Source organism: Manis javanica, chromosome 10 (genome assembly GCF_040802235.1).
Source record: "Manis javanica isolate MJ-LG chromosome 10, MJ_LKY, whole genome shotgun sequence".
Classification (NCBI taxonomy): Eukaryota; Metazoa; Chordata; class Mammalia; order Pholidota; family Manidae; genus Manis; species Manis javanica.
This window is the reverse complement of record NC_133165.1, coordinates 98270631-98390192: the sequence shown is the minus strand read 5'-3', so window position 1 is coordinate 98390192 and position 119562 is coordinate 98270631. Positions and strand designations below refer to the sequence as shown.

Sequence of the window (119562 nt, the reverse complement as noted above, 5' to 3'; positions counted from 1 at the left end):
TCCAGCAATGCTTCTGAGAATGTCACAGCAGAGCATGTGGCATAAACAGACATCACAGATGCAGCTGGCTGTGGAGCAGGAATGGGAAGGACTTGGTCAACCATCAAGAGCAAAAGCAGAGGGCATAGGTTCTCAACCTCTGCCATATTTTGGAATCACCTGGGCAACTTTAAAAAATACAGATAGTGGGTCCCAGCTCCAGAGATTCTAAACTAGTCTGGGTTGAGGCCTGGGTTTGAGGAGGTTTTTAAGTTTCCCAGATAATTTCAGGTGTAGCAAAGTGTGAGAGACTTCTCTCCTGGATGGATCAGGCCCTCCAGATCCCCTGAGAAGTTGGAAAGTACATATAGGTCCCCACACCAGCGGCTCTGTAGGAAGTAGATACTTGAGATCAATCCCTTTAAGAGGGTCACACAGCTGGATTAGTGCAGCAGGATTTGAACTTGAATCAATCTAAGCCAGAGCCCCACCACACTCCCAGACCCCTGGCCCAACCAGTGAGCCCAGGGTCTCTTCTCTACTCACTCTCAATCTTCTACGACTCAGTGGGTGCATGCATATCCCAAAGAGAATAAAGTTTGGGTCAGCTCAGCTTTCCTGCTGAGCAAGGTCTGCCTCCTATGAGCTAACAGCCATGAGGACAGATCTACCTTGAGGTAGAAAAGAATCCCTGGAGAGGGCTTTGTTCCTTGGAGCAAAAGCCACAGGGCCCTGATATGAAAACCAATGATGTCCCCTCCTGGCATGAGCCAGGAGCTCTGTCCTCTCACTGCATGTCTCAATAAAAGCCTCTCCCTGGCTCTCCTCCAAAAAAAAAAAAAGAAAAGAAAAAGAAAGAAAAACCAATGAAACATGGGCAGAAAAGGAAAGGGGGCTTGTAACTGGAACAAAAAAATAATTACAGTACGAGGACTGTGTCAGATGTTCGACATTTTTTTCAGGCCTCACAAAAACCCTGTAATTAGACCTCGTAGTCCCTATTTGACATATGAAGAAACAGGCTCTGAAAAGCACCTTTTCATATGAAAGAAAAAGGAGAAAATGAAGTTAAATCAAGGTGGCAAAAGCAAGCACATAGATCCACAAACCTTAGGGCTGCCGTTAATCTGAAATGAACTTCCAAAGAGTATCAAAATAGAAACAGGTTTCTCCAAGGAGCAGGCCACAGGAGGGTTGCCACCTTCCCTGCTCAATGCTTGAGCCATTGAGAATTGAGACAAGGTCGGACAGTGGCCAAGTCAGGAACTGAGACCAGGTCAGGCAGCGGGAAAATTCAAAGCATCCCCCAACCTCTGCCATCCATCTGGCTCTTAGCAGCATGGTCCCTGCTGCTTTTTTCAAAGTGCAAACCGTACAGGCACAGAGATGAGTTAACCAGAATGCCAAAAGTAGAAGCTCCACAGGAGCAGGAATCACCTCTGACATCTCTGATAGCCCAAGATCTAGGATCAGTCGTGACACGTGATATGAACAAGTGAAGTGAAAAATGAATTAAGCACATAACCGAACTACACTCCCGATCCTCCAGTCCAGGGGCTTCAGTAAAGAGGTAGGCTGCTAACTGGACCAAAACCCCAGCTCTACCACTTCGCGGTGGGGCCCTGACAACTTAACCTGTCTGCACCTGTTTCCACAGCTAGGCAACAGAGACAACACCTTGCAGCCTTGTGAGAATTCAATTAATGTGAGGCCCTATACCAAACCCAGGGCCTGTCACATAAAAGGCCTATACAAAATATTGCCCCACCTTCCTTCCTCCTACAGTATTCATTATGTCTCAGGAAATTACATGACACAGTGGGGCAAATAAACCCAAGTTTGTAAAGGGTTTCAAATCTGCTAATTGAAGATGCATCAGAAATGAGAAATTTTTATCTCCAAAATCTCCCCCAGCTGCTGAAAAAACCAAGCCTTGACCCCTAGACTGATGTTCATCTGCGATAAGCCTAGAAGGACCCCATCCAAATGAAACTGACACTCACCTGGTAGCCCCATGGGTCTGGGTCTTCTTATAATGGAAAGAACATCAAATTTGGATTCTGGCCCTGGCTTTCTCACTGATTAACTGCCTTGAGTGTGCTGTTTCCTCTGTAAGCTGGGACTGCATAGCCTGCAAATCCCCTCAGCTGTGGTGAAGATTAGTAAGGCCTAGAGTGGAGAGGTGGTGAAGGTTTCAGTGGATGAATGTGAATATTTGCTCCAGCAACTCAGGACAGCCACCTTGACTCTAAGCAGTCTTCACTCACCTGCTGGGTGTTTCCAGTCTGATCAGTTGCTCAGAACCACCAGAAACCAACTCAGGCCCAGAAGGCTCTCTCTAGTTACTTATTCTAGCCCTGGATAATGGGAAATTACAGAGGCAGACTTCTGTTCACTTCTATGTGATAAGCAGTACTCCCAAGCTCTAAGGCCCTGACCTCATAAATGAATTTACAGTGAACAGCACAGGCTCATTTTCCTGAATCATAACTGAAAAAAAAATCTCATGTGTGGATAAAATGAGAGTTCCTGTGGCCAGGATTCTCACCTGGCCCTGGTGGACTAGCTCACTGCACACCTGTGGGCAATACATGGCTGTTGACTCTATATAAAGAGCTCCGCCCAGTGCTCTGGGCGTGACATGGTGGCACGGCTGCAAGGCTGCAGGAGAGCAGAGCAGAGGCTGGAGTGGTGGCAGTGCTGAGGACAGAGGCCCAGAGGATGGCTATGCAGGACGACTGGACAGAGAGGCCCAGGGGACAGTTGTGTGGGATGGCTGTGCAGGCAGAGAGGCCCAGAGGATGGATGGCTGTGTGGGACGGCTGTACAGAGAGGCCTGGAGGATGGCTGTGTGGGCAGAGAGAGGCCCGGAGGATGGCTGTGCAGACAGAGGAGCGCAGAGGCAGACACTGGCTAGCTGCATGCAGACTTGCTCTGAGTGAATGGGAGTTCAGTGACTGACCTGCCACCTGGAAATAAAGTTGGGTATAACCCTTTCATCCCAAGAACATTTTGCTGTCATTTTTTTTGGTCACACTGAATCCATAGCAAACTTGCCTGGGGCTGAAACCCATTGGCAAGACACCATGTTTAGGTCTTCTCACAGTACCATCTGACTCAGAAGTTTCTATTAAAGAAAAAAGTAAGGAAGTCACTGTTAATGACAAATTACTTCAAAGGCCTCGTTTCTGATGAATCCCTCATCTAATGCATATTCTTCTGCCCCTTACACGTGAATATGCACAACTACACACCAATTTTTCCATGGTCAAACCCACAGCCCAATATTTTAGAATTAGAATTTTCTCATTTAGGCATTTTAATAACTAAATAGTGTATCCCTAGTTTTAAGTGGAGGAGTTATGAGCAAGGAAATCTACTCAAGTGACAAACTTCAGAAACTAAGAATTATTAGAAAATCATTTTCTCCTTCTCTAAAGATCAGTAAGTAAATTATAACATAAAACATTCATTGAAGAACAGACCACATTTGCTGACCTAAACATTCCAGAGATACGTTTATTCATTTCATATAATTTGGAAGCAAATCTTTTTTATCCAAGTTGAAGTTTTCCTTTCCCCTAAAGATGCTTGACAATAAAATGCCAAACTAAAATGGGAATATAGACAATGCTGGTGATATGCTACATTTTAATCTGACAGCCTTGTGATATCCCAGTGCAGGGAGAATACAATGTGCTATGGGAATGTGGGCACACAGAAATTTCAATCATTCAACAAGTATTTCTTGACTTGTCTCTCAGTCTTTATTCAATCTATTAGCAAATCCTATTAACTCTTATCTTCAAATACATCCAGAATCCAACTTGTTACAACCCTTACTGCTGCCATCCTAGTCCCACCGCCTTCCTTTGCTGAAATTACAAAAGCTTTTCATTGGTCTCCCTGCTCTACCCTTGACTGCCCCACTTTCCACTGATTCTCAATTGGTTCCCACTGCCAAAGTGATCAAGTTAAAGCGGAAGTCAACTCACTCCACAACTCACACTCTCCACTAGCTCCTATCTCAGAGTACAAGTCCTTACAATGGCGGAGGAGGCCCCCTACAGTGTGGCTGCATCTCCAGTTACACTGCCCCTGGTCAGTGTTCTCCAGGCATGCTGGCCACCTTGCCAGTTCTGGAACAGACCCAGCATCCCACTTTCAAGTCTCTGCACTTGCCGCACTCTCTCCTAGGAATGCTCTCCAGATACCTGATGACTCAGTCCCTCATCTTTCAGGTCTGTGCTCAAGTGTCACCCTCTCAATTAATAATCCCATCTAAAACCATAACCCTCTCCCTCCCCATTTACACATGCCAACTAATACACTATAGATTTTCCTTATTTACTTTTTGTCTGTGTCTCTCTATCCACCAACTATAGTAGGACAAGGACTCTTGTTTTGCTCACTGCTATAACCCCAATACCTACAAACATGCCTGGCCCATAGTAGGTCTCAATAAATATTTACCAAATGAAGGAATGATTAAATGAAGTCTCTCCTTTACAGGATCTTCCCCCATACCAGTCTCTCCGGGCAGCAATCATCAGAGACAAAAGACAATTTTGATAGAACTGAACTACACATAGCTGTTAAAACATCAATAGAAAGGTTGATAGCTTTAGTTTGGAGAATCTTTCACATTTGTTTTCTAATCAATAAAGGACAAGCAAGGAGTCTGAAACAATCTGAAAATGTCTTTCAAAAATATTTTAGGAATTTTATTTTTATAAAAGTTTTCAATTCCTGTATTTAAACATATACCAAGGCAAAAAAACTGTGTATGCTGTATCACAAATACAAAACTAACAGTTTTCAAAACATACAAGACACATAAAATGTAAAAAAAAATATTTAGATATACAAAATGCAATGTGATTTCCAATCCAAAAAAATACAGCATGGGGAAATGCTCGAAAACGCTCATCTACAAGTACAAACCCAAACCCTCCCCGACTGCCCCCATGAGCTGCTAAGAAACCCACATTTCTGTCATACTAGGCTTCTCCTCTTTCCTCATGTTACCTTGTCTTTCTTCCCATTTTCCTTTTTAATTTATTTTTAAGACAAGGGCCTCTCAAGGCTTTTTCAACGCCAATTTTGTTATACAAGTGGCTTTTAACTGCAAAAGTTAATACTTTATGCCGCTAGCTATAAGCTCCTAAACATTGTAAGCAAAATCAACTCACAACTTGGATATTCTAAGCAGAACATACCACTCACAGAAGTTTCTTTTTATAAAATTAAGATTTTCATATCATATTTGCTTAAATCACAGTAAGCTTATAAACCATTTCTCAACTGAACATAAAAAAACAAAAAACAAACCTTCCTTAACAACATAAAATATTTTATTCATTCTATTTATGCTTCCCTCAAATGCTAAATAGGAACATCAAATCTAAAATCCACATGGAGTGGTCTATTCCCCACCATCACCCCACATCTACTAATAGGCACCAACAATAGAAACTGGCTCATTGCTTGCCTACTGTTAGCACTAATACTCATTTGATTTAGTACCTATTGCAACAGCAAAAATTTTTGAACTTGGGTTTTTTTAAACATAACAACCACATCTATATTAATTTATTGCCATGTCCCTTAACAATATATTTCACGTAAATGTTAAGGTTTAAGCTTCAATTGAAGTCCTTAATCAAGAGGTCAAAAAAGCTAGTTATTGATGCTGATGTGCTTTTGCCCCTGTCAAAAGCTATCTTTCCTAATTAATCTTGGAGGGAGGGAAAAGGAGAGAAGGGACAGAAAGGGAAAGAAGAAAGACTGGCGGAAGGTTAAAGGATACCCTCCAGAGCCATGAGGACTCATCTGGTGCTGCACTGAAAACACAGAGAATTATCTTGAAATTCACTAAGAGAATAGCACTGATGATGCCATTCATCTAAAAGTAAATGGAATTAGAAGAGAATTATTTTTTCTACTTCATATATCTTAGATTCTGTTGTTAAAAGTTATGAAAACAATTGGCTCCTCCCCAATTATTCTGATTTACGAACATTTAAGTGTGGAGTGATTGTTTATAAAAAAAGAAGAGTGTGAGAATTAAGAAAGGTCAGGCCCAGTCAAGTAAAAGGTCTGGTATGTAAAAAAAATCAAGACAAAGCAGGATAGTGCTCAACTCAGAGGCTGGCAAACCATTAGCTAGTGAGAAAAAGCTGGACCAATACAGCACCTCCCCCCAAAATGCATACTTTTTGCTTCACAGAAAGAACTACTGGAATTCAGGACTCACTTAACAAATGAATTAAAGGAAACACTGCAAACTCTGCACAGAGAGGCACAATATTTTTAAAGCAAATTTAAGGGGTGCAAATAAGCTCCAATACCACATTTAGGAGAACTATACCCCCCCACCCAGGGTAAATATGGTTCAGAAAGTAGACCATTGCTACCCTGAGGCACAGCCTGCAAAATGACAGTATTAAAATACATATTTCCTTTGAATTATTCTCATTAATTATGTCAAACAATTTGAATGTATCATGAGAGAATTATACCAACAGTATAACAGGGTACATATTTACATTTCATTTGCATCTTAAGGACAAACTGTTAATAATAATGATGATGATTATGAAAAACAAGATTAAAAGTGTGTTCATTTGGGAAAAAGCTACATTAATATTATTCATCCAACCACAAACACTTTTGTAATGAATGCAATACTCCAAAACAATTCACAGCTTTATAGAAAGTTGAAATACAGAGTTTCACTAGAATTTTTTTCAATTCAAAATTAAAGAGTTCAACTTAAAATAATGCTTAGCGATTTTACTCTAAAATCTGTAAAATATATAAAATACCAAGATTATCAACAGTCACATATGTTTTGAAGTCAGAGGACACATGTATTTTCTTAAGATTGGTTCCATTTGTGTAGAAGGTCTGTGAGGACTCCCCAGTGACAACATTCCACCACTGTTCAGAAAAAAATAAAATTCTCATTAAATTATGTGACAACCTGTAGTGCCAGCCAGATCCTTCACCCTATCACCTTCCCACTCCCAAACTGAAGCAAACAGCAGGAAAGATGGCCAAGGTTTAATGATGAATATGGTATTTACAACCTGGTTGGCCTTTCCTGATTAAACCCTGGTGACTGCCTCACATAACTCCACTCTCAGGCATGCAGGAAAAATGCTACTGACAGCTGCAGACACAAGGCTACACATGTCCATTATGGCATGGCTGGACCGCACTCTCCTGTCTACATGTCCTTCTCAGTGGAATGGACAAAAGAATGCCCCTCCCTTCTCTAAAGGGAGACAATTCACAGCTTTATAAAAAATTGAACCAAAATTTTGTGTCCTCTGCAGACACAGACTGGCCTTCTGACAGACATCAAGACTGTTCATAATATGGGCTACAGGGTAGAATGTTCTCTCTAATGAGTCTTCCCTTTCACCGGCACTGACTCATGAGCCTATGACCAAGTTTGTTTACAAAACGGTCTATACATTTATTTGCTAAATACTGAACACATATCAAATGCATCAAGTGCTCTGGCCAATCCTTCTTTTCTCCTCCCAATCACTGAAATAGTTAAGATTATAAGTGTTCATACTCTTTTACCAATTGGGGACTGTATTACCCATGTATCTCATGCCAAAATGAAGGCAAGAAAAACAAAGTACACAGATTTTGAACAGGTCTCAAGTACCTCAAGATTCTGAGCATCATGAATGCAGTGATGATCACTCCTTTTCCTGTCCTTGGTTGTGCCTAGCATTCTGCCTTGCACGTGTGATGGGGTCAACTATTCATGCGCACCATCAGTAATAGTAACTGGTAAAAGTACACCCCAGAGATGTGAGTGAACCTCACTGAAACAACCTGTACTAACTTGAAATTTTCCAAAACTGACAATCTTGCTTTATAAAATAGCAATACAATTAAAACTGCAGAGGACATGTTCCACCTACTTGAGAGAAGACATTAGTTTTTAGTTTTTGGGGCAAATCAGAGTCAATAAGGCTCTTAAAGATCACCTAGTCAGTCCAACAGCCTCAGTTTACAGATAAGGTTTGTAAACCTGATTTACAAATCAGGGTTCTGAGAGAAGGCCTCATGACCCAACGATGACACTGCCAGCAGGTGGCAAAGGTGGAAGTTTCTGGCTCTTAATCTAGTGTTTCAATACCTTCACCTTTACTAAAACAGACTGCTCTATTAAGAAACACTGTATCAGCCACTAATTTGAATACAGATTAAAAAAACTTAAATAGCAGCTAATACAGGAGATTTTTAGGGCAGTAAAACTATTCTGGATGATACTACAATGGTGGACACATGTCATTACACACTTACCAAAATTCATGGAAGGAACAACACCAAGAGGGAACCCTAATGTAAACTACAGACACTGGATGATGATGATGTGTCAGTGTAGGCTCACCAACTGTGCCAAAGGTACCACTCTGGTGGAGAATGCTGATAGTGGGAGAGGCTGTGCATGTGTGGGGGCAGGAGGCATATGCGAACTCTTTCTGCTCAATTTTGCTATGAACCTCAAACTGCTCTAAGAAATAAAGTAAATTTTTTTGTTAAATAGCAGCTGGCATTAACTCAGGGTACACTCTGTGCCACTATGTATAAGTGCTACCCTATAAGGTAGATATTATACCCATTTTACAGGTAATAAATTCAAGACACAGGGATGCTAAATAATCTCATCAAGATTACAAAGCTAATGAGTGGCAGAGCCAGGCTTTGAAGTCAGGAAGTTTGCCCGAGGCTCACTCTCCTGATTATTACACTCCACTGCCTCTAAGTAATGGCAAAACTGCACTGACCACCATGCATTCCACATGGCAAGTCAGCCTTTCTCCTTGTGAGTATGAATTAATGTGGATTTCTTGTCATTCTAACAGTCTGTACTCTGGCATTACGCAAGTCAAGAGCTAAATTATACTTACTTTTAACTTATAAATAGGAATAATTTTGAAAGTTAAGAGCTTTTTAGCTACTGGATACCTACATTATCTTACTGATACTCAATTTATACAGCTTGGATTCTAAAGTTAACAGACTCAAAAGGCTTATTTTCTTGGACACTGCAGCAGCTGTTTCTTTTGCTCTGTGCTTTTGGATGGTCTCATTAACATGCTGGGCAGATACAGGCTGGGCTATATCATAATCAGTTTACCCATGCTAGTAATCAAACCAGAGGAAAGAGCAGCCTGACTGCCACTTAAATACACAGACAGAATATATGGGCTATAAGTTCTTTCTCCCTTAAGATAGAACCTCTACTGTGCAGACATCGCTCTGCTTTATTTCAAAGTTCTCCAAGAACTCTGGAAATCTGGTCATTCATCTCTTTCACATCTTGTAAGCCAGGCTCATGATTATGTGACAGGTTTTTAGGTGGCCCAGAGCATCAGATGACATGGTCTCTGAAAGCTAAGTGAGAAAACTGAGCAGTTAAGTTTTTCATTTAATAAAGATCAAGACTCCCAACTTCCAACACAGAGACAGCCTTGCTCCTCCTCTTAAGTGTCATCCTCACAACTGACCAAGAGTTACAGCTTCTCTATATATGAAAAGACAAGTGATGACAGTCTCACAATCCCTGAATAACTAAATAAAGGTGTGCCCCAAAATGCATGATTAATGAAACATTTTGTAACCAGCATTGTTATTTTTAGTGCAAACTTTTAAAGGGATCACAACCTATATTCTCTCATAGAGCTAAAAACTGCCCTCTAATTTATCTTTTAAAAGCTGAATTTTATGTTTAGTAAAATTGCAGTTATGTGGGTTATATATAACCAAAAACTTCAATTCATTCAAATATTTCTGAACACCTATGAGTGTTAGACAATCAGAATTACCTCCTACATTTGAATGTCTTCAGTAAGAAATAATAGTATCATCATATCTAATTTATTAGGGATCTATTTTAAGTGGTCAGTATGATACATAGTATCATCTTCAACCCCCTTCAAGTAAACCACTATTCAAGACTCACCTTAAACATCACCCTCCACTGGAAGCCTCTGCTAACTCCAAAAAGGAGAACTATTCACTCCTTTGTGCCTCCAGTATCTTTATGCAAATGTGCCCCAGAACCCCTCCTACCCTTTAGAGACTGTATTTGTTTACTGCCTGCTTTCCCCACAGATTATAAACCACCTGAAGGCAAGAACCAAGTCGTAAATGTTGTGCCATATGGCAGTGTCTTAGCACACAGTGGAAACCTCATGCATTTTTATTGCATGGATGGATAAATAGACCCAAGCACCAAAAAATTACCTGAGGCACCAAAAACCCTCAAGGCTTGGCCTCATTATTTGCTAGTAGTAAATCTGAATAAGCCAGCTTATTAGCTATGTCATTTTAGGAAAGTCACAACCTTCGTGAACATTGGCTTCATCATCTATAAACCAAGGATAACGGAATTTAAGCCTTACAAAGCTGGCCAATAAGATGATGTAAATAAACCGTTTTGTTAACTATAAACCAATACACTGTTGCTGCTATTATTATTACTACTGTTACTATCGCTTCCAATACTACAGAAAGGAAATTTCACAAATTTTTTAAAGACTTTCACCCAAAATAATTAACAATTAGTATGTGGAAAATTAAGTTAAACACCCCACTTTCCAGTCATTCTGATCATCTAAGACTTCATATGGGGCAATACGGGCGCTCTGGACCAAGCACATCCCTAACACGGTCACCACAACCTGCAAGAGATCTGAGGAGGGCAGCCTTGCAGATCTTGGTCTCAATACCTCAAGATGGGGATGACAGTGACCGCCCTTCCACTCTGCTGGGTTGTACGAGGCCCAAGTGAGAACAAGGAAGTGAATATAGCTTGGAAAGCAGGATATAAGCTGTTCTTTCCTTTCATAGTCTTTGATGAACTCTTACCTTAAGATAGCCTCCAGCAGAGACAAGCATTTTGCTATCTGGAGAAAAACAAAGGTCTGTCACCCAGCCTCCATGGGTAGCAGCTCCTCCTTCTACTGAGATCGGAGCACACAAATGAAGGAGCTCACCATCTGAGACGCTCCATATCTACAGAAACACGATACACAATTCATTAACAGAGTTACCTAGAAGTTTTACATATAAATACAGATGTTTCCTCTAGAACACATCTGGAAATCTTTCTTAAAAATATAATTACAATTCAATGATACCTTAGGAATTTTTTAAGGTTGTATTCTCTCCTTTCCAAATTTTTTTAAAAACACTAGTTATAATAAAAATACATTACTTACAGTTTTATCATTTAACCATACTCCAAAGAATAAAAGGACATAGAGGGATTGACTAGAATACTATCACTCTTTTCATTTGATAAAAAGAGAATGATGGAAGAAGCAAGGAATAAATAAAAAGCCCTAACAAATAAATTACCTCAAATAAAATAAAGAATTTTAGTTCAGGATCTACTCCTAAGAATTGTTGACAGATGTCATTCAAATACCTGAAGTATACATATCTTAAACAATAAGTCCCTGTAAAGTTCTAAATATGTGTACACACATATATAAACCAAGATTATTTTACTAGACTCTCATAAACAACATAATTACACAGATGCTAATATCTTTCCGTTTATTTCCTGTGACATTTAATATATGAGCAGTATTCTAATTTTTACAAAGAAATACACATCAGAATAAGAAAAAGAAATAGAGGCATAAATAGCAAAAGAAAATAATCAAAATCATCATTTGTAAAGGTCTTCCTAGAAAATCCAAGACAATCAAATTAGGAAGAATTCAGTGAGATACACACACACACACACAGACACATACACATATTTAAATTAACAGCTTTCCTACATTTTGAATAATTTAATAATCAGGTAGAAAAACAAATTTTTTATTAATGCACTAAAAAAACTTTTTAAAGTTAATGCTTATTTAAAAAGAGACCATTTCTTCCTTCAGGGGTTTCTGAAAAATGAAACGCTGCCATAACCAATAAGAACCCTTTCATCCAAAGATGAGAGCTCAGAGCAAAATGAATGTCCCAAAGCAGCCCTGCCCCTCAGCTGATGGGGCACTTACAAGAACAGTACAGAGGAGGTTGGTTACTTAGTCCTCAAGCAGGAGAATCGTAACTCTCCTGGGAAGACTAACTGATAATATCTCCGTTCCTGCAAACTGCACTGTCTCTCATTTTTCTGCATTATATATCTACTCCTTGAATGTTAAACCCTCCTTTGTAAAAAACCACCACTAAACCATCTTTGGTTCAGTTCCAAGAACTAAGATGAATCATTTTCAAGCTAATGGCAAAGAACCAAATGCACATAACTGGGGCATCTGCCTCCTCACATACATAGGAAATACTTCACTCTAACTCTAAAATGAATTTTCTGCAGCTGAGTTCACCTATGAACACAAAGTACACAAGAAACAAGAACACCTCACCCAACCAAAACGGCAGGACTGTGCTTCCCTGTGACATTAACAGAAGCCCCAGTGTGGTGCAGAGGTTTGGCCAAAGCTACAAGAGCAGTGCTTCACGTCAGCAGATGCCCTACCCTGATTTCTCCATTGTCATCTCCAGTTGCCAACAGGGTGCTGTCCACAGAGAAGACAGAGCAGCGCACACAGCCTTTGTGGCCCTTCAATTCATGAAGAGGGGAAGGGAGTTCAAAACTCCAAACCTGGAAGACAATTAGGATTGTTTAGGCATAGTAAATACACTGAAAATAAGCAGCTGCAAACTCTGCCTTGAGTGCTGGCTAGCCATGTACTCAATCACATGGAAGTTTTAACTTTCATATTTCATAAGCTTTCCTGAGTCCTAACTTGCAACCTTGTTCATTCTTCTGAGTTTCCCTTTAATTATTCAGGTTAACTGCAGTTCAAGGATCAAAGTCACAGCTTCTGTAACTTCAGACTTAGAAGGAAGAATAGCAAATCAGTTAAGAGCCATCTCTGAGTGAAACAGATTTGAGTGTGAGTCCTGGCTCCATTATTTACTAATTTCTTGTGGCTAAGAACAACACCCATAAGCTTCTCTAGCTTTAGTTTCTGCATCTGTAAAATGAGGACAAGCGTACCTACACTACAAAGATTAAATGAGATAACAGAGAGTGAAATTCCTATCAGAAGGAAGTGTTTTCCAAAGGTTAGTCTCTATATATCCTCTACTTTGGCAACCAAATGCTGTTCTTTTCTTTCCATATTCTCCCTGATGGTTCTGTTACCACATTTAGCAAGCATATACTGAAAAATGCCATGTTCCAGGCACTGTTAGCTAAGAACTGGTGGCACAAAGATGAACTGGATACAGTCCCTGTCCTTAAAAAGTTTATAGTTTAATCAGGAATACAGGCTTAGGAATGCTTAAATGAATAGCTATATAAGTAAATGCTAGTAGTATGTAACAGGAGCATTGAAGGTAAAGCAGATAATTCTGCCTGAGAGTCAGGAAAAGGTTCACTGAAGAGCTGACATCAAATATAGGTATGAAAGAATGAGTCAAAATGCTTTGAGGTAAAAAAAAAAAGAAGTAACCATAATGTTCTTCATGTAATTATAGATTAATGATAATAAAATGAATTTAAAAAAAAAAGGAAAAGGCTGTGTCAAACCAAAGTTAACAGCATCACAGATGGAGGCAGAAGTAGCTTGGCAGAGAGGGAACGACACAGCAGGAAGAGAAGGTGATGGTAAGGAGTTTAACTTATACGCTGTCAGGTCACAGAGGTGTTTCAACAAGACTCAGGCACCAGTAGGGAAGATAAACTGGAGGAGGCACAGACCAGAGGCAGGTCCACCAATGAAGAAGGAGACCCTGTTCTTAAGGGTGAGGACAAGAAGGAGAACAGGAGCCAAGAGACACTGAGGAGTGATCAACAGAGCATGACAAACAGGGTACAATTCCAGGCAATTCCCACATCTGTGGTTTGGAGAGATGGTAGATAATGATGCCATTAAGAAACAGGGAGGAAAACAAAGAAGATGCAGTATTCAATGTCTCCAACCACATAGCATCATTTCACTGCAATGTGATTTTCAGAAGTATCAGCTTACATTATATATAAATTTATTGTAAGTGTACAACCAAATATAAATCCTTTCAGTGCTTTTTATTGCCTATAATATGTAGTAAAAATTACACTTGCTTAGTAATAGACAAAAAATAGTCACTAAAGGAGAAATCAAAAGTCCTAAATATCATTAATTTAATCTATGTGACACCAACCAAATGCCAACAGGCATCCTCCGAAAACTCACAAAATATGAGACAGACGTGTAGAAAGAAAATTAATTGTTTTGTGCACTTGGATTTATAATACATAACCAATACCGAAGTTTTATGCATGCATGTTTTCAAATGACTAACCTACCTTTGCAGTCTTGTCAGTAGAGGTAGACGAAAACTTGGTAGCATCAGAAGAAACAGCACAAGAGAGTACTGTATCCTGGTGACAGACAAAGTCTTTTTCTATTCTTCCAGTAATAATATTCCAAACCTTCAAAAAAAAAATCAGACACTTTGAAGAACATTTTGTATTACTGAGCAGCATCAGCTAAAAGACAAATGTTTAAAATAAGAACTTAAGCACATAGGTTGTTCTGATCTCTTTAAGTGCCCCTTAGTACAAATGCTCAAAAACACACAGCAGATGTAGGTGACTGGAGTAAACAGAAAATGGCCAGGAGAAAATAGAAATTCAAAAATTTAATTAGTTACTTATCCATCTGCTTTTGGCTACCACAGTATAATCATTGCAGTAAATAAATACTTTTTAAAAAAGAAACCTGTGCTCAGATTACCTTCACTGTTCCATCAAATGACCAGGAAAGCAGTCTTGAATTTTTCAAGAGCCTGAAATCTTTCACTGTTTCCTGATGGGCTTCCAGAAAAACATATTCCCCTGACTGCCAATTCCATACCTGAATATCAAAGAAATAAATATGTTATAACCCTCTCCCCATAGTACCCCACTGGAAGGGTGGAAGAATATGTGCTCAATTATCTGAAGTCTTTTATCCTCAAAGCATTTAAAGTAAAACAAAAAAGAGTACCAAGAAAGATATGGTATCCCCATTTTACAGACAGAGTAGAGAAAAGTTGAGTTTAATTAACTTGACTAGAGGCAAAGTAAAATACTTTTCCTTCTTAATAAAATTTCTCTTCTTCAGTTGGAGATCAGTTAATTATACCAAAAGATAGAGAAAAGCCATAATATGCTAGTGAGCTCACCATCTGATTAAATTTTCCAGGGAAAATTATCCCAGTTACACATTCACAGATTTCTAAACTTCACAAGCTAGGCCAAATCTACAGATTCTAGATCCACTGGAGCTACTGAATCCTACCGGTCATAATGCCTAGGAAGGTCAGCTGACCAGAGCTGCTTCAAACCAAGTTATGGAATTCCTGAGCTTCAGAGATCTTATCTATCCCCTAACGTAATACTCAGAGTGGCAAAAGGAGTGATAGAGGACATTATTTTTCACATGGAGTTCCAGGAAGAACTGCTCAGGCAGGGGAGGAAAAGAAACTGAAATGATGGAGACAGAGCATTCAAAGGAGGCTTGAGGAATGGGCTGGAAGAATGATTCACAAAGAAGAGCATTTCAAACAAAGGGAATGAGCATTTGAGTTAAAAGCACAGGAGCAAGAAAACATAGGAAGATTGCAGGGACCTGCTCATAGTTCAATCTGGCTGGAGTGCACAACACGCAGAAGGAACAGTAGGGAAAAAAGGTTGGGAAGATATTCGAAGAAACAGCCCAGAGGGCCCCATGAAGCTGGACTTCTGAGCTGTGTGCAATCAGGCAGGCTCCAACAGAATTTTCTTCTATTTTTTAACAACAAGAAAAAAAGATAAATAGCAGCCACCACCACAGGTATGCACATCAATAATATTCTGGGTCTAGTTTTTGACTGGTTAAGATTAAACAGCAGAGGTATCTTTAAGGCTTTCCCTATGGGGTCATGCAAAATTGTAAAAGAAGTAACACCTTTCTTATCCCTTCTTTACTCCTTTATGCTCTACATTTAGCAGCCAGCCTCTCCACCAAAAGCTGGCTCTCAGATCTCTCTATTTCTTCTGTCTCTAAGTGCTCATTCACAGAATGAGCAGGGTATCTTGTATGAGGGCAGGGGGACCTTCGAAGAGGAGCTGGAAGTGAGAGTAATTTTAAAGAGAATGAATTAGGAATTTTAGTATTTTAAGAACCCAATGAGGTATGTTGGGGAAATGGGAAGAAAAAGAGGCTTTTCTGGCTCCCCAAATCATATCAGAAAGGAATGGCTCCTTGTGCGACCTAACAAAAAATACCCTAGATTACTTCCACTAGGTATTTCTGGCTTCCTTCTCCTACTTTCTGGGCTTTACTGAACTTGAGGATCAGTGGCTACTGATAACAGCTCCCCTGACTGACCAGCATTGCTATTCCCAGCTGTGCCTGATTCAATGGTCAAAAAGAATTTGACAATCACTAGGGGGGAAGTAACAATGGTCTTAGCAGTTTTTGTTGCAGAAGCTTCCTGATAAGGCAATGATGACAGGGATACTCTCTATTGAACTCAACATATGTGCTAATTAAATCACACTTAAGAGCCAAAGTTCCACCACCATTAGTTAAATGTATTAAGGTTGAGTATGGGGATGTCTCTACCATTAGCTATAATTTTTGCAATGTATATATATACACTGTAGAAATTTTTCAGCTATATAAATAATAAAATTTAAATTTAAGAGTTCCAAAGAATCTTATTACACCTGCAAGAATCAGAATATTCTCATACAGTGGCTTAGATTAACATGGCTACAATGTGGGTATTATATACCTCAAGGAATAAATCTACCAAGGTATACAATTTTTACAACTCTAGGTGCTATAATCAGGCAAGCTGATTTTCCAAATTTTGACAATAACTTCAGGTCAGCTCAACAAAGATTTACTGAATTCTTACTACACTTCAGGACATGGGGATACAAAGATGAATAAAATAAAACTCTAAAATGGTAACTTGTGCAATGTATGCAGAATTGTTAATTAACTTGATTGTAGTAATTACTTCATGATGTGTGCATGTATCAAATCATAACATTGCATGTCTTAAACATATACAGTTTTGCCAATTATACCTCAGTAAAGCTGGGGGTAAAAAAAAACAAACGTCCAGGTAATTATTTACTAAAACATTAAAAATATAAAACAAAAATCCAGCCAGTCATTTCTCAGAAATGCCTACCAAGAGCTTTGTTAGATGTATGTACACTCAATAAAACATTTTAAATGTGAAAAGTATTCTGAAGCGGGGAGCCAAGATGGCGGCATGAGTAGAGCAGTGGAAATCTCCTCCCAAAAACACATATATTTTTAAAAATACAACAAAGACGACTCTTCCTAAAAGAGAGACCAGAAGACACAGGACAACATCCAGACCACATCCACACCTGTGAGAACCCAGCACCTCACGAAGGCAGTAAGACACAAGCTGCAGCCCAGCGGGCCCCGAGCACCCCTTCAACCCAGCTCCCGGCGGGAGGAGAGGAGTCGGAGCAGGGAGGGAGAGGGAGCCCAGGACTGCTAAATAGCAAGCCCTAGCCATCCGCACCAGACTACAGACACAGTGCATGCGTGGGGTCCTGGATACTAGGGAAACAGGACAGTAAGACCTGTGAGCAGGTCCCTGCAGCTGGCATCCCGGGGACAAAGAAAAGTGAGTGCTTTTTGGAAGTCTTAAAGGGACAGGAACCCCAAAACTGCATGAAAGCATCCTGGGACACTTAGTCCAGCAGCAGGGAACTCCAGGCACCCTAAACCCCTGGATACCAGGGCAGCTCAGAGGCCCCTCATGGAGATAAACAGCCTGTCAGCCATTCCCCCTCCAATGCAGCTCCACCATATCAGAGCAGAAGCCTGAGGCAGGCCACACCCACAGCAACAGCAGAGATAAACTCCATAGCCGCCGGGCAAAAATCAGAGGCCCCATCTGAGCGCAGCTGCCCAGCACAAGCCACTAGAGGTCGATGTTCTCCCATGAGAGGAACGCTACAAACCAACAAGCAGGGAAGTTCTTCCAGCCATCACTCATGTCAGCTCTGCAAACTCTCTCTATCGCCATGAAAAGGCAAAATTTGAGGCAGACAAAGATTACAGAGACAACACCTGAGGAGACAGACCTAACCAGTCTTCCTGAAAAAGAATTCAAAATAAAAATCATAAACATGCTGATGCAGATGCAGAGAAATATACAAGAGCTAAGGGATGAAGTCCGGAGGGAGATTACAGACGTCCGGAAGGGGATTACAGAAGTGAAACAAACTCTGGAAGGATTTATAAACAGAATGGATAAGATGCAAGAGGCCATTGATGGAATAGAAACCAGAGAACAGGAACGCATAGAAGCTGACACAGAGAGAGATAAAAGGATCTACAGGAATGAAACAATATTAAGAGAATGGTGTGACCAATCCAAAAGGAACAATATCTGTATTATAGGGGTACCAGAAGAAGAGAGAGAAAAGGGGATAGAAAGTATGTTTGAAGAAATAATTCCTGAAAACTTCCCCAAACTGGGGGAGGAAATAATCAAACAGACCACGGAAATACACAGAAGTTCCAACAGAAAAGACCCAAGGAGGACAACACCAAGACAGATAATAATTAAAATGGCAAAGATCAAGGACAAGGACAGAGTTTTAAAGGCAGCTAGAGAGAAAAAGATCGCCTATAAAGGAAAACCCATCAGGCTATCATCAGACTTCTCAACAGAAACCTTACAGGCCAGAAGACAATGGCATGATATATTTAATGCAATGAAACAGAAGGGCCTTGAACCAAGGATACTGTATCCAGCACGACTATCATTTAAGACAAGCAAAAGTTGAGGGAATTTGTCTCCCACAAACCACCTCTACAGGGTATTCTAGAGGGACTGTTCTAGATGGGAGCACTCCTAAGACTAAACAGATGTCACCAGAGAAAAAATCACAGCAAACAAAGCAGACCACCCAAGTACTAACTAAAGGCAAAAAATAAAATCAACTACCCTCTAAAAGCAGTTAAAGGAAACACAAAAGAGCACAGAATAAAACAACCAACATATAAAGAATGGAGGAGAAGGAATAAGAAGGGAGAGAAGAAAAGAATCTCCAGACAGTGTATATAACAGCTCAATAAGCGAGTTAAGTTAGGCAGTAAGATACTAAAGAAGCTAACCTTGAACCTTTGGTAACCACAAATCTAAAGCCTGCAATGGCAATAAGTACATATCTTTCAATAAACATCCTAAATGTAAATGGACTGAACGCACCAATCAAAAGACACAGAGTAATAGAATGGATAAAAAAGCAAGACCCATCTATATGCTGCTTACAAGAAACTCACCTCAAACCCAAAGACATGCACAGACTAAAAGTCAAGGGATGGAAAAACATATTTCAGGCAAACAATAGAGAGAAGAAAGCAGGGGTTACAGTACTAGTATCAGAAAAAATAGACTTCAAAACAAAGAAAGTAACAAGAGATAAAGAAGGACATTACACAATGATAAAGGGCTCAGTCCAACAAGAGAATATAACCATTCTAAATATATATGCACCCAACACAGGACCACAAGCATATGTGAAACAAATATTAACAGAACTAAAGGGGGAAATAGAATGCAATGCATTCATTTTAGGAGACTTCAACACGCCACTCACCCCAAAGGATAGATCCACTGGACAGAAAATAAGTAAGGACACGGAGGCACTGAACAACACACTAGAACAGATGGACCTAATAGACATCTATAGAACTCTACATCCAAAAGCAACAGGATATACATTCTTCTCAAGTGCACATGGAACATTCTCCAGAATAGACCACATACTAGGTGACAAAAAGAGCCTCAGTAAATTCGAAAAGACTGAAATTCTACCAACCAACTTTTCAGACCACAAAAGTATAAAACTAGAAATAAATTCTACAAAGAAAAAAAAAGTCTCACAAACACATGGAGGCTTAACAACATGCTCCTAAATAATCAATGGATCAACGAACAAATTAAAATAGAGATCAAGGAATATATGGAAACAAATGACAACAACAACACAAAGCCCCAACTTTGGTGGGACGCAGCGAAAGCAATCTTAAGAGGAAAGTATATAGTGATCCAGGCACACTTGAAGAAGGAAGAACAATCCCAAATGAATAGTCTAACATCACAATTATCGAAACTGGAAAAAGGAGAACAAATGAGAACTAAAGTCAGCAGAAGGAGGGACATAATAAAGATCAGAGAAGAAATAAACAAAATTGAGAAGAAAAAAACAATAGAAAAAAATCAATGAAACCAAGAGCTGGTTCTTTGAGAAAATAAACAAAATAGATAAGCCTCTAGCCAAACTTATTAAGAGAAAAAGAGAGTCAACACAAATCAACATAATCAGAAATGAGAATGGAAAAATCACGACAGACTCCACAGAAATACAAAGAATTATTAAAGACTACTATGAAAACCTATATGCTAACAAGCTGGAAAACCTAGACGAAATGGACAACTTCCTAGAAAAATACAACCTCCCAAGACTGACCAAGGAAGAAACACAAAAGTTAAACAAACCAATTACGAGCAAAGAAATTGAAACGGTAATCAAAAAACTACTCAAGAACAAAACACCCGGGCCAGACGGATTTACCTCGGAATTTTAGCAGACATACAGAGAAGACATAATACCCATTCTCCTTAAAGTGTTCCAAAAAATAGAAGAGGAGGGAGTACTCCCAAACTCATTCTATGAAGCCAACATCACCCTAATACCAAAACCAGGCAAAGACCCCACAAAAAAGAAAATTACACACCAATATCCCTGATGTATGTAGATGCAAAAATACTCAATAAAATATTAGCAAACAGAATTCAACAGTATATCAAAAGGATCATACACCATGACCAAGTGGGGTTCATCCCAGGGATGCAAGGATGGTACAACATTCGAAAAATCCACCAACATCATCCACCACATTGACAAAAAGAAGGACAAAAACCACATGATCATCTCCATAGATGCTGAAAAAGCATCTGAAAAAATTCAACATCCATCCATGATAAAAACTCTCAGCAAAATGGGTATAGAGGGCAAGTACCTCAACATAATAAAGGCCATATATGATAAAGCCACAGCAAACATCATACTGAACAGCAAGAAGCTGAAAGCTTTTCCTCTGAGATCGGGAACAAGACAGGGATGCCCACTCTCCCCACTGTTATTTAACATAGTACTGGAGGTCCTAGCCACGGCAATCAGACAAAACAAAGAAATACAAGGAATCCAGATTGGTAAAGAAGAAGTTAAACTGTCACTATTTGCAGGTGGCATGATATTGTACATAAAAAACCCTAAAGACTCCACTCCAAAACTACTAGAACTGATATCAGAATACAGCAAAGTTGCAGGATACAAAATTAACACACAGAAATCTGTGGCTTTCCTATACACTAACAATGAACCAAAAGAAAGAGAAATCAGGAAAACAACTCCATTCACAATTGTATCAAAAAGAATAAAATACCTAGGAATAAACCTAACCAAAGAAGTGAAAGACCTATATCCTGAAAACTACAAGACACTCTTAAGAGAAATTAAAGGGGACACTAACAAATGGAAACTCATCCCATGCTCTTGGCTAGGAAGAATTAATATCGTCAAAATGGCCATCCTGCCCAAAGCAATATACAGATTTGATGCAATCCCTATCAAATTACCAGCAACATTCTTCAACGAACTAGAACAAATAGTTCAAAAATTCATATGGAAACACCAAAGACCCCAAATAGCCAAAGCAATCCTGAGAAAGAAGAATAAAATGGGGGGGATCTCACTCCCCAACTTCAAGCTCTACTACAAAGCCACAGTAATCAAGACAATTTGGTAGTGGCACAAGAACAGAGCCACAGACCAGTGGAACAGATTAGAGACTCCAGACATTAACCCAAATATATATGGTCAATTAATATTTGATAAAGGAGCCATGGACATACAATGGCAAAATGACAGTCTCTTCAACAGCTGGTGTTGGCAAAACTGGACAGCTACATGTAGGAGAATGAAACTGGACCATTGTCTAACCCCATACACAAAAGTAAATTCAAAATGGATCAAAGACCTGAATGTAAGTCATGAAACCATAAAACTCTTAGAAAAAAACATAGGCAAAAATCTCTTCAGACATAAACATGAGTGACCTCTTCTTGAACATATCCCCGGGCAAGGAAAACAAAAGCAAAAATGAACAAGTGGGACTATATTAAGCTAAAAAGCATTAAAAATATAACAGCAGAAATGAAAGAAACAATGAAGTGATTATAAAATATGATGAGGAATACTCCCAGAAATAAAGCATGGTATAAAATGATAAAATGTAGAAAAAGTAAGCTAGATGATCAGTCCAGGAGATACAATATCTGAATAGTGGATGTTACAGAAAAAGAAAGCATACTGGGAGAAAAAAAAAATTAAAGAACTAATTCAAGTAAACTTCCCTGAATTGAAAAACTAAGTTCCCAAAATGAGAAAGTATCATGAATTTCCAAAACAATGAATGAAACAAACACACTCGAAGGCACTTCATAACCATGACATTTAAAAATTCTTAGGGACAAAGAGAAGATCCTAAAACTTTCCAGGAAGAAAGATTAGGAATCAGAATGGCTTCAGACTTTCAATGTGAACTTTGGAACTTGGAAGAAAATGGAACAATGTTCAAAATTATAGGATAAAATGATTTTCAACTACATCCAAAGGTAGACTTCCTAAATTGCATTAAAGCAAAAAACACATTCATAGTACACTTAGACTACTTAGTCATAATGACACTGATGACCTAAACAAAATTTTGTCACACAGACAGACCTCAGAGATACTGCGGGCTCAGTTCCAGACCACTGCAATAAAATGGATATCCCAATAAAGCAAGTGAAATATTTTTTTCAGTTTCCCAGTATTTATAAAAGTTATGTTTACACTATACTGTAGTCTAGTAAGTGCGAATAGCATTATGTCTAAAAAACCAATCTACATATACCTTAATTTAAAAAATACTTTATTGTTAAAAAATGCTAACCACCATCTGAGCTTTCACTGAGTTGCAATCATTGATCACAGATCACCATAACAAATACAGTGTAAAAGTTTGAAATATTTTAGAAATTACCGAATAGGACACAGAGACACAAAGTGAGCAGATGTATTGAGAAAATGGTGCCAATAGATAGACTTGCTCAACACAAGGTGCCATAACTTTCAATTTGTCAAAAACAGAATCTGTGAGGCATGGTAATGCAAAGTGCAAAAAACAAGGTGACCCTGAAACACTACTGCAATGATGGCAACCAATAGAAGTAAAAGGGTGTGTGCATTATGTCAAAGGCAGCATAGGCAGAGAAGAAAAAAAGGTAAATTTTCATCATAAAATAGAGAAGTGAGTAGATAGATCCTCAAACATAAATATCAAGAATTAGGATTATTAACATGCCATATGGGGGGGGGGCATAAAGGTAAAGATCAAAAGAAACATCTAAAAGCTAAAAGTGGCATCTCTGGAGAACAGAAATGGGGAAGTCTATTTTTCATGAGCCTTGTAATACTATTTGAGTTTAGTAGTTGAGTTTATATTGGAACTTTGATAAAAATTAATTTAAAAATTAAATATAGTAAGCTTAAAGCCTCTATATCTACAATCCCGCATTATTAACAGTATTCTTTTTTCAGAGGATTATATCCCTCTAATAAACACCTTATTCTGAAAAGAATTAAGTTATTTCAATTAGATATTACTACTGTAAAGAAAAAGACAAACTACATAAATGTAGCAAAAAGTGTATTTACTGATACAAAGCCAAATACCAAGGTAGGCAGAAGAATTCAAGTGAATCCTTGATTTTTAAAATAAACAACCTTCCAGTAGGGGGCTCTAAGTCAGAGTCTCACTCAACAGAAAAATATGAAACATGAATGGGTTTCATCTAAACCCATACACAAAATCTGAATGTATATCAAAAGTAATATGACCTTAAAGAAATGTTAAAATTGCATACCAGCCTTGGCCTTAATCAAAGTGTTCCTTTGCTAGAGTTACCATTACATATGTTAAGAGTTAATCCTCTCTTTCACCTGAATTGAAGAATCATCAGAGCTTGAAATAAGAGTCTTCTCATCGGCTGTGAACTGCATGTGTTGTACAGTTTTCTTGTGCCCACTCCTGGATTGGAAGATTCTGTTGTTTAGGAGCTCTAAAATCTTCAAAATAAAAAAACCACAGAAAATGTATACAAAGAAATTCAGCAACACCCAGGCATTACACCTCAGAGATACTAAAGTTAGACTAGAGAAGGGCATAGAATTTCCAACTCATGGTGCTTTGATTTTAAATAAAGACACACAAATGAATGGTATATACATACATGCAAGTGTGTGCACACACACCCTAGAATAAGACACTCACTGGAACAACCAGTGGCAGTAGGAACCAGTGGTCCTTCTGAGTACTCAAGTACCCAATCCACCAAATAAATGGCAGTTTGGGTTCAGCCTCCAAAAGGAAAATGACATTTAAGATGATGAAAGAGTAGAGAGGAAAAAATACTGGATTAAGAACAAGGCAAGTTCTTTATAAAACACAGGGACAAGGAAAGATACAGGATGAAAGAAACAGGTAAAATAAAGGAAGATATGAGTAGGGTAGGGGCAGTGCACTGAGAAGTCTTAAAGGGGATAAAGACTAATATGCCAAATGCAGATAAGCAAGTAGTGAAAGAATTTAAAAAATGACTATGTCAAAAAGGCTTCAAAGGAACTCATACCAAAAAAAAAAAAGTAAAAATGGTTCCTTTGCTCAAATTAAAATGTACTCAAGGAAGCCTAAGGAAAATATAGGTAATGCAAAAATAGGAGACTGTAGAAATTCAAACCTAAACCACACACCTGAAATAAAGCCCCTTAAAATGCAAGGGGAACTGTGTGAACGAGAGCCTTCCTGAACGAGTAGGATGGATAATCTCACAATTCCTATGGGAGGGAAGGACAGCACAGTCATTGAGCAGAGGCTCAGAGACCCTATTTGAATCCTATTTCTGCAACTTACTGATTTTATCTAAATCGTGGAATGGAGGTTAGACATCTATAGAACAGGAATAGTAGTATCTCACATCCAGGGTGTTAGAAAAATTCAGTGGGAGCATCTGGCACAGTAACACCTAATAAATAGTAGCTGCTATTGTTATAATTATTTGACACTAGGCTCAAACACACAAAAATGCCATTTTATAGGTTAAAAACACTCAAATATTGGCAATTTCATATGATTTATTTATATATTCTTTATATTGTCTGATGACTTTGAGGGGGATATGGATATGGATGAGGCACATGTATTTTGTGAGTTACTTCCTAAACTATCTGTGAGGTTTATTTCAGGATAAAATGATGGTAAAAACAAAAGAAATGTGGTGCTGGCTTGACAATAAAGTAAGAAGAAAAGGCGAACCAAGGGTCCTTTAAGAATGAACAATATACAACATTTTCAAAAATGAGACTAAGAGGGAAGATTAAGGTTCATCCATAAAAATGTACGGCCATCCTTGCCTAACAAAAACCCACAGTACACTTTTTCAGAACAGCACTCATCTTCATAATATATCAGTAAATTTTCACAAAAATGAAAAAAACCCCAGAAAGCCTTAACTCTGAATCTATGCCCCAACAGCCATGACAAATACACAGGAGCAATGACATCACTTCCTAAAGGTTTCCTTCTTCTGTTGTGTATAAACACAGTCTCCTCTTCGTGGGGCAATATGGACTGGAGAGTATTTATGTAATTCCTTGTGAAAGTTAATCCAAAATAAATGTGGCTAGTGTCACAATTAATAAATTAAAAAATAATTCCAAAAAGCTTGGGTGAGAAAAAGTGACAGAAGAAGCCAGTGTTGCTGGAAAAACTATTATACAGCTAAAGAAAATGTGCTTTTGTGATGAGTTTCATTTGTGATGAAATCATTTTTATTATACTTTTTTGCATTTTTTTATTTGTTTGGTCTTGTTTGGTAAGTTAAGGAGTTCAGGTGGTGAATATGTGTATTTCTAACAGCAAAATTAGAAACAGCAAGGGTTGGAGAGACAGGTAGCATAAGGCCACCATGCCTAATATTCCCAATGAATCCTATCCGTACCAAAATAGAAACAACTTACACTAACAGCTGAGCTTCTAAGAGAAAAAAATACTCTTTGCATAACTAAATCTCTTATAGTGTCTGATATACTTAGAGAACAGCAAAATAATTAGGTAAAGAATAAGGAACTCAAAAAGACAAAAATTATAACAAATAGTAGTAAAGGCAATCTGAAAAATATATAACTGGATTGTAAGATCTTTTAGTCTAATGGAAGAATGATTAACATATCAAAGAAAGATTTATTTAGTATACAAGTCTACAGTGCAGACATATAATTAATTTTAAATAAACAACTATACTGAAGACCAGAGCTGAATACCTCAATGGCTCCATCTTCCCCTCCAAATGCAATGTACTGAAGATGTGGACTTAAGCAACAGCAGCTAACTTGAGCTTCAGTCAGATAATCAATCTGACCTGTTTTCCCATTGATGAGCTAATGAAAAAGCACAATCCGTTATTAGGCTGTAAGAGCAGTTTCTGTTCTTTAGAACAGAGACTTCAATTGAAAAAATAAAATAAAACACAGCAAATAACCAACAAGAGCTCCAGGAAAATAGCAAAGCCCTATCCTACTCTGAGCAGCTGCACTTTGCATTTCACACTTTCATTTCATTTCACTTTTGTGGTTCAAATACATTTCCATAAAATAAAAAGAGGTTTAAAAAAGTTTAAAAAGCAGCTGCTGTACCCACTACCTGAGACACATCTGTCTGATTTGTAATCACACAGCTAGCTCCACATCCTGTTTTCCATTTCTTTGCAAAGCCCATTTTAATGGGGCTATCGTTTGTTAAAATACATTTCTCTGATAACTTTTCAAAGGAACTGGTGAAACACAACTGAGACAGACATTACATAAAATGCCAAATTCAAATTAATATGGGCTTTATATCCTCCAAATTGCTCACAAGAGAGAATAAATTAAAATGCATGCCCTTTTTTCTTTTGGGAAGAGGGAACACTGGAGAAGAATTCAAAAGCATAATTTGGGTGGCTGGACTTGCACTGTTTAAAGTAGCATTATCCGATTTGATAATATGTACCACTCAGCTAAAATACGTGACCTGGGGAAATATTTCTTAAGCTTAAATCAATGATCAGATGCCTCTAAGTGTTACAACTTCAAAGTCTTGCATTATTTTTCAACATGAAATAAGCAGTCATCTTTGTTTCAGATACAAAGATTACAGTCAATCAACCAAGGTAGCTTTTCTTTACAATATTTTACCTGGCATGTTCTGTTCTATTAGACATTCAAAAATGAAGACTGAACTAATAAAAGTTGAATATCTTCTTTTTCTCAAAATTCAATTTCCATATTTTTTAAGTAGTGACTAAAAATGTTTTGTTCACTTAAGTGGAATTGGTCAGTTTAACCTCTAACTCTCCCAGAATCACTGACATAGAATAAAACAATACTTTTACTGTCAGATGATCTCCCTTTTAAGTTTTACAGCTATGACAACTATTAAAGAAAGGTTGCACAAATTTAACAGAAATAATACAAGCATGAGAACACTGACTTTAACAAGAAAACTGCAGTTGGGAAATACCCCAAGTGGAAGAATCAGTCTGCGAAAAATCAGTAACAAGAAATTCACAATACAGCTTGACTCTGAACCCCACAGCAGACCAGAAGTTACCACATGCCACACACAAGTTACTCGCAGATATCTGTCTCCTGAATTTGGATCCAACTTTGACCCTATAACCAGCTCACTTTTGAAGATGAAAAGGACCTTACAGGTGAAGAAAGTGAGGCTCAGAGATGTCATGTGTTACTCAACATCACAGAACTAGCTGATGATAAAGCCTGAACTCAGACCTGGGTCTCTGTGTGAAGAGTCCCTGCTCCCTCCACTACATCAAGCTGAACTTTGCAGTTGTAGAACTTGTTAAGCTCTGTCCTACCTATCCTGTCCATCTGTCTCAAGCTCCTTCTGTCTCTCATACCTCCCATGTGCATGCTCCCTCTATTGCTCTCTCCTATTCTCTATTCTGTTTCTCTTTCCATTCCAGCTCTACTTCACTAGCTCACTTCATTCTCTCACATGTTCATGCTATCTTTCAATAACCAAATCAAGAAAAATCACATGCAAAGATGGCATAAGATCACATTATTGCTGCTAAAACCTCTCCCTAGAAGTTAATAAGGCATTTCTATAAACCATTCTGGAAAAAAAGGTTAACTCAAGTTGCATTCATGCTCTTAAATACCTAATAAAGGTCTTAAAATAACACATGGACTATGAGAAAACAGTTCACAGGATTCTAAGCCCTCACCTATCACAGGGTTTCTGTCCAGTCCAATTCTATGTCTCTCAAGGAATCCTCAGGACAAGAGGGAATGTCTCAGTAGCTTATCTAAAAGTCATGCTGACTCCTGCCTTCATCTCTGGCTGCTGCTCCTCAGGCAAGTCACTGTCACTCAGCTCCACATGCTGACACCTCCTACAATGGTCCCTTACTCAGCTGTTCTGCTTAGGCTGGCCAACAGGAGAGCAGTGATTTGGTTTGACCTTCCATGTGATGGCTACTTTCTCCAGCTGCCACTACCTAGAATGCTACCCTTCCTCCCCCAGGATTCCTCTACCAATTCAATACCAACCTCATTGGACTTCCATACAGACGACACTTTATTCAGACCACCAACACAGGTGATAACCTGCCCCTGAACTCCAGTGATCCTTAGGGTACCTACTCCATTACCACCAAAGCTCTTAACTACCATTCTTTGCTAGTGGACTTCTGAGTTTCCTTCCTCATCACCCAGTCAGGAGCAGAGCTGTTTGGATCCCTAAGTGATACAGCTCTTTCAGTTTTACCTTATAACCCTTTTCTTCTCAGGGAACATATTAAACATCCAGTAAATATTTTGTGAACAAATGTGTGAGTAAATGAATAAATGAACAGATGTGTTTCAGTATGCACAGCCTAGCTCCTTCCACCTCAGTTCCAATGGGTCAGACTTTTTCTTCACTTAAGGGGATTTCTATTCTTTCCAAAACCCCTGTTATCCTTTCCTTGCAATAAAGCTTCCATTGGTATGCTCATCTGCCTTACTCAGTCCAAAAGACATGTTTAAATCATGATTATGGACAAGTTCAAGTTTGTCCTCATGATATCCTAGCCTCATGCAAATCAAGGAATATGACCACCAAAAGGAATAGATACCAGCAAGAGGGGAATGAGATGAAGCGAGCCATTACCCTTTTTTAATTCTAAATACTAGCATATCTGAGACTCAAGATCTATATATTTATTCAATTAATACCTGAACATGTGTTAGACACTATACAGTTAGTCTGATCCTGAGACCAAAACAAACAAGAAAAATCGTGAATTGAGTTCAATCAAAACAATTTGTTTTCTAAAAAATACTCACTTGCAGACGTCTTATATTGTCAACTCCAAGAACCATCACTTCATTTTCTTGAAACACAGCATCTATTTCTTGCTTCAACACTACAGCAGAGTTCTCACATACTTTCTTTGTCTCCCAGAGCTGATTAAGAGATAAAAAAAACTAAAATAAGGTAACTGTATCCTCTGAAATATGGAAAGACGTTCTAGTCTTAATGCAAGATACAAACCATGTTTCACACTCAAAATGCACAGACATTAAAGGAGAGAGTAAAAAGGAAAGACTTCACCCAAACCTTTAGGGAACTTGGAGAATTGTTAGGGATGTCCACAAGAAGAAAGAAAAGTAGGATATTCCAAACATAAGAAACCACATAAGCAAATACAGAAGCAGAGAACTAAGGATGTTAGGGGGAAATGTGAGCAGTCCATTGTAGGTTGCCTATAGAAGAAAACTAGAGAACAGACTTGAGCTAACGAGACCACTCTATGGAAAAGTTTAATGGCAGACTTAGGAATACATATTTACAAGGGAGCCACTATCTGTTTTTGAGCAAACATTATATGACTACATTGTACATGAGGAAAATATCTTGGAAGCACCATGTAGAAAGAAAACCAAGAAAGAAGAGACTTGTAGCAAAGACTAATACGAGAGAGGCAACAGGTAATAAGCACCTAAAATTGAAATGGAAAAGTGGAAACAAATGATAGAAAGTGGAAAGGTAGAATCTACTACAAATGGCAAGTAATTAAATGTGGGAATTCAAGATAGAGGGAAGAGTGAAAAATTTACTCTGAGGAATCAAATGTAAGATATCGAATTAACCAAAATTCAGTTTTTTATTGAACTTTTCCTGTACCTGGTAATACTTAATGAACAGGTACTGAATGAAAGAGACTGTTACAGTCCATGTAACAGCAATTTTCAAGGATAAATATGAATCTAATAGTTTCCTGATTTACTTCCCCCAATACTGTCCACCAATGTCTTAGTCTGTAGGAGCTTTAGCTTACCATCAGTAAATATCTAAAATGAAAATCTCAATATTTCTCACCCTGATTGTCTGGTCATCAGAAGATGTCAAAAATGATGATCCATCAGGAGAAAACATCACACAATGAACCCAACTTAAATGTCCTCTGCAATCAGCTACTTTTAAACGTGAGTCCATATTCCACAACTACAGAATAAACACAGCATATGAGAAATCACATTTATAAGTATTTTGAATATAGCAAAATTGAAAATAGCAAGAATGACCCAGCAATTCCACTTCTAGAATATAGCCAAAAACACAAAATGACTAGTGCAGATTATTCACTGCATCATTACTTCTAACAGCAAAAAACTGGAAGCAACCCAGTGGGAAATCAACTGAATAAACAACATAATGGAATACTATGAAGCCATAAAAAATGATGACAAAAACACCCTGATAATGACTAGTTGCTGGGATATATTATCTGCAGAAAAAGAGCAAAGACTACATATTTCTGCAGAACAGTGTATGTATGTGTATACATACATATGTATACACATACATACTATATAAGAGATGAAAAATAAATATGTATTTTTTTTCATGTAGACACATGTAGAGATTTTATATTTATACATAAAACACACACAGATATCTGCCTATATATGCAAAAAGAAACACTGGAATCTTAAACTAAAACAAAAAATGGTTATCTATGGCAAGGGGAGAAAAAGTGGAGAGGAAGGCATAGGGATGACAATGAGACTTCTCTGAATGTAATTTACCAAAAGCTCTGATATGGAAATCATGTACATATTTTATCTCTTTTTTTAAAAATCAATCTTAGACTATTTTCCACTATCATCTAATCCTCATTTCAACCAGTTGCTAAATCCTACTATAATCCTCATTTCAACCAGTTGCTAAATCCTACTATAAATCAATGTGTTAATTGCAATGTACATATTTCTACTGTATTTCATACTTATTACAAATTTTTAATGTCTACCACCAGCCAGGCTGTATTTTGTCCTGTGTGCTGTTTGCTGCAAATTACTCAAATATCTTCCAGTCTAATGAAGTACCATATGTACTTGAGTTCCTCCCATTACAGTCTGAATGACAGACTTACTTCATGATTTCAAAACCAGCATGGACAAAACAAGTACTTCATAACATGCCCAGTGATTTTCAATTAGTGATTTCTACGGTTACAAATTAATCGCATGAAATTTTTTCTGCCTTACCTCTAGAGTCCAAGCTGGGATACACTGAGCTAAAGGCCAGAAATGAAAGTGGTTCCACAACTGAAAAATCTCCCTTCAAAATCCTGTCTTCCCTCTTTTCATTCTCCCACATTATCTGTTACTCAGATGTTCCAAAACAAGATCCTATACTTCAGAAAGACAGTGTTTCCTGGAGCTTTCTAAGAATAGCAGAGGGTAAGGATTTTAGAAGTGACAGGAAAGGATGATAAAGGGATTGCTCCTCTACTCCTCCTAAAAATTCTGACAAAATGCAGAAATGAGAAATTTCCAATCACACCTACCTTTAGGATCTACAGGTGAGGTGCAAGATCTCCCAGCAAATCTCACTCTTTCAATTCAGGGTCTCTGCTGAAAAGAATACTGCCCACAGCACCCTACTTCTTCCCACTGTTTCAAACAGTACTAGAGCTTGTTCACACTCATGGCTTCTGCTTCCAATGGGAAGATTCTCAGCAGGAAGGTTCTCAGTTGCACTGCTCTACTCAGAATTAAGAGGATCTTACAGAGCTCACCCACTCACTCTCATCTGTAACTCCATGCTGAAGGGCTATAACTCAGCAGCTCTCATTCAACACCTTCACAAGAAGGGGCAGTTGGCAAACTCACTAAAAATTGCAGATAAAAGCACAGAACACAGAAGACATGCTTGCAGCAGTCACGCTACCTTTAAATACGGCCTGTGAACCAAGAGAATTTCCCTCTTCTCCAGATAAAGGTCCATACTACCTTCTTGGACTGTAATCTAAGGGGCCTCCAATTACCTAGTGTTAAGATCCACTCAAAGAATAAGTAGCAACAAAGCTCAGAATAACTAATCCATCTTTGGAAGAAAAATATTAGGGAATTCACTACTTTTTGAAAAAATTAATATAGCAATTCACTGGGTAGGATTCTTCCAGGGCCAGTTAGGTATAGATTCTGAATATAAACTCTTAACAGTTAAGTGCAAAATTATAAATATAAAATGTAAATTTGTAAGAGCCATTTTACTAGTTAATGCTCAGCAATGAACATCCTAGGTTAACAAATTCTACATTTAACTTCCATCTTATCCTTCTCAATGACCTAGGAAATCTGTACTGGATTCCTCTCTCATCGTTTCCTTTACAGAAGAGTATTTGCCTTTTATTGTTTAAGATATGTCATGTTTCTGCCTAGGAAATTAGTGGTCATTCCACTGTTTCCCCAGACCTTGGCACATGTTAGCCATTCAATAAATACTTAAGTGAATGATTCTGCCATTATTATCAAATTAAGTCTTCAATCACAGCTAAAGCAATAACACTGGCTATACAGTTTAATATCCTCAAGCTATAGGTCATTATACTATGAAAAAAACATAATTTCTCAAGCAAATATTCTCAACAGTTGAGGGTTTAATCAGCCCACCTCATACCTCTGGAGACCCAGGCATTACACAGCACAGTCAACAACTCACCTCCACACAGTACTGGGATAAAGCCACCACTGCCAAACGGCTACTGGGGGAGAAGTCACAGTACTGGATGGTGCTGTAATGGCCTATATGGATCTCTGCCAAAAGGCCAGTCGTATGAATGTCAAAAAGCTGTCAACATAAAACAGATATCTATGAAAGTAAAAGATTTTAAAAATAGCATTACTCAAGATGAGTCTAAGTTTATTTCTAAAAAAAATCCTCCCATTTAAATTATAAAGCATAAGTCCTGAAAAAATACTACAAACACTAGTAATTGGCATAATTATTGACAATCATAAATAAGATATAAATCAATATACATATACTTTTAAAATGTCGCTCATCTTGAAACACGTTAGCTATAAAGGAAAGTTTATCACAGATGCTCTCTCTCAAGCTGACCTAGAAAGAAATAAAACCTTTGTGATTAACTGAATGGCCTAGACAAATTAACATACAGAGCAGTTCTCCCTAGTGCTTGTTCATTCAAAAGAGAAAAATGGAGACTCATAAATGAAAATGATCAAAATAATACAGAGCAGAGGCTTGCTAAAATGAAATTAGCCCAACCATTTCTATTTCTCTTCAGGGCTACCAAATTACTCCATTACAATCCATCATTTTCCCATTTGTGAACCCCAAAAAAGCTATTTTCCAGTAATTCAAGCTTCATTTCAATTTTTGAAATATTCTTAAATGCTGAATATGCTCTTCCAAAATTTTTGTCAAATGACAGATATATAAATGTCTACAATATACAGTAATTAAGACCATGGGATAGTCTTCAGGAAGGAAAAATAAGCTTCCAGTGGGAGCCATGAATATGTTTTATGAGTGTACAGTCCTGTGAGTGTGCACAGATAGTAAGCAGCACAATCAAGGGCCAACAAAAAGGACAGAAATCATACTTAAAAGGTTTCCTAGGACAGGTTGTTCTTGAAAACTAGTGACTGGGAGTGATAGAGAAAGCTTGGCAAAAATGAAATAGGCAGTTGTTCCAATTATTGAGCGGCAAAAAGAAAAGATCTAAAAATAGGAGTGGGCCAAACAGCACAAAAGAATTGGAAATAAGAGGAGGAGAATGGAAAGACCAAAGAGTAAGAGATTGGAATCTACATGTACTTAAGGGTAATCTTAGGATAGCTTTATATTGGCAGGTAAAATAAGAGCTGATCTAGGTTTCTAAAGCGAGAAGGCATTTCATGCAAAATAAAATATTTTCCTCTCTTATTAGAATATAACTTTTAAAATGTTCAAATTCTGCTCAACACCATTAGTCATTAAGGAAATGCAAATCAATCCACAATGAGATATCACTTCACATCTAACAGGATCATTATAATAAAAGGAAAATAACAAATGTTAGCAAAGATGTGGAGAAATTGAAACATTGCTAGTGGAAACAGCAAATGGTTCAGACACTAAGGAAAAGTTTAGTGGTTTCTCAAAAAATTAAATATAGAATTACTGTATAACCCAGCAATTCTGCTCCTAGGTTTATACACAGAAGATTTGAAATACAGCAATATTCATTACAGCATAAGCCAAAAGGTGAAAACAGCCCAATTATCCATCAATGAATGGATAAACAAAACATGTTATATCCATATAATGGAATGTTTATTCAGCCATAAAGAGGAATGAAGCTCTGATTCATGCTTCAACGTGGATGAACCTTAAAAATATAATGCTAAATGAATGAGCTAATCACAAAAGGACCAATATTGTATGACTCCACTTAAATGAAGTATCTAGAATAGGCTAATTCATAGATTAAAGGTTACCAATGGCTGGCGGGAGAGGAAAATGGGGAGCTATTACTTACTGGTTACATAGTTTCTGTTTAGAGTGATAAAAAAAGTTTTGGAAGTAGTGATGCTTGCACAACATTGTGAACGTAATTAATGCCACTGATTTGTACATTTAAAAATGGTTAAAATGGTAAATTGTATATATATGTATATTTTTTTTTTTACAACAAAAAATATATTTTTAATCTTCAAATCTTGTAAATGCAGTGGTTCCTTTTCTGTTCTTACAGACATTAACAACTTAAAGAGGAGACATTTTTCTCTAATTTCCTGCTAAGGGGAATAAATCTATAAACAATCAAGATCTAGGGTCACCGCTACTAGATCACTAACAATAATATGAACAGTCCCTCAGTAAATTTTTATATAACTATATGGTATATTTTAATTATGTTCTTTAAAACTGTAATACCTCAGATGGGGGGAATAGGGAGAGGTTTATAAAAGGATACAAACTTTCAGTTAGAAGATGAATTATGGTCTGAGGATCTAATATATAAAATGGTGACTAAAGTTGATAACACTGAATTATATAGTTGAAATTTGCTAAGAAAGTAGAACTTAAGTGTTTTCACCAAAAAAAAACAAAAGGTAAATATGTGAGGTGATAATGTGTTAATTAACTCAGGGGAATTCTTTCACAATGCATATATATATCAAATCATCACACTGTACACTTTAAATATCTTAAAATTTTGTCTGTTACACTTCAATAAGGCTGAAAAGTAAAACTATAATATCTGTTATACAAGTCTTTTAAATTATTGCTAGAATGGAATGTCACTGAGCCATAAATCAGAAGACCTGGCTTTCCAAATCATGGCATAACTGCCTTGGACAAATGATTTACCCGCTCTGAACCTCAGTTGCCTCACTGTTATCACAGGGTTATTACAATCTGCTGTGTCCCCTGGATATTTATATCAAAAGAAATTATACATGAGAACACTGCGAATACTACAAATGTAAATTATTACTAGATTTTTTTTAAAGATGAAGGCATTTCTTTGTCTTGCATATCTTCCTCATTTCCACCACAGAAATATCACAATCTTCTTTGGTTGTTGATGAGTATTTCTCTCTATTAGAATCACCAAATAATAAATTTTAGCAGTAAGAAAGTACTTTGACAATCAACTAAACGAATGTATTAAAAATTATTTTCTAAAAAAAGTGATGCAGAATGTATTCCATGTTTTAAGTAAATTTGAGAAAACACTGGATTAAAAGAGATAAATTGTTTCTGTATTATAGAACTTCTAAAGGCTTTAAATATGTTGGTATACACTGAGTCCCTCTAATGGGGGAAAGCAATACACAACATTTCCCAAAGCAGTGTGACTATGGAGACCTTTCCTCACAGGGCCTAACAACATCCCCTGGGACACAGTTCTGAGAACTATGATGTTAGGGAGCCTGCCCAAAATCATACAGCTATACCTAATTTACTTCAACGAACAGTATGAAATGCAAAAGTCAACAGAAGTTTTAATTTTCTTTAAACTAGGTTAAATTTGGCTTTTTAAAATACTAGTACTTACAAAGATTTTACTTTTTGCTGCCACCATTATTGAAGCACCATCAGAAGACCACGAACAACATTTCACTATCACTTCCATATCCTCTTGAGGCTCCTCTGAATTTAGGAAGAACTGCTTCATATTAATGCTCTTCCTATCATTTGCTGATTTCACATCCCAAAGCTTCCAATTACAAAAATAAGAATAATTTAAGTTTGTTTTCATCTCAAATCACACCTCTAGAATTCTTCCTGGATTAAATGTTATGCAAATTATTCACTTTACCTAATGATTTTTTTCTTACATAGTAATGACTTTTTTTTTGATATACAGTCTTATATTAGTTTCCAATATATAACACAGTGGTTCAACAGTTACCCATATTATTAATTCCTCACCCCACGAGTACAGCTACTACCTGAGGCATGACTTTTTATAAGGCTTTAAAATTAAGTACTCCAGTTTCATTCAACACCTTCCTAAAAAGAAAAAATTCAGAAGCACTTCCTGAAGTACAAAATGTAAAACTAAATAAAATGTTAAAAAAGAGACTTGCAGTGTGACAGAGACTAAAGATCAGGTGTTAACAGTAAGGATGACTGTGGAAGAAAGGTGAGATGAAGACTCACGCCTGGCCACTGCTGCCCTCTGCTGTGCCAGGCATAAAGTTTGCTTCTTCACATAGTGCATGCACAGCATGACATCAGACAGGACCCAGACCAAGCCAAGTTATAACCTAGCAGAGCATCCAGAGACATAAGGAAGTCCCTGAAAGGCTAGCAGAGCATCCAGAGACATAAGGAAGTCCCTGAAAGGAGAACATGCTGAAAGGAAGCAAGATACCTTATGTGCTTAGTGAAAACTGGACCCTAAGGAATGGAATACAAACGACTCCAAACCTTGCTCACTAGCAGAGCCACTTGAGCAGCAGGAGAGACAAAGGCTTTCAAGAAGATCCAACTTCACTCCCTTGGGCCCTGCGCAGCATCTCAGCTTCACAGAGTGAAAACAGTGTCCATTTTCACACAAGGGTTGGCCGAGGACAAGGACAAAATAAAAGCTGCTTCCCAGGTTTTGACTCAGCTTGCAAGCACAGCTCCAAGGCAAAACCTGATTTGTCTGGCCAGGCACATTTCTAAATCTCTTGAGTGTAGAGAAATATTATACACATTAAGAAATAGAAGCAAAACCAAAACCTTTTCCCTTGCAACTGCGGATAACTGTATGAAGCAAGAGAGACATCAGGTACTAAAACAGACTTCCTTGATAAAGAGAGAAAAACACCTAAACATAAATGCCAGAAGCTTCAGTCACATCAGCTAGAATATATGAAAAACCACACTCTTTTTCCCTCCTAATACGAAAAACAAAGCAATCATTGCCTAGATTTAAGAAAGAAAAACAAAACTAACAACCCAATTTCATTACATGTGCCCAACTGTATCTTGTGCATCTGGACTTGACTTCAGCTCCTATCCAAGGAGTAATGAAATTCCACATGTCGAGGCACCAAGTAAATACCAGCATTTCATTTTGAGCACATCACTGTACTGTATTCAGGGCACAAGTGCACACTGGCCCTTGTGTGGTTTAAATGGCAATTTTTAAATAAAACTCCCATTTTGAAACAATGTATCACCAGGGCCTAAAAAACACATGCTTATCAACATCATACACTACAAAACACTTCTAAGATTACAGACTATTTGGGACAGGAAATAATTTTATAGTTCTTCAACCTCTCAGAAGATAAAAGCTTTAGAAGACATTGACCTTGAAATGCTGTTACCCAACATCACTTTACAGGACCTTTGCTTACTGCATGTCACTGAATCAGTGCAAACCAGCTAACGATAGTGGCTTAACAGCACTGTTGGGGAGCTGGCACAAAACACAGCAGTTCTCACCACGAGTGCAGTAATGTCGCCACCCTGCTGCTAGCGCCCTGTGCTCCACAATACATTTCAATACCCACACATGAAATCAAAATTTAATCCCTGAAGACCTTTGAAACTTTTTAAATTTGAATTTGGAGAAGTCTTCATTTTATTTGAAGGGACACAGCAGAGGTTTATCATCTTGAACACATTAACCACTATGCTAGTTACTTTGAGATTATAAAAATAAACCAGATATAGATACTTCCCTCAAGGAGTTTTACAGGCCAGTAAACAGTAAAGTTTACAGGCCAGAAAAGACAAGCACATAAAAGACTAACACAAGATATGTCAGATGTGTCATTTGAGAGGAAAAGATACAGCACAGTAGGAACGCTATATCCGAACTGTAGGCAGGAGGAAACTCTTTGCAAGGGTGGCCACCTCACTCTCCTCCCCTGACTATTAGCCTACTTTACACCAACTTATGATGGACAGAACTTTTAAAAGAGAGGAGGAACACCCAAGGGCCTAGAGTCTAGGCAAAGGGCTCAGCACAAGCTAGCATACAAAATCGGAAGCAGAGACGATGGAAAGGGAGAACGAGAGCCGTCTGCAGGTAGTACCAGGTACCTGAGCACTTCCCCAACAGAGCCTTCTCCTGCCCTCAGAGCATCTCTACACACTTCCACCATTTCCATGGTCTGTCTGTTTACTTATCTCTTTCCCCAACTACATTCTGAACAACTTCAGGCCAGGAACTGCACTTTTTAAGTGTTTAAAACCCAAATGCCTAGTATAACATCTGGCACATAGGAAGTATTTAATGAATGATCAATACATTTTAGGTGAAAAGAAACATTATCCCCATGTTTCCAGCACAGGTGAGTAGAGACAACAGTTACAGAAAGAAATAGGGTTCAGGTTAAAGATGTAGAAAAAAGTCAAACACCTTCACACCTTCTGAAAACCCACATAGAACAAAAGTAAAGAGCAATTTTTCTCTCTAGGCATAATTCACAAGGTGTAGGAGAACAGAGAAAGAGATTGCAGAGCAACAAAACTGTAAAGGCTAGGAAGCAGGAAGACCAGGGAACTCCCAAAAAGTGATTCTGAACTCACAGTGGGAAAAGCCAAGAAGCCTCTCAATTTACACCACAGAATCCACAGGACTCAGAAAGTGTTGCACCAGGTATCTTCTGGTAAAGACGGAGCTAAATCAGGAGAAATCATTGACAGTCCCTGAAATCCCCTCCCATACTACGCAGTTCAGGTTGCTGTGCCCTACTCTAACCAATAAGTAGAAGGCTTTTATATACCTAACAGTTGAGTGCAGGGTCACCATTCTGAAAATAGAGAAATTAAGAGAAAGTCAATATTCCAAAGTTAAGACCTGTGCTAGCCATCTTCTCAGAACTTGCCAACCAGACTTATACCCCACAGGTAGGAGACTAATTTCTCTCTGAATATCCAACCAGATCAAGACAAAAGAGCTAAAGAGTTTGACATCAGGAATTAGCCATCAAAAAATGACAGCCAGATAATCCTACAGGGAAATCTGCAATAAACAAGTCATAATTCCCTATCAACTTTTTGGTGCTATACTCTTAAATATGAGCACAATATATATTTAATATATACACAGATCTTTTTGACTTACGATGGGGTTACATCCCAATAAACCCAACACTAAGTTGAAAATACAGGATTCAAAAATTCATTTAAAATACCTAACCTACCAAGCACCATAGCTTAGCCTAGCCTACCTTAAATATGCTCAGAACACTTACATTAGGCTACAGTTGGGCAAAATCTTCTAACAAAGTCTGTTTTATAATAAAGTGTTGAATATCTCATGTAATTTACCAAATACTGTACTGAAAGTAAGAAACAAAATGGTTGTATGGGTACAGAATGGTTGTTAAGTATACTGGTTGTTTACCCTCATGATCGTGTGCTGAATAGCTGTGGCTGGCTGCCATTGGCAAGAATCGGACTACACCACTATGCCAGGATAAGATCAAAATTCAAAATACAGTTTCCACTGAATGCATATCACTTTCATACCACCTTAAAGTCTAAAAGTTGTAAGTCAAGCCATCCAAAGTCAGGAACTGACTGCAGATACATTCAAGAATCAGACAGCTAAGATAGATCTCTAAAATAGGGACAAAAAAAATGAACCAACAAATAGGGGGAAAAAGCAGCTATACAAGAATGTGAAAACTAAAAAAAAAAATTAATACCCACAAAAAGATAAAAGATATGGCATCATAATATGGATTACTATCCATCGCATCATAATAGGATAATATGAAGAAGGGAAGTGATCCTAAGAATATGATATGATATGATACCAGAAATTTAAAAATCAATAGAAGGATTAGAAAAAAAAGCTAAAGAAATCTTTCGGGAAGGAGAAAAAAAATAAGAAAACATTCAAAAACAGACATTCCAAAAAGATAAAGTAGAGAAGAATAAATCCAATAATTAAAGGAAACCTACAGAATCTACAGAATTGAAGGGGATGAGTTTCCAAATTTAAAGAAGCCACCAAATGCCAAGCACAGTAAGTGAAGACAAACCCACCCAGGGCACGTTATCATGAATTTTAAAAAATAGAAAAAACACTGGGGATAAAAAGAAGACCTTAAAAGTTTTCCAGACAGAAAAAAGTAGATTACATATAAACCAGAATGGCTTCACACTTCTCAATAGGAACTTTGTGGAGATAGAAAACTAAGGAACAATGTCTCCAAAATTTTAAGGAAAAATTCCCCATCCTAGAAGTCTGTACGCAAGCAAAAATATCAATTAAGTATTAAGTTAGAATAAAGATACCTTTAGAGAGGTAAATCTCAAAAATTCACTTCCCAGAGACTCTTCCTTCGGAAGCCAGAGGAGACTCTGCACCAAGCTGAGAGGAGAATCTGAGAAAGACGGCGAGAAGCCCAGGAAACACGGCTCTCAGGCCAGGAGAAAAGCAAGCGGCGCCCCCTGGATGGCAGCACCAGGAGGTCCCAGGATGGCAGCTGGGCACTGGGAATCCTACCACGGATCAGAATGGAGCAAGACAGAACCTTCCAAGAAAGTTATTTCCAGGAAAAGAAAATTTACCAAATTTATCAAATACCTGTAAGACTGAATGATTTAAGAAGCAGTTTAGACAAGGAATAGTTTGAAAAATAAATTAGGGGTAAGCACATTTTTAAAAATAAGCAAATAAAAGCAAATTTACAATATTAAATATATAACACATTTAATCCAAAGGAAACCAGTAATTTGTATGAGCAAAGGAAAAAAGTCAATTTATACGACCTGGCTCAACTGTGACCAGTCACGATAATGTAAATCCTAAACACTGATCCAACCAAAATCATGAACCATATAGCAACCACAAAAAGTGGGTTACGTTTGGGAAGAAAAATAATTAGCTCAGTTCGGAGCACAGTAACTTTGAGACACGGTGTATTATCTAAGGGACAACTAACAGGCAGTTAGGGATGCAGGACACAAGAGCATAAGAGCAGTGAGGGCTGTAGAGAACACACCTGAAGGTCAATCACAGAAGACATGAGAGTTGAAGCTCTGAGACTGAATGGAAAAGGTGATGGAGGTGGTAGTCAAGGCTAGATGCTTGAGGAAGTGCCATATTCATGGGCAGGAGAGTTAAAGACGGCGTTAGAATGCTGACCGTGACCTAAATGGAGGATGTGAGGACTTGATAAAATGGGTGAATGTTGAAACCACTGTGTTGTTTACATGAAACCCTCATAAGATTGTATACCAATGATGCTTTAATAAAAACAAAAAAAGATGAGATTAGAGAGTTAAGAGGAGAAACAAGAAAACTGATGTCAAATGAGGAGAGTTTCAAAAAGGAAATACAGGTGGCTAATGGAAGACTGAACACTGGTAACACAATAAAAAGAATATACAGACTGGATAAGAAAAATACCAAATTCCACACTAATCCAAAGAGCTTTAAACTATACAACAAAAAAAAATGGAGAGTAAAAATAAAACTGGACCTTACACTCTGCAAGGGAATTCAGGGAAGGTAGGACCAGGCTAAAAAGGGTTAAAAATAATGAGTGAACAGTCCAGAAATGGAGGCAGGTATAGGTGACCTCAGAGCCTAGTCATAAAGGAAAGAGAAAAACAGAATGACTATTTCAGAGACCAACACAATCTAGAAAGAATCAAAGGTTTTTCACTTTTTTGGCCTTACATGGCTTAAGGGGGCCCAAGACTATCTGTAGGCTGTGGGAAAGGATCCAGAGGAGGAGAAAAGCTAAAGATGCAAAGGGAAAGAGGAAATAATGAAGTAAGGTGGTAGGCAAAGACGGAAAAACAGGAAGAGCAGGCACAAATAGGGGACTTTCTAAGCACTGAGATGAGGAAAAAGGAAGGGAGTAGGGGGCTTCCATGGCCATTTTTGAGGGGACTTGTGGTGGGGGGCTGGTGGGATATATCAACCCCCTGGATAGGTATGACATAAGGTCATCTCTAGAGAATGAGAGGGATGCAGCGACGGGGAGTGGGGGGGCTCAAGAACATCAAAAGTTTGGAACAGGCACTATGGTGAGAACAGCAGTTCAATCAGGGGGAACAGACCACAGCCTGGCATCCAAGAAGGCCCACTGGAGTTGCACAGATTAATCAAATTTGTGTAACAGATAAATGGCCTGGCTTCACTACTTTCTTGAACATTAAGCAACCTAATAATAATAGAATAATCTTAAGAATAATGAAATCTTCCCAGAATTTGGAATTCAAAATAGATATAAGATGGAAGGAGAACTTGGCTTAAGATATAAAATGCCTTCCTCCGAAGTCATTCACTTAGTGAAAAATAATGGGCTCAGTGGGAGAGTAACAGTATAGGAGAGGCAGAAATGACGGCCCAACAGCTCAGGGACAAGAGTTAGTCTAAGTGTTGAATGGTAACATACAACAACTGTAGAGAATTTAACAACATAAACCGAAAGACAATTAAAAAAAAAAAGAAAATATGGTACATATATACTTATATGTGTACACCCACACACACAGGGGTATATTATTCAGCCATAAAAAAATAAAGAGATCCTAATATTACAACGTATGTGTGGATCCTGAAGGCATTGTGCTAAGTGAAGTAAGTCAGACAGAGAAAGACAAATACTATATGATGTCACCTAAGTGTAGAAAGCAAAGAGAAGAATAGTGGTTGCCAGGGGCTGAGGGCTGTTGGAAATGAGGAGATGCTGGTCTGAGGGTACAAACTTCCAGTTATAGGAGACACAAGTCCCAGGGATCTAATGTACAGCATGGTAACTATAGTTAACAACACTATTTTATATAATTGAACATTACTTTGAGAGTAGATCTTAAGTGTTCTCAGCATTACAACAACAAAAATGATAATTTTATGAGGCGAAGGATGTGTTAATTAACCTTATTGTGCTAAGCATTTCACAATATATATGTGCTTCAAATCATCACACTGCACACCTTATGCTTACACCATGTTATGTATCAATGATACCTCAATAATGCTGGGGACGAATTTTTTCCTTAAAAAAAAAAAAAAAAGGCAAGAAATAATAGGCTCCTAGGACTGAAAGATTCTCTCAGAAGAGGATTGCCTTAACTTATCCAAGGGTATTCTGCAAAACCTCTGATCCTTGTCATCCTAAAGGAAACAGATATTTGTGCCTGTAGATTACATGTCATAGAGGCCAAAACCATTTACTTTAATATTCTACTAAGAAAGCTCCCAACATCTACCAACAGCTAGGAAATTGTATAAAGTAGAAGCCTACCCGAGAGGGTTTCTAGATGCCCTCAAGAAATTTACACAAAAAAGAGTTTTCAGCCAACAAGGAGAGATCACAGATTCAACCAAAGGATCAGCATCAAAAGTCTTCACCTTACTGTAATTCAGAAGTCACCTATTAGCATTAACAAATCTCCTCCTCTAACAACCCTAACAAACAAAATAGTGCCCAGGAGGGTTCAAGTATTTCTCTGAAAGAAGTATATGTCAAGAAAATTTACTGAGTGCCATTTTGTGTACAATTCAGTATTATGAACTTCAGATAGATACAACAACAAGAAAACATGGTCTCTACAGATCATAAACCTATATTCAACCTTATCGAAGAGATAAAAGACACATGAAAATGACTGAACTGCAGATTTACAAGTGGAAATTAGAAGACAAATTGAGCAGTTTCTATCTATATATACAGACATAGGCAGGTGGATCAGTAGGTAGTGGGCAAGTAGGTAGGTAGACAGACAGAATGACTCAGAACCAGATGGATGGATTTGTAAGAGAACACTTTCTGAAGAAAGCTTTGCATAAAGTTTTAAGGGTCATTAAAAAATATGGACAAGGGAATTGGAGGCAAAAAAAAAAATTCCAAGAAAGACTAATGAAACATACATATAGGAACAGTAGCCAAAATAAGCCCCCAAAATTACCTTGCCTAGAACAGACAATTAATGTGTGGGGGCTGAAAGAAACAAATTTCATAGGAACAGAGGTGGCAGAATGAAGGTGGTGAAGAGCCTCAGATATGCACCGGATAAGCCTAGCTGTACCATAGTTTTTAATACAGTACTTAAAAAGCGTTTTCTACAGAAATGTGAAAAACAAACCTAGTTCCATAACCAAATCATAAGACCATAAAATTATAATCCATTTAATGATGAACAAAAGCATACCTTTAATGTTCCATCAGCTGAACAACTAGCCAGAAGCTTATCATCTGGTGAAAATCTGCAGTGAATGACTGAATTTGTATGGCCAAACAAGGTATTTCGACAATGTTTTTGATTCAAATCCCAGAGCTATATGAGAAAGATAAAAAAGGTAACTAAAAAACTTGTACTGAATGAGGAAAAATTAGAAATCATTTAAAGTTCTTCCTTCCCTCCCACTTAAGCTTTTTCAGTTACAGAAAGATGTTTAATTCACAGTAACACAAAGTTGTCAAACTCAAGGGTGAACTTCTGATTAACAGAGTACTTGGATGACCCTTAGATCAGCACCTAAACCTACTAATGGACTTAAAGGTTTACCTATGATTTTAGTCTGAGCACTAAATAACTAGACAATTACTGCTTATTTTAACAGTCATTTAAATAGTTATTATTTTATTCAGCTCTACAATAAGTAGTACATAAAATAAATTGTCCCCAAATTTTTTAGTTCATAGATTACTCAACCCTAAAAATGGTCATTTCCAAGATTTCCCAATGCAAACTTTGAGTCTAGTAAGTAGGCTAACACCTATTTATACTCTAAAATATGACTCAAAAAAGTGCAAAGATAACAAAGACAGATATAAATATATTTGACATGACAGGAAACATAAGGGACTAGAAGAACTAGTTATACGACACTTCCAACCAAATCCAGAATGTAGGACATTCCACAGGACACATGAGTCAATTTCTCTAATATATCAATGGCATAAATATAGAGGCAGAGAAGGGGAACTTTTACAGTATAAAAGAGACTTAAGAGCCATAACAACCAAATGCCACCTGAAGTTTGGGTTCTGATTCCAATAAACCTTATGGTAGAAAGCTATGTCTTGAGACTAATGGGGAAAAGTAAACATGGACCAGGTATATTACAAAATTATTGTTTATTATGTTAGCTGTGATAATGGCATGGTCCCAATGTTAAGACCTTAGAGATGCATGCTGAGGTACTGTGGGAGAAATGACATGATATCTGGTTTGCTGTTACATGCTCTAGTCAAAAAAAATGGGTGGCCGCAGTGGGGAATAAAATAAGGTTGGTAAAACATTGGTAACTGTTGGAGCTAGACAGTGGATATCATGAGTTCACTATTGTACTCTCTCCTTTTGAATATGTTTGAAAAGTATAAAAATTGTAAATTAAAAGGTGCTACAGCCATCTCCCATGATTTAAGCTTACTAGATTAACACAGAAGAAGAAATCATTCATCCGCCAAAAATTAATCTTGGTAAAAATCCTTTGAAAATGATCAATAAGTGAGGTAAGCCCATCTCCATCCCTGGCTTCTTTATCCCAGTCTTAGGTAAACCTAATTCTTCTGATATGGCAAGTTACACGGGGACTTCAGATTTATAGTTTCACTGGTTTCTCTCAGTTTAAGAATCGCAGAAGTGAGCTTCTACTAGTAATGGCCTCATGGTAATGGCAAGTACGGTATGGCAGATCTTAAAGTAAAACTTGCGCTTAATGAAAACTGTTGACTAGCAATATCCCGTTACCAGATCTTAGAGGTTTTTGTCTGTATTTAAAAGCAGGAAATATAAACTTCTTCACTCCACAAAATGAAGAAGAAACATCAAAGATTAGTCATAAACACTACAGAACACTACAGAAGTCTTTTTTTAGAGGTAGGTTTATTCAAATAAAGCAAGCTTTCCTGAAATAGTACAATAGTCTTTTTGGAGGTGGGTTTATTCAATAGGGTAAAGCTTTTCTGAGTAAAAGTGAACTATAACTGCGTTAATTTTATGTTACTACATTAGTCTGTTACTTTGATCCAATCCAGTGTTTTCAAATTTGCTCTCTAATCATGCATGAAAGGCACTATGTGGGGGTGGGGGAAGGGTCAAGAGAGGGAACAAGAGATAGAGTAGAAATGTAAGCCCATACCCCCACTTCCACCAGAGCCAATGGGCTTTATCTCTTTTACATAGTTAGCATATATTTAAGTTTTCTTTTGGAGAAAAAATAAGATAAAGATGAAGGTTCCTGCAAGAGGGGTGTGTATGTGTGTGTGTGTGTGTCAGTTAGCATATATTTAAGTTTTCTTTTGGAGAAAAAATAAGATAAAGATTAAGGTTCCTGCAAGGGGGGTGGAGTGTGGGGTGTGTGTGTGTGTGTGTGTGTGTGATATAATTTTCAAAGTTTTCTATATTTTGTGTGTGTGTGTGTGATATAATTTTCAAAGTTTTCTATATTTTCTTAAATAGCTTATTTAAATATCAAAATACTCTATGAGATTTTCTAAACTGAAATGTTCTGCCCACCCCTCCACAAAATACAATGTCCCACTGCAAAGACGATGTGACATTAAGAGCAGAAACCAAAAAATAGTCCAAAAGAAGTTTGATTTTTCTGAAACCTCAGAAAATTTTATCTATCTTCAATATGCCACAAACAAGATTAAAAAATATTTTATAATTTGTATTATAAAATATTATCAAACATGTAATGAACACTATTTTTTGTATGTTTCTTTTTTTCCTATCAGCACACTTTTTCTTTCCTTCTACTGATAATAGAACCTCTCTGTTTGAATCAAGCCCCCCACTTATAATTCAGATAGACTAGACTTCACTTGATTTGTCCCATTTCTACATGGCTAAACTTGTTAACCAATCCAAGGATTCCATCCTACTGGCCACTAGAGTTATTTAGCAATGAGCATGTAACCCAAACCAGGTCAGAGTCTTCTCTAAAATTGAATCTATGGGATTTGGAAAACAGCAAGTTTCACTTCTTCTGTGATTAGGAGCTGCAAGACCCAGGTAAGCCTGGAGCTAGAGACAGCCGTACTTCCTGCCACACCGAGAGAACATGACCAAATCAACAAAGAAGGAAACAGAGTCTAGAGATGGACAGAGAGTTGGAGCCAAAAAAACATAATTTAAGCCTCTGGAATCAGCTATGCCTGAAGCCATGGTCCCTCAAGACTTTTCAATTACATGTGCCAATAATATCCTTTTTCTTGTTTGCTTAAGCTACTATGAATGTCTCTATCACTTCAACCAAAAGAACCCTGATTAATAATAAGAAAATAAAAATAGATGTTCTGCTGCACCTATCAAATTTATCTACATAATTCTCATTATCCATACTTACTTTGATTAAGTGGTCATTTGACCCAGTGGCTAAAAGAAGGTGATGACTGTTGTTTGTGAAGTGGCAGCAGTTGACTTGTTCTGAATGCTCATCATAGGTATGTACTAGTTCCCCAGTCATATAATTCCAAATCTGGTTTGAGTTACAAAAAGAATAGAGAAAATAAAATTTATGACAATCTCTTACTTTCAAAGGAAGACCAGAGGGGCAAAGCAAATGTGAGCTGTCTGAGGATGCTATCCATCCTGCCTGGCAGATTTTCCCAGTCGGACATTTTGCTAAGGAATACCTCCCTCTTCCCTAAAATATGTTAGTATTTTGCTGAGATGTTTTTGTTACTGTTTACTTTTTTTTTTACTGAAGGATAGTTAATATACAGTATTATACTGATTTCAGGTATACAACATAGTAATTCAACAATTATACATGTGTCTTTCTATAGCATAATTAGAAACTCATGAAAACATTACATTCTTCAAGGGCAAGATTTCACATGTTCATACAAATGACAGTAGACAGAGAGATTCTGTAAAGGAGATGGAATAATGGACTTCAGATAGGAAGGATTAAGTCCAAGCCTGGCTTTGTCACTTACAATTGTGTGTCCTTGGTTAAGCCCTTAATTTACCTGTATCTCAGTTCCCTCCTCTGTAAAATGGGGATACTTACACCTGTCCTACACAATTCAAAGTATCAAATGAGGTAAGGGCATGGTAAGTGTTTTACTGACCTCGAGATACCAATAAATAAGTAAAGGCAGATGGCTCAGTGAAAAAGTTAAAGGCTTTAGCTTCTAAGGGCAACCTAGCTTTAACCCTGGCTCCACTAGTTATTAGTTGATGTGAGCTTGGGCAAATGACTCCATCTCTGAACCTGTTTCCACATCTGTAAAATGTGATGAATACTTACTTTGCAAGTTGCTATGAAAAATTGATAACATAAAAAAAGTTTGTAGTATAAAGCCTTAAACAGTATTAAATTCTCAATAAAAAGTAATCATTCTAGTTATGTTAAGATAATTAAGCAGTCTGTTCCAACTAATAAACAAAACAAATTACCTAATGAAGCTTTACTAGGCTATGAACTTCTTAGAGGTACTAATGTCCCTCTCAAAGAGTTTTCTTTTTGTCTTGTGAAAGCACTCCCCAGAGGTCCAAAGAGTTAATTTTATTTTGAAGTTCTTTAATAAGTATTTCTGCCTTGTGCTTTATATTTGAAGTGCTTAGAAAACAGAGACTCAGTACAGCATTTTCTTTACCCCACATAGCTCTGACTTCAAACTGTACCAAATGGCCAACTCCAAGTTCAATTCAAAGTAGGGGCTACAGAGTGAATTAACTGGTTGGTTTTAAAGCCACCTATAGAGTCCAGTGCATCAAGAGGTAGATTCTTCTGAGCTCTCAATTTTTCTGGACCCTCCAAAGCCCTCTTCAAGTGGGTGCAAACTCCAGTAAAACTCCTAAGCCAACTTTGTTGTTCCCAGGTCCACTAAGGTCCACCTCACCTAGCCAGATTCAGCACTCCACAACCACTCTGAAAAAAGCCTGAAGTGAGGTTCCCCCCCATTATCAGATAAAACATTCCCTTAGACTTTGGTTTCTCTTAAATTCCACAGAATTGCTCTCGCTAAAAAAGCTAAATCTAGGGATAAGAGACAAGAAAGAATAACTAACAAAAAATTAGTATGTGCTTATTTTTTTCTCTGTTTACTTTTTAGACTAGTAACCTAATTGTAAGTTTCTTCATCCATCTGGTTTTGCACTGAATGTAAGCCAGTTCATAGAGGGGGAAAAAAAATTTGGGTTGCGTTTCATAAATTATACACTTTAGAAGAAGAATCTGATCTCAGACAATAATTCTGTGCAGCAACATATCCAATCACAATGCACTCAAAGATTTCAACTGGTATTTAACCCACAGAACCTGTCAATAAATGGCAGACAGTTGTACTAATTTGTAATTGTTTATCCCAGTTGCCTGGCAAATATCTCAGGCTGATCAACCTAGGCATTTTTGCTGGTGCTTTAAAAAAAGAAAAAAAGGATTTCCAGACTGTGTTAATTTACAATGGATAAAAAATGGTTTGCCTCAAGTTAGCATATCAGTAGGCAACAGTCTACTTATCTTACTGCCTCTACTATGGAAAAAGAAAATGGATTCTGCGGTAATCACAACTCAAAAGAAAAATATTTCCCTACCTTCACTTTTTTATCCACTGAGCAGGTTGCTATAAATCTGTCATCTGAAGAGAATGCACAGCAAAGCACTTCATCCTCATGAGCATGGATTTCTAGAAGTTTCTCTCCTGTTTCAGCTTTGAACACCTGCACAAGCAACAAACTTGTCTAATTATAACCCACTTAACTGTGGGATATAATTCAATAAAAATCCTTTTTTAAAAGATCTGAACGAGTGTAATTATGCAACAGAAATAAACTTTGGCAAAATCACCCAAAAAATTGGAAATTCTGTCAGAATTTGTATGACTTAATATAAATAGAGAACTACCCATTGTCAAATGTTTGTGATATCAATAAAGAGAACTAGCAGCGTATAGTTTCAGTTCTTGAGAGTCATCTGACAAATTCTTAACAATCAAAGAAAGAACATTTTATTCAATGTCTTTCTTTCTGGGGCTCAAAAGCCAAAATTAGTAATATTAGTAATAAAGGACACATATAGAAATAAGGTTTATAGTCATAATCTTGCAAAGACTAAAGCTATCCTAGATATAATAGTTTTAACTAATTTGATATTTCCTTCAAAATCAAAAGGTAGAGTACAAATTTAAAGAAAAACACTTGTTCATATTTTCTGAAAGCAAATGAGAACTTAATGGAAATTATTTCAACCACACTAGGAAATAATCTAGTACAACTCCTACTGACAGTCAGAAATATATGCCTGAGCCTGTGATAAAACAAGTATTTTACTTAATCAGCATTTTTTATCAGAGCCCTTTCGCTCTGCTATGAAGTACTTATATTTTTTAACAATTATCATCTCCTCACCACCTTTAGCTGGCTCATGGATGAGCGTACCTAACTGCTAGGGTAAAAGGCAACTAGCAAGTTCAGAATTATGAAAACACACAACCATACCTTTTAAATCTCTAGAGAAAGTGTTCATAAAATGTTCAAGAGATTTAGATTTCTCTATTTCTAATGTGCAATTTTCTTGAATTTCAGGATTGAAATATATTCTGACATGCACAGTACTGAGTACACCCCATCAAATTTTCTCAAGAGATACATTTTACCTGTAAGGTTTTATCAGCTCCACAAGACGCTATTCTTTGACCATCCTTAGAAAAGCAAGCATGGTAAACAGCATCTGTATGGGGGCGAACAACTAAGCGGGAAAGGTTCTTGATGTTTTCTTTGTTTCTACATACAAGGAAAAAGTGAACAAAAACCTGATAAATAACAATAAAAGTAACACTTCCTTCCAGTAATAAAGTAAACTGTCTTTTAACATAGCTATATTCCAAAAATAAAAATTTCTTAAAATTAAATATCAACATGCAAATGACAGCAGAGGTGACCTGAAGAAAAAAGGATAATATAAAACAGAAGATGCATTTTAAGAGAAATGCTGCCCTATATCAAGCAGCCTCTCATGTGTCACAAATGTCAGTATGTTAGAAGAAATCTAGTTAATAAAACACATGTTGCTTTCTATTTTCCTTTGATACATTAATAATATCATGTGCAGAGTAAACATTATGTAGAGATATCTTAAAAAAAACTCCACCTTTTTAATAGGAAAGAAGCCACAGCCAAATGAAGCTCATTTCCTAATTAAAGTATGACAACACACCCACCGTTACAATGATGTACTTTAAAACTACTCTTTTGTAACTGCAATTATTCAGACAATAGATTATTCAGGCAGTCATTTCATTGTATCTTAATCTAATGAATACTATTTTCTTTGTGTCTTAATCTAATGAATACTAACTATTCCACTAGTATATAATATAATACAGATATTATTTCTCATGAGCTAAAGGGTAAAGGAATGCAGCATATACTCAAAACGGTGAAGTATTAAAACAGTGTCATAATTTCACATACATACACCCAGTCACTTGAGTACAAGTTAATATTTTAAATGGTATCATGCTTATTTTAAGAATCAAAGGTTGTCAAATAAACCTACAAGTGCAACCCTACTTATACTAGTTATTAGGTTCATCCACTTAGGCATATTACCTAACCTAGTAAGTTTCAATGTCCTTGTATGTAAAACTGAATAATACCAGCTCTAAACACCACCTGGCACATGAGGATGCCATTGTTACTATTCTTTAAAAAAAGGAACCACATACAAGACAGCTGAAAAAAGGGAACACAAAGTTAAATCAGACCGAGTCTTTGCCTAGGAGTAGTATACTTTACTAGAGGCAATAAAACAAACTATAACAACTAGAGTAATGAGAACTTGGAAGAAAAACAGATAAGTCACCAGAAAAATTCAGAAAATCAGACTAAAAATACCCTTTCTTCCCTCTTGATCTATCTACTCAATTCCCCAAAGTCAGAAAGTGACCTGTCACAATGATGGCCCTGTAGTTGATGGATAAGAAGTACTAGAGAAATAAGTGAATGAATGAACAATTTCTTTGAAAGCTGAAACTCAGTTAAATTTAAGCTTATATTAATCTAAACCTTTCTACAAAAAAAAAAGTTATTTCTAGTACTGAAATGGAGCATTTTTTGAATGACCTGATCAAATCCAATTAAAAATAGTTATGAATAAACATTCTATGAGAGAATATCACAGGTTGAAATGCAATGGATAGAAAAAAAAGAAACAGATAAAAATAACAAACTCAACAACTCATAATAAAAACTAAGTCCATGCCCATTTTATTATCAGACCAAGTATTAACATTCTATTTCAGCCACGAACTAAAACATGAATTCAGTCAATCTTCTACAAATTTCTACTGAATACCAACTGTATGGACCAGGCAAAATGCTAAATGCTATTCTTGACAACAACTAATATTAACTGAGCACTTTCTATGAACTAGGTAGTATTCTAAGTACTCTATGTGTGTATGTTTATACACACACACACTCATTTAATCCTCACAACAATGCTATGAAATAGTACTTCGTAGGTGAGAAGTTGAATTATTTTCCCTAGTTATATACAACTAATAAATACCAGGGCTGAGTTTCAAACCCAGGCAGTCTAGAGCCAAACAAGGTCTGTTAGTTTAACCTCCTAACTATTCTATACTAAGAATGTATGGACCAGTAAAAGAGAAAAAACAAATAAAAAGACATAAAGTGACACAATGCTATGATATGGAGTAAACAAGTAATCCAGCTTCAGAGAGTAAGGGGGCTGCTTTCGAGGGAGAGTAAACTTCTTCCCAAGAAAGTATTAGAGAATGGTTAACTCTGAGAAGTGGGAAGGTAGGGAGTCTTTGACTTTTCATTTTATATCCCTCTATTACTTGATTTTTTAAATCAGAAACAGATTAATTTAAAATAAAAATAAAACCAACAAAAAATGAAAATTTAATTTTAAATTTAAAAAACTGTTTTAACTCCCTCCTTCATGGAACTTTCCCAGAATTCCTCACCTATCCAAGTTAATTTCTTGGAAACCAAGAACCCATTTCTCAATCTTACTTCTATTTTATACATACTTCTATTGTTGTACTTATCACATTATATTTTAATTATTTGCTTAAATTTTTTTCTTTTACTACTAGATTTTGAGCTCCTTGGGGAGAGCCTTAGAACCTACTAACAGTGCTTAGCACAACAGAAAAACTCAAATGTTTGTAGAACAAAACTGAATTAGGGAAATCACCCATAGCAACCTGATTTATTTGGAAAAAGGGTCCAGGGCTATAATTATCACAGATCTCAACCTACAGTTAAATTTTTATATAAATCATACATGTAAAAAGACAACCATTCATATTTATTATTTCTAGCAATAAGAGAAGCATGACATATAGAAAGAGCATAGAACATAAAGCTAGAGAGAGCCAGGGTTTAAATCCCATTCAACAAGCCACATGAGCTTAGTCAAAGTCTCAACCTCTCTGCCTCAATTTTCTCATCTGTAAAATGTGGCAAATAGTATTTACCTTATAAAGTTGTTATGAAGATAAAATGGGTAATATATGTGAGCATAAAGTATATAACAGGCATTAAAAAGATGGCAGTTTACCCTTTCCCTTTACTAACTGATAAAATCAAGGTAAGAGAAAACTGAACAAGAGTTAGAAGAATCAAGATTCAGTAGAAGTTTAATAAAGGGATATGTGAAAGGCAAAAATCACTTTATAACCAGCAACTCATTTAAATATTCACAAAAATAACACCTCAAAGATTATTATCTCTATTTGACATACGAGAAAGGAGAATAACCTGTAGCTTGTTCAAAATCACAAAACTATTAGGTTTAAGAATTGAGAATCGAACCTGGTTTGTGGCTTCAAAGCTCATGCTCTTCACTAATACACTGTATTAGAATAGGTAAAGCATTTGGTACTAATATTTAGGACTATTTGTCCAAATGCCTTATAGAAAGCGTCTATCTCTGTGGACTCTTTGAACATCATATTTCTCCTAGGCTTACTTCTCTAGAACTTTTCAGTAAGTAAGAATACTTATTAGAAGTTCCTACCCTTTCCAAAGGAGTTACATCCTCCTGGAGTGAACTTTACACTACCTGAAAAATAATGACATAGTTAGCACTCTGCTCCCTTTGGTTTCTCCCCTAACCTACTTACATCCACTCCAGGTAAAGCATTCCGTTATCGACCTCCTGCTTGGCCCTCAGCTTGGCTTGCTGATAAACTTCTGAAGTTGCCGGTTCACAGAGACCCAGTTGTACAATATTAGGAAATGGCTGTCGTCCAAGAAGATGTCCATTTAAAGATAAAAACTCTTGGAAATTCTCACACACTGCACACTCCTATGAACAAACTGAAATCTCTTAGAAACATAACCAGAGCCAGATCTAACATTTTTCTGTTTCTGTGATCTTGTCACATTAAAGACTTAAATAAAATATGAGTTAAAATTAAAGTCAACCATTTAGATAATAAATATATAGTGACCCTCTTCAGACTTTTAAGAAGATGATAAAAATCTCATCAAGAAAATAGTACTTTCTTAACACCTTTAAAAAAAAAAACCACTTTGCCCCTTCTATCCTGCCATCCGTACTACTAAACCTAGAATTAAATATCAAAATGAGATGTCCTTTAAGGACTTATTTTCTACATTAATGTAATACCTTTTCATCCAATATATGCCTATATTCCACAAATTCATGAATCAGATGAGCAGGGCCTACGAGTTCTGTTTTTGCTTTAATCCAATCCAGGGAAAGCATCAGAGCACAAAGTTCCTTTAAAAAAAAAAAAGTAAGATGAGGAGCACTGTTAAAAAAGAATTTTGAGTCTTCAATTATTATACTAACAATACCAAGAAAAACTTAGCAGGTATCTGTAACTTAAGGACAAGGAAGCATTGAAAAGGAATAGTTCCAAAAAACACAAAATGGGCCACACACCTTAACTCAAAATAAATTTCAGTTGGATTAAAGACTTAAAAATAAAGTAGAAAACCTCAATACTGGGAGACATAGATAAATATTTCTGTAACCCTGAGGTGACAGAAACTTTTGTAAACATGACACCAAAGCAAAATACCAAAAAGAAAAACAGTGGTGGATTTAACTACATAAAGACTCAAATCTTCAATAAGTAGGAAACAATATAAATAAAATTAAGACAAGAATAAACCAGGAAAAAAAATGTTTATTAACAACACATCTAATAGATGAGGGCTTAATATTATTTTTTATAGAAAATTCTAATAAAATAAGAGACACCCCAAAAGAAAAATAGGTAAAGGCAACAGATGAGAGCCACTTGACAAAATAAAAAGTACAAATGGGCAAAAACCTCACCAGTAATCAAAGTGAAACAACAAAGATTTAACATTTTTTAATAACAAATTTCTAAAGACTAAAAGGAATGAAAAGGGTATTAGCTAGAATCAAGAAGGAACAGACTTGTACACTGTTGGTAGGGATGTCTATGAGAGTACCCTTCTGGAAATCAGTTTGGTAGTCTGTATTAGAATTAAAATTGTACACACCATTTGGCCCACAAATTACCCTTATAAAAATGTGTCTTAAGAAAATAATCAGATAAGTATGCTTAAACAATTGGCCATAAACCAACTGGCCAACAGACAATGAAAATAGTATGCACCTTTAAAAATTATGTCAGTCTATATAAACTGACATAAAAAGATGGCCATGAAATACAATTAAGTGGGAAAAAATAAGATATACTACTCTATTTATACTACAATCCAACTTTGATTTTAAAGAACAGTGTGTGTATCCAAGCAGCCAAAATGACTTAGAAAACTATACCCCAAAGTATTAGCAATGGTTGTGATCTTCACTTCCTTCTTTTCATTTTTTTCTAAATGTTTTCAATGAAACTAAACCATTACCTCTAAAAATCAGAAAAAAAGGCTAAAAAAGTGAGAAGAAACTGAATCCTGCCACACTATCACACACATCGTAAGTTTTTAAAAGGTGCATTGACCCAGTAATTCCACTTCAAGTACTTTTTAAAGGAAATAATAGAGGTGAAAAGACAGACAAGAATGTTCACTACAGCATCCTAAAGGGAAAAAAATGAAAACAACCTAAATGTTCAACAGTTAAGTAAATAAGGGCAGAGATATTTATTGGAATACCTTCATTCCAATGTAGGTCATTAAACGTAAACTATATTCTGCTAGGTGAAAAGAATAGGCTACAACAATAAACCATTTTTTTAACCAAGAGAGAATTACCTAAGTACAGAAAAATCACTCAAAGTACATATGGTTTTCCAAAATGTTAACATTTTGAGTAGTTATCTGGCAGTCATGACTTCAAATACCATCTATGTGCTGATGATTCCCAAATTTTACCTGTAGTCCATGATTTTCCCCCAGAAACCCCAGATTCATATATCCAATTATCCACTCAATACTCAATACTTCCAAAAAAATACTTGTCCTACCCAGTCATCCCCATCTCAGTTCACAAGAACTCCACCCTTGCCATTGCACAGGGTTGGAGTCACTTTGTAATGTGCATCAAATCCATCAGCAAACCATGACAATTCTGTCCCTACAGCATCACTTTCTTTCTTCTCCCACGCTTTTAAATTCTTCTCAGCACTTACTACCCTCTGACAGCATAAATTTATAGGTCCTGCAGAATGTAAGCTCAATGAGAACAGGGTCTTTGTGCCTGGGGGAGGTATATCTTCATAATGAAGAGCAATATGAGTATTTAACAGGCACTCAATTAATCTTTGTTGAATGAATGAATATACTTTCCCATCCTCCATTTCCTTGCAAAGCTTAAAAACAAATCCATACTGCCCATATAGGAAAGCTACTGGTAAGAAGAGAGTGAATTTTTAGAAGGCTCACTTACTGCAGTAACTAGGGTACCTTTTTCAATCAGTGCAGATATAAATAGCAACAAAAACAAAAATACTTTCATAGGCTATAATCCTATTTTTACTAAAAAAGAAAATTCTAAACATAGGACAAAAGAAAAGTGAGATAAAGAAAATAATTTTTAAATGAGTCCTCTTACTTTGTGCATTTTGGCACTGGCCATGTGATAGGCCAGAAAATTATACCAATACATGCAGTCCTCCTGATCTGGTGAAAGAGTATGTAGCTGGTGATGTCTCTGGAACTGAGTAATCAGCTTCTTATGCAGTTCCTGAAGCCCAAACGGAACATTTCAGAGGACAGAAACAATTTCAAAACCTAAGCATCACAGTAATTACAGTTTCCAAAGCTATTTAAGAATGTACAGAGTTTCTCCTCACAAAACACTTATTAATTACAAAAGGAAAGAACTGTAACTTTACAGAGGAGAAACTCCAGATACCACTTTTAATGGTGTGATTAACATTAACCTCACTTATTAATAAGACGACACCATCAGTAACCTGATACGATACACTGTGAAGAACACAACATCACTTCAGCAGGATTGCTGCCAAAAATTTATAAACTCAATCTAGTGAGGAGAAATCATGAAACAAACCCAAACTATGGAACAGCATACTAAAACAACTGGCTAGTACTCTTCAGAAGTGACCATGAAAGATAAAGAAAGCTGAGTTATTTTTACAGATATGAGGAAACTAAGGACACACAACAATTATATGCAATACGGGATCCTGAATTTGATCTGGACCACAAAAAGGACATTAATGGGAAAGATGGAGAAATTCAAATATAGTCTGTGGATTAGTTAACAGTACTGTATCAATGTTAATTTTCTGGTTTTGGTATCTGTATTACAGTTACGTAAGATACAAATATTGGGGGAAGCCAGGTGAAGGGTATGTATAGGCATAAAAACTCTATTTTGCAACTTCTCTGTAAGTCTAAAATTATTTCAAAATAAAAAGTTTAAAAAAAAAAGTGCACAGACAAGCAGGTACCTGAAGCTGGTTGCAATTCTTCTCTGTAAGAAAATCTATTTGAAGATCATGTAAATAGTAACAAAATGAATTTCCATTCCGATCACAGAATAAGAGAGACTTATTAACAAACTCCTGTAGTATGTCTTCCACTTCTTCATTTTCCATGTCCCAGAGAATACATAACACCTAGGAATCGTTTTAAGCATTTAATATGCCACAAAAGTACCATTACTAGGATTGGAGACAAGATGTTAACATACAAAAAAAAAATCATATCTTAAAGTCCTGAGTAAAAATAGCTCCATTTCATAAGCAGCAGCTCTTTTCTACCCTCAAGACAGCAAAGAGAAAGTCAAATGGTTCTTCAGCTTCACAAAAACCACTAAGAAATACATAATTCATGTGTATCCAACACCATGCCCATGACACTAAGAGCAGAGGGACTCTTAACACCCTCCAGCCCCTCCCCTCAGCCACACAGGTCTTAAATTTTCAACGTCCTCTGCAACAATACTCTCAGTATGAAGTGTCATAAATAAATACCCAATGATGAGGATTACTGGCCCCTCTATTACCTTTGTAGGCACCTTAACATCCTTCTTAAGGATGGAAAGATCTGTGTAATAACCTTTGATGTCTTCTCTGAGCATGTCAACACTTATAGACATGGCTTCATCCAGAGCCTCATAATCATAAGATGAAGATTTCCTTATTCTCTTAAATTGCTTTATCTGAAGTTGCCTGAGGTAATATGCCCAGCGGTTGGGAAAATCACGCAAAAGTGCACCAATTAAAGACACTACAAGAGGAGATCCTAAAAATAAAAACAAAATCACTGTGTTAATACTGTCTCATTTCAGTACTACATCAAATTAAGAATCAATTTATTCTTAAGAAACAATTTCTGCTACATGTTATCCAAAGCCTTAAGATATACATAATTTTTCAAAATTCACTTCAGGTATTTAAGTAAGTCATTAGAAGTAAGAAATATTTCAAGATATTCATAAAGCATTTATTTAAAATAGTGAAAAATCTCAACAGAGAAATGACTGGACAAATTAAAGTATACCACAATATTATGCCACAGGTAAACTTTTTCAAAAGGCATTTAACATGGGAAAATGCTCAAGATTTGTTACACAAAAAAAGGACCAAATTCAAAATTATGCATACCATTATAACTTCAATTTTTTTTCAAAGCTTTATATGTCCTTAAAGACTGAAAGAGATATACTCTCATGATGGTATTAATTTTCAGATTATGGGTAATTTCTACTTCTTCTTTACGTTTCACACATTTTTAAATGTTTCAAAATGGATATGCATTGCCTTTAAAATGAATACAAATCAATATTTAATGCAATGAAGCAGAAGGGCCTCAAACCAAGAATACTCTACCCGGCAAGATTAGCATTTAAATCTGAAGGAGGGATTAAACAATTTTCAGCTAGGCAAAACTTGAGAGAATTTACCTCCCACAAACTGTCTCTACAGTGTATTTTGAGGGACTGCTATAGATGGAAGTGTTCCTAAGGCTAAATAGCTGTTACCAGACGAAACAAAACCACAGTAAATAAAGTAGAACAATCAATCACTAAGCAGATGCAAACTTAAATCAACTACTCCCCAAATCAGTCAAAGGATAAAGAGTACAGAGCATGATACCTAATATATAAAGAATGGAGGAGGAAAAAAAAAAAGGAGGGGGAAAAAAAGAACCTTTAGATTGTGTTTGTAATAGCATACGAAGTGAATTAAGTTAGAATGTTAGACAGTAAGGAAGCTACCCTTGAACCTTTGGTATCCACAAATCTAAAGCCTGCAATGGCAATAACTACACCTATCGACAATTACCCTAAATGTAAATGGTGTGAATTCACTAATCAAAAGATACAAAGCCACTGAATTGATAAAAAAAACAAGATCCGTCCATATGCTGCCTACCAGAGACTCACTTCAAACCCAGAGACATACAGAGACTAACAGTGAAAGAATGGAAAAAGATTTCATGTACCTAATAGGGAGAAAAAAGGAGTTGCAGTACTTGTATCAGACAAAATAGACTTAAAAACAAAGACAGTCACAAGAGACAAAGAAGGACACTACATAATGATAAAGGGGTCAATCTAACAAGAAGATATAACCATTATAAATATATATGCTCCCAACACAGGAGCACTTACATATCAAATACTAACAGAATTAAAGGAGGAAATAGAATGCAATGCATTCATTCTAGGAGACTTCAACACTCCACTCTCTCTAAAGGACAGATCAACCTGACAGAAAATAAGTAAGGAGACACAGGCACCGAACAACACATTACAACAGACAGACCTAACATTTACAGAACTCTACACCCAAAAGCAGCAGAATACACATTCTTCTCAAGTGCACATGGAACATTTTCAAGAAAAGATCATATACTAGGCCACAAAAAGAGCCTCGGTAAATTAAAAAAAGATTAAAATTGTACCAACCAGCTTCTCAGACCACAAAGGGATAAAACTAGAAATAAAATATGTAAAGAAAATGAAAAAACCAAAAAACACATGGAGGCTTAACAACATGCTCCTAAATAGCCAATGGATCAATGACCAAATAAAAACAGAGATTAAGCAATATATGAAGACAAATGACAACAATAATTCAACACCGCAAAATCTGTGGGACACAGTGAAGGCCATGCTTAGAGGGAAGTATATTGCAATACAGGCCTACCTCAGGAGAGAACAATCCCATATGAACAGTCTAAACTCACAATTAACAAAACTAGAAAAAAGAAGAACAAATGAGGCCCAAAGTCAGTAGAAGGAGGGACATAATAAAGATTAGAGAAGAAATAAATAAAACAATAGAAAGAATAAATGAAAGCAGGACCTGGTTCTTTGAGAAAATAAACAAAATAGATAAACCCCAAGCCAGACTTATTAAGAAAAAAAGAGAGTCTACACACATAAACAGAATCAGGAATGAGAAAGGAAAAATCACCACAGACACCACAGAAATACAAAGAATTATTAGAGAATACTATGAAAAACTATATGCTAACTAACTGGATGACCTACAAGAAACGGACAACTTCTTAGAAAAATGCAACCTTCCAAGGCTGACCCAGGAAAACAGAAAATCTGAACAGACCAATTACCAGTAACAAAATTGAAATGGCAATCAAAAAACTACCTAAGAACAAAATCCCTGGACCAGATAGATGGATTCACCGCTGAATTTTATCAAACATTTAGTGAAGACCTAATATTCATACTCCTTAAAGTTTTCCAAAAAGTAGAAGAGGAGGGAATACCTCCAAACTCATTCCATGAGGCCAGCATCACTCTAATACCAAAACCAGGCAAAGACACTACACAAAAAAAGAAAATTACAGACCAATATCCATGATGAACATAGATTCAAAAATACTCAACAAAATATTAGCAAACCAAATTCAAAATACATCAAAAAGATCATTCATCATGATCAAGTAGGATTTATTCCAGGGATGCAAGGATGGTACAACATTCAAAAATCCATCAACATCATCCACCACATCAACAAAAAGGACAAAAACCACATGATTATCTCCAAAGATGTCAAAAAAGCATTCGACAAAATTCAACATCCGTTCATGATAAAAACTCTCAACACAAAATGGATATAGAGGGCAAGTACTCAACATAATAAAGGCCAAATATGACAAACCCACAGCCAACATCATACTTAATAGTGAGAAGCTGAAAGCTTTTCCTTTAAGGTTAGGAACAAGAAAAGGATGCCCACTCTCCCCACTTTTATTCAACATAATACTGAAGGTCCTAGCCACGGCAATTAGACAACACAAAGAAATTAAAGGCATCCAGATTGGTAAAGAAGTTAAACTGCCACTGTTTGCAGATGACATGATATTGTACATAAAAAACCCTATATAATCTACTCCAAAACTACTAGATCTAATATCTGAATTCAGCAAAGTTTTAGGATACAAAATTAATACACAGAAATCTGTTGCATTCTTATACACTAACAATGAACTAGCAGAAAGAGAAGTCAGGAAGACAATTCTATTCACAATTGCATCAAAAAGAATAAAATACCTAGGAATAAACCTAACCAAGGAAGTGAAAGACCTATACCCTGAAAATTACAAGACACTCATGAGAGAAATTAAAGAAGATACCAATAAATGGAAATACATCCCATGGTCATGGATAGGAAGAATCAATATTATCAAAATGGCCATCTTGCCTAAAGCAATGCACTCCCTATCAAAATACCAACAGCATTCTTCAACAAACTCGAGCAAATAGTTCTAAAATTCAAATGGAACCACAAAAGACCCTGAATAACCAAAGCAATCCTTAGAAGGAAGAATAAAGCTGGGAGGATTATGCTCCCCAACTTCAAGCTCTACTACAAAGCCACAGTAATCAAGACAATTTGGTATTGGCACAAGAACAGACCCATAGACCAATGTAACAGAATAGAGAGCCCAGATATAAACCCAAACATATATGGTCAATTAATATACAATAAAGGATCCATGGATATACAATGAAGAAATGACAGCCTCTTCAACAACTGGTGCTGGCAAAGCTGGACAGCTATATGCAAGAGACTGAAACTGGATTATTGTCTAACCCCATATACAAAAGTAAACTCAAAATGGATCAAAGACCTGAATGTAAGTCATGAAACCATAAAACACTTAGAAGACAGCATAGGCAAAAATCTCCTGAGTATAAACATGAATAACTTTTTGCTGAACACATCTCCTCAAGCAAGAGAAACAAAAGCAGAAATAAACAAATGGGACTACATCAAGCTGAAAAGCTTCTGTACAGAAAGGACACCATCAGCAGAACAAAAAGGTATCCTACAGTATGGGAGAATATATTTGTAAACGGAGAGAACCAAGATGGTGGTGTGAGTGGAGCAGCAGCAATCTCCTCCCAAAACCATATATATTTTTGAAAATACAACAAATACAACTAATCCTAAAAGAGAGACCAGAAGACACAGGATAACAGCCAGACTACATCCACACCAGCGAGAACCCAGTGCCTCACGAAGGAGGTAAGATACAAGCCGCAGCCCAGCGGGACCCAAGCACCCCTTCCCTCAGCTCCGGGTGGGAGGAGAGGAGTCAAAACGGGGAGGGAGAGGGAGCCCAGGACTGCTAAAGACCCAGCCCTAGCCATCCGCACCAGAGTGCAGACACAGTGCGTGCGTGGGGTGCTGGAAACTAGGGAAACAGGACAGTTAGACCTGTGACCAGGTCCCCGCAGCTGGCACCCCCAGGACAAAGAAAAGCAAGTGCTTTTTGAAAGTCTTAAAGGGACAGGGACCCCACAGATGGACGGAAGCATCCTGGGACACTTAGCCCAGCAGCTGGGAATCCCGGGGAACTCTGGGTACTCTAACCCCCTGGGCAGCAGGGAGCTCGGAGGCCCCTCACGGAGATAAACAGCCTCCCAGCCGTTTCCCCTCCAATGCAGCTCTGCCACATTGGAGAAGCAGCCTGAGGCAGGCCACGCCCACAGCAACTGCAGCACTAAACTCCATTAGTGGCCGGGCAAGATCAGAAGCCCCGTCTGCACGCAGCTGCCCAGCACAAGCCGTTAGAGGTCGCTGTCCTCCCAGGAGAGGAAGGCCACAAACTGGCAAGAAGGGACTTTCTCTTACCCAACACATGCGCCAGCTCCCCACAAATATATCTATCACCATGAAAAGGCAGAAGAAATTGATACAGACCAAGATCACAGAGGCAAATCTTGAGGAGATAGACCTAACCAGTCTTCCTGAAAAAGAATTAAAAATAAAGCTCATAACCATGATGATGGAGCTGCAGAGAAAAATGCAAGAGCTAAGGGATGATGTCCAGAAGGAGATTACAGAAATGAAACAATCTCTGGAAGGATTTATAAGCAGAATGGATAAGATGCAAGAGGCCATTGATGGAATAGAAACCAGGGAACAGGAACACATAGAAGCTTACGCAGAGAGAGATAAAAGGATCTCCAGGAATGAAACAATATTAAGAGAACTGTGTGACCAATCCAAAAGGAACAATATCTGCATTATAGGGGTACCAGAAGAAGAGAGAGAGAAAGGGATAGAAAGTGTATTTGAAGAAATAATTGCTGAAAACTTCCCCAGACTAGGGGAGGAAATAATCAATCAGACCATGGAATTGTACAGAACTCCCAACAGAAAGGACCCAAGGAGGACAACACCAAGACACATAATAATTAAAATGGCAAAGATCAAGGACAAGGACAGAGTTTTAAAGGCAGCTAGAGAGAGGAAAAAGGTCACCTACAAAGGAAAACCCATCAGGCTATCATCAGACTTTTAAACAGAAACAATACAGGCCAGAAGAGAATGGCATGATATATTTAATGCAATGAAAGAGAAGGGCCTTGAACCAAGAATACTGTATCCAGCATGACTATCATTTAAATATGAAGGAGGGATTAAACAATTCCCAGACAAGCAAAAGTTGAGGGAATTTGCCTCCCACAAACCACCTCTACAGGGTATTTTAGAGGGACTGCTCTAGATGAGAGCACTTCTAAGACTAAATAGATGTCACCAGAGAAAATAAAATCACAGCAAAGAAAGCAGACCAACCAAATACGAACTAAAGGCAAAAAAAAAAATCAACTACCCACAAAAGCAGTTAAAGGAAGCACAAAAGAGCACAGAATTAAACAACCAACATATAAAGAATGGAGGAGGAGGAATAAGAAGGAATAAAAATAAAGAATGACCAGACAGTGTTTAAAATAACTCAATAAGCAAGTTAAGTTAGACAGTAAGATACTAAAGAAGCTAACCTTGAACCTTTGGCAACCACGAATCTAAAGCCTGCAATGGCAATAAGTACATCTCTCTCAATAATCACCCTAAATGTAAATGGACTGAATGCACCAATCAAAAGATACAGAATAATAGAATGGATAAAAAAGTAAGACCCATCTCTATGCTGCTTACAAGAGACTCACCTCAAACCCAAAGACTATAGGAACAAAGAAAGACTGAAGGAACAAAACAGCAGCAGAATCATAGAACCTAAGAATGGACTAACGGTTACCAAAGGGAAAGGGACTGGAGAGAAAGGGAGGGAAGGGAGAGACAAGGGTGGGGAAAAAAAGGGAGGGCATTACGATTAGCATGTATAATGTGGGGGGGGCATGGGGAGGGCTGTGCAACACAGAGAAGACAAGTAGTGATTCTACAGCATCTTACTACGCTGATGGACAGTACTGTAATGGGGTTTGTGGGGGGATTTGGTGAAGGGGGGACCCTAGTAAACATAATATTCTTCACGTAATTGTAGATTAATGACAACAAAATAAATTAATTAATTTAAATATATATATATATATTTGTAAACGACATATCCAAGAAGGTGTTAACATCCAAAATACATAAAGAACTCACAAGCCTCAACAACCAAAAAGCAAATAACCCTATTAAAAAATGGGCAGATCATGTTTTCTTCCATATGCTACCTCTATAGCTTTTCTTCTTCCTTCCTAATTACAACCCTTCAATAGAATTCGTGCCTCATATCGAATTTACCGAGTATCATAATTCCTCCAGGTGGTAAAGATACCTCGAGACAAGTGCTGGGCATAGAAGCCACAGGGCATAAATCTGCAAAGAAGTAAAAAGCTAACCTTTTCAAACAATATGGCTTCTCTCACTTACCAACTTTACATTTCCCTGTATGGCCCCGGAAGATGACTGGTTAGCCAGAGACGGGTAAGATTCCTCAAGGGAGGAACAACCTAAGAAAGGCACAGTCGCAGGGGGGCCATCAGGTGAGAAATTGGGGATCAACAGAGGTGAGGCTCAGAACCTCACCCCCCCTGTTTTGAGAGAAATCTTCTGCATCCGTGGATGTTTTGCTGCCCTTGTCTAGCTTGGATTAATACTTAGTCCACAGGCACACACCTGATCATCTACATTTGCCCTCTTACAGCACTAAACTATGTTTTCTACCTTTATCTTGCATCTACCTACCACTTCAGCATTTTATTAAAAATAAAAATAATAAAAATAATAAAGGGAGAAACGTGGGATCCACATATAAATCAAGTGTAAAAATCAAACGAATATTCATATTTGACCTGATTGTTTATAGTTCATAATGCGTGATCAAAACCGAAAGTTTCTGTGATGAATGCCCTTGTACTGTTCACCATGTAAGAACTTATTCACTATGTAAGAATTCGTTCACCATGTAAGAACTTGTTCGTTATGCTTCAGAAGATTGGAGACTGACGAGAATTAGGCTTGAGATGGATTGATGATTGTGCATTGAGCATTGACCCCCCTATACAGAATTTTATTGTTGTTAACAACCATTTTGATCAATAAATATGAGAGATGCCCTCTCAAATAAAAAAAAAAAATGGGCAGAGGACATGAACAGACACTTCTCCAAAAAAGAAATTCAGATGGCTAACAGGCGCATGAAAAGATGCTCCACATCACTAATTATCAGGGAAATGTAAATCAAAACCACAATGAGATATCACCTCACACCAGTAAGAATGGCCAGTATCAAAGAGACTAAGAACAACAGATGCCAGCGAGGATGCGAAGAAAGGGGAACCCTCCTACACTGCTGGTGGGAATGTAAACTAGTTCAACCACTGTGGAAAGCAGTATGGAGGTTCCTCAAAAAACTAAAAATGGAAATACCATTTGACCCAGGAGTTCCAGTCCTAGCAATTTACCCAAAGAATACGAGTTCTCAGATTCAGGAAGACATATGCACCCCTATGTTTATTGCAGCACTATTTACAATAGCCAAGATATGGAGGCAACCTAAGTGTCCATCAGTAGATGAATGGATAAAGAAGATGTGGTACATATACCCAATGGAATACTCTTCAGCCATAAGAAAGAAACAAATCCTACTATTTGCAACAACATGGATGGAGCTGGAGGATATTATGTTCAGTGAAATAAGCCAGGCAGAGAAAGACAAGTACCAAATGATTTCCCTGATTTGTGGAGTATAACAATGAACCAAAACTGACAGAACAAAACAGGAGCAGACTCACAGACTCCTAGAAGGGAGTAGCAGTTAACAAAGGGGACGAATGGGGGAGGGTGGGTGGAGAGGGAGGGAGAAGGGGTTTGAGAGGTATTATGATTAGTACACATGGTGTGGATGGGATCATGGGTAAGACAGTGTAACACAGAGAAGACAAGCAGCGACTCTGGCATCTTACTACACTATGGACAGTGACTGCAATGGGGTATGGGTGGGGACTCAATAACATGGGTGAATGTAGTAATCACATTGTTTTTCATGTGAAATCTTCATAAGAGTGTATATCAATAATACTGTAAAAATTGTATAAAAAAATTTTTTTAACTGAATACAAATCATGTACTTTTTCTAAGTTTAAGATATTTTTAAGTTACTCCAAACCAATTATCTATTTGGTGGCAGAAAGAAAAACAAGAAGGTATATCCAAGCATTAACAACAATGGAAGAATTCAGCCATAAAAAAGAAAGAAATCCTGCCATTTGCAACAACATGAATGGGCCTAGAGGGTATTATGGTAAGACAGGTGGAGAAAACAAATACCATATGATTTCATTTATGGAATATAAAAACAAAACAAAATGAACAAAACATCAGTAGACTCACAGTCACTGAGAAGTGACTGGCAGCTCCATGAAGGGTTCGGGGTGGTGTGGGGAGACTGAGGGGGATAAAGGGACACAAATATTCTCAATCATAATCTCAGTTAGTCATGGGGATAGTAGTGCAGCATGGAGAATATAGTCAACGATTCTGTAACATCTTCCTATGTTGACATATATTACTGCACTAGTGGGGGTGAGGGTTTAATAATATGGGTAACTGTTTAACCACTGTGTTGTATACTTAAAACCAATACAAGATTGTACATATATCAATGAAACCTCAAGTTTTTATAAAAACCAATTGGATAAAAAAAAAAAATCCCTGAATTTCTAAAGTTCAAAATAAAGAAATACAACAATAGAAAAAAGAATCTGAAGAGTTGACAGATTTGACTATATAAAAATTTTAGTTTATGTATGTCAAAAAACTACTACAAATGAAATTAAAAAGGCAGACAAAAAACTGAGGGAAAATATTTGCAAATATGTGACAAAGGGATCATAGCTTCAATATTTCGAGTGCCTAAAAATCAATTAAAAATCCTCATATCACAAAGAAAAGTGAGTCAAGGATTATTTCTTAAATTGTAAATATTCAATAAACAATAAAACATTTAACTTCACTAATAAAAAATGTAAACTAAGAAGACAATGCCAGTTTTTACATAACAAATTAGAACACTAGGTTTTATAAAATCCCAACCAAAAAAATTTAAAACTGATTCTCACTATATTTTTTGTTTTGACAGCAGAGGTCATGTTTTCATCTCACCCCTCCAGCTAACATGTACATATCTATTAAATAATATTTTAATGAATGAATGATATACCAAAACACCATTATCTATTTAGGGTATCAGAAAAGAACCTAACTAAATACTCTGGTAAAGTTTTTGAATGTTCATGTGCTAAACTGTCATTATCATTAGCTTAATTTATAAAAGGCAAAACTGGTATCTCTATAACCCTCTCATATACAAATAATTTTACCTCTACATTCTTTTATAATACTGTGAGCTTCTTCTGGCAATTCTGATTTCTTCATATTTACAAAAAGTGATAAAATTTCAAGTCCTTTGTCTTTTCCTAAGCCACTCTCCACAGGGACTACATATTTGGGACCTGCAACAAAATTACAAAATACAGTAAGTAATTTTGTATGTGACATATTTAAATCTAAGTGAATTAAAACATAAAGGTACTAAAAAGCAAATTGATAATCTTTCTTTACCTGTTACTAAATCTGTAACACTCTTGTCTCTGGTTGTAAGAAGAATCTGACACTGATTGTCAAAAGCTTTTAACACCCAAGGATCCCAAACATCATCCAAGATCAACAGAGACCTAAAAAAAAAAAGTTGTATTGAGTCGCTGACATTTATTTCAAGTTTCCTTTAAACAAAGATGATGCCACCAGTGTCTGAAAATTCATAAAATAAAAAAAGAAAGAACAGATGCCTATTTCATGGTTCTTCCTCTCTTTCTTGCCATATCCCTCTACTAAATAACCGACTCAAGTAAGGAAAAAAAAATTAAAGACTTTACCCTCCAATCACCCCAAGTTAATGCATATTAAAGTTAAGGGACCTATAAGAAGAGGACTGTGTATACCATTAACTATTATAAGTCAGGTCACCTAGTGCCTAAAAAGGACTACTCAGGAAATAGGATTTTTCCAATTTAGTTTTTAAGCACCAAAAAAAAAAAACAAGAACTAGGCTTAGGTAAGCATTAGAAGGAATCAAACAACAGTGATAAGATGTGACCTCTTTATAATTTAGAAAACTAGCAAGTTTGTATGTTCCAGCTGACCTAACAATGCACTAGCAAGGTCACCACTTTTCATTTGGTTCTCTAGTGGGGATTTTTTCCATCAAAGAAATCAGTTTGTTTATTCATGATGACAAAGAATCTATGTGCCAATTCCTGACTGGTCTCTCCAAAAACTTTTTTAAACTCACTAGAATAGATGGATAAAACATACAACTAAAACCTGATAGCTTAATTATACAGTAGCATTTTTATCTGAATGGTACACTACTTCTGTGCACACACAGGTTGGAAAAAGGCAAAAGCATAAACCAACAGGAGGCTGGCAGGGAAACAAAATGACTGACTTTATAAGCCATGGTCTGATATATCCGATAGTGGTTACAATATTTTCATAAATCACTTATTTTTACGAAGAAAGAAAGTAGGACTAGGAAGAAGTTACTGAGCAAGGAAAGAGGGAATGAATGGCCAGTGGTCTCAATCCTATCTCCTCCAGAAAAATGGGTACCAGTGACATCCAAGGGAGAAGGAAATAATAGAGGAATCTGGAGGAGAAAGAGGCCACTGAAGGGAGCTTCCCCTCTGTAGTATGAATTCTTCACCGAGGAGGTTTTTTCCAAAAATCACTCCTCTCACCAAATATTCTGATATTTATCCCCTTACCAATTTAAGAATCACTGCTATACTCGGCCACTGTTACATATGAAAGTATACTGCACTGTCAAGTGCACTGAGGCATTAAAAGAAGTTCAGACCCATTACCTAATTCTCATACAATATATTGTTACACCCCCAGGGAATGCTTTATTCATCTCTGTACTTGCAGCACTTTACCCAGAACCTGGCACAACACCCAGTGTTAGTTAAGTGAGCAAATGAAAGTGTGGCTGCTGGGCCACAGAAAACAAGCTGCTTTTTGAATCCCAGCTGATGAACTATTGTTATACTCTTAACACAAGCAGCACCTAAGCTGCTGTCTCCCTTCTGGGTAATGAATGTTGAAACACCAAGTTGATAACAGTGTCTGGTACATAATTATAATAGTATTTATTAAATCATTTAGTTAATTATTAAACAACACAAACTCTTGAAGTACATGGAAGTGGAAGAGTTACGGCTACACCCAAAAATTAAGAAAACCCAACAGAAGGGTCCCATTAAATAAATAATCCTCTTGCTAGTTGCCTACATTTATTGTCTTGAGTTCAATGTTAATCCATTAGAAATAATGGATTCAAGGTTAAGAAGCTTACATTTTTCTAGCAAAGACCACTCACCAACTCACGTACTTCAGAAATACCTCTTGAGAGCCTCAATGGTACATAAGGGACAATGTGGTAGTAGGAAGCAAAGAAGACAAAGTAGTAATTTTAGGCCAGTGGCAGCCACTTCTTTTTTTAATACTAGAGAGAGAACAGCAGGAAAGCAATGGTTCTTTGTTAGACCCTCTACCAAACAGCAAGAAAAGGGTATGATGTTCACAAGATGTCAGTAGTTAACTCTCACTAGGACTTCACATGTCAACTAAACTTGATCATCTGTACCTTGGGTATTTGTGCAACATCAGAATTCGAAGACGGTCTTTAGCCTCTTCAATATTAAGTGGAAGCCTCTGGGAGAAACTCTCATCCTGATCCAACCGTGAGCAAAGATTCTGCAGTTTCATCAGGAGGCCAGATTTGTCTTGTTTCCCAATTGAAACCCAATGCACACCCCTGGGGAAGTGACCTGGTGAGGAAAAGAGTAATATGCTAAAGGGCCTGTGAACAAGAGTCTGTCTTCGACTTTACTGATAAGCAGTGAATTTGCTCCAATTTTCAATTCCATTATATTTTCAATTTCTCTTGATACAGGGTATAAATTTTGCTTGTAGGGTATCATTAAGCTTTATAGCTTGACTCCAAGAAAAGTTGAAGATATGAAGAAATTGAAGTTTGAAGTAAATCTACTGCTTATCAGTATAAACTTACCAAACAAAATTTCACAATCTTTGTCCTGTGTCATCAGTGATCACTGTACAGCACTATTTCTCAATCTCAGTATTCTTGACATTTTGGGCTAGCTAATTCTTTGTTGTGAGGGACTGTCCTAGGAACTGCAGGATGTACAGCCTCCCTGGCCTCTACCCACTAGATGCTAGTTACATTCCCCCTCCCAGTTATCACAACCAAAAATGTCTCCAAACACTCTCAAACGTCCTCTTGGGGGCAAAATTACCTCTGCCTGAGAGCCACTGATGTCCAGGAACACATAACATACTCACTAGGGTTCTTGTATTACGACTTAAAAAGAAATTAGGTTCAAGTCTGTCTCTACTGCTTACTAGCCACACAATCTTTAGCAAATCGCTTAACCTCTCATTTATTATACTGCAATACAACTATTTACCCCACCTATTTCAGAGTTGCTATGAGAAAGTATTGATATAAATATGTGAATCTGCTATGTTAACTGTAAAAGGTTATAATAGACAGTATTATTAGTGACACAGATCAAGAGCATCTTACAAATATTAAAGTCTGAACTAGCAAGCACTCTGGAAGAGTGGACATTACTGTTACTGTCTACTGTTATATCATCATTATTAATTAAGCCTAGTTTATCTTAAATAGGCATTTTTATTTATATATGTGTCAGGAGACAAAAATTCTAAGACTTCATATACTTAATCAGCTCCATACAAAAAAAAAAAAAAGGAGGGTCTTCATGTGTAAAATATGATGAACAGTAGCATTAAATCATACCAGTGGCATTAACCATAAAGATTTATATTATGGAATCATGGAAGTATAAGAAAAAGCAAAAAAATAAATACAAGGATAAATAAGCTGTTTTGCACCAAAGAACAATTTACTACTATTCACAAGTAATTAAGTGCAAAAAGAAATCACTATTTTAAAAATTTAATCATCCAAAAGAAATATTACATATACATATATATGTGCACTAAGATCTATTTTTTAGATATTTATTGAGCACTATTCTAGGAGTTATACACATTAATCTACATTTAATCCTCACAGGAGACTATCAAGCAGACACTATAATATCTCCATTTTATGAGGTAATTGAGGTATAAAGGTTGAGTAACCTCTCCAAGGTCACACATCTAATAATGCAGAACTGGGATTCAAGAATCCAGCATCAATGCTCAACTTCCAAACTATTCTACCTCCACAAGAACATTCACAGCAGCAATGTTTGCAAGAGGAAAAAGCTGAAACAACCTTTAACTTCCTCTTCCACTGCTGGATCCCCATGTCTGAGAGGCAAGCCCAGCTGAGGAAGGGGAGAAACTTACATATAAATGAAGTCTGGAGCAATAGACAGGTCTCCACATTTTAACTACTGAAATGAAACTGAAGTGACCTGAGGACTCAACCTGTACAAAGCTAGGGAAACAGTAAGTCCAAGAAGAGTTTTAAATAATCAGTAAGAGAAAAAAGTTATTTTCTGACTACACCCTTTAAACCCCAATGCAATGATTACACATCCATTAAATAAACCTAGTAAAATTGCCAAGGTCTATGATCAATTTAAATTGGAACTCGGATGGGTGATTTTCTCCAGCAAAGAGGAAGCAAGTAACACTCTAGATGAAGTATTGGGGAGTGAGAAGGAATACCTAATTCATCTCCTAGCATAGAGAAGAAGGAATCAGCTTTGACTCAAGCTAAGGAGAGAACTGAAGAACCAAGAGCATGTGCTAAGAAGCAACTGGATGATGGGCAGTCAGGCCTGAGGGAGCTGGTGGGATAAAAAGTGGGGACATTACAGAATCAATGGATAAGTCTCGGTAGGTCAGAAAACTATAGTAGTGAACTTGAAAAACAGAATAGGTGAAGGTCGGCAAAGGGTAGAATAGAACATTTAGCATCAAGATTTCAAAAGTGGTATTGTTTCTCCTAACAGCAATGACCAGGGTCCAGCCTGTGATCAGAGATGTATACTGCTGAAGGGGAGTGAAGGAAATGGTCACTGCAGAAAAAGAGGCCAAGGAATTAAGAGACCAAAGTTTCTGAAAGAGTACCAAAAGAAGAAGGGCTTAAATTTATAACTAAGAACTCCAACCATCAACGAGTGAGAGAGATATTACATAACTGGGGAAGATTAGAGAATTGAACCTCAAAGGATGAAGAATTTAGCTGGAAAGGGAGTGTTAACGGTCTAGATGAAACAGCACAGAGCAAGGACCACATCCACTTGTCTCCTAGTGCTTCAGCATGTGGGATATAACAGGGAAAGAGCTGCCACACCACTGAAGAAGGCTTTCAGGAAGGTGGTTTGTATCCTCAGGGAAGTCCCGTTTCAGATAAAGCAAGAAGGTAAACATTCTAAAAACAGGCTGATGGATGATACAGAGGAGCTTCCTGATCATAGAGGAGGAAGTCTAGAGAGCAGAAAGGCAGAAAGTCTTGGAAATGATGGGGGGAGACCTAGATCAGAAATGGCAATATACTGAGTAATAACTGCATGAGAATCTACAAGATAAAAAATGACAGCAGAGAACTCCACAGTCACTGAGGCAAAGACAGTGCTGCGAAGCCTGGTTTAATTATCAGTGTCAGGGTCTGACAAGTCTTACTGTTTTACTCCTGAAAGCTTCCTCAAGTTTGTTTCCTCAGACTTCCTTCAGTGTAAACTGTAAATCCCTAAAGCTTCGCTACATGTTATAGCTGTGTTCAGTGTGTACACATGTCTGTAAGTGCATAGGAAAGAAGCTTGGAAGAATTCACTCTAAACTGTTAACCATGATTATCTCTGGTGAAGGATTCAGAATTTAGGAGAAAGGGGAGAAGGGCAGGTGAAAAGAATTTTTACTTCTTTTTAAATGAAAATACTACTTTTGTAATATTTAAAACAAACAAGAAAGTTTTAAACTACCTTTCGCTCCAAGGTTTTGTGGTTGATTTTTTTTAATTTGTGCTTTCTATTTTTAAAAAACTTTTTAAATCACCCCAGGATTAAAGACAAGGCAAAGAAAGTATCCTGATGGAGCTAACTAGTAAACTTTTCAGATTTAAATGTAAGTACCTATTACCTACAGCAAAGGTCTTTCTCTCTTAAATTTAAAACTAAAATATTAGGGAATTATAAACATAGGCAAGGAAAAATAAAACACTACAAGCTTTGAAAAGAATGACAAAGAGACCAAATGACCAACTGATCTGAAAATCTCCTACCATCACAATATGGCAGTGAGCTAAATACTGATGTTAATTCCACATTTTAGAGAGAATCTAAACATCTTGACTATGGGCACAAGAGGGAGCAATTTAGCTTTGTACCTATAATTCATTCACAGAAACTCAGAAATAACTGTCCTTATTCAGAGAAAATTAACACCATTCTACTTTCAAACATGATTTCTCCTGGTAGCTATTAATAATCTAATAGCAGTCAAAGAAATCTTGGGAAGGGCAGAACAAATAGCCTCTGGAGAAAGCTTCTATGCTTTAAAAACAGCTTATAAATATAATAGTGTCAGTGGTTTAAAAATAATGTCAACTCTACAACTGCCTTACCCCAAAAATAAATATATAAAAGGCTGAATTTCAAAAGGTAGTGGGTTACTTAAAAGTGTATAGGCATAAATAGTTTAGAACTTAATATTCTTAAATTTATACCAAACACTATCCCAAGGTAATAAAATTCCTATAGGAACCACAGTTTTAATAAAGTTTGTAACCCTTAGTAATCTATACTTTCAAAAGAAAAAAGGTATAGTACAATTAAATGGCAAAAATTCAATTTTTCTATATTTTAGAATGAAAGTGAACTATAGAGAATAAAATTTATCTTTAGGAAAATATCCATTCTTGAACTAGGATATTCTAAAGCAGACTTCAAAAAGATTAAAGAGCTAAATATGAATGGTAAGAGTAATAGAGGACTATATAAGCAAAATTCAAGATGCACAAATTAGAAGGAAAAAAACTGATTTGACTATAAGAGAAGTAAAGATTTCTATTAAGGGCATTCAGGACAAAGTTAATACAGGTGATACATAAGGAGAAGGTATTTTCAAAGTCTAAAACTAACAAGGCCTAATATTTAAAATATACAAGAAACCCTTAAAAAAACAAGAAAAAAGATGGAAATCCCAGTGGAAAATCAGATAAAATATATAATTAAAATTTATAAAAAAAGAAATGATCAAACTTATCAGAGAAATGTCAATTAAAAGACATCACTTCACACCTGCTGGTCTGATAAAAATTATAAAGCTGGATGAAAAGGGAAGTAAGGATGTAGAAGCCCCGGTGGGAATATACAAATTAAAAGAGCCATCAAATTTTATATTTGTATATCCTGTACTTTAGTGATTCTGCTCCTAGATGCATATAGTCAAGAAATACTTGCTTCCATAAGTGTTCAACCCAGCTTTGCTGGAGTAGCAAAGAGTTGAGGACAAGCTATATATCCATCTACTATGGAAACAGATAATAAAATGTGCTGGATGCACCCTACAGAGCGTAGCGATCAGTGGTAACAAATAATATGAATACACAGCAACAAGGACAAATCTTAAAAAGTGTCAAGAAACAGAAGAAAACAGCACTATAACATTCGTGCAAATTTAAAGTATCTGCCTACAAACAACATAACATTTTATAAGAAAACATACATTACATGTACATTTATGAAGAACATACATTAGAAAAACACCTATGGGGAAGTATAACATTATGATATATATATTTGGTCTTCTTCACTGTCCCCGACACATCTCTAAAACCCTTGTAATTTCATATATAAGGGCCATATAGGCATCTTTTATTATATATTGTTTGTCCCCAGTTCCAGAAATACCTCCATAACTATAAAAGAGAAATGGCTATCTTATGTTATCCATATAACAAGTTCATTTCAACCACATCCGAGTTTATGTTAATGATTTTTGGAAAGCCCCTACCTAAACTAAGGGTGGGAATTCATTGTCAGGGGAACCAATAATATGATTGGAGGGTTAGAAATATCAGCCCCACCCTCAGATCTCAGGGAAGAGGAGACACGTTGGAGACTGAGCTCAATCACCGATGGTCACAATTTCATCAGTCATGCCTATGTAATAAGTCCTCAGTGAAAAAACAAAATATGAGAGTTCAAACTGCTTCTGGATTAGAGGTGTGGAGAGAATAGTGCACTCAGAGAGGGCATGGAAGCACTTCACCCCTTCCCACATAATTTGCCCTAAGCATCTTTTCAATCAGCTGATCCTGAGTTTATATCCTTTTCTAATAAACCAGGAACCTAATAAGTAAAATGTTTTCCTGAGTTCTGTGAGCCACTCTAGCAAACTAATCAACACAAGAAAAAAAAGGGAGTCTCTTATCTACAGCTGTTTGGTCAGAAGCACAGTAACAACAGGGACCTGCAACTGGCATCTAAAGTTGAGAGGTGGGGGATGGGAGGGCAGTCTTAAGGACTGAACCCTTAACCTATGGGATCTGATGCTATCTACAGGTGAACGGTGTTGGAAATGAATTAAATCATAAGGACAACCAGCTGGCACTGAAAAATTACTAGATGTGTGGAATACTCACATATCTAGTGTCAGAAAAGATGTAGTGTTGTAGTTTTGCTCAGGAGACACAAAGGAGAAGTACAGTTTTTCTGTAGAAGAGAGGAAATTTTTTAAAAGGAAATAAACAACCTAAGTCTTATACCAACCTAAAATAATGGGCTGTGAACTAAAGAATATAATTCAGTCCTGTAGGCTTGAGATCTCACAAAAGCATATGAGATATGAATTAAACTCACTATGCACCGACATTTTCTCAAAACAAAAATCTATTCCAAGACCATAATTTATACAATATAATTCCTAGGTATTTAATTCTGTAAGTTGCTGGTTAATTTTAACCCCTAAAATTGAAAATTCACCCCAATCATCTTGAGTGATTTAAACTAAGTTGAGGGGCACACTTTTAATCCCATAAATTTGTGTTATAAATATATTCTTAAAGAAAATTCATCATAATATTGAAAGGAAAACCTATTTCTTCACACTAAAGGAACTTAAAATCAATTTCACTCCTGAAATATCCTTGGTGATGAACTTTGGTTGCTGATATATGTGATAAACAGTTGGTGCTGGCAAAACTGGACAGCTACATGTAAGAGAATGAAACTGGATCATTGTCTAACCCTATACACAAAAGTAAATTCAAGATGGATCAAAGACCTGAATGTAAGTCATGAAACCATAAAACTCTTAGAAAAAACATAGGCAAAAATCTCTTGGACATAAACATGAGCGACTTCTTCATGAACATATCTCCCCGGGCAAGGGAAACAAAAGCAACGACTTATATCAAGCTGAAAAGCTTCTGTACAGCAAAGGACACCATCAATAGAACAAAAAGGTACCCTAATGCAATAAAGGGTTGACATCCAAAATATATAAAAAGCTCACACACCTCAACAAACAAAAAGCAAATAATCCAATTAAAAAATGGGCAGAGGAGATGAACAGTTTTCCAGAGAAGAAATTCAGATGGTCAACAGACACATGAAAAGATGCTCCACATCGCTAGTCATAAGAGAAATGCAAATTAAAACCACAATGAGATATCACCTCACACCAGTAAGCATTGCCATCATCCAAAAGACAAACAACAACAAATGTTAGTAAGGTTGTGGAGAAAGGGGAACCCTCCTACACTGCTGCTGGGAATGTAAATTAGTCCAACCATTGTGGAAAGCAGTATGGAGGTTCCTCAAAAAGCTCAAAATAGAAATACCATTTGACCTGGGAATTCCACTTCTAGAAATTTACCCGAAGAATGCAGCAGCCCAGTTTGAAAAGGACAGATGCATCCCTATGTTTATCACAGCACTATTTACAATAGCCAAGAAATGGAAGCAACCTAAGTGTCCATCAGTAGATGAATGGATAAAGAAGATATCTTTATCCATCTTCTGGATAAAGAAGATATACACAATGGAATATTATTCAGCCATAAGAAGAAAACAAATCCTACCATTTGCAACAACATGGATGGAGCTAGAGGGTACTATGCTCAGTGAAATAAGCCAGGCGGAGAAAGACAAGTACCAAATGATTTCATTCATATGTGGAGTATAAGAGCAAAGAAAAACTGAAGGAACAAAACAGCAGCAGAATCACAGAAACCAAGAATGGACTAACAGTTACCAAAGGGAAAGGGACTGGGGAGTATAGGTGGGAAGGGAGGGATAAGGGCAGGGAAAAAGAAAGGGGGCATTACGATTAGAATGTATAGTGTGTGGGGGGGGCATGGGGAGGGCTGTGCAACACAGAGAAGACAAGTAGTGATTCTACAGCATCTTTTTATGCTGATGGACAGTGACTGTAACGTGGTTTGTAGGGGGGACTTGGTGAAGGGGGGAGCGTAGTAAACATAATGTTTCTCATGTAATTGTAGATTAATGATACCAAAAAAAAAATTATTAACAATTAGAAGTTGAACTGTCTTTAAATTCCCTTAGAATTCACTAAAGAATGGAGGCAACCAAAGACTGAGAGAGCTATCTAACTATTCCTGAGGACCTACCAGACTCAGTAAGGTGTACTGCTGAGGGCACCTGCCAGATGTCCTAAACCCTCTTCTACACAGTATGCCTTTCCCTAATCCAAAAACTGCCCAATACCCTTCCTACTTTTCCAACTGTCCCATCCTTACCTAGTCTGTATGGCAAACTTCTACCCTTTCTCCAGCTGAACTCCAGCTAAAATGTCATCTCATTCAGGAAGCCTATCCTGTCCATCCTCTTCTCCCAAAGAAATAACACTTCCTTCCTTTGTTCTAACTTTGCACCTTATACTTGTTTCTACTATTCCATTCATCATATATATCACAGTTTGTTCACATATCTGTCTCCCCTATTAGACTGTGAATAAGTTCCTTAGATGCACAGATGGTGCCTTCTTTTTGGATCCCCAGTACCCAAAACAGTGCCAAGCTCCACAGGAAGCTCTCAAATATTTACTGAAAACATGAATACCTGAAGCAAAAAAAGTCACCAGACCTTAAATGAATCTAAAAGGCCTACCTGTAAAAATCCACTGGTTGCCCTCGTCAACTCCCAATTTTTTTCTTGGCCTTACATGTTAGAAAAATTACTGAAGATTTTTTATTTTTTAAAAATAAGAAACAAAATTAATTAGAGATGGAATGAATAATTTAATATAGGATGCGAAAGACATGACAGAATCACCCATTGGGAGAGTCATTAATGGAATTGAGTCTCCAAGAACCTCCTTCTCTATAGCACCCTATGCCAAAACAGTCTCTGGACTGACGGGAAGGTGTAAGTCTAGTACTGCCTGACAGGGAGGGATACAAGTTGAACAACCTTTTCAGACCTTTCTTTAACCCTAAATCCCCCCAACTGTTAAGGTACAAAGGAACTGGCTTCAATCCAGTGATAAGTACCACATGACATATGAATTATTGACCCAGTTAGCCAACCCTCAGTGTGACAGGCTAGGCAGAAAGTGAACTCCAAAGTTAATCATGCCTGTGGTAGGCGGAATGAGAATAACAGCTCCCCAAAGATGTCCACATCCTAATCTACAGAACTTGTAAATATGTTACATTATATGGCAAAAGGGACTTTGCAGATGCAATTAAACTAAAGATTTTGAGATGAGATTATCCTGGAATACCTGGGGGGCTCAATGCAATCACAAGGGCCCTTATAAGAGGGAAGCAAGAGTCAGAGGAGATGTGGTAACAGAAGCAAAGGGCAGAGAGAGAGAAAGAGAGAAATCTGAAGATGCTACGTGCTGCCTGCTTTGAAACTGGAGGAAGAGATCCTGAGTCAAGGAATGCAAGCCAACTCCAGAAGCTGGAAAATGCCAGGAAAAGGATTCTCCCTCGAGCCTCCGGAAGGAACTCAACCCTGCTTATACCTGAATTTTAGCCCAGTAAGAACTACTTTGGACTTCTGACTCCAAAACTGTAAGATAATAAATTTGTGTTTTAAACCACCAGATTTTTGGTAACTTGTTACTGCAGCAATAAGAAACTAATAGAATGGTTAAGGACTATCTCCGTGGCCAGCAACACAGGTCATCATTAACTTACCGACTAAGAAGAAATGATCTCGAACAGCTTCTGCTGCTAACACAGACTTCCCACAACCTGCCATTCCATATATGGTGACCCATCCCGGTTCACCATTCAGTCTCCTGAGCTTCTGCTGAATTGCATCCACCAGCTTCTTCCTAGTAACAAAAACCACTGGCCTCTGTGGCACTCCACCTTCACATAGGACAGTCCTTACTGAAATTCAAAACAGAACACGTATGAATGAACAGAACTTTGAAATGGTTACTCAAGTAATAGCATAAGAAACAAAGAGAGCAAGACTAGGCTTTAGCCTCAGAATTTATACTAGAAGTAAGAAAATGGAGGTAGCATATTAACTTCAACTTTCTGATTTCTCAGAACACCCAGAACAAAAGAAAACATACACCCTTCTACATGACAATAAACGATGGATCTATCTGTCCTTACTTAATCCTATTCCTCCCTGACTCTCTCTTTTTCTCACATCGAAGACTGGGAAGGAAAGTGTAAAGATAAGAATATAGAAATCCTTCAAGAACATAGATTTCAAAAGATTCTTATTCCTTCCTATGCATGACCTTGATAAGCACAGAACTGGGAAAAAGCTTAAATAAAGGCCTATAAGTTGTCTAATTATCTGTAAGAATTAGGGTATGTATATTACCTCAGCAGTAGATAGTTTATTAGGCAAGAAGAAAATGTGAGAGTTAACATAGATGCAGATAAAAATATTTAAACTGGAAAACAACAATTATTTTTTTGCGACTGATCAGCTCTTGAGCAGACTCCATCCATAGTTAAGACAAAACTGCACCAATGTAGCAGAGGATATAATTGATACAAACCATATGAAGTTATTCCACCACCAGAATCTTTGCCATTGTTAGAAGAGACAACAGGAATACCACCATGGAGAAGGGCAGCGAGATCTTTATACCCTTCATGTAGTAGAGCATTGTAGAATGATATATAGGCAGAATTATCTTTTTTAAGTATCAGATTAATTAGCACAGCTGCTCGTTGCTGAGTGGGCTAAAAAAAATAAATAAATAGTTTAGTATACTAAACATATATGTATATGTATAAACATATACCAAGAATACATTTGGGATACAAATTAGTGGAAGTTAGTGCAAGTTCTGAAATAAATTCTAAAAATGTTTAAGAAAGCATAAACTGCCTCAGAGACCTTTACCTCATTTCTTACTTTTTCCTCTTCTGATATTGTTAAACCTCCATCGCTAATCATGTAATCCATGATGTAGGATGTTTTGATGTCCTTTTCCAGGGCTTTTCTGTGTTGAAGTAAACAATTTCGAGCTTTTGCATCCATCCTCCTCAAATTTTTCTCTCTCTAAGCCGTTAATCATGAGCTACAAGCAAAAAATCAAAATATTCATCAGGCCAGTAACATAAAAATATGTATAACCTCACTAGCAGTCAGGAGATGTAAAGAAAGTAAGATTTTTTTCCAGAGGCTTTTAAAAGTAGACAGAACACAATGCTTTCAAAGGTGTAAGAAAACAGATGTTCTTATATACTACTTGAGGAGACTACAAAATGGATGAACTTTCCTGGAAGGCAATATGATAAGTCACAGAGATGTCTGACATTAAGTATTCTTTTTAACCCAGAAATCCACATCTAGGAGTTCATCTCAAGGAGACATTCACATATGTATGCAAAAATATTCAAAGAAAGAGTTAATAGTGTTTAGGTTAAAAAAATATGAGAACCTAAATGCTCATCATTCTGAGTAGAGATTTTAAAAATTAGAGTATGTCTACAAAATGGAATATTATACAGCCATTTAAAATAAAATATCTCCATGTACTGACATGGAAAGATGCTTGTGACTCATTGCTGATAGAATTATGATCCCATATACAGCACAAAATATGTGTTGGTATCCCATAAATACAGAGAGATATGTTTAAAAGTTTGTCCAACAAAATGTTTGGATTATTTCCAAATAGAAAGATTTTGGGATTTTTTCCCCCTTTACTTTTTTGTACTTTTCTATACTGCCTTAATTTTTTCGATAACACATTATCATTTTTATAATAAAAACTTCTTTTAAGTTAAAATTTTATAAACAGTGATCATACTTAAGTCCTAATGTTGAGGACCTTCCTGTTTTCTTCATCCAATATGAAACTAGAACATTGTTGGCATGAATTTGCATTCTCACTCAAGATGGAGTTATTCAACTCTAGGTCTTCAGTGGTAAACTCATATGCTCACCATGCCAATGTTTCAGCTAAGCTGCTAACAAACAGAAAATACCCTACAATTTCTTGGATTAGGGAGACACAAAGAATAATATTCTTTACAATATAATACTCTTAAGTTTCTACCAACTTTATTTCAAATATAATGCAAATTTTTCCATGGACATAAGGCCCGGATCAGTACATTTGCAAGTTTTTAAAACATTAACAGAACTTTAGTCAATACATTACAGTGCCTAAATGTGTTAACTTATTCATTCAATAAATATTTGATTTGAGCCCCTCCTATGAGCCAGGTCCTGCCTCTACAGAGAAAATTCAATCATATCCCTTTAAAAATTCACAAACTAGTGGGAGAGAAAAATTAAAAGGTAATTAGAACGTGATGTCCTAAGTTCAAAAAGAGATAAATGCAAGTAATTTAGAGTGCACAGAAAAGCAATCATCTTTCAGCTCAATAGTGACTACATATTTTTAAACGGCCGCTAAATGTGCCACTTGAAAACACATGGAAGTACACATTTGCCTATGATAGTCAAGGTTCACAAAATCCCTAGTACTAGCATCAAAGTGATAAAAGAAAAGTTAACGATTCGGACCAATGATATTGTATTTCTTAAGTTTTAATAAAGTTTTATGATGTCAATTTAAACATAAAACGTCTATTAATTTTTAGCAATAAAATTAGATTTGCGAAAATAAAACCGAATTTTTTATGTTATCTCCAACAGCTAAGCAAATGGACACTGGCAATCTCAAACTAATACCCAACCTTACCTAGCCCTGTTAAAACTACGTAAATTTTAAACGTTTTAAAGCTGTGCATAAATTGAAATATGCCGAACAAATTCTCAGTATCCTACCTTTTGTAACCACAAACGTAGTCAAGACTCTTCACAGATATAAAATAGAAAGTAAAGAGCAATTTCATCCAGGAAAACGACTACTTCCTCTTAAGATAATTTCTCTTCCTGGCACAAAAGCGGGATGGTTATCAATTATTCCTCGTCTCAGAATTGAGTCCCAGAAATAGGCTATTGAGCATCCAAAATACCCGGCTGGAGGAGAAAAGCGAGGCGCAAACTTAACCGAACATTTCGCACCAAAGTCTCACCGAGAGGAGCAGCCCTGCAGCGACAGACTAAGAAACCCAGACGGAGAGCCACGGGCGCCTCCCAAGGGAGCGCAGGGCTCCGGGCACAGCCCCGGGACACGTCTGGGCCTCCAGGTGCCTTACCTGGGCCTCAGCAGCTCCGGGCGGAGTAGGTGTCACCCCCGCGGGCGGACCTCACAGTCTCGGGGCGCAGAGGTGCGGCCCGGCCGTCGGGCGACCCCAATCCAGACACAAAGGAAGGAGGGCCGCTTGGACTGCTCCTTCCCCGGCGGGCTCTGCACCCCGGCGCGAGCCCAGCGCCACTCCGGGGCTGCCCCCCCTACAAGACCTCGCGAGCCGCTGGCCGCCCGCACTCCTCACCGCCGGCTCCCGCAGCCGCTCGGTCCGGGAATAAAGCTTCCGCGTTCACCCGACACCTCCGCCTCTCCGCCTCACACCCGGGTAGCAGTCAAACCCGCGGGCCCGCCTAGCCTGGACGGCGCGCGCACGCGCACGCAAATAAACACACCCCGAGCCCCGGGCACGACCGCCGCCGCGCGCACTGCCGCTCCGGCCTGTGCCCGCGCGCGCATGAGGAAGCGCGCTCGGCCTGAGCCACGGGGGCGCGCCGCGCTCACGAGAGCAGGACCGCGGCGGCGGAGCGCCCCATGTGGAGCGCGCTGCCCCGCCCCGCCCCGCCCCCTCGCTCCCGGGGCTCGCGGGCACCTGGAGTCAGGATTGCCTCAAGTTTGCAGCATTAGCACCAGCTGGGGAGGTAGGGCCGCCACCCGGCTCAGCTGGCGGAGCTGCAAGGCGAGGGGTTGCGGGACGGTGCCCAGTGAGGGAGAGGCTGGCTTCTGGGCGGTGCCCAGTCCGGGAGGGGGCGCGGCCACCGCCGAGGCGCCGGAGGCCACGTCCCGCTCCCCCAGGGTGAGAACGCGTCTCCGGGTGTGTCCTCAGGACCAGACATGTCCGAAGTGAAGAGCCGGAAGAAGTCCGGGCCCAAGGGAGCCTCCGCGGAGCCCGAGAAGCGGGGCGACCTCGGGAAGAGCCCCGAGGCCCGGGGCGGTGGAGGCGGGGGCTGGGCGGACCCCCGGACCTGCGTGAGCCTGCTGTCGCTGGGGATGTGCCTGGGCCTGGCCTGGTGAGTGCACGTCCGGGCCCTGCGCCCCGCTTTGCCCCCGCCCCACCCGGCTCGGCACCCCACTAACCTCCAAGCCCCATCCCTGACTTGCGGCTTCTCTTCCCCGGCCTCGGCCCAAAGAAGGGACAGTCCAGCTTTTTCGCTCATTTCTTGTAACGCATTTTTCCTTTGTCCTAGTTACGTGCCCCGCTCACTCAACTGGACTTGAGGCTAAGGTGTGGGAACGAGTCAGCCGTTTCTCGAGAGATACAGACTTGGCCACACTTTATTAAGGGCCTACTGCACATCGGTAGCTTTCCGGTTCCTAAAACCAGTTAACTCTCTGTCTGCAGGGCATTCCTCTTGGACAGATTTCCTCAACCCCACCCTAATGGCAATGTTCGTAACTTTAAAAGAATCCGTTATGATCCCAAAGCAGCCAACGTTAATGATAATCAAAGGTTGGAGGATTTCTCCTATTTTGATCAATGTGCATGCGTTATGAATTTAAAAAGTCCATTCCTAAGTTACAGATTGAATTTTAGTGCTATAAACTACAAAAGTATAGCAGTTGTATCCACCTATTAACTAACCGTTGATAGTTTTTAAACCAAGGAAACAACTATATATATATGGGTGTCATAGGAAAAATGAATATTAGAAATAACCTTAAAATCAACTTACTTAATTTTCCCCAATCGTTTTCTTTAGGGATAACATTTCATTTTAATAGCAAGATGAGCTTTAAATCAGAATTTCCCTTCATTTTTCACTGATTTTTAAAGTAGAAGATACTATTCATCTTCAAGAGTAATAGAATTCTAGATGGAACCTTGGATGGCCTCTAGTCTAGACCACTTTGATGGTAGTAAATGTTAAATTATACTTTGCTGATGAATTCACCCTAAATCAAAGTTAATAAAAGATTTGTTACAATAAAGTGAGTGTTGATTGTTAAATCATCTCTTCCAAAAAAAATACTGTTTCTTTTACTAATATGGTACTTTACTTGGGGAATACTTTGATTTTTTATCTTAGAATAAGTACTAATTTACTGATTCAAATAAAGTGTTCTTATATTTTAAAATGCATAACCTTCTTTAGATAAACAAAGAACCGTTTTCTATTGGGAAAGTTGTTCAGCCGTAGAACTTAGGCCAAAAGATAAAGCTCTTCAACCACTTACATGATTTTATCCCCATGAACCCATTACAGGATGAAAACACTTTTAAGTTAAAAATTCACTTAATACACCTAATCTGCCAAGTATCATAACTTAGCTTAGCCTATTTTAGGCTTACATTAGCCTACAGCTGGCAAAATCACCTAACACAAAGCCTATTTTATAATGAAGCACTGAATGTATAGTGTGATGTATTGAATGCAAAATGTGAAAAACAGGATGGTTGTACAGGTACAGACTGGTATGGTCTCTAAGTATTTTGACAGGGTGCCCTGTGATCACGTGGCTGACTGGATGCTGCAGCTGGCTCCGCTACCCAGCTTCAACAGAAAGTATTGTTCAGCATATCACTAGCCCGGGAAAAGATCAAAATTTGAAGTATGGTTTCTACTGAATACATATCACTTTCAGTAAAGTTCACAAAGCTGAAAAATCTTAAACTGAACTGTCTTAAATCAGGGACCATCTGTATATGTTGCTTCTCTCTGCAACCTAATGCAACTGGTTTTGGTTACTAAATTTATTCTCATAACTATCCAAGGATTCATATTCATATGAGATAAATTGCATCACAAAATACTCCCCTTTGCAATTATTTACTGACTGTCCAGGAAAGACACTAGTAGAAATATATGAAGGAAAAAAATTGTTGAAAAGCAGATTCTTCAACTAGGAATTACTGTTAGTGCCAACAATAAAGACACAACTTACATTTGGTAGTAAGGTTTTATTTGAGCTGTGTCTTCATGAAATCAAACAATGCTCAATCAATTATTTCTAAAATGGGCAGATTGTGTGATTGTTATTTAAATAATGTACTTAATTGCTTTGGTGAAATCTTGTGCCACACGAGTTGAAGTGTATGTACTTCAGCCAGTGTTTATAGCAAATATTTATTCATAGTAAGTTTGGGAATGAAAATTTATCCTGGTAAGACTTCTGCAAGCATTTTCCAAATAAAAAACACGTTTGGCATCTCAAAATACTTAAAAACACCCTGGAATTATACCAAAGCCATTGAGAGCTTTACCACTAAAACACACACTTAAGCATCTAAGAGTCTATCAACTCTACTGATTGCTTCCTGTACTGACACCGTCCTGATTCTTAAAATACAACAGTGAGTATATGTGCCTATCTGTGTACTCCTAAACACAGCCTAGCCACCATCCTCTCGCACTTTGTCTAATTAATTTGGGAAAAGAAATTAGAACCCTCCCACTACCCAAAGAGGATTTCAAGGCATCATTACATCCAAGTCTTCAAACCTCCAGTCTTCGGATATTTGTTGGCAGAGTAAACAGACATGATGCATAATGGCAGTATGATACCTCAACATCTTCTCATATGTCATCCAATGTCAGCATGACAATAAAATGTTGGAGTTAACAATTGTCCAAACTATATGGCCTGAGTGTTAATTTGCATAGCTCATTCTAAACTCTGAAGGAAAATTTTCAGATTGGAGGATTGAAGAAATTTTTCTTTTAGAAAGTTTGAAAGTTGTGAAGTTACTAAATGAGACACAAAACCTTCCCAGCTTATTTAATTACATAGAAATTTAGTCAATTGGAAGTCCCATTGTGAAAATTTTAAGTTGCTTTTGGAAATTTCAACAGATTTTTTAATTACCTTTATAAAACTTCTAATAGCATTTTTGATAATTATGTACAAGAAGTTAAAGCTCTTGAATCAGTCCACTAATTCAGGTTTTTTTCTCTACCATCTAATATTACTTTCTCCATAAATCATTTATACTACAAAATCTCAGCCAGCTGCATTTCTCGTTTGTTGTAGTTGTTAGTGAGATTTTACCTAAAAGGGTTATCCTTTTTGCTTTGTAAAAATGGATATCAATATTTTTCCAGAACATTCAGTATTATGCTGAAAAAGAAGCTATAGTATGAAACATAGGGCTAAATAGGTCCTGACACTAGTAGTGACGCTGGAACTCCCTTTCTTGCTAAAGGTGCATAATAACAACTTCCTTTGGTTGCCTATTTTTCATTATTAAGTTGAAGCAGAGCCAGAAAAACTCCTGTGGCTTTAAGTCCTCAAGCTGTCTGCCACCATCTAAGCTCCTGAAAGAGCTATCCAAAGACAACACTCTAAGGAAATGCACACACTGTATTACAGGGCCTTGAGACAGTATGAGGCCTCTGCAGACTGCAATGGATTATGAAAGAGGAAGTTTCCCTCCTTTTGTAAAGCCTAAAGTAGCCAAGTAAGCCAGGTCCCTTTTTCCTACCATCCATACCTTCAATGCCTTTACATATTATAATAGTGAAAAGAGGCCCCAAAACAGAGTAAGAGTGCTTCTCTTCCTGTAAGTAGTCTACGCCATGCATTCTATCCTTCATTTGCTATAAACCCAACTGGTGTTAAAGGAGTACAGGCCTGGGGCCTTTATCAAGTGCAAGTAGGAAGGAGGCAGCCCTGATCTTTTACATCACTACAGGCTTGTCAGAGGGATGGAAAAGCAGCTGTACAAAGCAGTCCAAAAGAAAGGGCCAAGATATTTAGAGAAGAGCTGTTATGTTACACTATAGACACTACAACAACCCTATGAAGTATTATTATCCCCACTTAACAGATGAGGAAACTACAGCAAAGGTAAGTTAAATAACTGGCCCAGGGTGCTTACAGAGCTAGTAAACAGCAGAGCCAAAGTTGCCCAGCTCCACACACAGCCAATATGTATGCTGCCTCCCAAGAGGCCAAGATCCTAAAAATAGAAATCCCTAGTCCTGAAGTATTTATAGTCCTTTTCTAACTACAAGTTACAGTCCTTAGCAGACCCTAATTGTCCATCTCATCTAAACTGTGGTACATAGAGAGCAAGGAGTGCCTGAACTGCCCCTGGTAGAAGATGCCTGTGACTCATAAAAAGGAAACAAGCAATTTGGGCTTAGATGCCAATTTCAAAAATCAGTTTCTCAGAATTGAAAGTGCTTTCTCTCAATATATTTTTGGCTTCTGGAAACATCAACCTCTTCCTTAATATTAAATGGGCTAGTATTTATAAGGTACTTTATAGTGTCTGGCACATCTGACTACAACATAAATGTAACTCAGCACCATACAAATAAATTACTTCTCATTTTCTTCATTACCAGCATAAAGTCAACTTCATGCTTGTCTCTTCTTATGTGTACTATTCATAGGTAGCCGTGGTAAATCTTTTATTTTTAATTTCAGTGAGAAGCTGACAAAAACCTACATTTATCACCAAAGATGATTATTTCCACTAAAATGACATCATTTTCTTCAAGCTTGCTTAATATTTAAATTTTGAAGAGAAATGGACAGACAACCCTAAAATATTTAATGAAGTGAAAACTCCTGTAACACATTACTGTCGTGGGTCAATCTTCACAAAAAGCCAGTTTTATAATAATGATTTTCTTTTTAATACACAATGATCAGTAGGCCAATCCCTGAGGTATAGTAATGCTGATATATCTAGTCCCTGAAATTAGACTTATTTCTTGAGAGTCATCTATCCTTGTCTTTGCTGATCTGGGATAAGCCCATACTCTAAAAAGAACCTCTTAAAAGCCAAGAATGAAACCACAAAAGAGTAAGTCTGTACATACATCTTTGAAAACTAGGATAATGGTGCTTTCAAATGACAGAGTTTTGTTTAAAAGTTCCTATTGGCCACACAGGAGAAAAGTCAGTCTGTGCTAATTATATAACCTTGGCTTATTTAATTCACTGTCTTAGGATAGACATTAAACGTAATCAAAAGACATGTATTTCATCCAACACTGGATAGTTGCTGCAAAAGCAAAAAATCCATTTTGTTTTGGACAGTTTTAAAGCAACAGACTAGTGATGACATTTATGGGTTTGAAACATCAGCACCTTTGCTGTGATGCACAAAGTGCAAACGTCTTTCACCCCTCCATTGAGTTTTGGGATGTTTAAATTGTCTTTCAGTGGAAGTCATTTTCACAAAACAGTATCAATTAGTGGTTCTCATATTGGCTGAGCACTGGAATAACTCGGGAAGCTTTTTAAATTTCCAATAGCCAAGTCACATCCCAAACCAATTAAGTCAGAATTTGGTAGGACCCAGGCATCAGACTATTTTAAAGCTGCCGGGTAATTCAGTTACGCTGAAAAGCTTTTGAACCACTGGTCTATATACTCTGATTTAGGCAGTTTGTTTGTAAGGTTATGCTGCCCCACTTTTTTTGTTGTTGTTGTTATCATTTATCTACAATTACATGAAGAACATTATGTTTACTAGGCTCCCCCCTTCACCAACTCCCCCCCACAAACCCCATTACAGTCACTGTCCATCAGCGTAGTAAAATGCTGTGGAATCACTACTGGTCTTCTCTGTGTTGTTTAGCCCTCCCCATGCCCCTCCCTACATTATACATGCTAATCGTAATGCCCCATTTCTTTTTCCCCACCCTTATCCCTCCCTTCCCACCCATCCTCCCCAGTCCCTTTCCCTTTGGTAACTGTCAGTCCATTCTTAGGTTCTGTGATTCTGCTGCTATTTTGTTCCTTCAGTTTTTCATTCTTATACTCCACATATGAGTGAAATCATTTGGTACTTGTCTTTCTCCGGCTTATTTCACTGAGCATAATACCCTCTAGCTCCATCCATGTTGTTGCAAATGGTAGGATTTGTTTTCTTCTTATGGCTGAATAATATTCCATTGTGTATATGTACCACATCTTCTTTATCCATTCACCTACTGATGGACACTTAGGTTGCTTCCATTTCTTGGCTATTGTAAATAGGGCTGCAATAAACATAGGGGTGCATCTGTCTTTTTCAAACTGGGCTGCTGCATTCTTAGGGTAAATTTCTAGAAGTGGAATTCCTGGGTCAAATGGTATTTCTATTTTGAACATTTTGAAGAACCTCCATACTGCTTTCCACAATGGTTGGACTAATTTACATTCACACCAGCAGTGTAGGAGGGTTCCCCTTTCCCCACAACCTCACCAACATTTGCTGTTGTTTGTCTTTTGGATTGTGGCGATGCTTACTGGTGTGAGGTGATATCTCATTGTGGTTTTAATTTGCATTTCTCTGATGACTAGTGATGTTGCTGCCCCACTTTTTGATGACTCAGAAAATACAGAGAATTTCAACTGCTGCTTTTTCTGATTCCCAAAGAATTGAGTCAAAGTAGATTAAACCAAATGGTGTTAGATCCAAAGCATTTTTTTGTGTGTGTGCTTATTCATTTCAAGTCCTGCACAAACATTTATTTTTTTTAAGATTGAAATAACTTTTTTACCCCTCTGTCCTTTAGTATTTACCAGATAAAGAATGCACTCCAATTTTAGAGTAGTATCTAAACTACACCCACATGACTCCCGTTTTGTTGCATATAATCAGTTGTAGGGATTTGCACCTTGTAATAAGTGTGTTTTATTGTCATTTTGTCAATGACTCCTGTTTTCACAGGTTTCACTCCTGTTATTTTACTTCTAATCTTTACCTCTCTCTTCCACTTCACTACATGTTTTTCTTCTCCCACATTTTAATTTAAAAATAGGTTTTTTTACATAGGTAACTCTTGCTTCTACATTTCATTGTAAAAACACTTATTTTCTAGATATTCCCCAGATATAACCTTGAGAAAAATAGTAGAGACCACATATCTTGTTCCAAATAATTCACTGTTTCTTCCTGCAAAGTATTTCTTGTGCATACATCTCTTATGATATCATACCAGCTCTCTCTCTAGGCTGTCAACTTGAACAGAGGCAGTTTTACTTGTCTTTTTATGAGTAGTTCAGTTAAACCAGTACCTAACCATATAGCGGGCTCTCCATCAGTTTGTTGAAATCAACCAATAAAAGCTACTACTGCTTATACCAGATTTTATGTGGGTATAAAATACACCATTAAAATTCAAGCTTAACGTGGTCATGAATTAGGTGGTAGTGATTTTTTTTTTTTTTTGTCTTTTCCAGGTTTGTATTTCAGCAGTCGGAGAAGTTTGCAAGGATAGAAAACCAATACCAGTTACTGAAAATAGAAACCAAGGAGTTCCAAAGGCTTCAAAGTTCAGTCGGTTTAATTTCAGAAAAGGTAATTATTAATTTTTCCATTATTATTCCCCACTACCACCCTTCTACCCCAATTCATAGCTTCTTTTTTCCTGCCGTTAAAGCCATTACTATTTTAACTCTCATTGTTCTTCCTACCTCTTCACTTTCTCCCTTCAATCCAGTTTAGATTCAGGTTACATTTTGAAAGGACAGGATTGTGTTTATAAACAAACGTTATTGTTTAAAAAGACTAATATGTTCATACTGATGTGACCTCAGTTTTCTATTTAAGTGTCAAGTGTCTAGAGCACTGAAAATGAAATTGATCTTCAGGTATAAAATTAGAATAGAACCAGCACTTGTTGGGCAAAGATCCATTGTTTTTTTTCCCCCTTTACTTTCCATTTAGTAAGCATATATACATATGTATTTAAGAATGACTAATCCAAAAATAAATCAATGATAAAATAAAACATTGATTTAATTACAATTAAATAAATGAATATTGATTTTCTAGCCAAATTAAATCCATGTCTATGTTATGTTTCTTCAAGCTGCAAATACAGGTGCTTATTACTATGATTCTTAGAAATGTGAGACAGATAAAAAAGTTTTAACTACTTGGGAGAGGGTCAGTGGCAATCAATAAGGCATCATGTGGGCCTTCTCTGGCTACCAGAGACCAAGCTATCTTTGGAAAAATGCCTTGCGTGTTCACTTATTCATTCACTAAACCTTTATTTGTGTTATAAGGTAGACAAGAACTTGGCAACAGTGAGCAAGGATGTTATAAAACTAGGCAGAAATGAAATAGAGGGTGTAAATTCCTGTAGCCTCATGCCCCAGGATTAGTTATAGTCCTCTAAAGGAGAAAAGCCATGGATGAAAAGTTCGCAGCCCACACAGGCTGGGAGATGCCAAGGCAGATGAGTTTAGGGGCCTCCGGCAGGGAGCGGCATAGACCTGCAGGCGTTGGTATTTCTGACCTAGGGCTCAAGTTAGAATCTGGTTAGAATTGTTGGGAGCCTCTCATCAGAGGGAACATAATGACAAGAAAACATTTCAGGAGATAGAATCTTCATGTACTTAAAAGCTATCGAAAACAAATTTTGAAGGAAGATACCCTTTTTAAATGAAAAATTTGGTAGCAATTTAAATGCTTTTTGAAGCATGTTTTTTAAATATCATCATAGGATCCCAGAAATATTCAGTCTTTGCATAGCTCTCTTTCTCCCAGTCTGCCCTATATGTGATTTAACAATAGCTGCCTTTTCACAAAGCTGGCTTGAAAGGCCAGCATATTGCAGGAGGGGAAAGCAAGGTGTAGGCTCTTATCACAATGGTATGACCTTGGCAAAATCATTTTAATGTTTCTTGGCCTCTTTCATCATTATTAAATGAAAATAACAAGATTTTTATAAGGATCAGATGTGATACAATATGTATGAAAACTTTAATGCAGTACTAAATTTAAGGTGTTGGCTCTTTTTAAAAAAATGAAAAACTCTAAGAATATGTTGGCAGCCCATAAATGCTAGTTATTGTAGTATACTAGTCACTATATATTTGCAGATTAAACCTTAAGACCTTTATTGTCTTGGAAAGTTGACCTTGTAGTTGGGGTCTATTGGAGCATACTACGTCCAAATTACAATGAGGCTGTAGTGAACAGTGTAAACAGGAAGTTACCTTAAATGAAGATAAGTTTGCTCCTTCAAAATGCTAATAAGAACAAATATATGCTGCTAATAAAACCTAACTAAACCTAATATTATCAATGTACAGGTAGTTCGCAGAATTGAGTTTTAAAGGAACTTGTATTATGGCTATGTGTGTACATTAAAAACAATTTTTAAACAAGGCTTCAGAGTAGTCTTGCTATATTAGTACTGTTGCACACTGCTCCTAGCTATCACCTGAAACTGCTTCAGGTCTTGATTGGGATGGGCTCAAAAGGTTTATGGCCATTCTGCTTCCTTAGCATCAACAAACATATGAGATACGGGACTGCAAAAAGGCATAAGACATGATCTCTTCCCTGAAGGAATTCAGAAGTTCTCATGTCTTAACCTGGCTAACACATCAGTCTGTTAGAGTCAGATTTCCGAGTCGCTTCTAAACCTTTCCTAATTGCCGTCAGACTTCTGATCTCTCCTGTATGCATCCATTCTCATGACATGAATCATAATCTGTTGTGATTTTTTTTTGTTTGTCTCTTTTACCGCTCTTTAGAGCAAATGCTGTCTTTTATGACTGTATCCCTAGTGCCTAATAATGGAACAGAGGATACTTAATAAATCTTATTGGGACTCTAGAAAAATATATAATGTAAAAGATCCAAAACACTACCTCCCCTATCAAATTGTGACGTCAGGGAGTATACTGTATCTATATTTTTATGTCCAGTGTCTAGAACAAAGTCTGGCGCAGAGTGAACACTCAAAAATTAAAATTATATGTGCAAAATGCCAAACAGGTGGCAAATTATGTAATACTATAGTTGCTACGGGCATTTGGGTGGTCAGGGCTAGGGCTGGGGAAGAATGCTGCCCTGAGGGGCTGAGATTTGGTCTGAGCCTTCAGTCCTGCCTGAAGGAAGCACAGAATTTAGCTAAGCAAAGGGGCAGGAAGAATAGCATTTAGAGGTTATGGAGTTTGGGACTTTATCCTAGAACCATTAGGAAACATAGTGGGTTTTTTATGTAGTACCATGATGTATAATAGCAGCTGTTAAAATCTTAATCTGGCTGTAGTGTGTAGGATGATTTAGGGAGGAGGTAACTGGAAGCAGATGTTAGATAATACTTCCAGAACATTTTCCTTGATCATCAAAGTTTTGGTTGAATGCTCCATGCAAGTGCTTCTATAGCTCTTTTACTGCTACAGTGCATATAGACTGTTTTCTTCTCAGTTAAATTAGGCTGAATAAGGGCAGAACTGTGTCTTGTACAGTATTGTGTCTCTAACACAATACTGCAAACATTTGATAAATTAATGGTCATTTCTAGGCCTTCCTGTAATCTCTAAGGCTGTAATCTATGACTAAAAGAGGGCCACTTGGCCCTTCTATATTCCAGACCCATATTAGGAAATGCCAGGAGCTTACTATAATTAAAAGATCCTTAGAATACTTTATTGTTTGACATGAGTTATCTCACCAAACAGGTTTTTTTCATTCATTTCTTTTTTGTGATGTATATAAAGATCTGATTTTGGTACCTTCTCTGCAAGAGATCAGTTTTTTTCTCAGGCAGGAGCTTTCCAGAATCGTAGAATTTAGGAAAATTAACAAATTTTATTACCAACTTAAAGTTCCTTAAAAAGCCAAATTATCGTAAGGATGACAACTGAGTTGCTTTCCATTGAAGTAAAAAAAGTGGGAAATGTGATATACTTTAGGCTTCTTTAACATTATGACTCTCCTGAATATTCCTCCATGGAAATGCACAAATGCTTGAGATTATAGGTTCAAGTATATGTTTATCTACCAAAGTGCTAACCTATTAAATTTGTTTAAAATATGTTAAAATAATTATTAAAGTAATAAATGTTTTTGTCAGTATGATTGTGGTATACTTGGATATTTTAGACATCTTCAGAACTTGAACTAGACAGGTGATTGTTAAAGTATGTTTCTGAAATATAAAAGTTATTAAGTAGCCTTGGGAATTGTTTTGTGTTACAAATGCAGCTTGAGTCTACTCAAAGTGTCCTGCAGGAAGCTACATCATCCATGTCTTTGGTGACCCAGTTTGAGCAGGAAGTATCCAGCCTCCAGAGTATCTTACATGACATTCAAAGTAGTGAAGAGGTGCTCACTCAAAAGATGCAAAGCCTTAATAAGAAATTCCAGAATGTTACAGATATCTGGAAGAGAAGCCTAGAAGAAATGAATGTTAATACAGATATTTTCAAATCAGAATCAAAACACATACATTCTCAAGTTACTGTCCAAATTAACTCAGCTGAACAAGGAATAAAATTGCTTACTGAAAGGCTAAAAGATTTGGAAGACAGCACACTGAGAAACATTAGAACAGTAAAAAGACAAGAAGAAGAGGATCTTCTGCGAGTAGAGGAGCAGCTTGTCTCTGATACAATAGCAGTTGAAAAGTTAGAAGAGCAGCAGCATGCCCTCTTTGCCAGAGACGAAGACCTGACTAATAAACTGTCCAACTATGAACCCAAAGTTGAAGAATGCAAGACACATTTGCCAACAATTGAAAGTGCTATTCGCTCTGTTCTGAGAGTCTCTCAGGATCTGATAGAGACAGAAAAGAAAATGGAAGATTTGACTACTCAGATGTTTAATATGGAAGATGACATGCTGAAAGCAGTCTCTGAAATAATGGAGATGCAGAAAACCCTTGAAGGAATTCAGTATGATAATAGCATATTAAAGATGCAAAATGAACTGGATGTTCTAAAAGGAAAAGTTCATGATTTTATAGTCTATTCAAGTACAAGAGAAAAGGGAACTTTAGAAGATTATAATCTAGAAAATGAAGGAAAAATTGATAGTGAGTTTTAAATGCACTACATTTATTCTGATGAGTCACATTGTTATACATAAATTGATGAGTTCTATGCTTTTGTGCTATTTTGATATCTCACTTTATCCTAGTGAGATGTCCACACAGATGAATTATCCATACATCCAAAGCTTATCTTTTTAAGCAATAAAACATTTCATTTTAACCATTTTAAATAAGAATATTTCTAAAATATATATTTCCCCACTTTTTAAATCAATATACTTAATATTTTTTAAAGTTTTTCTAATAATGAATGGACATCATTATGAATCTCACCAGTTATACTGGATCTAAATACATTAATACCTCTAGAAGCTATTGAGGAGTGTTTACCTCCTCACGAAATGACCTGTTTTTTTTCAAACGTATGTCTACTATACCTTTTTTGTTACCTGAAAAGGTGACCCACTGACCTGATCTTACTGTAGGTTGGTTGGTGATAATGCCTGCTTAAGCCAGTTTTTCATTTCCTTTGTAATTTTGCAGGCCAAGAATCCAGACAACCAGGTTAATAGGAATTTTATCTAAAAAAAAAAAACATGCCCAAGGGAGAGCCTGGAGTACTTCATTATGAATTAATATGCACTTTTTGAAAACTATGGAGCCTGGGAAATGTTTTTACTTTTTGTTAAGGTTCCAAACTGTTACAGATACTTGTAAGAATTTTTAAAGAGGAGTAGATATGTTGTTATTGAAGGCTTTTCATATGAATTAAGTGTGTATGCTTTGAAGAAACTTCCTTGGACTATCTTCATATACCTGGGCTTTTTTTTTAAGGTTCTACCTGTGTTATAGACTCTAGAGTTTGTTACATACATAATCTCTAGATATATTTTTCTACTTACAATAAAAAGTATACCAGTAAGCCTGTGGCCTATTTAAAGAGGAAAAAGCAGCATAATGAGAAATTGTAATTATGGTAATTAAAAGTATGTTGTTAGAGTCCCCAAACAAATTATCCAACCAAATTCATTTTACATAGTGACTTTATTTTACACAAAATTATATAATGGAGTCACAAGGAGTAAGAATGGACATACTGAGATGAGATTAAGGGGAGGGCTAGTTGGATTTTTCCAATAATAATTAGAAGTGTGCAGGATTGGAAGATCACATGACTTTTATTGGTAAGCTGATTTATCAAGTGTCCAAGCTTGCTGTTGAAAACTGAGTCGACTGCACATGGAAGTACTGTTCTTGTTTCTTCTTATCAATAACCAACTGTATTCCCAGTTTTATAATGCAATTTCAGTGGAATTAAACACAAAGAACTTGAAAGCGGTTACAGAAATTAGTTGTGGTCAGGTCGTTTTATGATGTAACTGCACCTTTTTGGAAGAAAATCCCAAGCAAGTTCTACTTTTGAGTTTAGGAGTGCTTATGGTAGTCAGCCACAGGTCATAAAAACAAACCTGGAAGAGTGCTGCTATTAAGGGGCACAGCATTTATTTCAGAAAACATTACATTTCTTGACTTCGAATGTCTTAAGTTCTCATCTATGTGCACAGGCAAAATTGGATTTTGCTTTTATTTTCATGCTAAGAAAATAAAATAAGCAGGGACTGTTGTTCTAATCTCCATCCTGTCAAAGCAGATGTGATCTCTTGTACTCTTCACTTTTATGTATATATTTTTGGCCTATCACTAGGTTTGATACACCAAATGCTGTATTGTATTTCAGGAGAAAACTGTTGGGTCTCTGTTTATACACATGCATACATTCTTTTACTCAGAGGTTTTCCTATAAAAAGTTGTCCTTAGAGAGACTGAGACCTACAGTAGTCCCCCCCATCCTCGGCTTCACTTTCCACTGTTTCAGTTCCCTGCAGTCAGCTGCAGTCCAGAAGCAGATGGTCCTCCTTCTGATGACCTACCATCAGAAGGTGAGTGGTAGCTTAACACTACATCACAGTACCTGTCATTCACTTCACTTCATCTCATCACGTAGGCATTTTATCACCTCACATCATTATAAGCATGAATACAACAAAATAAGAGTTTGAGACCACATTCACATGACTTTTATTATAGCATATTGTTAAAATTGTCTATTATTGTTAATCTCTTACTATGCCTAAGTTATAAATTAAACTTTGTCATAGGTATATATGTATAGGAAAAAGCATTATACATAGGGATTGGTACAATCCAGTTTCATGCATCCACTGGGGGTCTTGGAACATATGCCCTGTGGATAAGCGGGGACTACTGTACCTAATTTGTCTTCCTCTGTTTCTTACATTCACTTAACAGACACTTGAAATTTTAAAAAACTTTCTTGTGCATCAAATATTAAATAATATTATTGTCTTTCTTTTAAGGAAGATTACCATATTCTAGGATACATTTTTGCATCTTTGTAATTGATAATAAATTTTACATCAATTTCTGATAGCACTGGGCACTTTTTGATTTAGCTGAAATAAATCACTTCTACAAAACACCTAATTTTTTTTTACGAAACACCTAATTTTTTAACCTTAAGATGTAAAGTTTAAATGTATTTTTGTAGTGCTTTCTTTAAACTTTGCCTAATGATTAGAAGCTGTTAAGTGTATTTTATATTTTATAATGAAAAATGTTAATTTATTAACCTATATTCTATAGAAAGCTAAACTTGTAAGATACAAAGTTAATGGCATTATTTTTCATCTCAACCTAATTGTAGACTTTTGTATGTATAATCTTGACCAGAGCTTAATGTCATTATAAAATGATGCTATAAGTTCACTAAACACACTAAAAAAAATTTTTTTAGACTCACTTCATACTTGGCAGTTGGCAAAAGCTCTGCAAACTCAGCCAGCATCTGTTTTAAGTTCAGCTGTGGGCTATTAACTTAATACTATTCAACACGCTCCATCCCAGCTTTACACAGCAGGGAAGAACCTTTGGGAGCCTAGTACACGTCAAATACTGCTGGGGCCTACATCATCATCATCCTAACAGCTCCGTGTACTGAGTACCTGCCATGTACCAGTAACTGTGCCACCTACTTTGCATGGATCATCACTAATTCTTACCACAGCTTTGCCAGCTGAGGAGGAAATTGAGGCTCAGGAAGATTAAGAAGCCTGCGATCACACTCCTAGGTCTGTTCAACTACAAAAGCCACTGAACTCCCGCTACACAATGCAACCTGCTGCTATTCAATCAGGGGAGGAAAAAAATAACAAAAAACTTGTCAGAACTATCTTGAGAATTCAAAAAACTGTAGTTCAGCTAAATGTATCCACTGCATGTCACCATTAAGCTAGAGTGTAAGTCACTGAAGTTACAACTGACTTAAAATTGTTTAGGCACTAAGAGGGAATCAGTATATGCTTAGGAGAGAGTGGGAAAGCTATGGTGAAGAAAGAACCCTACACCGGAATCTTCCAATCTAGGCTTTGCCACTCTGTGTTCTTGGACACTTTATCTGGGGGCTCAGTTTTTTCATGAGAGAATTGTACCAAATAATTTCTAAGATCCCTTCTAGTTTTATGTGGTTTTAAATTTTAGAGATCAATAAAATTGTTAGGTCCTTTAGTACATTTTCAAAAACTCTTCAGTAAAGCTTTTGGAAGGCCAATTGGACCCAGAAATAAATCCCTTGAGCCATGTTGCTATGCTTGTAGGTTTAGACAGTATTTAACATTACAGGATAGCATCTAGCTTAGTACCTTACATGTATGATAGATACTTGGTAAATACTCAAAAATTTTTATGTCTGAACCTTTTGAGTTACTGATAAGACTCTCCAAACTCCTCCGTCCATTCTAGGCCAATAGCTTAAACAAGCCCCAAATAATTTTTTAAAATAACTCAGTAAAACAATTTCTAGACTATTCCTATACTGTGTTGAGTTTATATTTTAAATAGAAGTTTATGATAAATTGCTTTATACGCTATCACGTAAAACAAAGAAGCTTACTAGCAGCTTTTCAATGATCTGATCCTTCTAAGAATCTACTAAGCTTTCTGAGGAGTCTTAATTGTGTAATGCTATTAAGCTACATTTACTCTATGGAGAGTAGATACATTAATAAGCAATAATCTAGTAATGAAATGGATGAAATAAGCTACTGCTTCTTTCACTCTTGGGAGTCTCAGCAAGTGTACTTTATTGCAAAACTTTCCCCTTACAAATAAAACATGCTTTTGCAATTGCCACGTTTCCTTCCTATTTGTGGCCATTCTTTAATGTCATATACACAGAAACATTTTCACTTAACTCCTACCAAAAAACATTTTGGGCCACATCCCCCACCAATAACTGACATAGGAAAGCCTACTGAGGATAAAAATACTAAATATATTTTTAAAACAAATATATATGATGAGATGAGATGGGGGAGTTACTGCTTTCAATTGTTCGGCCCCCATTTCAGCTTGTCATTTTGCACATCTATATAGCTGCTTTTTAGGCTGCTATAAAAATAGTATTATAAGCGTATTAAATTTTTATTTGCATTAAATACAACTAAGTTAAGTTAGCAAAGTAATCTCAAAAGGTTAGCTGAGTAAACCAGTCAGATGCAATTTAAGAAAGGTAATTCATTAAAAATATATATATGTATGTATGTATGAGAAATACACAATTACTTTGGAAAAAACTTGATGTCTTTAGATGAAACTGCATATCTTATTTTATAAAAATGTTTCTCAGCCTGCATGTTTTTAATTGTTTTATAAATTTTAATTTATTGTCATTTTCATTCCCAAACTAAATTACAACCTCCCTGAAAGCAGACTGTTCCTGACTATGTAGCACATACTGTACAATAAATGTTGAATCAAACTAGTTTTTATTATTAGTAGAAAGCTATAGGCAATTTCCATTTTAAAATGCTTTCCTAGAAAAAGAGCTTAAAGTTTAAATTTTTCCCTTTCCCTCTTACTTTTATTAACTGATGACACAATGCAATAAAATTTCAAATATTCAACTTTTCCAACACTGTGTGCAAACACACGCACACATGCACACGCAGACACCACCACCAACAAAAACAACTCAAAACATGTTGCCAGACAGCTGTGGCTCATAATGTTCATAGGTTAATGTATCCAAGTTAAACCAAAACAATTTAGAGGTATGTAAGTATACAATAGACTGTGGGGAAGGAGGATGATACTGAAATGTATAAAATTTGGGAGCCGCTTGTATTGGAATCAAAATTTTAGAACTTGGAGATAGTTTTTTGTTTGCTTTTTACATATCTAAACTACCAAGTTAGGGTCACAACCCAAACTGTACTCATCTTTTATGTCCCTTACACTTGGCATGTCTAACAGCTTATTAGTTAGTTAATTGAATTAGTCAAGGTCTCATGGATACCCCAGAAAATTATTCATAAATTAGGACAATAAAGTGTATACACACAGTCTTGGACATTGGTCCCTTCATTCTAGCACTTGAAATAATAACTACTGTACAAACTTGTTTCAGTAGTTATGTTGCCTTGACCCCCCCCAAATCTACCAAAGCTCATCTAGAGGTTTTCTCCTCCTTACTCCAGCAACTGAAAAAATACATCACTGTCCTTCATTTAGCTCATTTTGTCACTGTACAGAGAATTGATGGTGAAAAATAATAGCTGAAAAACACCTTTTCCAGTAACATGAAATTTTGCTAATGGTTTCCTTCTTATTCATTAGTAGTACACTTAATACATCTTTTATCAAATGCTTTCTAGGAAAGCAGTGAAATTATAGTTAAAAATAGCACAACATAAAATTTAAGTTGAACTTTAAATATTAAGCCTTTAATCAATTAATTATGGTGGTATTATATTTTCTTATAGTGTCAGAAGTCTGAAGCCTTCATGGAAAAATTGAAGTCTTTTCAAATAATTACTCGCCTAAAGCGTCTACAGGAGAAAATATATGAGGTGAAAACTTGGTCTAACAGGATAACTGAAAAACAGGATACACTGAACAACAACTTGACAGGTCTTTCTCAAAAAGTTACAGAAGTAGACCAGAATATAACTTCCATGGCAAAAGATATTGGTCTCAAGATTACAACTATAAAGACAGACCTACGACGTATTTCAGGTTTAGTAACGGATGTAACATCATTGACAGACTCTGTGCAAGAACTAGAAAATAAAATAGAAAAAGTAGAAAAAAATACAGTGAAAAACATAGGTGATCTTCTTTCAAGTAGCATTGACCGAACAGCAATGCTCCGGAAAACAGCATCTGAAAATTCACAAAGAATTAACTCTGTTAAGAACATACTTTCAGAGCTAAAGAATGATTTCAACAAACACACGGATAGGTTTTTAAGCTTAGAAAGTGACAGAGCTAAAGTTCTGAAGACAGTGACTTTTGCAAATGATCTGAAACCAAAGGTGTATAATCTAAAGAAGGACTTTTCCCGTTTGGAACCATTGGTAAATGATTTAATACTACGCATTGGGAGATTGGTTACTGACTTACTACAAAGAGAGAAAGAAATTGCTTTCTTAAATGAAAAAATATCTAACTTAACAATAGTCCATGCTGAAATTAAAGATATAAAAGATGAAATAGCACACATTTCAGATATGGATTAGTTTTATGTTATTTAGATTAGACTGAACTTTTTAAAAAATAAGACCACTGTCATAAAAAGCCTGACAAGTCAGAAATCATTGAATTTTGGAGTTAATACCATTTTGTACTTTATTGTATTTTGAGTTCTATATTAAAGCATTGTGCACCTCGTTTTCCAAAATAAGTATGTGAAAACATATACTTGAACTTTATATAACAAGAACATCATTATCTTGACACTTAAAACACACACTAAAACACCAAGGGAGAAGCAGGATCTGCCAGTCTAGCATTGGGAAACCTAGATGCGGCAAAATCCGAATCCCCACTTGCCCTGACTGCCAGAGAGCATAATGTGTGATTGGGGCCCTAACTGGAGAACTGGCAGAGACGTTAAGTCAGGGCTGTCAAAAAGGCATGATTCAACAGAAAGTTAAGTGAGGTAGGAGCTGTGAGTAGCAGCTCCTGTACTAAGGTACCACATCATTCTCTGATGGATCAGGAGAACAACATTCAGCTGTGAACTAGATTCCTCAAAGTTTCTTAACTATGTGGTGTCTGGGATTTTTAACATTTGTGATTTACCTCATAAATGATACAGAAAAATTGTGTGAACAATGATTATATAACTTAAGAAAGTACATAATTTAGCAGCAAAACTGCCATAAGTCCAAATTCATGAACATTGTGGACATTTCTATCCCAAAAATGGTATCATAGAAGTTATTTTAAAACATGGTCAGAACATTTCAAGCTTTCACAAAATAGAGAAGCTGTGACTTGTTCTACTAGTCAATTTTATTGTACATGTCACTAGGTCTGCATCATTTAGCAAAAATCAGGCTTTCTTAGAATTTTAATTGCTTAGAAAATTTGAATCATTTGATCCCTCTGGAAACTATTATGCAATGCTGTCATGTTCCAGCATTATGGCCTAATTCAACTAAACTACTCATTCTGTACACTCATCCCACTGGGTTCTGCTTTATAGAATTGACATTAAACCACATGTGAAAAAATGTTAAAACTTCCTGATTATAGATACTCTTTCAGTATGAAGACATTTTAAAATGTGAAATGGGAATTCACAAAAGTTTAAGTGGTTTTAATTGAACTTTGCAGGTGAAATTCTCTCAGAAATAGCTCTAAAATACCTTTAACTAGATAGGCAATCCTTGACAGCTTGAACATATCATACATTGTACCAATACCCACAAATAAAATCTATTGTCTTGAAAATTTGAATCCTGAGACCGTGACAGCAGAAATCTGCCTCATAGCGAAGGATGGCTGAAATGCTTATCTTGGTTTTCAAATCCACGGTACCATCCAACCCACAGGCTCTTCTTACAAAGTGACCGACACTCCTCCCAGTGTGGGTGGAGTCCAGTCTACATTCCTTTATCCTGAAGCTGGGATTTGGTCTTCTGGAACTCAGGCTGTGACCAAGAGTTTAATAGAAGTGATGCTGACTTCCACAGCCACGTCCTAAAAATGATCCAGCTTCTGCCTGACTCCACTTCAGAGCCCTGAACTAAATCCAGCTGCTCTGAAGCCCTGAACCAGTCACTAACAGGGAGCTGCAGCTCTCCAACCTAGATTGAGTAAAAAGCCTTTGGAGATGACCCCAGAACTACCATCTGACTGTAACTTTGAGACCCAGAGCCTGAGAGTCCAGCAGAGATGCTCCAGAATTCCTTACCCACAAAAAGCCAGAGATTATGGTAAATACCATCTCAAGCCATTACACTGCAGATGATTTGTTCTAATGCATACTGGGGACACCAACTATCACAGCTGTCACTTGCTTGAGCTCAGACTACAGCTCTTTTTTAAGTTTGGCCCAGATTTGCACCTATAATCCTTCCTTTCTCTCTGCAATGCAACTAAAACAAGACCAGGTGATGATACAGAAAAGTTAACACACAACTAGATGCATCTAGTTTCTAAATTTAACTCACTGACTTCACAATATGGGTATATAATTATAACATTTCTCTTCCTGATTAGAAACCTTCAAACTTTTTTCCCGAGGTCCCTCTATATACTTTACACAAGGATTGTCAACCCAACCCTGGTACTACACCCAAAGGCCTCAAGGTAAAATGTCATCAGATTTGAAAAGCATTAACTATATTATAGATTGGGCTTTTTAACTGTTTACAGAAACTAAACAGTGACTTACTTTTTAGAAGCATCTAAATCAGTTTGGGCTCAAACCTACAAAATTTCACATGTCGAAGTACACCAGAATGCTGCTTTCCCAGGGACATTTACCTCCTTCAGTGGTCAAGCAGGTGCCTTTCTTAAAAACAAAACTAAGAAGTTTATGGTAAACTTTTTTTTTGTAATTTACAAAGTCAGGTATATATGAAAAGAATTAGTTACCTAAAATGGTTTTAACTATCAATTGCTTTGGTCATTTTAAAAACTATTATTCTAAGAATCAGCCTGATTACCTATTTTACAAATACTTGGCAAACTCACTAGGCTTTTTAAAAGTACGTTACAAAAATTAGATTATACTGAAGTTTTTAAAATATAACCCAATTATTTATACATATTAACTACAAGTAAATCGATTTTTTGATAATTTAGGGTATGTTTCCTAAAAATATACAACTCAAGTGACAAGACTTGAGATACATGACTGAATAGGGATTGGAGTATTCAACCAACAGTGGTCAGTTTGCATTTTTTCCTTTAGGTTCTAACTTCCACTTAATTATTTCCACTTCAGGGTTCAATCTTTAAAAACTAGTTTTAAAAATAATCATCAAATCACAGACAAATCACCAACAGCTGGGTTTATTGGAACAGTAAGTTTGAAACTCCTGCCTCAGGCAAGGGTGCTACAGTAATTATGTCAGGAATAGACAATTTCCTACACTGTCAAATATATAAAAGTTCCTTTTATTCTTCCGCAACACTGATCAACAAGCAGAATCAGTCCACATTTGCTTTGATCTACTGAGTTAATCCAAGCTTCTTCTTCAGAGACTCCGGCATCTCAGGAGGAGGAGGGCGAGGGAGCCTGAGATACACCTTCACAGAGTCATAGATGAACCACTGTAGTGCAGTCAAAGTGCCAATCATGATGATACGGGCAAAGAGTCCCTTCCATACACCTGGTCGAAATATGAAACATGAATTTTAAAAAAGGGTAAGTACCCAAAAAGTGTTCTTTCTTAAAGAGGAAAAAGAAAATCCTACCTTTGAATCCAAGTCTCCGAAGGACCAGAGAAGCACTGCTACCTTTCTCTTTATTCAACACAGATACCACAGAATCAGCAGGGTGAGAAACAATTGCACAGAAGACTCCAGCTGAAAAAGGTGAAGATAAATGACCCAATATGGAGTTGAAAAACAAATTTCCCATCATAACAACCTTTTCATGACTAATAAAATTTTCTTTTCTTAGAAAAAAATCAATTTAGAATAAGACTGACAAGAAAGGTTATAAAGTTTATCCTAAATAAAACAATAATCCTTCAAAAATTTTTATATTCATTTTAAACCAGCACTTTCTCCTGTATTGTTTGTTCTTGAAAACCTGACCAAAAAAAACCAAATAGTCCAACAGTGAAATCAATACATTCCCAAGCTTAGCCATGACATGCAAACCATAAAATAATCATTTTAGAAACTAATTATAATTAGCAAGTATTTATGAATCCTGAAGGGCACATAAAATGCTATGGGATAATTAAACTTCTTTGGAATATTTTTCCTCACAAGAGGTCAATATATGAATGATTATTTGTGCTTAATTTCACAGACAAATGCGTTCTAAGTAACTCATACCTATGTAACCTGCCACAAATGTTACAACCAGTTGTTCTGCCTTTGAACATTCACTTCGGGGCTTTGGAACCACAAACTTGTATAACGCTTCAACAGTTCGTTCAAAGCAGGCAAACTTCATCATGGTGTATGGTATCTGTCTCATCCAGAGAGGAGCAACACCCTTGTAGAATCTAGGAAATCAGGAGACTTAATTTTACTCAGTACCATACATTCATTGAGCAGAGATTTTCACCGCTAACAGAAGTGTCCGCACACCAGTCGAGTCCTGATAGTAGAAAATGACAGCACCACGGCATGTCATTTCTATCAGAACCTAAGACTAACATGCAGGTATATTTATCTCACATGCCAATGACTCAAGCACCTTTGACTATACAACCAAAAAAGTTGCTGGATGTTTCTTTGACTGGAACTACAGGAAACAAGAAGCTTACAAGTAGAACTCAGTTAAAGACTAGCATCCACAAAGGTGGATCTAAGGAAGCATGTTGTGGCCTGACCTTATGCATTCTTAACTGTGAACGCAGACGACGATAATTCTAACATGCCCTCCCCAAAAAGTTAACAGTTGATGTATAGGTCAAATATCAAAATAATTTGTAGATTAACAAATGATTCTTACTTTGGAAAATATCCTTAATTCAGGGCTCAAGCCATATATCAACTTATTCTTGCCCCTGGAGTTTATGTTCTATGAAGGGGAGATAGACATTAAATAATGTAACAGCTTAATGCTAACAATAGCTTAATACTAACAAATGCAATTTCCTCAAATGGGTATATTTATACTATAAATTTAGGTAAATGTTTACTTACGCATTTAAGCCTTCTTCCTTATACATTTTGGGAGCTGCATCCCTCAAAGTGTTGGCATAACCTGGTTGAGTTTGAATTCGAACCTTAGCAGCTTCCATAGGAGCCAGGGCAATATCAGCAAAGAATTCAGCACTGGCAGAGGCAGCCAAATATAGTGATGTGCGCCAGAGATAGGCATTCTCCTAATTGAAAAACATGAGAAAGAACATGAATTGCTGTTGCATTGGCTGTTTTCAATTTAACTTAAGGGACAGTTCTAGGAAACAATTCAATTTCAGACATTTTAAAAGTATTTATCATGCTTCACAGATAACCCACATGTGATGAGACTATGTTCTCTCAAACTTCATCAACTGGAGTACAATTTACTTTTTTGAACATTTAGATGCTAAGTATAGTTGGCCTCTTTGAAAAACTAAAAATTCCAACTTATCTGGAAAGTAGTTTAGTAAAATTAAAAAGCACTAAATCTAATGAAATACATTTTTCTTTTTTCCTACCCATCTCTGACTTATGATTTGTAACATGTTACTCACCCTTTGAGACCATTTACTTGGTTCTAAAACAAGGTGGGTCAGAAAAAAAATCTAAGATCCTTCTTAGTCTTAAACTAAGCTTGGGACTTTCAATTTCAAAGTTAAATTACATACCTCTCCAAGCATGTTGCTATACAAGACTTTGAAGACTTCATAAAAGCCAAACTTGCAGAGCCCTTGCATAGAGTAGCCAATAAAAGTTGGAGCCCATCCTTTAGCCAAACCACGAACACCATCCTCTTTAAGTGTAATTGAGAATCCATTAAATATGCCCTTATACTTTTGGGGGTCCACCTTTATTTAAAACAAGAAGGAAAAAAATTAAATGTACCAAAGAGCTAACACTTCTTAGAAATATTTAATTTTGTTTCATTATTATTACTTTTTCCTTTTGGTTCTAAAATAAACAATGACACAAAAGGTAGGTAAATACAAGTCTACTGAAAGATTATCAGTCTAATATCTATAATTACCTTTGTAAATGTACTTGTACATTAAGGCCTAGCTCTCTTTCAGTGTGAGATTTAAGTCTCAACAGATGGTTAGTTATGAGGGTAAATTTCCTACAAAAACATGAGAAAACTGACCCAGAAACACTTTTCACCACCCAACTCTACCACTTTTGAAAAATTAGGTTAAAAAATACTACCTAATAATAGATGTCTATATCCCTGTTATATGCTAGCCCATACAGTAGATTATACTACAGTTTTCTGAATTTAAGCCAACTAAATATAAGTTTAAAAGGTACATCAACATAATGAGAATCTGTCTTCTGACTTAAATTCATTTCAAGAGACAGGCACCAAGTTTTAGTGAAGGTATATTTCAAATCCATTCTATTAACTAATGGCAAAAAAACTCCTATCTCACTATTTCTGCCAGTACTAGAAGGGTTGGTATATATCACCTTCCTCTCCCTGCTAATATTTCACCTTCCTTTCTCTTTTAGGTAAGTAGACTTCTAATCCTGTTTGGGACAAATAAATTTTTGATGTTTGATTATTTTTGTTTCAGTAATCCTAATTAAGATATTCTAGTTCTAAAAAATTTTTGTGTAAATATGCAAGAAGCTATGCCTACAAATTTTCAATATGAAGATACTGAGCATACTTTTTAATCACCGTAATGCTCACTGCCTTGATCAATAAATAAGAAATATCAAGTTACTTCACATAATACACAAAGAATAACTGCCCACTCTGACATGTAACTGCTTGTAAAATGGCTATTTGAAGCATAAAGAACCAGTAGACCCTGAAGAGGAACACTCGCCAGAATTGAGCCCAGAAGCAAAAAAACCATTTACAGCCCGAGATCCAACAAACTACTCACACTCTTATTTTAAAGAGGCTTTTCCTGTATTTAAAACACTAATTAAAGATTATGAGTTAAACACATTTAGGCTTGATTTCCTACTAACGTTGCTACCAGTGTGCTGTCTTCAAATTCTTCTCATTTATGAAGTCTTTAAAGATTATTTGGAATTAGGTCACACACAAGAGACATTCAATGTTGTCATCTCAATACAAACCTGCATTCGGCATTTCACTAAATCCAGAGGAACGACAGCAGTGTGTGTCAGACCACAACTTAAGACCCCACCAAAGCCACACAGTGCATAAAACTTCATGGAACCATATTCACAACTGTACTCTGTAATAAGACAAGACACACCATGCATTTTAATTAAAAACTCATGTTACTGGTTATCAACTTACCTCCTGGACAGTTAGGTTTCCACACAGCTTGTTAGTAGATGATTACATCTTACAACTTAACAGCCATGCTTCAACAATATGTTTCCATTTAGTCCAACATGCAAAACAAACCTGCATTCTGCATTTAACCAGATCTAGAGGAACCAATGCTGTATGTGTTGTGCCACAGCTAATAATTCCTCCAAGTCCACAAAGGATAAAGAATCTGCCAGATCCATAGTCACAGCTATACTGCTCTGTTTGATTGAAAAAAAGATAAAGTAAGTATTTCTTCAGAGATGACTAAGGGCATGGAATTAAAGAGAACCGAGTTTCTCTGAAATACTATCACAACTGAACAGTAAGTTGAAAGATTTTTTTCCACCTAGTGCTAATAACAAGAAATTCACTGTCAAAAACAATTATTTAAATATTACTGAGTGTTCAATCTGTAAGATACTTGCTGTCTCTTATTTTGCCATATTATTTTCTACAACACCTATGGCTCTTCCAATTAAAGTCAAACTTCAAAACTTTAAATTATTAATTGCCGATAAGAACGCACTTCAGATTACAAATCAAACTCAGAAAGCACTCAACAAACAAAAACTTGCAAACCTCTACGTTTACCCCAAGCACAAAACTATCTTCACTTGAGGATTCCTGTTGCATAAAACTAGATAAACAAATTCCTGCAAATACATTCACTACACAAATGATGTTAGCTTTAACTTTCTAAACTGAAGGGCAGTAAGATAATTTAAGGATTTTTTTGCCCACGCTAAACATAACAGAAGCACATACATTACTGAAACAGTTTACATTTTACAAGCACAATATAGATGACATTTTCAGGACTCCTACAATTCGCTTTTCAGGTCTCCTTGTACATATACTCTACTGGAATTTAAAATACAATTAGTTTAAAATTGGGTCTAACCACCAAGAATCCCAAGAGATAAGACCAAAGGGATCCCTACAAATTATCTCCTTTCTATAGCCTATGGGGGGCTGCAAGTAGCTTCCTCCACCAATTGCATTTAAACAAGAGTCCCAGCTACCTCATATACTCTTAACAAGTATTACTACACTTCGAGAATACTTAGGGGAAGGAGTATTTTAAATAAAAAAATTAAAGCCAAGTCAAGAAGAAACAGATAAGACAGAACTGCGGGTGGCCAATGGTTAGAAGGACCCTTCACCCAACACTTGGTCGGCTGACCAACCGGACTGACGGCGGAGGAGATAAAGAGCTAGTCAAGGCCTCTAGATGCCTCTACGCTCCCTCGAGGGCGTGGAGGTCACCAAAGCTAGCTGTGCCTGGGCCCTTCCATGCCCTTGAGAGCGCGCCAGGATCTGACACCTGGGATAGGGCGTTAAGGGCTAACATCCTCCCTCAAAACAGCTGGGCGCGTCCTTCCCTGTGCTCCACGCCGGGCCTCGCCACGAAAGCCGAGCTGACCACGAGCCGGCACAGTGGCGTTCCGGGGCAGGGTCTGACCTCACCTTCCACGGCGGCGGCTGCCAGGCTGCGTGAGCGCCGGGGCGGGCCCGGAGGCCCGGCGGGGCTGCTGCAGGGACCCGCGAGGCCATCGTGCACCAGCTGCAGGTGAGGCGCGTTGAAGGGGTTCGAGCGCGCCAGATGCGCCACGGACGAAAACATCTTCCTGGGAAAAGAGAGTCCAGCGGTCAGAGGAAAGGCAAACGGGTCCGTCAGGCCAGCCAAAGGGACTGGCATCCGGAGATCCAGACAAGGACCTTCCTTCTATCCGCCTGCGCACCCTTGAGGAGGTCACGGCGGCCTCCCCAGAGGCGGCAGACGGGGCCTACAACCAAAGAGGCACCACCAGGAGCTCCGCTCCCCCTCCACCGCAGGTAAGGCCGAGCCACACTCACTCCCCAAGATGGCGCAAGCACCACCGCTCCCTCTGATCGGCTGCGGCTCACAGAGACCGAACGTCCTCAAGGCCTTTAGATCTGTGCCCTTCGTGCGTCGTCAGCGGGACGCACACAGCGCGTCGCTGCAGGCAGGCGGTACCGATTGGCGGAGAAGCGCGCAAAGACCGTAGCGTCATCGCCTTCTCCTAGCAACCCTATCCCCACCCCTGCCCTTCCGGCCCGGCTTCTGCGCAGGAGGATTCATTCTGCGCAGGCGCGCATTCCGGCCCTGGGGTGTTGGAGTTGTGTGGGCTGCAGCTCGTGACCTTCTCTTTTTTTTGTCCCTTCACCTTCAAGCGACTTTCCTTGATGCCAGAGCTTCAGTTCTTTCCATTTAATGAGACGCAGGATAGTAGACACTTCAAACAAAAACACCGAATGCTTAATGACATTGTTTCGATGTCTCAGTTATGTTACTGTGGTGTTTCGTATCACAACCTCTGCCGTTATGGCGTTTTCAAAAAAAATTTTTTAAGTGCCATCCATTGCATTACACATAGACATGGCTGCATTTTATATCAAACTATAGGAGAGTATTTTAAAAGGAACGGTGCAGCAAGAACTGTTAAAAGTAGACAAGGCAGCTTGCTGTTTCATCACAATGGTTTATGTGGCATTAAAACATTCAATAAATGCTTTTTAACATCTGGGGATAGAGGGATGAACTAGAGTGGAAGTGACAGCAGACTCTGTGTGCTCAATAAATTTAGAAAATCTTCGTTAGTTTCAGTTTAACACAGAAGGGCCTAAGTTAATGGGGGAGACTTTAGTAGGTATCAAACCTCTGTTAGAATACTGACTGACAATTCCCAGCTCTTGAAAAGTAACCTTGAGAATTTACTTACCTCTATGAGCCTGCTCCTTAAATGTAGGATGGAAGCAGGGCAGGCCTCATGGGCTTGCTAACTGTAGGATTACAAGTGTACATAGTGTGCAGGCACTATGCTTGGTTTAATACTTTGCTGTCCCCACTTTGAAATTCTTAACAGTTCATAAACAAAAAGCCATTCTTTTTCTTAATTCTGCACTTGGCCCTGCAAATTAACTAGCTGGTCCTACATAGAAGTAATGCCTATCTTGCAGAGTTTATTATAACTCAATGAAATAATATCTAAAAGTGGGGATTTTTAACCAAGGAATAGGGTTGGGGAAGTAGACAGTGGATGGGAAGTTGGATAGAGTAATTCTTGCTAAATTGACCTAACAGGATTCTTGACGAAGGTGGGCCAAAGTGATCAGATATCACTTGGGGGGATGGAGAATTTGATCAGGTGTTGAGGGTGATCAGATACTGAGGTTGGGGAATTATGGCTAAACCATAGTGGGAATTATGAATTCTTGCTACACTTGGGCTATTGAAGGACATGCTCAAAGATGGGCATAGTTGGAAAGGGGCTCAGAGGAGCCAAACTACAGATTGGTCAAAGAGAGTCTTTGTCAATACATTCCTATTTAGTATACCAAGGAAGTCTGGCATTTTAATTTTATTCAGTATGGGCCACCGTTTAGTTTAAATTTCAATGAAACTGTTAGAGTTACTTATGGCAACTTGAGCTAAAACAATGGATTGAAAAACTGTTTACTGTACCCATGTCAATAAGTTTGGCTTGATCTACCTTTATATTCCTCCTATTCTATTTAAGTTAACATGTTTATCAAATTACCCCCAAATTTAAAAGTATAAAATAGCAACACTTATTATCTCATTTTCCGAGAGTCAAAAATCTGGGAGTGGTTCAGCTGGGTGGTCTGGCTCAGGGTCTGTCATGGATTATAGTCAAGCCATCCCTGGGACTGAGGCCTCTGAGGCTGGAGGACCTGCTCCCAAGCTCACTAACTTGGCTGTTGACAGGATGCTTCAGTTCTTGTCATGTGGGCCTTTCCATAGGGCTGCTCAAGACCTGGCTTCCCCAGAGTAATTCAAGAAAGACAGAAGCTACAGTTCCCTTTATAACTAAGTCCCTGAGGTAACACTCCATCACTTCTGCTGTATTTTATTGGTCATGCAGACCGATCCTGAAACAGTGTAGGTAGGGTGCTGAGAGTCATTGGGGTCATCCTAAAGGATGACTACCACACACCCAAACCAACATTCTTAGTCTCCATCCTCATTCATGTTACCCAGGTTTCTGTCAATTTAAATTTTGCACACTTTTTTCTCTTACCCTCTTGGACATCCAACAGTGGGGTCTAAAAGCAATCAGAAATGTTGACAATAGGTCTTGAGGAGAATCAACAGACCCTGCAAGGCAACCATGTCAGAGGAGACCATTATAGATTTTATAGGCAAGGCAAGGAGAGGCTAAGTTCCTCAGGCAAGGGAGGAAGGGCTGTTCCTACAGGCAGAGGAAGCTCAGCAGAATTTAGGCATTCAGGATCCTAGTGTCATCAGAATCTGCCCATATGGTCCCATTCCAATACTCAGGGTCTCACTGCTGCTCAAAAAAATGCCGTGACTTCAACAGGAGATCTGCAGGATTGGGAATTCATTTACATTATAATTCAGGATTCAATTTGGGGTTTGGTTTTTAGAAATTGCAATCTTGCAAATACAGAAAGGCAGTCATATAAGCTTTCTAGTCACTATTTCATCTTGAGCCGAGAAGTTAAAGCCCTAATCTCACCATTTCCTTTCCCCCAGTTATCCAATATAATTAGGATAAACCAACCACCCCACTGCATTCCTTATTTTCCTTAAATATTTTATGGACACATCTACTTGCTCACCCAAAGCCATGCCTCTTTTAGGTACATGATTACAGGTATCCACTGATGATAATTAAGAAACTTCAGTAATGCAAGTAATGGACAACCAGTGCCAACTTTATCATTGACAACTTGTCATAATAGCCTTTAAATTCAATCTGATCAGATAATCTAGAACAAATTCAGAGAACCCATTCTTAAGGTTTGGTTTCTTCTGGAATTACTTCCAGTAATACCATTGTCTATATCAGAGTTTGAGCAGAGAAGCACAACCACTATGAGTCATATGGCATGAGATTTATTTTAGAGATTAGGCCTTTTAATTTGTGGAAGCTGGAAAAGAAGTTGCCTCTGTGTCTGAGGGATGGGTCTGAAATTGCCATAAATTGCTAGGCTTATAGTCAGGCAAGAAAGCTAGACATGCAGTGAGGCTGAGCAGAGACAAAGTGGAACCCACAAAGACAAACTGTATTGCCTAAGAATAAACTAGACCATGCTCTGTAGGTGGTTGTACCACCTACAACCTTGAAGATTCAGGTACCTACAGGAGCCATAGTGCAGGTGCTTATAAGAGCCACAGTGCTGCACGTGCATCTGACCCAGGACTCAGAGAAACTGAAGAAAAAGGTCCAGGAGCAAGAGCTCCACTTCTGGCTACTGCCCCACTCCAAAGTGAGCCAGCAGATCAGCAACCGTCTGCATGAGCTTCTACAGCACCAATGTCCTGTACTGACCTTCAGTGTGTAATAACTGCTCCTTCACTTCTGCCCTCGAAATCTTGCACAAATTCCCCTTGTGGTCATTCCTAACTCAGAACCACACATAGGGGATAAATAGCAAGAATGTGAGATGCTAGAGAGATAGGACATTCAGGTGGAACTTTCCAACAGGCATTTGTAAACTTAGAGCTAGAGGTCAGGTTTGCACTTGTAGCTTTAAGGATCCTCCCTGTCATGGGGAATCACAAGAAAAGCCTTAAATAATTCCTAGCACAGCCATGAAATAGAGGGGTAAAATAAATTATGCAAAGTAGACTAAAGTCCCATTTCATATCTGCCTGAGGAAAAAAGAGTAACATTCACTAGCACCTTAGTTATTATCTGATTTTATTAGAAATCTTGTTTTGTTTTGGTTTTTCTTGCATGTCTCCATAAATAAAATTTATCTCTTTGTATATGAAATAAGATAAGCTGGATTTCACTATGAGGCCTTAATTTCCATTCTGGAAAGTTTAAAAGGTTAAACCATCCCCTTCCTTCTTTGGGAGGGTACCCTAGGTTCAGCCTAGTGTACCTTGACTGTAAGACGAGGGACAACCCCTTTACCAAAGTGCACCTCAAGAGTTCAGACCCAACTCTGGGGCCCAGGTTCAGACTTAAAATCACCCATTTTTGTTCAGAGGGCTGAAAACTGTTGAAATTGTATCTGCATATTCAGGGTGTGGATAAAATGAAGGTTTCTGTGGCCAGGATTCTCACGTGGCCCTGGTTGGCTAGCTCACTGCACACATGTGGGCAATATGTTGTTATTGACTCTATATAAAGAGCCCTGCCCAGTGCTCTGTACAGCATGGTAGTACAGTTGCAAGGGTGCAGGAGGGCAGAGCAGAGGCTGTACTGGTGGCAGTGCCAAGGACAGAGGCTCAGAGCACTGCTGTGGAGGCAGAGGGGCCCAGAGGCAGAGACCGGCTTGCTGCATGCAGACTCGCTCTGAGTGGACCGGATTCTAGTGATTGACCTGCCACCATGGGAATAAAGTTGGGTGTAACCCTTTCACCCCAAGAACGTTCTACTGTCTTTTCTTTGGTCACGTTGAATCCATAGTGAACTTGCCCGGGACTGAAACCCATTGGCAAGACAAGGGACATTGCAGTTTTATAGAAAATAAAATGCAGGTGAATCATTTTACCCAGTCTTTATCTCTTGATACCTTGAAATTTTCTTTTTTCTGCAGCTAAAAGCATCAAATATGGTTTGCCCAAAGATAGGAGGCATACCTAGTATGGCAGACCCTAACACATGCTGCACAGAAGGCGCATACATATGTGACAACTGTAGTCACTCAGTGGATACAATTCATCATCCTGACAGCTTTTAAGTGAGGCTTGGTCATCAGAAGTTGGAGGTTCCCAAATGTGTTTTCTCATCAAAGCACCTGGGAGCTTTTTAGATACACGTGTGCTCAAGCCACAGAAGATTCTCCTTGTCGGATGAGGAGTCCTGGAATCTGCCATTTTTTAAAGATCCCCAGGTGATTCCTACAAACAGCCAGGTTTAGGATACTGATGATCTAAGAATTCAAAGACAGGCACAAGCCTGTGGAGTGAGCCTGACAGACTTTCCCATCTGTAAAATGAGACCATGTCCTGAATTACCTAGTTTGCCAAGGATATAAAGTGCTCAGTTACTGGAAAGGAATTCCGGCTGATCTGTATTGCTTCAAATTGACTGTTCACCTTGTTCTTTCACATGCCACAACAGTGCAGGGCTGCTGGGTACATGCAAAGTGGGGCAACTTTCTAAGTATGAGAGGTAAAAAAGGGGACATGGGAATAGCAGCTACTCAAAGATGGACACAGCCACAGGCTTACTGACATACAGGTAATTTTAGAGAGAAATACATACATCTGAAGAACAGCAAATTTGAAGATAATGAATATAAATAGAAGGGATTAAACTTTACTTAAAGAAGTAGAATTCCATTCATCCTAGAGACATGGGATAGAGTTCCTAACACCTAAGTTTCTATTATGCTCTGGGTCATTATGAACTGAAATGTATTGTAGTTTTGTCATTATTCAAGCCTCATGTCATTTATATTTTTGCTGTAAATACTGAGGGACTCACAAATGAGCACAATGCAACTGAAATCAGCCCTAAATGTTATTAAAATTTGCAAACATAATGAAACTTTAGGGAAAATTCTTGAATTCTTCTATTTTATCTCTAAACTTGGAAGGTAGTCAGTTGGAAGGTTTAGGGAATCAAAACATATTCTTTAGAGAGCAGTATCTTCAAGTGTTAGTGGAATTAATTGACTGATTTTATTTTTCTGAGAGAAACTGCATACTGCTGACTGTTACACAGTTACAATTAACCTACATAACACTGGCAATTACTTCAATTTTCTAGAATTTGTGCTGCTTTGAAACATTGTGAAAAAAGAAACAGTAATTTTCATGTTTTGATTTCAACAATGTCAACTTTGAAAAATATTTAAATCATCCATCATTAAAATAACGAAGAAGGAGAAAATAAACATCAAGGTAGAATTTTGTCAACTATTTAATTTACTTACCCAGGGCAGTTCATGGGTCAGAATAACTTGTTCCGGGGTGTCTGAATGATCAAATTGTGTCTGAATTAAATGAACAATATTATTCACTTCATTATTTAAGTGGTATGCCTAAAGCTAGGCACATATTTTCTGTTTTTTAAAATATATGATTAAGCACCTGAAGTCTGTGTAAATGAAGATGTAATTTCTGTTAGAATGAAGTTGCTATACATTCCTTGTACACTGGTGGAGTCCAGAATTCCTTAGAATGTGTTCTTGCTCATGAACATTATTTGTTCCAGTACTTCTGTTGTCTGTCAAACAAATTGTACCCAGCCTGAATTGTCATTACGTATTGCTGCTTTCATAATTTTCATTACATAAAGGAATCTCCTTCTGAGTTTTGTGGACAAGCTTCAATCTTAAATTTTAAGAACTCCTTTTATCTAATTTTGCCAAGCCCTAGTCCTGTTGGGTACTATAGTCATTGTTTTTCTGGTAAGACTATCTTCCAGTTAGGTCCAATCTTCCAGATAATATCTAGGCATCCTACCTTCTTGCCTGGTTGCCAAAATACATGGGAACTGCTCCATGTAATGTAACAGTAATCTAGACAACTTAAAAGGCTTTGGAATACCACTCTGAAAATTATTTTAAAAAAATAAGAACAAGGCAAGTTAACATCACATACTTTTTTAACTTGTCAAAACATTTGAGATTTTGCCTTAACAGAATGGATTAAGGGTAACTGAAAGAAAAAAATCATAGGCATGTTT

At 37.4% G+C, this 119562-nt stretch overlaps 3 protein-coding genes and 1 non-coding gene across 18 annotated transcripts; 1 reads left to right on the top strand and 3 right to left on the bottom strand.

Annotated features, from left to right (window-relative positions):
- Positions 1 to 4659: 4659 nt before the first annotated feature.
- On the bottom strand, positions 4660 to 85082 carry APAF1 (apoptotic peptidase activating factor 1). 10 transcript variants are annotated; one of them, XM_017675624.3, is made up of 28 exons: positions 84765 to 85074; positions 84391 to 84585; positions 82492 to 82669; positions 82142 to 82328; positions 81312 to 81509; positions 71781 to 71964; positions 69695 to 69807; positions 69454 to 69585; positions 59365 to 59603; positions 58808 to 58975; positions 57943 to 58074; positions 55561 to 55674; positions 55052 to 55236; positions 51548 to 51674; positions 50487 to 50612; positions 48289 to 48420; positions 45141 to 45266; positions 36571 to 36732; positions 33219 to 33347; positions 30588 to 30713; positions 29552 to 29671; positions 26483 to 26599; positions 24104 to 24229; positions 14760 to 14879; positions 14330 to 14455; positions 12512 to 12637; positions 10882 to 11028; positions 4660 to 6921 (listed from the first exon to the last, which is right to left on the bottom strand). In XM_017675624.3, the coding sequence occupies exons 3-28, from the start codon at positions 82627 to 82629 to the stop codon at positions 6775 to 6777; spliced, it is 3747 nt and encodes a 1248-aa protein (XP_017531113.2). In that variant the 5' UTR covers positions 82630 to 82669; positions 84391 to 84585; positions 84765 to 85074; the 3' UTR covers positions 4660 to 6774. The 10 variants fall into 10 exon arrangements, 6 of the variants coding, with proteins under 6 accessions (XP_017531113.2, XP_017531112.2, XP_073069764.1 ...); XM_017675623.3 differs by lacking the exon at positions 84391 to 84585; XM_073213663.1 differs by lacking the exons at positions 58808 to 58975; positions 84391 to 84585.
- Positions 85083 to 85195: 113 nt separating this feature from the next.
- Positions 85196 to 104302, top strand: IKBIP (IKBKB interacting protein). 3 transcript variants are annotated; one of them, XM_037023086.2, is made up of 5 exons: positions 85196 to 85395; positions 85581 to 85764; positions 92876 to 92993; positions 96645 to 97473; positions 103272 to 103435. In XM_037023086.2, the coding sequence occupies exons 1-5, from the start codon at positions 85212 to 85214 to the stop codon at positions 103283 to 103285; spliced, it is 1329 nt and encodes a 442-aa protein (XP_036878981.1). In that variant the 5' UTR covers positions 85196 to 85211; the 3' UTR covers positions 103286 to 103435. The 3 variants fall into 3 exon arrangements, with proteins under 3 accessions (XP_036878981.1, XP_036878983.1, XP_036878982.1); XM_037023088.2 differs by lacking the exon at positions 96645 to 97473 and having other exon boundaries at positions 103272 to 104302; XM_037023087.2 differs by lacking the exon at positions 103272 to 103435 and having other exon boundaries at positions 96645 to 100202.
- A 2497-nt stretch (positions 104303 to 106799) lies between these two features.
- On the bottom strand, positions 106800 to 112917 carry SLC25A3 (solute carrier family 25 member 3). 4 transcript variants are annotated; one of them, XM_017675627.3, is made up of 8 exons: positions 112763 to 112917; positions 112373 to 112533; positions 110999 to 111123; positions 109281 to 109460; positions 108631 to 108812; positions 107812 to 107984; positions 107221 to 107331; positions 106800 to 107135 (listed from the first exon to the last, which is right to left on the bottom strand). In XM_017675627.3, the coding sequence occupies exons 2-8, from the start codon at positions 112527 to 112529 to the stop codon at positions 106975 to 106977; spliced, it is 1089 nt and encodes a 362-aa protein (XP_017531116.1). In that variant the 5' UTR covers positions 112530 to 112533; positions 112763 to 112917; the 3' UTR covers positions 106800 to 106974. The 4 variants fall into 4 exon arrangements, with proteins under 4 accessions (XP_017531116.1, XP_017531117.1, XP_036878984.1 ...); XM_017675628.3 differs by lacking the exon at positions 110999 to 111123 and adding an exon at positions 110701 to 110822; XM_037023089.2 differs by lacking the exon at positions 112763 to 112917 and adding an exon at positions 112648 to 112665.
- Positions 108057 to 108304, bottom strand: LOC118973331 (small nucleolar RNA SNORA53). The gene has a single exon (XR_005062603.1). It is a non-coding gene; the product is annotated as a small nucleolar RNA SNORA53 (small nucleolar RNA).
- Positions 112918 to 119562: the final 6645 nt, after the last annotated feature.

What these genes read in the sequence shown, in the direction of transcription:
- APAF1 (XM_017675624.3), bottom strand. Translation starts at nt 82,629, where the DNA reads ATGGATGCAAAAGCTCGAAATTGTTTACTTCAACACAGAAAAGCCCTG. An exon ending in TGTTACAGATTTAGTAACAG is followed by an intron (nt 69,586 to 69,694) that starts GTAAAGAAAGAT and finishes ATTTTGTTGCAG; the next exon opens with GTCCCAAATATGTAGTCCCT. An exon ending in CAGTGGATAAAAAAGTGAAG is followed by an intron (nt 48,421 to 50,486) that starts GTAGGGAAATAT and finishes AACTCAAACCAG; the next exon opens with ATTTGGAATTATATGACTGG.
- IKBIP (XM_037023086.2), top strand. Translation starts at nt 85,212, where the DNA reads ATGAGGAAGCGCGCTCGGCCTGAGCCACGGGGGCGCGCCGCGCTCACG. An exon ending in ATGTGCCTGGGCCTGGCCTG is followed by an intron (nt 85,765 to 92,875) that starts GTGAGTGCACGT and finishes TGTCTTTTCCAG; the next exon opens with GTTTGTATTTCAGCAGTCGG. An exon ending in TCGGTTTAATTTCAGAAAAG is followed by an intron (nt 92,994 to 96,644) that starts GTAATTATTAAT and finishes TTACAAATGCAG; the next exon opens with CTTGAGTCTACTCAAAGTGT.
- SLC25A3 (XM_017675627.3), bottom strand. Translation starts at nt 112,529, where the DNA reads ATGTTTTCGTCCGTGGCGCATCTGGCGCGCTCGAACCCCTTCAACGCG. An exon ending in TGGTTAAATGCAGAATGCAG is followed by an intron (nt 109,461 to 110,998) that starts GTTTGTTTTGCA and finishes TTTTAAATAAAG; the next exon opens with GTGGACCCCCAAAAGTATAA. An exon ending in TCGGAGACTTGGATTCAAAG is followed by an intron (nt 107,136 to 107,220) that starts GTAGGATTTTCT and finishes TATTTCGACCAG; the next exon opens with GTGTATGGAAGGGACTCTTT.